This window comes from Leucoraja erinacea, chromosome 19, assembly GCF_028641065.1.
Source record: "Leucoraja erinacea ecotype New England chromosome 19, Leri_hhj_1, whole genome shotgun sequence".
Classification (NCBI taxonomy): Eukaryota; Metazoa; Chordata; class Chondrichthyes; order Rajiformes; family Rajidae; genus Leucoraja; species Leucoraja erinaceus.
The window spans coordinates 16,001,600-16,104,390 of NC_073395.1; the positions used below are offsets into that span (position 1 = coordinate 16,001,600).

At 42.9% G+C, this 102,791-nt stretch overlaps 3 protein-coding genes across 8 annotated transcripts in view; 2 read left to right on the forward strand and 1 right to left on the reverse strand.

The window, feature by feature from the left end:
• Nucleotides 1-567: 567 nt before the first annotated feature.
• On the forward strand, nt 568-61,224 carry ddx11 (DEAD/H (Asp-Glu-Ala-Asp/His) box helicase 11). 5 transcript variants are annotated; one of them, XM_055650389.1, is made up of 27 exons: nt 568-668; nt 7,427-7,570; nt 10,889-11,134; nt 12,410-12,496; nt 15,143-15,297; nt 17,119-17,161; nt 19,325-19,432; nt 21,244-21,331; nt 23,082-23,293; nt 25,203-25,355; nt 27,358-27,404; nt 28,750-28,829; nt 31,138-31,182; nt 32,212-32,279; nt 33,238-33,276; nt 34,680-34,809; nt 35,891-36,025; nt 37,782-37,894; nt 40,963-41,035; nt 45,469-45,572; nt 47,015-47,164; nt 49,331-49,399; nt 52,826-52,926; nt 54,266-54,350; nt 59,651-59,726; nt 60,622-60,776; nt 60,955-61,224. In XM_055650389.1, exons 2-27 carry the CDS (start codon nt 7,430-7,432, stop codon nt 60,991-60,993), a joined length of 2,742 nt encoding a protein of 913 aa, XP_055506364.1. In that variant the 5' UTR covers nt 568-668; nt 7,427-7,429; the 3' UTR covers nt 60,994-61,224. The 5 variants fall into 5 exon arrangements, with proteins under 5 accessions (XP_055506364.1, XP_055506366.1, XP_055506363.1 ...); XM_055650391.1 differs by having other exon boundaries at nt 592-610; XM_055650388.1 differs by having other exon boundaries at nt 597-1,034.
• Nucleotides 61,225-62,484: 1,260 nt separating this feature from the next.
• Nucleotides 62,485-73,710, forward strand: LOC129706255 (polycystin family receptor for egg jelly-like). Its single transcript, XM_055650392.1, has one exon. It carries the CDS (start codon nt 63,881-63,883, stop codon nt 71,651-71,653), a length of 7,773 nt encoding a protein of 2,590 aa, XP_055506367.1. The 5' UTR covers nt 62,485-63,880; the 3' UTR covers nt 71,654-73,710.
• An 11,413-nt stretch (nt 73,711-85,123) lies between these two features.
• The window catches only part of LOC129706256 (aldo-keto reductase family 1 member B1-like), a 21,458-nt gene continuing 3,790 nt past the window's right edge, over nt 85,124-102,791 (reverse strand). For both annotated transcript variants that reach the window (XM_055650393.1, XM_055650394.1), the window contains exons 2-10: nt 95,120-95,287; nt 94,697-94,813; nt 92,265-92,342; nt 91,912-92,034; nt 91,676-91,782; nt 89,751-89,832; nt 89,032-89,115; nt 88,425-88,507; nt 85,124-85,457 (exon numbers count right to left, since the gene is read on the reverse strand). In XM_055650393.1, coding sequence (XP_055506368.1) covers nt 85,415-85,457; nt 88,425-88,507; nt 89,032-89,115; nt 89,751-89,832; nt 91,676-91,782; nt 91,912-92,034; nt 92,265-92,342; nt 94,697-94,813; nt 95,120-95,287 — 885 coding nt within the window. In that variant the 3' untranslated portion in view covers nt 85,124-85,414. The remainder of the gene's footprint in view (nt 85,458-88,424; nt 88,508-89,031; nt 89,116-89,750; nt 89,833-91,675; nt 91,783-91,911; nt 92,035-92,264; nt 92,343-94,696; nt 94,814-95,119; nt 95,288-102,791) is intronic.

Sequence of the window (102,791 nt, forward strand, 5' to 3'; positions counted from 1 at the left end):
ACGATCTCTGAAATGCCAGCAATTGCAGAGCTAATTCATTCAATTTCTCCCGACAGGGCAAACTCATTATCCCTGCCAGATGTCTGGTAAATCTTTGCTGCTGTCCTTCTACAGCAAGTAACAGAAACAGCACTTGATCTTCTTGCAATATTAATTTTCAGAGCAATGGGCAATTGGATTCACACACTGAACTCCAGTTGGCTGGTTAAGCTGCAGTGACCATCTGCCTGGCTAAGACTATCCAACCTGCCTTGGATGAGTTGAGGAGCGTGGGTGCAAGATATGTTGGCTGATTGGGATGAGTTAGTTGGATGGGTTGAAGAGGGGGAGGGTGGGTGCAAGATGTGATGGATGATTGGGATGATTGGGATGATCTGGATGAGTTGGTTGGATAACTCGCCTTGGATGAGGAGTTGACGATGGGGGGGGGGTGCAAGGGGAGGGACACATCCATGCTTCGTTCCGATTGGCCCTTGGCGCGTGACGACTTCCCCTTCGGCCCGCCCCAGAGCCAATGATTGGTCGGCGGGTGCTGTCAGTCACCGGCAAGGAGCATCTTTGTTCGCGCGCTCTTTGAACGTGAGGAAGCGGAGGGGCATCAAAGGCTGGCGTGGGTACTGCGGCCTCGAGTTTAGTTGGTGTCCGGCGGAGGGGCATCAAAGGCCGGCGTGGGTACTGCGGCCTAAAGTGTGGCTGGTGTCCGGCGGAGGGTGATTGGGGGCTACAGCGTCCCGTGTGGCTGGTGTCCGGAAGGTTTGACCCTCTCTCAGCCCGCCTCTCCCCCCCCACCCCCACCCTCCCCAACCTTAAGGGCCCTGACGCATCTGGGTTAGAGCAGAGCAAGGTGCTGGGCCGGATACCGCAAGAGGGACGGGGTCCCGGCAGAGGCCGTCCTTGCCGCATTGCACCGCGCCCGGGCCTTGTGCGAACGTGGCGGGATGCGCCGGTGAGGGCCGCTGACTGACGGCGTGACTCCCCGGGGACGGCGGGTGTGCGCTGGAGCCGGCACCTGGCGAGGTTTCCGGCACGTCAAGGTGATGACTCGCCGCTTGAGGTGGGCCTCGGGCTTAATGTGGAGACGCTGGGATCCCTCTTGCTTTATGTGATGGTGGATCTGCGGCATGTTGTGTGGTGGCAGTGAGATCCATAGTATAGCGGGAGGGGAATCATTGCACGTTGCTAGCGGGTGGGGGAGGGTAAACTCGCTGTAAAGATGGATTGAATCCACCTTGTAGGGATGAGGGGGGTTTGGTCTGATCATTTGCCCGGATAGTGGGATACACTACAGTTATCATTTGGGCTTTGGTGGTGGAAATTTACAGGAACGGTTGAGAGGCATGTAGGCCAAACACGGGGAAATTGGACTAGATTAGATGGAGAATTTTGGTCGGCGTGGACGAATTGTGGAAAGGCCTGTTTCTGTGCTGTATAAATCTAATTTAAAAAAAAAAAAGTTGGGTGGGATCACTGCGGGGTGCTGGGAACTGTTCGCATTGTAGATTGCCTGAATCCTTTTTATAGGTAACAAGATTTTCCGCAAATCAGTCAAAAAGAAAAAAATACTGCATATGCTGGATCTGATCTTAAAATAGAAACTCAGAAATACTTTTGCAGACCAGGCAGCATCAAGTGAGAACTGAGTTAATTAAAATAAATAAAAAACAAAAAATGGCAGATATGACGAGCTAATATTTTAGGTTAGTGAAGTGGATCTGGAAAATGTTACAAAAACTGTTAATATTGGAGGATGGGTGTAAGGGGATAAAACAAAAGGGAAGGCCTGTGATATGGTATGGTGCAGATTTGTAGAAATTAGAAAGTTTGCTGCATCTTTCCCCTCTAACTGTAAGTGTTTTCCTACTGGTGCTCTGTTTTCCTTCCACGTAGGTGCTCAATTTTATAGGTAGTTCTGCTACACTGTTTTGATAATGCACATTGGATGTAATGCAATCTATAAGTGAGGGAACACTGCATTATGTTTATGGGGGTCTCATTGGTTATAATGTAATTTAGATCAGGAACTAGAGGACCATTTACAATTAATTTAGAATATGGCAAGGAGAAAAAAAAGCTAACTTGGAAATAATAGTTTCAAAGGAACTTCCATATGTTAATTGGGCACATTTGGCTCTTAAGTATACACCTACTTTCACTGTGAGGCTATTGCAATTAACAAGTGATCACTTGTGCAAAGGTACACAAAAATGTTGGAGAAACTCAGCGGGTGCAGCAGCATCTATGGAGCAAAGGAAATAAGCGACGTTTCGGGCCGAAACCCTTCTTCAGACTGATGGGGGGTGGGGGGGAGAAGGAAGGAAAAAGGGAGGAGGAGGAGCCCGAGGGTGGGGGGATGGGAGGAGATAGCTCGAGGGTTAAGGAAGGGGAGGAGACAGCAAGGGCTAGCAAAACTGGGAGCATTCAACGTTCATGCCATCCAGACGCAAGCAACCCAGGCGGAATATGAGGTGCTGTTCCTCCAATTTCCGGTGTTGCTCAATCTGGCAATGGAAGAGACCCAGGACAGAGTGGTCGGAATGGGAGGGGTAGTTGAAGTGCTGAGCCACCAGGAGTTCAGGTAGGTTATTGCGGATTGGGCGGAGGTGTTCGACGAAACGATCGCCCAACCTCCGCTTAGTCTCCCCGATGTAAATCAGCTGACATCTAGAGCAGCGGATGCAGTGGATGAGGTTGGAGGAGATACAGGTGAACCTTTGTCGCACCTGGAACGACTGCTTGGGTCCTTGAATGGAGTCGAGGGGGGAGGTGAAGGTACAGGTGTTGCATTTCTTGCGGTTGCAACGGAAAGTGCCCGGGGAGGGGGTGGTATGGGAGGGAAGGGAAGAATTGACAAGGGAGTTGCGGAGGGAGCGGTCTTTGCGGAAGGCAGACATAGGGGGAGATGGGAAGATGTGGCGAGTGGTGGGGTCACGTTGGAGGTGGCGGAAATGGCGGAGGATTATTTGTTGTATTTGCCGGCTGGTGGGGTGAAAGGTGAGGACTAGGGGGACTGCCCTTGTTGCGAGTGCGGGGATGGGGAGAGAGAGCAGTGTTGCGGGGTATGGATGAGACCCTGGTGCGAGCCTCATCTATGGTGGCGGAGGGGAATCCCCGTTCCCTGAAGAACAAGGACATTTCCGATGCCCTGGTGTGGAACGTCTCATCCTGGGAGCAGATACGGCGTAGGCAGAGGAATTGGGAGTAGGGGATGGAGTCTTTACAGGGGGCAGGGTGGGAAGACGTGTAGTCCTTGTTGAGGGTGTCAGTGGCTGGGTATAGGTTGCTCCTCTGGTCAAGGAAGAACCGGAGGGCTTTGAGGCCATCCTGGTGGGGGATGGAGGTGTAGAGTGACTGGACATCCATGGTGAAGATGAGGGGGTGAGGGCCTAGAGAGTGGAATGCGCGGAGGCGGCGGAGAGTGTCTGAGGTGTCTAGATCATAGGTGGGAAGGGATTTGACCAAGGGGGATAGTATGGAGTCAAGGTATGTGGAGATGAGTTCGGTGGGGCACGAACAAGCAGAAACAATGGGTCTGCCGGGAGAGCCAGTTTGTGGATTTTGGGGAGAAGGTAAAACCTGGCCGTGCGGCGCTGGGGAACGATGAGGTTGGAAGCTTGGTCGGGCAGGGCGTGGGAATTGATGAAGTCGGTGATGGTGCTAGATATGGTGGCCTGGTGAACTTGTGCAATATTACTCTATTCTTGGTTTCTTGGTCCTCCAAAATATTCCAAATGGAATTTAAACTGGAGGTAGAATTAAACAATTCTATTAAACACAATCTTTATTTTACATTACTGCAATAAAAATAAATGTATAATTATTAAAAACTCCCAAATCCTGCATGGAAAAATAACTAATTCTGGCCTCTGACTCCCTTTTCCCAATGACACAATTGTTTTTATCGCTGGAGTTTCCTGGCAATGCAACTATTATAGCAGAACTACCTGTGCAACGTGGATACAGCCCCTTAATCCCAGCTTGTTCACGTCAACCACGTTGTCTACGTGCTAGTCCCTTTTGACTTAGTTTGGCTTTTAGTCCTCCTAAACCTTTGCTGTCCATGTGCCTGTCCTAATGCCATTTGAATGTTGTGATTGTACCTGCCATGTCTGACAGCTTCCAAATCGCCCTCTGAGGAAAAAGTTGTCCCTTGTGTCCTATTTCTATCTTTCCCCTATCACCTTAAATCTATGCCTTCTAGTTCTAGACTCCCCTATACTAGGATAAAGACTGACTGCTCATTTATGCCCCTCATGATTTCACACTATAAGGTTTCTTCTCACCCTCCTATGCTCCAGGGAAAACAGCCCCAGATTATGCAGCCTCTCCTTACAACTCAAGCCTTTCAGTCCTCAAATAATGTCTGCACTCCTTGCAGTTTAATGATATTCATCCAAAAACCCAGAATGAGTAAGCCATTTAGAGCGGAGATGAGGAAACATTTTTTTTCTCACTGAGAGTGGTGAGTCTGGAATTCTCTGCCTCAGAGGGTGGTGGAGGCAGGTTCTCTGGATGCTTTCAAGAGAGAGCTAGATAGGGCTCTTAAAAATAGCAGAGTCAGGGGATATGGGGAGAAGGCAAGAACGGGGTACTGATTGGGGATGATCAGCCATGAACATATTGAATGGCGGTGCTGGCTCGAAGGGCCAAATGGCCTACTCCTGCACCTATTGTCTATTGGTGCATAATAATACCAAGTGTGGTCTCATCAATGACTTGTGCAGTTGTAACATTATTACCTAACTTGTACTCAAAAGGCTACCTTCACTGCCATTTCTACGCATGTCACTTTCAAGGAACAATGTATATATACCTCTAGGAGTCTGTATAATGCACTCTAGGGACCCTACCATTTACTGTTTAAGTCCTGCACTGGTTTAACTTCCCAAATGATACACCTCGAACTAGTCAAACTTAAATTCCCTTTCAATTCCTGTTGTATTCTTCGATAACCTCTTTGCTGTCCATTAACCCACCATTTTTTCTGTCATCCACAAACTAACCATGTTAACAATATTGACATCCAAATTGTTAATACAACAGTAGATCCAGCATCAATCCCTTTGCCTCACTACTAGTCAGAGGCATCCAGTCTGAATAACAAGCCTCCACTACCATTCTGACTTTTCCAATGAGCCAATTTTGTGTCCAATTTTCTAGCTTGCCCTGCATCGCATGTGATCTAACCTTCCAGACTAGTCTACAATGTGGGACCTCATCAAAGGCCTTGCTAAAGTCCACGTTGACAATGTGTAGTTCCCTGTCCTCGTCAATTATCTTGGTCGTCTCTTCAAAATAAATATGTGAAACATGATTTCCCACGCTAAAGCCCTAATCAGTCCCTGCCTTACTAAATGTTGGAAGATCCTGTCCCTCTGAATCACAATACCAGTTTGTAATTGCCAGTCTTTCCCTTGGAGCCCTCCTTAAATAAAGGCACAACATTAACTGACCTCCAATCTTCCAGTATATCACCCGGGGTAAAGATGCACAATGTCCTTGGATACACTTGATAGCGCCCTGGGTAGTTATTCACCTTAATATGCCACAAGACCTCCAGCATCTGCGTTTGTAATGTGGATATATTCCAAAGAGGTGTGGTTTGTTAATTGTCCAATGTAATCTACCTCTGATGTGGTTGGGAGTCAGAAGAGTTGGGGAGTTAATGGGAATATGAGGGAAATTGGGTTGCGAGGGAAAAGGAAAGGGAATGTAACTAATGAGATTTCTTTGCAAGCTGGCATAGACCCAATGGGATGAATGACATTATGCACTACAGGTGCACAACCTTTTATCCGGTGTTCCAGAAACCGAAAAGCTCCGAAAACCGGCCATTTTTTCCAGATGTCGTCTGCACACCAAAGCTCGCGTTTGGCGCCAAACTTGACCCAAAATGACCCACGGTCAACCCAGGCCTGTACTACTGTAGCGGCTGCCTCCTCCCTGGAGACCGGGAGACGCTTAAACATCTGTAAATCATTGCTTAAATGTTAGTCAGTTAGTTTGGAGGGCTTTTATGTGAAGGGGGTAAACTTTAATTCTTAGTCCCCTACCTGGTCGGAGAGGCGGGGAGCGGTCAATGCCTTACCGGGTCGCTGTGCAGTAAGCTCCGCAGCGCTGTGGCCGGTCTGGCCGCGGGCGGCGCCGGTTGTAGCTCCGACCCCGGCAACTCTACCCCTGGCTGTGAGGCGCTCCAAATCCAGCGCGGCCCGCGGCCGGACGTCCCAGCTCCGAGAATGTCGGGAGTCGGCGGCGTCGCGAGCAATGCCTTACCGGGTCGCCGTGCGGCAAGCTCCGGAGCGCTGTGGCCGCCGACACACAACATCGCGGAGCGTCGCTGGATTTGGAGCCGCGCAGCCAGGGGTAGAGTTGCCGGGGTCGGAGCTCCACCCGGCGCCGCCCGCGGCCGGACGGAGCCCCCAGCTCCGCGGCTCCAAATCCAGCGACGCTCCGCGAATGTTGGAAGAAGGCGGCCACAGCGCTCCGGAGCTTGCCGCACGGCGACCCGGTAAGGCATTGCTCGCGACGCCGCCGACTCCCGACATTCTCGGAGCTGGGACGTCCGGCCGCGGGCCGCGCTGGATTTGGAGCGCCTCGCAGCCAGGGGTAGAGTTGCCGGGGTCGGAGCTCCAACCGGCGCCGCCCGCGGCCGGACGGAGCCCCCAGCTCCGCGAGGTTGGGAGTCGCCGACCAGGTAGGTAGGGGACTAAGAATTAAAGTTTCCCCCTACACCACCACCACCACATAAAATCCCTCCAAACTAACTGACTAACATTTATGCAATGATTCTCCCGGTCTCCGGGGAGGAGGCAGCTGCTCCAGACTTTTCAAGCCGCCCGCGCTACCTACCTAATCTACGCTAAAAATCTTCCATTCTGAAATCCGAAAATGTCCGAAATCCGACAAGTGTGGTCCCAAGGCTTTCGGATAAAAGGTTGTGCACCTGTATAAGAAAATATCTCATGAATGAAATCTGAAATGCCAGAGTGTAGGGAGTGTTAAAATGGAATATAGGAAGGAAGCATGCGAAACAACCTGAATGTTTTTCATCTGAGATTATTAAATTAAGTGTTGAGTCCTGAGGCTGTGGAACCCAAAAGTTTCCATTGCCTCTTACTTTAATTCTCCAATCTCCTTCTACTCTGATCTTTGGTGTCTTCCACCATTTCAGTGAATCCGGAGGAGAGGCGACTTGTCCATTGACGTGGCACTTTGCAGCCATCAAAATAAACGGCTTCTCAGTAGACTGTTCTTGGCAGACCTGTTGAGTGATAGGTTGACTTCCTGGATTCGAGTAATGCTGCTTTTAGTTTCTAAATGCTGGGCAAAATCGCTAAATTTACTGAATTGTAATGATCATATCTTGTTTAGACTAGTTTTATTCAATGATGACAGAGTCTCTCTTTCCTTCTGTCCCTGTGATTTGCAGGTTATGGCTGAAGAGAAAGGCCAAACTTCCTCAAGGTTCCTGTTTCCCTTCAAACCGTACTCCATTCAGGAGGAATTCATGACTGCACTGTACAATGTTCTTGAAGATGGGAAGATTGGCATATTTGAGAGTCCCACCGGGACGGTAAGCTTTAATATTTCAAGATAGAAAAGAAGCGCTTGCATTTAAATGGCTGGTCTCACAACCGTCGAACATCCAGAATGCTTTCAGCCAGTGAAGTGGTAGCACAGTTGCCAACTTGTGCAGAGTACGGTTTCACAAAAAGCAACATGGCAGTGATTTTCCAGAGGAGAATAATTGGAATAAGTTTCCATTTACCGATGTGGGTGTATGATCTATAGTGTGAAAGAATAAGAATGAAAGTATAATAAATGACACCAGGATGTACAATTTTGTCAATGGGGAAAGACAGATTTATTGATATATTTCCCTTGCACTCAGTTGCCCATGTGGGCAAGCCATGCCATCCGCATACCAAATGCTACGCATGAGAAGCAAACTCTATTTTGAGCTCTCACGAGAAGAGGTGACCAGGTGGAGAGATGATATGTTCAAAGCCTCTGAACAGTATTTTTTCATTTAAATATATTTCATGGGGAGTAGGCATTACTGAGCTTGTCAACATTTACTATCAACTTCTAATGGTGCAGTGGAAGTTTACCAGAATGATGCCTGGATTAGAGGGTATTATGGAGAGGTCGGACAAACTTGGATTGTTTTCACTAGGACGTTGGAGGTTAAGGGGAGATCTCATAGAAGTATACAGGTATACTTTGCTTAGCGCTACCACGCACCGTGCGGCTTCGCTATAGCGCTCTTTCTTTTTAGAGCCTTGTTTGATTTAATTTTAAAGTAACGATTAGCATAAGTAAAGATTTAGCATAAAACATTTGGGGGGGGGGTATTTAAGCCTGGGATGCGAGGATATTGCTGGCGTTAGGAGCTCTCTCCTGGCTAACTTGCCATGCCTAGCCAAGAGTAGAGTTAAATGTGGATGTACAAACCAAATTAACACCACCCTGCTCTCATTTAACAGTTGTAAATCTCGCACATCAGGATCACTTGGAACTCAAACAAAATTTTAGATGCTGTTAATGTTTCTTTAATGTTTTCAAGAGAGTTAGATTTAACTCTTAGGGCTAAAGGAATCGATGGATATATGGAAAAAGCCAGAACGGGGTACTGATTGTGGATGATCAGCCATGATCATATTGAATGGCGATGCTGGCTCGTAGGGCCGAATGGTCTCCTGCACCTATTTTCCATGTTTCTGTGTTAACACTTTACAAGTCTCAAAAACCAATGTAATTTGTAAGTGGACAAAAGCCTCTGGTCCATTTCTTTCAAGCCATTTTATTGTCAGTGTTCAAAGGAGTCTTTTCCCTCTATGCTCTTCCAAACCCAGTGGATTCAAACACAAATGACAAAGCAAACATGAGAGACTAAATTTCAGCACTGGACACAAGTGAGCTCCGTCTCATGTATGTGTTACAAGTTCAGTATGTTGGAAAATGTTTTAAATCATTTCCATTGTTTTTTTTGTTTTACTGAACTGGTATGGACTATGTAGGCAGAATGACTGTCCTTTCTCTCACCACCGCCCAATCTGGTCCTCCCTGCCCTGGGACGGTCCAGGCCTGACCGGGAGTGATGTTTCGGCCTCTGGCTAGGAGATGCTGGTGGCTGGATTTAAGGTTGGGGCAACGGATGGACTGGTGCTGCTGCAGCTTCTGTGAGCTCCCCGCAGGCATGGGGCCAACCCCTGCACCTCTTCCCACTGCTTGCGGTGCACTTTCCGCTCTGCCATAATGTGCTGGTGATCAGGTAACACTTGGGGGCGTCAGCTGCATGCCCCGTGCCCTTTGGCTTGCTATGTCATTGACCAACCCTTATCTGTGGGTCCAACAGCAAGGACACTTGGGTGTTGGGAGACTTACCCGCTGTGCCACATGCTGTCAGGTTTTGAGCTGCCCGGCAATCGTGTTCTTTGATTAGCAGAAATCTTTGAGCTTGAAGCAAGTCCCAAGCTGGGAAAGAGATTTGCCAGTAAATGAAAACTTTACCTCCCTTGAGTGCGATATCTCAGCAGGGGATAATGTAACGTAATAACTCGAGGCTCCAGTCGGGAAGTCCCGTTGTTACATGTCTCATTTTATACGAGAGCTGCGAATGCAATAAGTGTGTTAAAAATTACTTATCAGGATTGTATCTCCATGCATGCTTGTTATAATGATCCCGCAGATTCGTTTAGTGGTCCATTTTCTAGGAACATATCAAGTGGGTATTACATAATAGTATAAAATGATGAGAGGCATAGATAGGTTAGACAGTCAGAACCTTTCCCCAGGATGGAAATATGAAATACTAATGTGCATAGCTTTAATGCAAGGTGGTCAAAGCTTAAAGGACACGTGTGGACAAGTTTTTTTTTTTTTACAAGAGGATGATGTGTGCTGTCAGGGGTGATGGTGGAGGCAGATACCATGGTGGTGTTTAAAAGGCTTTTAGATAGGCACATGGATATACAGGGACTGGAGGGATATGGATTACATGCAGGCAGATAAGGGTTGGTCACTGACATAGGGAGCCAAAGGGCCTGTTTCTGTGCTGTGCTATTTGGGTTCTCTTGGGAATTTGCTGGTAGGCCACAACTTTAACAACAAGTCTCTGGTAAGAGAGTTTCCATGGTGTTGTTACGTGGCGACTTTCAGGATTCTGACTGCAGAAATGTCATATTTATTCAAATGCTTCCTTGTGAAGGGAAGTCACTGTCATCTTACTGATTGAATGTAGCTTTGATGAACCCAACCCAAATTAAATGTTGGCAATCTGATTTTTGGTGATAGATGCCCATTTGATAACACTTTTTTTAATTCTCCACTTAAGATTGAGAATAGGTTGATGGGGATGGGGCAGATTTGAATTTGACCTGTTGTTTGTGGACTGGGCATGCCTGGGCAGTTTTAGATGAGGTGTTAAATTTGATTGATCAAACAAATTTGCAAGATGGGACATTGTACTGTCTTGGTCAGTCATTCTCGAAGATTAACTTAAAATGAAACGAATACGCTGGAAACGTTCTGCATGTCAAGCAATTCCTATGTGAAGAGAAACAATTAATATCACATTTCAATGATCTTTCATCAGATCAAATTAAGTTAATTGACCGCTTTGTTGACTGGTTAAGCTTAGAGGCAAGGCTTTTGAGAGCATTTCAATGGGTGGGTCTGGTCACTTAACACCATTTATAATTGGAAGTTCCTGCAATGAATGGGGAATTGTCACTTGGAGCTTTGGCCATTTAATTGCCGTTGACTTGATCATGGTACAAGCACACTGGCAGGAGGCATTGCCAGTAAATTCCAGCCACAATTTTTCTTCATCGATGTATTTACTTATTATCTCTTATATGTACTAAATAAGACTGCCTTTCTTCATCAGGGGAAATCGCTCAGTCTCATCTGTGGTGCCCTCACTTGGCTCAGAGACTTTGAAGAGAAAACAAAACTGGAAGCAGCCCAGCTTTTGGAAGATCGACTTCCACAGCAACGGCGGTCCCAGGATCTCCAGAATTCCTCCGATGCTGGTTCCAAGGAGTCGGAAGCCAAGGCCTCTGGGAGTGAATTTGACTGGGTCACTGAATTTGTGCAGAAGAAGGCAGAACGGGACCTGGTTGATAAATTAAAGGTTATTTCAGAAGAAAATTGAGATTAGTTTTAAATTTTATGATGTCTTGTATTCCATTAAAATATGTACCATTTGGTCTTTCTAACTATAGAGGCCTTGCTCTTCAAATAGTGGAGTTGCCTGAGAGTTTGTGTTATGCACGGGAGACTGAAATGTAACTGAAAAATGCAGAAAATAGTTAGGTCACACGGCACCTATGAAAGGGAAACTGTTTAAATTTTAGGTTTGACCTCTTTGAAAAAATACACAAGTTGGTTGCAGGCAAAGGAGGGAGAGTCAGAAAGAACAAGAGTTCTGTGATCGGGTGAAGACTAGAAGAGATTAAATAACACAAGTGGAGCCGCTTGCTCAATGAGGAAGGTGAATAGTGGAAGTATGTGTGGAGAAAGTCGAGATGATGAATGTAATCTAGATTTGCTACGGGAAAGGAAAAAAATGGTGGAAGTCTAATATTATTGATTTCAACAGAGTCCTGATGTATAGAAATCCATTTGCCACATAATATTTAGGAACTTTGTGTGGATTAAATAAATGTCAGTAGCTGAAGGACTCATTAAAGATATAAGGTTGCTGCTTTAACAAGTGTAAACTGGTTTGTAGGGTTGGAAAGACCAAATTCAGAACTTGATTAAAGGCCAGTGAAATCCTATTTTGGAGAATTCAGATTGATAAAAAAGTAAATGATAATTACAAATTACCTAATAGTGGGATAACAGTAATAGTCATATAGCATGGAAACAGGCCCTTGGCCCAGCTTGCCCATGTCAACCAAGGTGCCCCATCTTCACTAGTCCCATCTGCCCCTGTTTGGCCCATATCGCTCTAAACATTTCCTATCCATACGGTTGGATGATGAATGAGGATAACTGAATTGATAAAGGAATGGTGGTAGAGAGAAAGAAAGACGCTGATGGTGAAAGAATGTCAAGGACGTGCTAATTGAAAGATTGTCAAGAAAGTCCTGCAATTTCTGCTATTACGTCAATTGAGTGACTTGAAAAGAAAAAGCTGAAAGTTCAGTGACTGTTTCTGATTTCTTATTAGGGCCTGGAAGTGGTTAAAATTATTTGTTAAATAAATAACCCATGAATGAGGAGTGATATTTTCCAATTTTGCTCTAATTTTCCTCTGAGTAGTTTGACATGCGTGGGAGTCTCCACAAACTGAAATGTAAATGGAACATCGGGAGTATTTGGGCCTCTTCAAAGGAAGCCAAGTGACTGTCCATACTGCTTGTTGTAAACCGTACCTATTTCTAAACTATATTTTTTGTAGGATGAAGAATTAAGAAGAAAGAAAAGAGAAGAACGATTGGAGCAAACGCGTAATAATGTGCAGCTTAAATACGCTTTGAAGCGCAAGGTACTAATTCTATAAAGTATCGATATGCAGGAATGTGCATGGGTTTGTAAAGACAGAAGAACTGACAATTGAGATTTTATTTTTGTTGTAGTGCTGCTTATAATTCCAGCCTGCCTGGTCTGCTCCATTTTCATTGCACCATCCTAATTTTTCCGTTGCTTATTTTAGTCAGGCATGAGGTTTCTCTGCGGAAATGCGCGAGTTTTGAAATTCGGTTTAAAAGAAAAAAGAACTCGATTTAAAAAAAATTCCGTCAATCTCCTCTTTCAATGGCTTACCGCTTTAGCGTAACGATGTCTGCCTTTCTCCAGCTTCATGACGATTGACGGTGTCATCAGCGTCACGACGTCTGATGGCATCGTCCGCGTCAGCTCGAGTTGGGCCAAGGTGGAGCAGCTGGCGGGAGAGCGGCTGAGGTAAATGGTGGCGATGGAAGGGAAGCAGGTGCCAGCATGGCACCGAGACCATGAAAAAGCTACTTATCTTAACTACTAAACCAGGTTCGCTTCTTAATAAACAGACACCACACAAACTGTTTGGTAGACCAGTTCAAAACTTTACTTAACATCGGCCGATGGAAGGGAGCGAGGATTCCAGCTAAGTGACCAATGTAGACACTCAACTGTCCCCAGTCCTCTTCTCTGAACAACAGAATTACATTGCCTTAAATAGGGTTTTTTCCCCTTAACACCTTCCACAGACATTAATCATGTCAGAGGTACAGGAAAAGGTTTCCACAGATTGCATCACATCAAAGGCCTTTTGTTTACATGGTACAAGATATACTAAAAACATTGACCATCTGCTTTATCATTTTATTTCCACGTTCCTGGTTTTTTTTCTTTGTCACTTGGTCCCTCATAAACATAGTCCATCTGTTTTATTGCCTCTTGCTTCAAAGATGTGACCACCTATATCTCTCTTCCTCTATCACCTCCTCCCCCATAAACATTGGTCATTTGATTTCCACTTTCCTGGTTTTTTTTTCTTTGTCACTTGGTTCCTCCTAAACATAGTCCATCTGTTTACAAAGATGTGACTGCCTATTCCTTGTCTTTCTTTATTGCCTCCTAAACATAAACATTGGTCATTTGATCTCTACTTCAAAGATATCTTTATCTCCTTCTCTCTCTGCCTGTCACTTGGAAGACAATGTTATAGGATTTATTACCTCCCACACCCCGCAACCTTAGACAAGCCTAATTTGACACTAAATGTAAACTGTAAGCTAGCCCTGAAACCTATTTTAATTTCTTCTTATATTTTTAACTAAAACTCGGCTTCATCAACCACAGGGGGGAGAGAGGGACCACCCCTGGTACAACTCTCCCCTTAGCCCCCCCCCCCCCCCTCCCACTCCATCCCCTTACCCTCGCACCCTCCCCGGTACAACTCTCCCCTTACGCCCAACTCCCTCCCATGGCACAACACTTTTTCCCCCCCACTCCCCGGTACAACTTTCTCCCCCCCCCCCCCCCCCCCCCCCCCCCCCCCCCCCCCCCCACTTGTGTTAGAAGTACATGTTGTGCAGAAAGGGAGTCTGTATCAAGACTTGACAAATCCATGAAAGATAATGGGAATGCATTGCATCCATCTAGCATATGCCTTGTTAGTGTTAAAATAAAGAACTGTTTCATTTGAAAAACAAAAGCATTCAAGAGTCTATGTCAGACACTACAACGTTCTTTTTTTAATCAGGTAAAACAAGCAATTTCAAGGTATAATTATCAAAAATTCTCTGCATAAAAATTCTCTGCATAAAGCCCCCTTTTACCACCACCAGGGGGTGCTGCCCACTGGACCGCCAACTTCCTAATTTTTAATTTTTCGCCTGTCTCGTGCTTTAAAAAATATTGTTGGGTATTTGTTAATCTGTTCATTTGATCTTTGTATCTAACATTGTGAATGGACAATTAGCTCTTGTCCTGCATATTTGAATTTGATTTCTTTGAACCTTGCCCCTTTCACCTTAAAAGCTATGCCCTTCAGTCTTTGACATTTCTATCCAAAGGTACTGACTGTCTCTCCCTTTTTATGCCCCTCATAATTTTATATACTTCTCAGATCTCCCCTCACTCTCCGGCATTCCAAGAAAACTAATTTATCTCTGCCCCAGCTCAGCAAAACAACTATTTTCTCATGGGAAAGGAACCCTCTGAAGAAGGGTCTCGACCCAAACCATCACCCATTCCTTCTCTCCAGAAATGCTGCCTGACCCACTGTTACTCCAGCATTTTGTGTCTACCTGAGATTTAAACCAGCATCTGCAGTTCTTTCCTACACAACTACTTTCTCATGCGTCCTCTCAAACATTTCTCTCTACATAAACTGTCAGTGTCAAGATGGTGCAACGCTGAGGTACAGGAGACAAGACCTCTTTTGTTAACATAAAATAATAAACTGGTGTTCCTTGTGCTAAAACAATGCAGTGGACATGTGAAAAACTATCCAAGATTCTTGGGCTCATTTAGTACAGGGATTCCTACATTCCTTCGGATGCACAATAAAAGGCGGAGATGTTTTGCTTTTCTCCCGAGAGCCCATTAGCTGCTCACTGCATCTAGCGTTTTCTCTGTGCTGTAAGATGCTATCTTCCACAAGCTAGTGATAACTAGAATACTCTATCAAACCTGTGCTTGACACCAGAGAGATGCCGATGACACGGAACACCTCATTCAGATGAGTAAAGAAGTGGTGACTGCTGAACAGCTGTCAAACACTGATGGTCTGGACAAGGAGGACGAAGGCTTCATCCTGGCAGATTATGAGAGTGATGATGAAAAGAAGTCAAAGGATTCTAGGTAGGTGAAAGTCTTAGCATTGTCTCTGTGATAGTGAAAAAAAGAATTTGCTGTAAATAGTTCCTGTGTGATTTCAGTGCACCATGAAGTGTTTTAGAACATGGAACATAGAACGTACATCACATACGTAGGCCCTTCTGCCCACAATATCTGTGCTGAACCTGATGCCAAGATAAACTAATCTCGCCTGCCTGCAAATGATCCATACCCTTCATTCTATGCATATCCACATGCTTATATAAAAGCCACTTTAACACCACTATAGTATTTGCCTCCAACAGCATCCCTAACAGTGCATTCCAGGCACCCACCACCCTCTGAAAAAACAAAACAAAACTTGCTCTGCACATCTCTGGTAAATGTTGCCCCTTTCACCATAAAGCTCTCTCGTCTTTGATCTTTTCACCCTGGAAATATATTCTGGCTGTCTTCTCTGCCTAGGCCTCTAATTTCATATTTAATATTATCAATCAGATCCCCCCTCAACCCCTGATGTTCCACCAAAAAATATCCAAGTCTGTCCAACCTCTCCTTATAGCTAATACCCTCTAATTCAGCAAATTAAATACTTCTGAAATTTTAGTTCTGTAGTATGGCAGTGAAATCTGCCTGCTTGTACATAAAACAAGTTTCCACAAATGTGATAATGACTGTGAAGTGAAGGATATGTGTTGGCGGGGCCTCTGGTAAGAACACCTCTCAGTCTTTGAATGGGAGATTTTTGTTTGACAGCTCATCAGCAAGATACTATTTCCACCAGAGCAGCAAAATCTCGGACACGCAGTTATCTGTCAGTTTGGAAATCTCTAAAATCTCTATGAACCCACGAGCTTTTGTTTCGGAGGAGAGATTGTTGCCATCTAATTGTCAGCCAACACCTATCATTTTGTTGGATGAGGATTTTAGGTTCTAGGTCTTCTGGGGTTTTATTATTGATGCTTCTCTTATCTCAATATTTGAAAACTTCAGCGACCAGAATTTTAAGATGGCAACTTTATGATGTAATTAATTATCTGAACTGTTATACTTCTCAGCTTTCACCAGTTGGAAAGACAACCAACTTTGGTTGTGGTTATTGCAACTCCCAGCCAGTTAATAAGTTAATCTCTGCCATGCTGACAGCTGAAACTGCAACTGATCTGCCAGGAAATGGGAGAAACTAATAATGAACCTGGGTTCCTGCTCTTGATTTCTGTTCAATTTTGCCCAGAGTAGTTGTTTCACAAGTGTTGGGCATGATCAGGTTAGAGTAGAGTGATACAGTGTGGAAACGGGTCCTTTGGCCCAATCTGCCCCAGCTACACTGGTCCCACCTGCCCATGTTTGGTCCATATCCCTCCAAACTTGTCCTATCTATGTACCTGTCTAACAGTTTCTTAAATGTTGGGTTAGATCCTGCCTTAACTACCTCTTCTGGCAGCTTGTTCCATACACCCACCACCCGTTGTGTGAAAATGTTACCCCTCAGATTCCTATTACATAATTTCCTCGTCGTCTTAAACATTTGTCCTCTGGACCTCGATTCACCTACTCTGGGCAAGAGACTGTGCATCTACCCAGCTATTCCTCTCATGATTTTATACAATGGTTGACTTCAGTTTGCATAAAAATTAGTAATTGAGGAAAGCTTGGGCAGGTTGCTGGTGTCCCAAGACCTTACTCAAGCAAACAAAGTGTTGAGTAAATTACATAGCCCTTGAACTATTCTGTCCACAGAAGAACTAATTTGTAATGCCTGTAGAAATTTATCCCTGCTGTATTGCATAGTATAAACATGTTTTTGTGATGTTTTATGGCTGATTTCATTTTCATTTTTTTCAGCCTGTCTGACGAGGATGATTTGGAGGAAGAACATGTGACAAAGGTTTGGTGGACAGACGTTGCCTAATCGACATGTATTAGTGATTTGTGACCTATGCATCCTCAGAAGAGGTCTTTTGTGCTAGGGTTGAGTATCAAATCCCAGTGATTGATTTGAGGGCAAATAATAGGTTGTTGCTGCTGTTAGTGCACTCATCTCTTCCTTTACTAATTAATCTTTCATCAGTAAATGTAACTTCAGCAACAGTATTGCTTTTCCTAGTTTCCCCAGGCATATTACGAAACCAAATTTTTCACAATGTTGCCTTGGGAGAGGTTTTAAAGATAGAAGCTCCCGCTTCGGGGCGGTCGAAGCTCCTGCAGCTTGGAGTTCCCAAAGTCGGTCTCTAACCAGAGACAGCAAGCACCACGATGTTAAAGTCTGCAGGCTCCCGCGGTAGAGCTCAGAGGTCGATCCCTGACGGATCGGGAGCTCCGTGATATTATGTGCGCAGACTCCCGCGGTGGAGCTCTCTAAGTCGGCCTAAAGCAAAGGCCGCCAACTCCTAAATGTCAGACCGCAGTGCGGACGGTGATATGACAGAAAAAATCGCATCTTCGTCGAGGCAAGAGATTAGAAAAAATTCCCCTCCACCCCCCACATAAAACAAGCTAAAGAACATACATTTAACACATACAAACTAACAACAAAGAAGGAAGGGGCAAACAGACTGTTGGCAAGGCAGCCATTGCTGGCGCACCTGGTGGAAGAGAAGCAGGGAAACCTACATGGTCGCAAATGTCTCTGGTCCTCCCAACATTAATTTTATTTAATTTCTTTCCCACCATCCAATCCCTCCCCACTCCACAATCCCCTCCTCTTCTCTCATTGCTACCCAGTCTGTCATCACTTTGTGGTACAACACTGGCACCAGTCACTATTGTGCCTCCCATAATCATATCATCACCAATAAATGTTTTTCAACATGTTGACTGCATCCCATCCTTCCAACCGAGTTAACATGTCAATTTGATGACTTTTCATCTACATAGATGGTGAGAAAACCAGCATTGTTTTAAAATGTGAGGGGGGGCGTACGGGTACAATAATGGAATTGTCCAGTAGTCTGGAGATCAAAGTTGGTCAGGTGACGCAATGTCTTTAATTCTATCCGGTTAATAGATGAATGAGAACAGTTGAGATAAGATGGAATATAAAAAGAGCATGCTGAAACGATGAGATGCAGAAGAAAGCATTGCCATTAGTCTGAAGTAAGTGTTAGTACCTCACAGAAGTATCCATATGGTTTTTTTTTTGTCCTAGCGATATAAACAATCTGGGGCAATAGACAGTAGGTGCAGGAGTAGGCCATTTGGCCCTTCGAGCCAGCACCGCCATTCAATATGATCATGGCTGATCATCCCCAATCAGTACCCCGTTCCTGCCATCTCCCTATATCCCTTGACTCCGCTATTTTTAAGAGCCCTATCTAGCTCTCTTGAAAGCATCCAGAGAACCTGCCTCCACCACCCTCTGAGGCAGAGAGTTTCACAGACTCACCACTCTCTGTGAGAAAAAGTGTTTCCTCGTCTCCGTTATAAATGGCTTACTCCTTATTCTTAAACTGGCCCCTGGTTCTGGACTCCCCCAACATCGGGAACATGTTTCCTGCCTCTAGCGTGTCCAAACCCTTAACAAACTTGTATGTTTCAATGAGATTCCCTCTCATCCTTCTAAACACCAGAGTGTACGAGCCCAGCTGCTCCATTCTCTCAGCATATGACAGGGCAAGACTGGTAAGGGTGTTTATTTAAAGACCAGGAATTCCTTTGATTACAAAACATCCATATCCAGCAGTGGTTATTGGATGATGATTAGAAGGATAGTTGCTAGGTTTTACTCATTAATCTATCCAAGCTCAAAGGGTCCAAATGCCAGTTGAGAAACCCTATGTTCCTTGCTAAGATGTTTATTCAACACGGGCTCTAATGGGACCCGTAACGCTAACAGGGCACTGTAAAATTAACCTACAAGGCTTCGTACTGCACCATTCTGGGAGTGCACATTTTAATTTCAACGGGAATCATGTTCCTCCACCATGGAAACGGGGTTAATGGATTATTCAGATGTGACGTTAAAAGGCAGGCAGTAATAATGCCGAGATTGTTATAGTTACAAATGTCCATTGTGTTTGAGTTAACCTTACAATTTTTTTTTTCTTCCTAGATCTATTACTGCACACGCACACACTCCCAACTCGCTCAGTTCATTCATGAAGTTAAGAAGAGTCCATTTGGCAAAGAAATCAGGCTGGTGTCGCTTGGGTCTCGTCAAGTGAGTAATGTACAGTTGATCCACACCATGCAGTCTGGTCTCTCCACATATTTATTGTTTAATAAGTGTGCTTTTCTGTTTTATTGTTTAGTAGGTGTGCTTTTAAGCACTTGAAGCATGTCCATAAAGTCTTGTCTGATGAAAATTTGGACCACAAATAAATCCCTGTCTCAATGTTGTAATGTTCTGCAGGATAAGTATAATTAAAGCAACATAGTTCTAGGTTAATAAGGAAACACAATATTTATGTTGGACAATCCTTCGGAACTAATAGTTTAGAAGAACGCCTTAATTTTGTTTTTCTCTCAACAGATCAACTGTCAGGAATTTCACTAACTTCTAGGAAATCAGTTATTATATTAATTTGGGGGGGAAAATTGATTTAAGAACCTGGGCAATTGGGATGAATCACAAATGTTTTTGACTCTGTGATGCCAAGCCATTGTTTCAAGTGACTGCAACAGAGAGAGAAAGGTGTCCAGGGATCCCATGGTTGAGATTGTGAATAAGATTGAGTTTGAACTGTGCATATTGATGTACATTTAAAGGCTGATTTTTTTTTTTTTTTTAATATTTTTAAATTACATTTGAAATGGGGAAATAAAATGACAAAGGAATTGATCAGAATGGAGATTAGAAGGGAATTGTGCAGCACTGCTACATATCTTCTCTTGCCATTTGTTCCAGGAGTGGAGGGTGGAAAGAGGTGCTTCAACATGTATTCCACATTCTCATCCACACTTGTAATTTTGCTTTCCTGGTTGGAGAAGTGTCACATGATGAGGGTACAGAAATGGGGAATGTGATGAACCTGTAAGCACGAAATAGCAAACTTCTTCCCGCTTCTCTTTCACTGAAGCTGACTCTTCCATGGATCATGGGAGATTGCATGTTTCCACTACCTCACCAGACAAATGAATGATTTACAGCACAAGCCTTTGTTAACCACAAATGTGCATGTGAGAAAGATAGTGATTAGAAAGCCTGCCCCAGGATGCGTGCCTATTTTTTCACAATGAAACCCATAATCCACTAATGAGTCATTCCATAAAGGTTCATCACCGTCCTGACTATAAATTGCAGGATTATCTCGCACTCATTAGCTTGCCACTGTTTTGTAAGTTACATGTGCATGGCTTGGTATTCTTTGAGCTCCTGACTGAGTTCAGCAGGTGAAGTACAGTATTTCCTGCAACATTTCATCGTTCTTTAAGACCTTTTGAAGAATTCAATCCCGCTTCTGCTTTCATTTGATTATTTGGACAGTATAATTGTGGGTTGGCGGATTGGCCAAATTCACACAAACATTTTCCATCACTCACCCACCCCAGGAGTCTTTGACAGAGACTCAGAAATGCCAGTATCTCACTCGTCTGGAGGTTCCTTGCCACTCATCCATTCAATTGACTAAAATATCTCAGCGGATGAATTTGCTGCCACTATCCAGAAAGTTTCACTTCCCTATGACCAGAGGCCAGCTTTGATATGCAACCCCGTCAGAAAGTGGCTGGTAGACCTTCCAACTAGAAATGATGTTCATGGGTTAAAAGGTACAGCCAAGGTTCCCTCCTTCAGTGCCAACAGTAGATAATATCAACCACGTTTACAGGAAACAAGCCTAAACAATAACTTGAGCCGACCCTCTGAAATTAGCCCACTTAAGCAAATTTAGCTCTGCCATTGACATAGTCATACCATTTGTTGGATGTTTACTATAATTCGAGCATTTGTGCTCAGCCTGTTCATGGTTAAACTCATTGAACAATAACTATGCATGCTGCATTTTCTGTTTTCCTCCCGTTGCCCTGCAGAACCTGTGTGTAAATGAGGAGGTGAGGGGTCTAAAATCAATCCAGCAGATCAACGATCGGTGCCGAGAAATGCAAAAGAATAAACGAGGTGAGTATTCGTCTTTTTGTGGGATATGTGTAAAAACGTTCTGTAGCTTTCACACTCACTTCCATCAGCAACATAAGATGCATCATTTGACTAGCTGGCATTGTTACTTTAAGCATAATTAAGCTTTCTGATACCCATATTTATTCACAGGCTGTTCTCTGGCCAGCTCAACATCTTTCAACTGCTTCAGGCTGAGCTTGGTTGTGTCACCTGAGACATTGTCATGAGGGCAAAATAGTTGAACGGTTGTCTTCCATTAGGTTTTTTGTTGCAGTTCTAGAGGGAGTTGATCATCCTGGTGTATGAATGCACGTATATTTTCTGCATTTAGGTGGTAGGCACAGAATATAGGTGTCAGTCCATCTGATATATTCCATCCTACAATATTCTATTAATTTGTGTCTGAAAATTCTGACAATAGTCTAACAGTCAAGAGTGGGATACATGTCCTTATGTGGCCCTCATGGGTAGACAAAATTGCTGGAGAAACTCAGCGGGCAATGTTTTGGGCTGAAACCCTTCTTCAGACTGGTCTGAAGAAGGGTTTCGGACCGAAACGTTGCCCATTTCCTTCGCTCCATAAATGCTTCCGCACCCGCTGAGTTTCTCCAGCAATTTTGTCTACCCATGAGTTGTGAATGTTGAGATCTAGAATAAGAACAGTTCAAAGCAGGATTCTCGGTAAGTGAGGATGAAAAAGGTAATTTATTTTGTGGTTGAAGCCTTTTGTTAACGTTATTTAAGGCTGAGCATACAGCAGTGTTGTGTATATCATAATATTGTTGTTCAATTTGCTGATCTTTCCCCAGGCAATGTACAGTTCTGGGAGAAGGGCGATAGTTAGGGTTGGAAAATCTAGTCTTGGGGCACTGATTTATAGACTTAAGGTGGCAACGTCACCATGTAAAGCAATGCATTCAAGCCAACTCTTGCCAACTGACATTTATCAAGGTGAATCAGGTGTAGAGTCCCTAATAAACATGCAGCAACAAAGGAACATGCTGGAGGAACTCGGAGGGTCAAACAGCATTGGAGGGAAATTAATTGTTGACATTTTGGTCTTAACTCTTATTTCTGCCTAATTAACATCTTGCTCTGAGCGTTGAGTGTAATTGCAGCTGCTCTACATTTTGCTGGGATTAGGTAGCTCAAGGAGGATTTGAACGATGGCCTTCTGTTCTGTGCCCCGGTATTCTTTTCAAGCAGTGCCCTTGCTTATAACACGTGGTTGCATTTTTGTGCAGTATTACCTGATTAAGTAGGGTTAGCAATAAATGTTGCTTTTCTCAGCAACAGCCACATATTGTAAATTAATAATAAGAAGGGTTGCAGATTTAATTGAAGGATGTGGCTACTCCTCCTCATGAGAGCCAGACTTTGGGTTTTAATTGATGTCCTGAAGTGCTTCAGAGTGAGTAAAATAATGTTGAAATATAGTGAATGTGATTTTAATATTTAAACTGCAATCTCCCACAAATGTCCAAGTTTGAAACCAATAGTTGATCTGTTATCAGTTTCCGAATGCTATTTCTCTCTGCCAGTTCTTGCTGTCCATGGTGTTGCTCTGATACTTCAGGTTTAATACTTTGTCATCTCTAATTAATGTCAAGTAAAGAGGTGATTCAGATTTGATTTTATAGTTCGTCTGAGTAAATGAGAGTGAAGGGATTTTAGTTTCATTGTAACGATCACTCAATGAACAGAGTCGTCAGGTTGGAGGCAAAAGCTTTCAATAACCACCTTCTTTTAGCTGACAGAAATGGCAGCGAAGATACAGAAGAGACACCAAAACGGAAGCGCAAGAGCCGAGTAACTTGTCCGTTCTACAGCCATGAGCAGATGCAGTCCCTGCGCGACGAGGTGCTGGTGGAGGTGAAGGACATAGAACAATTGGTGTCACTCGGGAAAGAGATGAAGGCATGTCCTTACTATGCCAGCCGCTATGCCATTCCACCAGCGCAGGTAAGGGAAATTTTCACCTTATTCACAACAGCCCCAAAACATAGAAGCTATTCAGGGTACATCAGTGATCTTGGTTACATGGTTTGTTCAGAAATTAGAATGTTTGCAGATGAAATTGAACATTGTAGAATCATTTGCAGCTTTACAGATAATTACGTTGTCTGTGCTTGCATGTATAAGATCTTGTCGTCTAAACATGGGTTGTTTAATGGCAGGAGTAGTACAGGACTTACAAGGGCAACCGTGATCATTTTCAACAATAAAGAACCTGAACACCTACTCTTGATATTCAGTAGCATTTACATTACCAAATCATTAATATTCTGGAAATCACAATCAGAAACACATCCACACATAAACACTGTCTAGAAGAACATTGATTGTGTAATTGGGGAGGGGTGAATGTCTTGCCTTATTTCTCAGTCTTTCCATTATTTACCGGGCAGTTCAGGGATACGAAAGTATATTCTCCACATGCTACGGTGAGAGCGGCTCCAGAACAGGTGAGCCAGAGGGAGGATGTGCATCCAGAAGTTTTTGTGCACATTGGCACAAAGGATCCTGCAGAGTGAATGTAGGGTCTCTGGATTACTCCCGGTTCCACCTGATACAGAAATCAGTGACAAAAAGTTCAGTGGACAGAATAAGCAGGAGCATGTGGAGGAAGCAATAGGGGCAGGTACCAAAACAACATTCAAAACGCAGAGAATATGTGCAGGCGTAAGCCATTGGGCCTTTTGAGCCTTTCAATGTGATCATGGCTGATCATCCAGAATCAGTACTCTGTTCCTGCTTTTCTCTGATTCCTCATTTTCCTCTGATTCCATTAGCCCATTAGCCCTAAGAGCTATATCTCTCTTGAATACATCCAGTGAATTGGCCTCCACTGCCTTCTGTGGCAGAGAATCCACAGATTCACAACTCTGGCTGAAAAAGTTTTTCCTCATCACAGTCCTAAATGGTCTATCCCTTATTCTTAAACTGTGATCCCCCTGGTTCTGGGCCCCCAACATGGGGAACATTTTTCCTGCATCTAACCTGTCCAATCCCTTAAGAATTGTATATGTTTTTATAAGATCCCCTCTCAACCTTCTGAATTCCAGTGAATATAAGACCTGTCGATCCATTATCGACTGGGATTATATTTTAAAGGCATTTGGACACATAAATGGATAGGAAGGGTTTGGAGGGATATGGGGTAAACACATGCAAATGGGACTAGGTTAGATGGGACATCTTAGTCGCTATAGACAAGTTGGGTTGAAAGGTCTGTTTCCATGCTCTGATTTTAACAGTCAAGGAGTTCTATGGCATTTAGGGCAATGTAGCCTGTTATCTTTTTCACCCTTCTAAATGCGCAATCTGCCACCATTGCTGGAGTTTGGTTGCACCATTTAATGTAACTACTCCCATAAGCTGCTTCAACAGCCATTTCCAAATCTATGATCACCATCATGTGGAAATTGTGAATATTTGTAAGTGAGAAATTGATATAAAATGGGAATACTCAACCAGTCAGGCAGCATGTGTGAGAGTGATACAGGAGTTAATGATTCAGCTGATGCCTTTTCATCTAAATTACTCCAATTTTCACATGGGGGACTCCATTGGAAGACGATAACCTTTACAGTGCCCCCCATAATGTTTGGGATAAAGATCTATAATTTATTTATTTGCCTCTGTACTACACAATTTGAGATTTGTAATAGATCTCACCGATTCCAGACCTGGAACAGCAGATACAGTATATGAGGTCGGAGGAGGTTCAACAGTGGATGCAGCACAGTAAAGCGGTGTTTCTGTGGGTTTTATGAGGATGCAAAATGATTATTGGATAGCAGGTGATTTGGAGGCAGGTATTTAGTTGTCACTAAGAGGAATAAGCATTGTCTTGCTTTACTTGTGACAGCTGGTGGTGATGCCTTATCAAACGCTGCTACACAGCTCGACCAGGCGGGCATCCGGCATTAAACTGAAGGGGCAGGTGCTGGTGATTGACGAAGCACACAACCTTATTGATACCATCACTGCCATTCACAGCTACAAGGTGACTGGATCACAGGTGGGTACTGTTCACGAGAATAATGGGATGAGACAGCACTGGATCTTTCACCCAATTCACCATTCCTGACTAGCTATCTAATTAGTCCCATCCACTAATTTTCCCAATACCTCTGCAAATGTTTTTATCTTTTGAGTATCTGCAATTTCCCTATTATGTGGTCCAAATGAAAAATATTGGCTAGTCCAGGCTGAGACCAACTAATTTAGAACCGATCTTGGATAATAACCTGGAATTTTATTTGCTATATTTTCATTGAGGGAGCATTATCCTTAAGGACAAGAGATGCACATGGCTCTTAAATGTAAGATCAGAGAGCACTGTCAAACCATGAGCAGCACTTATTGGCCAATCATAAAGTTGCTGAGATATTTGGAGTGTTTGCTCCAGATGATACTAAAATGGGTGGCTGCATGACTTGAGTTCACTGTACCAATTGGTACATGTGACAAATGTATTTTGATCTTGATGCAGAGAGAGTGAGAAATCACTACTCATAGAGCTGTGGAAACCATAGACGTATATTAAAGATCAGTAGTTGTTTAGATAATAAGGGGATTGAAAGATATGCAGGAAGGTGGTGCAAAGGTAAAGATCAGCCTAGTTTTATTAAATGGCAGGGCAGGCACGATGAGATTAATGAACTGCATCCATTTCATATGTTCTGTGAGTTTGTGTGAATCGGGTTGTGGATACTGACACACTATTGTTTAAAAATGAAGTTATCCAAAGGTATTACAATACAAAATACAGCCGCCTTGATTTACAAAATCTGTGCTATCCAATCTAAGACTGCAAGTCTACCCATGCCTTCTAATGTCTGATTTCACCCTTTGTTCACACCACATACTTTTTCATATTCCTACTTTCTAATCCACATTTTTTTAAACTCCCAATACTTCTTAGCATCTCGTCCCATATAATCTCAATTTGTCTCATATCTTTATGGACTAACTGTCTTTAATGCTGTCATTGCGCCTTTTAAAACTCCTTCCTAATTACAAATACGCTTTATTAGAAAGTGTTAATATTCTGCTTCTTTGTGATAGCATCATGCAGCACAGAAACAGGCCCTTTGGCCTAACTTTTTCATGCTGATCAGGAGCCCATCTACGATAGTGTCAAATGTTTGACTCGCATCTCTTTAACGTTTCCTATTCGTGTACTTGTCCAATTGTCTTTTAAATATTGTTATTGTATCCGTCTCAACCACTTCCTCTGGCAACTTCTTCAGCGAGTTGTGATTTACAGATTCTTATATTCCAAATATCCTCTGAAACAAATATCATCTGTTGCTTGTGTTCCAATTTTTTGTGGGCTCAGGCAGATGTTAGGGTAGAGGAGAAGAGAAGCAAGCAATAGTTATTTAAGGAGGCTGCCAGTGATGTTTAGAAACGGTGTGCTCGGGTTTAAATGTTTGTTAAACATGCAAAGTGAGTGAAGTCAACAATTTTAACCCTCTGATGAGGAAGGGCATGCATGAAGAAGCATGTTCAGATTATCACTGTCCATAGATAGCATCAATGGAGATAAGTCGTTTCATTATAACTGATTAATTTTAGAGATTGGCACAGCTGCCAATTCCAGCATTTAACGCCCATCCCTAAGTGTCTTGAAGGAAATGGTGAATAACCACCTAGTAACTGCTGAAGCTTGAAAAGTGAGAGGGGACTTAAATGAAGCAAAATGTTTTGAAGGGTCTTGACAGGGTGGATGTGGAGAGAATGTTTCCTCTAATGGAAGATTCTAGAACTGTTTATAAGGTAGGAATTGCCTACTTAGACAGAGATGAGACAACTTTATCTCTCAGACGAGTCTTTGGAATTCTCTTCCTTCAAGATTGATGAAAGCAGAATCTCACATTTTAAGGCAGTGATAGGTTCATATGTAAACAAGCTGCAGGGAAGGAATTGAGTCAATGTGAGTGTAATGCAGACACCTCTTTGACATAAGTTGGGCAAAGTGAGTCCCTTCATGGTTTGTTATGTCTTTCTTTTCCCAGTTGTGCTGTGCTCACTCCCAACTGTCTCAATACCTGGAGCGTTACAGGTGAGGCCTCATTCTCTTTTTGCAAATCGTCGTTCTGTCTTCTCCATTGTGAACAGGATCAGTTAATGTTCACTAAATTGTATAATATGGTGGAGTCAGCCACACTATGATCGCCCCAGGTTTGATCTCTGGGTTAGCTATATTAGATGATGTTAGGCAGGAACTACACAATTAATCTGTATCTGTGGTTCATGACTGTCCTGTGCCCTGTATTGGTGTTGGATGGGAACAACAGGAATGGACTTTGTGCGATGCTGCTGAAATAGAATAGGCCATTGTTCTAAGGCTTCTGCTAAAAGAAGAGAGAATCGCTGGGTGGTGGTGTATGCCTGTGGGGCCGAATCCTGGAAACAAACATGCAGGAACAAAATGTTCTAATTTAAAACTGAACAACCTTTCCTTCAGCTGGAGGTAATTTGGATATTTGCTTGAACCGTAATACTTGCCAAACGTAGAATGGTCTGGCTTGTTTCCCAATCTTTGATCTGATCTGACCAATGAGTCTTTGATTCGGTTGTTACTGTCTGAGGGGCAGGATTCAAGCCTTCTCCAAACACTTGTGGTAAATGTGTACTGGGAGTTCCAGATCTGAATTCTCAGTTGATATCAACAAATTTGTTTCCAGTGGGAGTGGATTTTACCCTTGCATGTATGGTTTGTGAACATCCGTAAAACTACTTTGGACTAACATAACTGGCACAATTGCATTATGGCTGTTGGACCATTAATCGGTTGTGAATCCTGCCGCTCCTAAAAGCTGCTCACAGGAAGAGGTTTAAAATGCATAAACAATCGATACACTCTTTTTACTTGTTTCTTTCACTCAGCCATTCTACTGCACCTGTGGTATGTTTGATTGATGTTACACCCATTTTCCAGTATCTACATAACTTGTCCAGTCCAGATTTTGTCTTTATTTTCTCAAGTGTTTTGACACCTTTTATTGTTACTAGATTTAGAGTCCAGTTTGCTCTGATCTATATTTATCCATCGGACGGGAAAGGGGCTTCATACCGTCCGGACCACCACCTCATGCCCTTCTTCCAATTACAGAGTAGGTACACTCAGGAAATTGAGAGATGAGGGAATAGTGATAGAAAAAGGTACTGAGGTAGAAAAACACCCATGATATTATTGAGTGAATGGTGTGAGTAGGTTTAAAGGTCTGGATGGCTTACTACAACTTCTACGTCTTGTGTTCTTATCTCCTTTATGTACTTGATTTTACAGACCATGATGATATTGTATTGAATAATATCAGTCATACTTACCTTTGCAGACTTGGTCTAGTATTAAAATAGTCTTATAATCTTAATATCAAAATGCTTTTTCTTTTAATACACAGAAGCAGACTAAAAGCAAAAAACCTGATGTACATCAAACAGATCCTTTATATCCTCGTTAATTTACTTCAGGTTTTAGGAGGTAAGGTTTTATTGTTTGTGCCTTGATTTGAGATTTCTTATCAGCAATTGTGTATTGTAGATGGGTGGAGTTAAACATTTAGTTACCAATATGATTATTTTGGATTACCAACATATGAAACTTGGGTGCATTGCTAATATACTCTGGTGCTACACTATTTTGTCAGGACCAGAGATAAATGGGCATTCAAAATCAATACCAAAGCCTACTCATGTGAACTTTTATTTTTGACCAAACAAAGTCAGATATGATACATTTTAATTTTGTATATGAAGACACAAATATCAGATATTAATGGCCTACTGCATGTTCAACGTGATGGTTTTCTTGTTCTTGGGTCTTGTTAGGAATTACATGTTTGATAAGTTAACTTACCTGGAAAGATTTTTAAATCCTCTTTAGTCATGGAGACTCGATAACAATCTGATTTCTTGATCCACTTGAAATCTTGTCAATGAATTTAAGATTGTTTTGCAAATTAAATTGTGTTTTAATTATTGAATGATACAAATTTACTGATGACACGAAAAATCAGTGGAGTTGTGGATCATGGAGGACAGATCAGTTAGAAACTTGGGCAGGGAAATGGCATGTAGTTTGATCCAAACAAGTGAGTTAATGCATTTTGGAAGGTCCAGTGCACAAGGAAAGATTACAATAAAATGCAGGACCTTTGGGAGCATTGATCCTCGGAGGGATCTTGGATGCAAGTCCATAGATCCTTGAAAGTGTCAATGCAAGTGGAGAGGGTGGTACAGACCAGATCATTGCCTTTGTTGGTCGGAGCATTGTATGAAAGTTAGCGTGGCAAGTTATGGTGATCAGTTCTGTTCACCATACTATCAAAAGGATGTGGAGATTTTGGAGAGGTAGCAGAAAAGGTTCACCAGGTTTAGTGTATATTAGCTATAAGGAGAGGTTGAACAAACTTGAATTGTTTTTTCTAGAGTAAGGTTGATGGGGCAATTCAAGGAAGTGCATAAAATTGCATTGATGGGAGTAAATAGTATTTTCCCCGGGTGGAAATGACAAGTAGCAGAGGGCATAGGTCTAAGATGAGAGAGGGGACGATATTTGCGAGATAAGTTTGTTTATATAGAGTTTTATGTGCCTGGAAAATGTTGCAAAGGGGTGGTGAAAGTAGATACAATAGCAACAATGTGGAGGCATTTGGAGATAAACGTGACAGGCAGGGAAAATAGATATAGATGATGTGCAGGTACGTCGATGTGCAGTACATGGCATTAGTTGAGATTGGCATCATGGTTGGTACAGACATGGTAAGCCAAAATGCATATTCCTGTGTTATACTGTTCTAAGTTCCACTGGCCCCTTTCATCCTTGTTCTGGACTGGATCTGTTCTGCCCTTGATATTTATATTGTGTTTTATCTGTAACTCAATTTTGCTTTTCTGCATTGTGCAACCTTTAATAACTTTACCTGTAGGCTCGTGTCTTTGTGCAGAAAGCAGCTGTTTGTACACATTTGCCATATGAGAATTGTTTTCTCTAGCTTAAACTGAAAGTTGACATGATAAATGCATCCCTGTGCATCAAAGATGAAAAGAAATACTGAGGTACAAAGTTTTTCACATTAGGAAGGGAAGGAATTGATGTAGTGGGACATGATTGTCACTCATCAGTAATGAAGCTGGCTTACTACTGCAACGTGTCAATGGGGATTTAACAGTCTAGCAGCAATGGGACCAGCAATTTGGGTCACAAAATTAAAATGGCACTATTTTCAACACTGCTTTCAGCAAGCCAATTAACTTCCTGGTTGCAACAGAAAATGACTGCAAACTATCTTTTTGTTGGAACGGGTTCACCAAAAGTTTCTCTGGACTGAGATTCCCGAATGTCCCTCGGTGACTTGGTGATGAATGTGCTTGGCCAGTGGCATCCTAATCCTAAGAATAGATTTGACATGTTTTGGAATATTGTTCAGCATTTGGAGTTAATTTGGAATTCAGAGGCAGGTCAGACAGAAATTTCGGACAGACTGGATGTGGCGAGTGGACCACAAACTGTTTGCCACAGATCTCTTGTCTTCCAAGCATTCAGCCATTTATCTGAGTATGCATCAGACCCAAAATCTGATCTTAACATCGGACAGTATGGATAAAAGCTGTCAAAACCTATTTGTGTTTCTCACCCAGCAGGGAGAGGGTTCCTTCAGCCTATGTCAGGGTTGAACCCAGCAGCTTTCCCACTAAAGCATTGAGTACCTGCCTTTTATAGTTCATTTTTAGTGCATTCTCTGTGTGCTTGATCCTTTATAGTAACTTCCTATTTTATGATTAACCAGGAAAGGTTGGACAAAATCCCAACATGCAGAAGATTTTTCAGGGAGGTAAGTGACTGATGATGTCAGATTTTTTGTAATGTTCTGTTTAGTTTAAGCATAATAACAAAACTATTTTCCATTCAGTAATCCAGTGATTTGAATGTTGTATATATTCTGTTAGTTATGGAACCTATTGAAATGAGATTAAAATAACTTCTCAGTAGATTTTCACACATACCCACCAATATATATTTTTTACGGTTTGGTGCACTTGTAAATGAAGAATGCTCTGCCATGAGTTTAATTGTCATGGCTTGGTTTGCACTGCAAGCAGTGTGTACTAAAGATTGAGGTAATTCATTAGAGAGTGAGAAACTCTGTCTGGCATGTGTCTGAGGGTGAAGTAAGTGTCCTTGGTTACTTTTGCTGGCCAGTTGCCCAAAGGGGTTAAATCTAGAGGTTAGATTGCACAACGAGGCTTGCGTTTGATCAACTAGAGAATGTTGATTAACGATATTGAAAATGAAGAAAGGATCCCACGGAATGGATGGAATGGTTACTCTGGTGAGAGAATAGAGCATGGAATATCAAATGGTAAAATTGAATAGTTTGGAGAAAAATAACTTTGTCAGAGTGAAGTGAAGATGTAAAATTCACCCAACGCTCTATAAATGGCAATTTACAGTGAAAATTACTGGGGGTGTGGGAATGCTCTGAGAGCTGTCATAGATTTAATGGATTGAATATCTTCTATTGTCATGGAGAAATATGAAATTCAAACCTAAGACCTTAAAAGTTTATTACACATGTCAGCAAATTTGGCTACCTTGTCATAGGAAAGATGTCACTAAGCTGAAAGAATGCAGAGAAGATTTATTACACATGTCAGCAAAATAGTCAAGTATGTGACCGTATGCCATCAGAATTTAGCCAATTTCTTATCAATGTGGAGTTTAAGTTTATAGTTTGAACAAGCAGCTTGCCTTTAGTGATATTTCTAAGCCCTTGCAAATGTGACAGTCTATGTGGTTACCCTGATTTTTGTGTAATAAAAGTGCCTCAAGTTAATTCTGCTTTTCTCACTACTTTCGTAAGGCACTGAGCTACAATCTATCAACGATTTCCTTTTCCGTGCCCAATTTGACAACATCAACTTATTCAAAGTAAGTAGCATTGATGTACAGTGAGAAGCCCTTCTAGTGCGTGTTCCCCAGCCCACCCCCACTCCACAACCCATCACTGTCCTCTACATCTGATGGTGAGACTAATTTCAAATGTTGGCCCGGGCTGAGATTGGTCAACTTTTGCTATGAAAGAACTTGGGGGTTTTCCGCATCTTGCGCATTGCAATGCAAGGTGCCGGTAAACCTCTTTGTCTTGATCTCCTAAAGTGCCATCTCAAACACTGAGATGACAGCAGTATACAATTTCTCAGCTACTGCTTGTCATGGTAGACTCAATGCTAGTGTAACTCAGCGGGATTGGCAGCTTCGCAGGAGAGAAGGAATGGGTGACGTTTCGGATTGAGACCCTTCAGTCTCGACCCAAAACGTCACCCATTCCTTCTCTCCAAAGATGCTGCCTGTCCCACTGAGTTGCTCCTGCATTTTGTGTCTGCCTTTGGTTTAAACCAGCATCAGCAGTTCTTTCCTACACATCTGCTTGACATGGGCTGGGTGTATCAGTCAGTGTTTTATTTTCCAACCTTTAGAACATTTGTAAATTGAGTTTTTCTCCTATTCTAGAACAAGATTATATTGCCTGGAGCGCTCCATTCCCAAAGGCCGCATGATTGTTCTATTTATAAATCCAGCATTTTTTTGAAATGGCAGCTAATCTATGAAGTACACAAGCTACAACTTTGATAAATAACATTGTAAGCCTGAGGAAAGATCAGTGCAGTTGCTATGGGTATGACGGTTTGAATAGCCTTTTTGTTTAAATATTCTGTCATTGTAAATTGTTAGCCTTGTCAAAGAAGGAAAGTTTATTGATTGACAATCTACTGATGGGTGTAATTGGAATCCCAGTGGTAACATGTCCTACCTCTAATCTCAGTACCACTGGCATGGATGTGAAATGCCTCATGTATTCAGTTTGCTATTTTTTTTTATATTACAGGTACAGCGTTACTATGCAAAGAGTATGCTCAGTCAAAAGGTGAGAGCTTGTTAATGGCAATAGAGTTGGAAGTCTATTCTTACTAAGGTAGCAGTGGAACTTGCATGCTTTCTGCATCTAAGGTCTTAGTTTCAACATGGGATAGATAACATGTGTGCACAGTCATGAAACTCAATTTCTGATTAACTAGAGCTCAAGTCTAGAAAGTCTCCCAAAGTGATGCAATATTAGTAATCTCCTTGGCACCGTAGTATGGGAGCTGTCAATATGATAAATATACTGATGTGGCGGGGGTAACTGCTGTGGTTAGGAATAGGGAGAGTTGTTTGAATAAAGGAGCGAAGGAGTTAATAATTCTAGAGATATGATGGTCTGTCCAATGGATATTCAATGCAGTAGTATCGAGGGAATTTTGCCTTGTAACTAACCTTTTATTAAAATGTACCAAATCACTCACCCTTGCCTCCATTCAGTCGGAGTCATGCAGCAAACAAAAATGGCCCTTTTGCTCAATTAGTCTATGCAAACCATGATGCCCCATCTAAGCTAGTCCCATTTACCAGCATTTGGGCCATATCCCCCTAAACCTATCCTAACCATGTACTTGTCCAAATGCGTTTTGAATATCGTTATTGTAGCTGCCTCAACTAGTTCCTCTAACAGTTCGTTCTATCTACCCACTGCCCTCTGTGTGAAAAGGTTGCCCCTCAGGCTCCTAAATCTTTGCCCTCTCACCGTAAACCTATACCCTTTGGTTCTTGATTCTCCTACCCTGGGCAAAAGAAAGTTGCATTTACTCCAACCCCTTCATAATTTTATACCCATCTATAAGATCACCTCTCAGTACCCTGTGCTCCAAAGAATAAAGTCTTAGCCTGTCCAACGCCTTCTCTTATGAGGGCCTGAGCAACATCCTCATAAATCTTCTCTGCATTCTTTCAGCTTAGTGACATCTTTCCTATGAAAAGGTGACCAAAACTGAACACAATACTCATGCGGCATCACCGATGTTCCAACTTCTTTACTCAATTCCATATTCTGATGAAGGACAATGTACCAATAACTTCCTTCACCACACACTAATAGCACTTTAGGGAAACTATAGTTGTACACCTAGATTCTTGCTGTACAATACCCCCAGAGCCCTACTATGAAGATCCTGCCCTTGTTTGACTTCCTGAAATGTTTCACCTCATGTTTATCTGAGTAGATGAACTTGTATCATTCGTCATTTCATTCGTCATTTCATAGGAAAGGTGCTCAAATTAAACACAGGTTGGAGGTAAGTATTATTTTAATCCCATGATTTAGAGGCTTTAAAGTTTTACTGAGATAGATGATGGGTGTTCATTCTGAAATCAATGTTTCTTAATTGCCACCATTTAATTGTGTGTGACATTGTTTGCATCACAGATTTTTAACTGGCTCCCCTCATTCCACAGCTTCTTGGGTTTGTGGAGAAGTACCAGGATTTGGTCTCAAAACCATTCAATGCACAAAATCAGAAAGAATCCAAGACATCTGCCCTTGGGAATTTTCTTCAGAATCTTAATGACAACTCAAGTGGACTAGGTCAGTATCTAACTGAGATTGTGATGGGGATTGTTCTTTGTGCTAGTGATCTGTAACAGAGCTGTCCTGTAAATTTGCTCAAGCTCTGAAGCTGATTCATTCCTGGGATATTCTACATGCAGCTTTATAATCATCGCAAAGATTTCAAGAGGATCGTGTGGAACATTTACCTACAAAATTAATTCAAAATTGCAGGATATTTGAGATATTGCATGAGACACATGAACGAAAAATTGTTTGTTTGTAAATGAAATTTGATTTTATATAATTTGTGGTTCATAATTTACCAAAAGATGCTTTTGTGAATTTTTGTAGTTGGGTGAAAGCAAAGATAGACACAATGCTGGAGTAACTCAGTAGAACAGGCAGCATCTCTGGATGGAAGGAATGGGTAACATTTCGGGTTGGGACCTTCTTCAAACTGATCGTGGTGGGAGGAAGGTTGAGAAAGCTAAAGCTGGAAGAGGGGTGGGGCTGGACAAAGTCCGACTCCAAACCCACATATTAAGAAAAAAGACACTGAGTGTCGGAGTGTCTCAGCGGGTCAGGCAGCATCTCTGGAGAACATGGATGGGTAACATTCAGATTGAAGAAGGGTCTTGACCAGAAACGCCTGTCCATGTTCTCCAGAGATCCTGCCTGACCCTCTGACAACATGAACAGGTAATGTTTTGTGTTGGGAACCTTCTCCAGACACATTGTGGGGGAGAAATGTGCACCAATTTCTTCCCTTTCACCTATATTCCTTCCTCTGGCTGCACAATTCGCACCTCTTCTAACCTTATCTCACACCTATTAGGCTAATAAAGCTGCTTCAGGATGTCTGAGATAAGCATACAGAAAAGTCCACCAATCAAATATCACATACTATATGTGATTTGAGCATACATGGGTGAAAAGAAAAATTATGTAAAAGGTAAGTATTGAGATTTGTGTTGTGATTTATAAATTGATACAATTGCTCACGGTGAAGGCTCGAAGGGCCGAATGGCCTACTCCTGCACCTATTTTCTATGTTTAGAAGTTTTCTGCCTGAAGTTTTAGGTTGCATATTTTATAACTTGTTTTGCTTATTTTTCAGTTAAACTCCATGAGCAGGAAGAGGCCGTGGACAAGGAACAACCTATGATGGCATCGCCGATGATGCACATTGAGGGGTTTATCTTTGCCCTCACGAGTGCCAACAAAGATGGGCGAGTGGTCATTCAGAGACAAGGTATGAACAGACAAACCTGTACAGGCAAACCAGATCTTTTAAGTTTAGTTTATTTGGTAAGAAGAAAATCTAATTGATATCAATTATTTGTAGTTTGGTTAATTTCAAATTACTCTACTTCAACTCCTGGCTCTGCCTCTGACTGCCTGTCCACCATTTGTAGCCCGCAGGGGCTTACTGTGTTACCCACCCTCTTCCTCCTCCTCTTACTCAGTTCCGTTCTGCTTTCTACCTTCCTTAAAATCATGTTCTACTTGTCCATATTTCCTTGCATCCTAAAAAGACCATTTCAGCCCTTTGAACCTAACCTATGTTTCTATGCCTGCTCACAGCATAGTCTCATTCCTCGCTGATTTTCTCTGTAAACTATTCTTGCCACATTTACATTAACTAGCCTCAGATTCTACCTCAAAGGGGCAATTTACAGCAACCAATTAACCTACCAATCCACACATCTTTGGGATGTGGAAGAAAACCAGAGCAGCCAAAGGAAACTTATGCAATCACAAGAAGTACATGCAGACTCCACACAGATAGCATCCAGGTCAGGATTGCCACCAAATCACTGGAGTTGAGGCAGCTGCACTACTATTAGCTGCACTACTGTGCCACCCTATTCCTATTGCAACTTAACATGGTCATAATGTTCTTAAATTATCTGTGCAATCAATCTTCTATGCAAATATTTTCCTCATATTTTCTGTGGTTCCTTATGGAGGCTTCATACAATCCTTTGTTTGTTGATGTCATTCATTCCTCTGTGGCTATAACGATATTACTAAAGCTGCTTTAAAATACCTCAAACCTGGGTCAAATCTAATGGGGGGGTTTCTCAATCCGAAGTGATCTATGCTCTTGACAATTTACAGCAGGCACCTCAAGACACTGGAGAGACACCAGCTATGTTGCCTGAAAAATAATCTCCAAATCCATTTACAGGTATAGAAACCCAGCATCAGCATACTCTCAGCCCAACTTCGCCAACACTCAGTTGACTCCGCTGGCCAACCCACACTGTTCATGTGCCCAGGAACAGATTAATGGGTTGTAATATTATTGTGCATAATACTCCAAATGCGGCTTAACTAAACTTTTATAAAGTAACGTATCCTACTGATTCTTATACTCAATGCTTTGTCCAATGAGGGCAAGCATACCAAATGCCGCCTTCATTAATCCATCTGTTGTGAATTTGAGGGAACTATGTACTCGAACCCCAATATCCCTCTGTATAACAATAATTGTTGCAACGGATTAAACATGTTGTTATTAACTGTATACTTTCCCCTTACATTTGACCTCCCAAACTGCAACATGTCAAACTTGCCCACATTAAACTCCATATGTCATTTCATTGTCCATATCTGTAACTGACCCATATCTTGTATCCTTTGACGGCCTTCATCACTGTCTGCAATTCCACAAATTTTTGTTGACTGCATACTTACTGATCAGCCCATCGACATTTCGACTCAAGTCATTTATCATCAATCATTTGGTTGGTTGAGACTATCTTCTCCAATGGCATCCTCTGTTCTCCAAGTATTGGTCTCCCAATTTTCCATGTTTAGGGCTCTCAGCGACGAGAAAAGTTTAAAATATTAGCTCTCTCTGTCTATTAGCATCTAAAATATAAGGTACGTTGCTGCCTCAGCTGTGAACTGTGCTATAGAACCAAATGACAAATTTAGTTGAGCAAAACTGATTTGATGCAGTGTGGTTTTAAGCTGAGGTTGATCTCAAACTTGATTTCCAGGTACAGTATCTCAGAGCAGCCTGAAGTTCCTGTTGCTTAACCCGGCCGTCCACTTTGCTGAGGTAGTGAAGGAGTGTCGAGCAGTGGTCATCGCTGGAGGCACAATGCAGCCGGTAAGGCTTCCTGACACCACATGGAGGATGTTTTGGGTTGGAGAGATTTTGTCAGCTCCCTGATTAATTCTCAGCCCTCATTTCCATCTGCAAACTGAGTCAAATGATTTTCCTCCTTCACCACATGTACTCTTTGCAGCTCCAACTAAGGAGGGGAAAATTGCTCGACATTCTTACCCCTGATCAATACTAACCAGAAATTCTGTACATGTTTGTGTGAGTGCACATTGAATTCAAGTTGAGCCATTGCCAGGTTTGACTGTAGTGCACTCTTGGTTTAAAGGGGTTTGACTACTCTGGAAGGTTAGGTTGCATTGGATCCAAGGAGAACCAGCTCACTGGATACAGAATTAGCTTCTTGGTAGGAAGCAGAAATTGGTAGTGGTAGGGTGTTTTTCAGACTGGAGGCCTGTAACTAGTGGTGTGTCTCGGGGAATGATGCTGGGCAAGTGGGCCAAGGGCTAATTCAGATATGTGTGAAATGTTTCATTTTGGGAAGTCAAACTTGGGCAGGATCTTCACAACAAATGGTAGGGCCTAGGGAAATGTTGTAAATCAAAGATCCAAAATCACACGTACATTGTTTGCTTAAAGTGATGTCACAGGTAGATAGCATGGTGAAAAAGGCTTTTGGTACATTGGCCTTCATCGGTCAAGGAATGGAGTTAAGAAGTTGAGATATTATGCTAGTTGTGCAAGATGATGGTAAGGCCACACTTGGAGTATTATCTTCAGTTTTGCTCGCCCTGCTATAGCGAAGATGCCATTAAACTGGAAAGTGTACAGAGATTTACAAGATGTTTCTGGGACTTCTGAACTGTGGGGAGAGGTTAGGCAGCCTTGGACTTTATTCCTTGCAGATGAGGTGTATAAAAACATGGGCTAAATAGGGTGAATGCACATTGTCTTTTTCCCAGGGTGGGGAATCAGAAACTAGAAAGCATAAATTCAAGATGAGAGGGGAACAATTTAATAGGAACCTGGGGGCAACTTTTTCACACACAAGTGGTGGGTATATACAACAAGCTGCCAGAGGAAGTACCCAAGGCAGTTTCAATAACATTTAAAAGAGATTTGGACAGATACATGGCTGGAGTTTTTGCCGACATCTTCCACCTCTTCCTCCTATGGTCCGATATCCCACGTGTGTTAAAATCTGTAATACCAGTGCAAGAGAAAGATGACGTGAAAGATGGTTGCTTCATGCCCTTGTTCAGTAACTTGAACACCAGAAGGCGAAGGAAGCTGCAGACGGTGGTGGACATTGTCTGTTCCACCATGGGTATTGACCTCTCTACCATCAAAGGGATCTTTAGGATGCACTGCCTTAAGGCAGATAATATCATCAGAGACCCACGCTAGATTGGCCACACTCTCATCACGCTGCTACCATCAGGAAGAAGGTACAGGAGCCTGAAATCAGTGACCTCCAGATTGAAGAACAGCTTCATCCAATCATCCATCTGGTCCTTGAACTACACTACATAACTCTTCCTGAGCAACAATCCACTGTAGACTTTGTATGGTTGATCTATGTACTGCATCATTATGGTGCTTTTACCTAGTATTACTGACAATTTATTGTATTATTAATTATATATTTATTTGTTATGGTGTTGCGTAAATATGTTCCTATGGGGCTGCAGCAAGTAAGAATTTAATTTTTATCTTTGATGTGTATATGACAATTAAACATTGGTGACTATCCGTTGAAGCCGCCCTGCTCGATTCACCTTGTATGGCATGTTTAATTTCCCAGGCATATTCCCAGTCCTATCTACCGTTTTTGTTTGCATCCAAACAAGTAGCAAGTAAAGTTGGTGGAGGTCAATGGCTATGGCTCCCGCGTCGTCACATTCCTGACTCTCAGTAACAACTTCCTTCTCTGGTCTCTCCCTTAATCCAGTCCACTACCAAACCACCTCTCTAATTAATTTAGCAGTTAATTCCTCCCTTCCCTGATGCATGAAGCATCTGTGGTAGCATGGTACTCCAGGTTGGCAAATCTAACTGAACTTGCTTGAAACGGATACTGCAGATGTGGTTACTCCCAATGTCTTTAATTCCTGGCATGTTATGTTTTCAACACTTCAACTGCCCTCTATTGTTCTGTTTTACATTTTTAATTGGGTGAGTCTATTTGCTTAATGTTTTAATTAGTTACTATTAATTAGTTAATTGAAACTTATTACTTTTATCTCACTTTCAGTCTGCTTTTGTTTCCTTTTAAAAATGACACTCGCTCTTGAACTGAACACTGAAATGTATTTTTTTTTTTTTTTTTTTTACTTGCTGAAGTTACCACAATTCGCCACAAATATTGGAGGCACCAGATACCCATAATGACAAAATCTTTCATACATTTCACCCCATATGTTTGCTCTGTGTAATCATCATGTGCATTACCAAAACCCATTTATGTTTGTATGTTTAATTTTCATTAGTTCCTTCATCATGGCTGGATATTAAGAATTATAGTTTTTTAAATCTCCATGAAGACTGAGCCATATTTTAAAAGTAGTTGACTACAGTACTCTGGACTTGAATGAACGTTGTCCATTCAGTATCCCATAAGGATACAAGCCTATATGTTTCAAAGCAGTATCAATAAGCAGTTTCACACCACCTGTGAAATGAATTTCCATTTTTGTTCTCACATACATGTACATGAAACAATCATTTACATTTATTTACATACTGGGAATAGTTGATAGGAAACTTAGCCATAACATCAAGGGGCTCTATTTGCATTTAACTGGAAAGGATGTTGATATTTTGATTTAGGAATGAATTGATCTGTGTTAATAACTGATCACATGCTAAGGGTCAAAGCCGTGATGTTAAATATCATCCAGGCAGGAAAGATTAGGAATAGTGGAGATAAAGTCAGAAAGCATGATTTAATAAAGAAAGCTCGGATGTAGCATTAGGAAGCGAGTGAGGAAAATTAGTAGTTGTGCTGTATTGAGGTGTCATGGAATTATGTCAAGTGGGGTGAATCAATTGCAATAGAGTAAAATCAAGAAATCTCGTACTTATCAGGTAATTATGGCGTTTCCAATTGGCAGGTGGCAGACTTCAAAGACCAGCTTCTGTTTAATTCTGGAGTCTCTGCAGACAGACTGGCGGAGTTTTCCTGTGGTAAGTCCAGGCTGAGCCATGACATTGCTTTAACAACTGAGTAGTGGCACACTTTCTGAACAGAGAGAGAAAGAGGGAGACATGCATCTTGTACACCTTTACTTCAAATTGGAGCTACTGATTTCATTACACATGAACATACAAGGGAATACAGCATTACATGATTAACTGTCCTATCAAATATCCACAATTTACCTTTAAGGTGGAATAGAAATGTCTCCCCCTCTGACCCAAACCCCCCCCCGCTATCTGTCATGCTTGCGAAATTCCAACTAGACAGTTTCCAAACAGTTTATTTTACAGCCAATTCATTCGCTTTGTTCATCTGCATCTTATCAATAGACAATAGGTGCAGGAGTAGGCCATTCGGCCCTTTGAGCTAGCACCGTCATTCAATGTGATCATGGCTGATCATCCCCAATCAGTACCCTGCTCCTGCCTTCTCCCCATATCCCCCGACTCCGCTATCTTTAAGAGCCCTATCCAGAGAACCGGTCTCCACCGCCCTCTGAGGCAGAGAATTCCACAGCCTCACAACTCTCTGTGAGAAGTGTTTCCTTGTCTCCGTTCTAAATGGCTTACTCCTTATTCTTAAACTGTGGCCCCTGGTTCAGGACTCTCTCAACATCGGGAACATGTTTCCTGCCTCTAGCGTGTCCAAACCCTTAACAATCTTATATGTTTCAATAAGATCTCCTCTCATCCTTCTAAACTCCAGAGTGTACAAGCCCAGCCGCTCCATTCTCTCAGCATATGACAGTCCCGCCATTCCGAGAATTAACCTTGTAAACCTATGCTGCACTCCCTCAATAGCAAGAATGTCCTTCCTCAAATTAGGGAACCAAAACTACACACAATACTCCAGGTGTGGTCTCACTAGGGCCTTGTACAACTGCAGAAGGACCTATACTCAACTCCTCGTGTTATGAAAGCCAACATGCTATTCGCTTTCTTCACTGCCTGCTGTACCTGCATGCTGATGAACTGATCAGATAGACTGATGAACAAGGAGCCCCCCCAGATCCTGTTGTACTTCCCCTTTTCCCTTGATGCCATTTAGATAGTAATCTGTCTTCCTGTTTTTGATACCAAAGTGGATGACCTCACATTTATCCACATTAAACTTCATCTGCCATGCATCTGCCCACTCCCCCAACCTGTCCAAGTCACCCTGCGTTCTCATAGCATCCTCCTCACAGTTCACACTGCCACCCAGCTTTGTGTCATCTGCAAATTTGCTAATGTTACTTTGAATCCCTTCATCCAAATCATTGATGTATATTGTAAATAGCTGCGGTCCCAGCACCGAGCTTTGCGGTACCTCAATAGTCACTGCCTGCTATTCTGAAAGGGACCCGTTAATCCCTATTCTTTGTTTCCTGTCTGCCAACCAATTTTCTATCCATGTCAGCACTCTACCCCCAATACCATATGCCCTAATTTTGCCCACTAATCTCCTATGTGGGACCTTATCAAATGCTTTCTGAAAGTCCAGGTACACTACCATCCACTGGCTCTCCCTTGTCCATTTTCCTAGTTACATCCTCAAAAAAATCCAGAAGATTAGACAAGCATGGTTTCTCCTTCATAAATCCATGCTGCCACGGACCGATCCTGTTACTGCTATCCAAATGTGTGGCTATTTCATCTTTTATATTTGACTGGCATCTTCCCCACCACTGATCTATAATTCCCTGTTTTCTCCTGCCTTTCTTAAAAAGTGGGATAACATTAGCTACCCTCCAATCCACAGGAACTGATCCCGAGTCTATAGAACATTGAACAATTATCACCAATGCATCCACAATTTCTAGAGCCACTTCCTTAGGTACCCTGGGATGCAGACCATCAGGCCCCAGGGATTTATCAGCCTTCAGTCCCATCAGTCTACCCAACACCATTTCCTGCCTAATGTGCATTTCTTTCAGTTCCTCGGTCACCCCAGATCCTCTGGCCACTACTATATCAGGAAGATTGTTTGTGTCCTCCTTAGTGGTGCCCAGGTATCCACCCTTGATCTTATACTGTGTCCATGGCTTTATAATTTCACAACAGTAATCCATTTTTTGGTCCAACAATTTATTACTAAAAATTGATGAGGTCTAATTATTTCAAATGAACAAGTATAACTACCTAACCATAGTGGCTGATGTGCTTCGTTCTTTCTGAACACTACAGGAGTGACTGACTGAGCTGTACACCAGATTCTTACAACACACTTGAGTATGTGCTCAATGTTGCCTTGAAATTCAACATCGCTAGAACATCTAGGAAATTGTTGGCCCATGGCTGCTCAAAGTAGAAAACCATTTATGTTGTGACTGAGATCCTGAAGCTGCGTCAGGAGGACACAGGATCCCTGCGTAAGCAGTATAAGTGCAACTTTTCACAAGCTGCTTATCTTCCCACCCCTCCTGCCCCATCCTTAGAAAATTCCACATTTCCCACTATTGGCCTCATCAGTCAACCGAGAACCCACAAAATTAGAGCATAGGTCAATCCCGAGAGGCTGCTGAAAAAAATGATTGGCTAGAACTTTGCAATAATTGTAACACTGCTCTTATTTATCAATTCATAGTTTTGCTATACTTTCAAGGTTTAATTTAGCTAATTCAAGAGAGTTGTTTGTGACTATGGCAAACTGCTGTGGGTACAGATTTATGTTGCAGAATTGATGGGGGGGGGGGGGGAGGGAAGTGCGTGATCCCACCTTTTCTGACGTAAAAAAAACATTTTTCCCTCAATTCTTTGACTGGAATTATTAACTGTATATCCTGTATTTTGATTGAATAATCTTTGCCCCTCTGCTCCATTGGAGCAATAGTATTACAAAATCTTCAAGATAGGCATGGTGGTGAACAGATAACCTTGTGCATTTCCTTGTGTGCCACACATTTGTTTGTTGTTTGAAGAGATGACTAAGAGAATTGAGAGTAGGACAATATACGTCGTCTACATTCTTCCCTGAAAGTGGCTCCACTAGTAGACAGGGTAGTGAAGATGACGTTTTGCACAGTTGCCTTCGTTGGTTAGGGCATTGAGTACAGAAGTTAGGAAGTCGTAGGTGACACTTGGAGTATTGCATGCAGTTCTGGTCGCTGAGCTGTAGGAACAATGTCATTGAGCCAAAAAAACCCATAAGGGTGTTACTTCAACTGGGGGGCTTGAATTATAAGTACCAGTAGATAGATTAGGACTTTTACCCAGGAGGGTGAGGTGTGAAATCTAGTATTAAATCAAGAAGGATATCGGTAGGGTGGATGGCCAGTCTTCTTCCCAGGGTAGGAGAGTTTAAAACTAGAGGGCATAGATTTAAGATTCAAAAGGGATCTGAAGGACAACTTTTTCACAGACAGTGGTGGATATATGGAATGAGCTGCCAGGCGAAGTTGTAGAGATTACTACAATTTACCATATTTAAAAGACATTAATGAACTAACCAACAAACCCCGCGCATTAACAATATCCTATACCCACTAGGGACAATTATTACTTTTACCAAGCCAATTAGCCAACGTACCTGTACGCCTTTGGAGTGTGCGAGTAAACTGAAGATCTCTGAGAAAACCCACGGGAAGAATATACAAACTCCGTACAGACAGCACCCACCCATTGTCAGGATTGAACCCAGGTCTCCGGGCGCTGCATTCGCTGCAAGGCAGCAACTCTACTGCTGTGCCCCTGTGCTGCCCTTAGTCCTAAATGACCTACCCCTTATTCTTAAATTGTAACCTGGTTCTCGATGCCCCCAACATCGGGAACATTTTTCCTGCATCTAGCTTGTCCAGTCCTTTAAGAATTTTATGTTTCTATAAGATTCCCTCTCATCCTTCTAAATTCCAGTGAATGCAAGCCCAGTCGGCCCATTCTTTCATCATATGTCAGTCCTCCCATCCCGGAAATTAACCTGTTGAACCTGCGCTGCACTCTCTCAATACCAATAATGTCCATTCGCAAATTAGGAGACCAAAATTGCACACAATACTTCAGGTGCAGTCTCACCAAGGCCCTGTACAACTTTCCTCATTTATAGTGCTAGGTTTTGCCTGCTATCAGGCTTGATGCCATCCCAGAATTCGGGTCACTCATATCCTATTACTTTGATCAGAAACTAAAACAAGTTCTTAGTTGCTTTAATAGTTGTGTGAGATCTCTAATCTGTTGCGTCAAAGTAATTTTGTGTGTCAATATGAGCACCTTTTCGTACATGACTTCTTGCGATACCAAGAGCCACGGTCCACTTCCTCAAATGGGTTACTGATGAGGAACTGAGTCAACATTTCCACGACTGCTTAATCTTCCAATCGGTAGTTTGCACACGAATAAGTGCTGCAGTTCCACCTTTGTGGTATTGTCTGTATTATGTAATTTATTATTATGTATTTTTTGTTGTGAAGCTTTCTTATTATTTGACTTCACTTTAAATCTCTAAGGTCATGTAATTCCACCAGAAAATATTTTGCCTATAGTCCTCTGCAATGGTCCATCGGGCCAGCAGCTGGAGTTCACCTTTCAGAAGAGGGACAAGACACCACTGGTGAGTATATTGGTCTGTACATTATTCCTGTTGCCTTATCTCAAAATTTGGCCTCACTCAACAAATCTCAATAGCAGATCGTACATCTGCCTAAAACACAGCTATCCGCTCTTGTTAGTGATTCAAAATCTTTACCAAAAATTATTTATGTGTTTAATGTTGGTTGCGAGGTTACTTTGACGCAAACATTTTTGGTTTGAATAATGCACTAGTCAAGAAATCACAAGGAAGTAAGGAAACGGTACACATTGTTGAAGGAATTGACTCCACCAACTTTCTATTCAAGATACAGATGTAAATTGGGATAATGGGGGCATTTATTTTAAATATTGTGTTACTGCTATCTGAAAGAACAGCTGCAAGGTTATTGGAACTAAACAAAATTGTAGATGCACTTAGAGGTATGCAGCACTGAAACAGGCCCTTCAGCTCACAATGTCCATGCCGACCTCTTGTGTACCTATGTGTACAATCTCATTTATTAGGACTGCTATCATTTACTATGTGTGGAATTTGAAAAGCAGTTACAATCATTTAGTAGCTTTAAATTATTTGGAGGGTGGGCTTCATTAATTGTACTGCATTATGAAAATGTGTTATCTCTAGAACTATAATGACTAGTCTAGAATCATGGAGCTCAAAAACAGGACCTTTTTAGCTGCCATTGACCACCTGTCTACACTAATCTCATTTATCAGCACTTTGTATGTAGTCTTCCATTCCTTGGAGATTCAAGTCTGTGTCCAGGTTCCCCGCCATTGACTCCATCCACACCATGCTGCATCGGAAAAACAGCCAACATAATCAAAAACCTTTCTCACTCCTTCCTGTTCCCATAGAATGGCCTCGTTCTTTGATGTAAGATACTAAAAGGAGGTTAATTGGAAAACTGCCCCTGCATTTCATTTGACTCCCTGTCGATGTTGATTGAGTAAAGGTTTGACTTTCTTTCCATACATCCAGCCACTCAGAAGATAACAGCAGTTTTTGGCATGACATGTTGGAGGTATCTGATTGGAGCTTGAAATGTTTCTGAATAAGAACCCATCCAAGTAGTAAAATCAAGCAGACATTTGTCCTCGGCATTATAGCTGACCTCAATCTGGCCTTGTGTAAGATCCATTGGGAATATATTAGGGGATAGTGATTAACACTTCTCATAGAACTGTGGTGCAAGGAGTATCGTGGAGATGCTGTGCATTGATCATCACTGAACCCCAAATGGATAGTAGTATTACTAGCTTTTGTTTATTTGTGCCTTCCTGAAATGTCCAATACAGTATTTCTCAATGTTTCTACTCAACATAGAGATGTCCACAAGCCATCTCTAGTTCTTATAGCTCAGTTGGTTGTAATTGTTTTTGGCATCTTTCAGTTCTGTTCATGACTGAACAGTGAAGAAATCTTGTTTTCTGCACTATTTTACCACTTTTTCTTTTCAGCTGGATGAATGTGGCCGGGTTCTGGTGAATTTATGTAAGGTGGTCCCTGGTGGCATAGTGTGCTTTTTTCCGTCTTACGAATATGAAAATCTTGTATACAAACACTGGGAAAAGACTGGTCTCCTGGTACAACTGGAAACCAAAAAGAAGGTATTTTAGTTTGTCATTTCTGTGACTCATTGACCTCTATTATGTTTGATATAACCAATCATTCCACTCTTCAGACCTCACTGAGATTTGGAAGAATGAAATAAGATCTCAATATACATGGTTCTGAGATGGGTTAATAGAGCAGACTCCAGAAGGCTACTTTGTTTAGGTACCTTCGTCCATTTTACATACCGAATAATGAAAAGCGTAGATAAAGTTGATATGGAGAGATGTTTCCTGTAGTCCTATCTCTACTTCAGAGCCGTCAATGTATGCAAGGGTGTGTGTATTTCACTTCCTGAAGTCATTCACAATCTCTGTGGTCTTGCTGATGTTGAGGGAAGGTTTGTTGACTTTTGAACCAGCAGTTAATTGGAATGTAATCCTTTTTAATTTTTCACTAACCACAATACAGGTGCACAACCTTTTGTCCGAAAGCCTTGGGACCAGACACTTTTCGTAATTCAGAATTTTTCGGCTTTCGGAATGGAAGATTTTTAGCGTAGATTTTAACGGCTGGCTCAGTGGTAGAGTGCTCGGCTCGTATCCGCAAGGTCGTGAGTTTGCGCCTCGATCCCGGCAGTTACTCGATCGCGAGTTTGAGTCTTCAATGTAGATTTTTCTTGCAGAATAGGGAGGGTTAGGCTGGGATCATTCTCTGTGAGATGATCTTAGTGCGGGAGACAAGTGTAGGAGAGGTGTACTGACTGTGGGCAGAACTTTGGAAGTGATTGCCCACCATTCTCAAAAGCCGCTGTGTCTCCCTGTCCGTCCAACTCCAGAGGAATCCGCTCCCTGATGGGCCGCTACGGCGACAAGTGGCAGTTCGCCCACAGCCCGAGCTGCGCCCCCTCATCCGCAACCCGGGTTCCTCTGGAGTTGGAGTGGGGCTGGGCTAGAGTTGTTGCTGGCTGAGTCTCTGGGATCTCCGTGCTTGCAGTGGGCCTGGGGGTCAGTGTCCCGATGAGGGGGCGCAGCTCGGGCTGTGGGCGAACTGCCACTTGTCGCTGTAGCGGCGCATTGGGGAGCGGCTTCTGGTGGGCCTGACGTCTCTCAGCTCCTGTCCAGGGGGACGGCCGGAGACGTCAGGACCAACAGGAACCCGCTCCCCGATGCGCCGCTACAGCGACAAGTGGCAGTTCGCCCACAGCCCGAGCTGCGCCCCCTCATCCGCAACCCGGGTTCCTCTGGAGTTGGAGCGGGGCTGGGCTAGAGTTGCTGCTGGCTGTCAGTCTATGGGACCTCCGTGCTTGCAGTTGGTGTCCCGTTGGTCCTGACGTCTCCGGTCACCCCCCCTAGAATGGAGCTGAGACGGGGAACTGTACCGCCCTTGCCTCCTCCCTCTGCAACTGCAAACAACCCCACAGTTCCCAGTCTCAGCTTCTGTACAGGGGGGTGGCCAGAGACGTCACAGCCCGAGCCATCAGCTTCTGTCCCTACGGGGACAGCGGAGAGCGTGTTCCTCTGGAATTGGAACGGGGCTGGGCTGCTGCTGGCTGTGGGTCTCTGGGGTCTCCGTGCTTGCAGTGGGCCTGGGGGTCGGTGCCCCGTTGGTCCTGACGTCTCTGGTGACTGGCACTGGCTCCAACGTGAAGACAGTGCAAAGCCCCCGCGCCGGTGCAATGCGCGGGGAGCTGGAGAGGGGAGGGAAGGGGTCACACACATGGCCGGGAAGCAGAGGGGTGTAGGTGGGGTGAAACTGAAGGGAGCGACAATTTGCTGCTGCCTGCCCGCTGAGTTAAAAAGTTCCCACGCAAGACTCACGATACACTGTGTATCGTGAGTTTACCGTGGGAACTTTTTAACTCAGCGGGCAGGCAGCAGCAGATTGTCAATTATTAACCCTCCCGCGCAATATACCCTCACCTTCTCTTTTATGAATGGGGATTTAGTTCCCCTTTCTTTGAGGACCGATCGGAGGTTCCGCTGTCACCTCTGCGGGCCGCCCTCGGTGAACGTTTTCAAGGACCTTTCTTCAAGGACTGAAAAAATGTCCGCTATTCGGAGGTTTTCGTTATTTGGATCTTCGGATAAAAGGTTGTGCACCTGTACTTACATTGTTGCCATGTACATTTTGTTTCTGTATTGCCATCATATAGCTGGATGTAATCATAAGATGCTGTGATTTCTGCTGCCTAAATTACTTCTGTTTATCTGGTGGCACAGATTTTCCAGGAGCCCAGAAAGGCCAGTCTGGTAGAGCAGGTGCTTTCCGAGTATTCCAGGTGTATCCAGGTATGTATAAGCACGTGCTGCCATCATTTGAAGTTTCCAGGTTTGGTGGTTTTCTTCAATAGAGGGTCAAACAAAATGGCTGGAGGAGAGTATCAAGTTTAATTTGACACATGAATAAAAACTTTTGCATTTATAATATAACCCATCATTCATTGCTGACAGGACAATTACGAATCTCAAATTGTGGAGTACAGAGACTAATAAATAAATGATGGGTCTTTGTCCCAAACATTATGGAGGGCATAGGTAACAATATTGGAGAATTAACGTAGGATAGGTTGTCATACACTGTACGGATAAACAGATCTCAACAAGGTGCCTGGTGGCTCTCCCCTACCTCTCGTAAGAGCTAACATTTCCAGCAAAACCTCTGTTTTTAGATAAAAGCAGAAAATGCTGCATATACCGTATTTCCCAGCAATGAAGACGCACCCCCTCATTTTGAGTTGCAAAATTTTGAAAAAAGGCTGGCGGGACGTAATTTCTCATTCTCAAAAAAAAAAAAAAAGGAACAATTCAATTTGCCCAAGACTTTCAGATCTCCTGCATTCTGAATGACCGAATGGTTGGGGGGTGGGAGGTGACGTGACGGCAGGTGGAGAGATGGTGGGGGAAAAAAGGGAACACACCGGTGCAAGTTGAATCAGTTGTGATCTTATTCAATGACAATACTAGTTCAAAGGACCAATTGAGATTACTCGCGCTGACACAGGAGTAAGCTCCATCACACGCTGTCCTGTTATCCATCGCCCGCTGACCCGCTCCACTCTATGATCTTTGCTCTTGAGCTGGTACCCTCACTGTCACTCCGAGCCAGGTCAAAAATAAGGATAACGAGAATTTCAAAAATAATACCAACTGGTTTTGTGTGCGTCTGTTGACAAGGCAGCAGCATTCTTATTCTCACTTGACCGACAACTGCCATGCACCTCCAAAGCCTACGTGCCACGGGACGAGCTGTTGCACCCAGCTCTGCTCGCTTGCCCCAAGTCTGGCTGTGACACCCAGGTTGGCTGCGTGACCCGCGAATGGCTGCAGTTCCCGGGTCGGCTCGCTTGGGTTTGCTTGAGTTCGTGTTGCGGGCGGATCCGGGCCTAAGGTTGCCGACCCCTATGTTAGGCCTCATTGTGTGCCTTCTCTTCTCCCCCCCCCCCCCCCCAATGTTTTAAAAGCGATTTGGCCCAAGTATCTTTCTTGGCTAACAATCTAGCCTTCAGCCTCCAAGACACAGGTAAATTTTTGTGCCTCATTTTAGGGTAAAAAATAGCATCAGGAAATACGGTACTCGGTATGGTTTAACTGTTAGTGGTGCTGAGTGAGAGAATGGTGAAGGCTGCTCACTCACGAATGATGAATGGAAACGGAAAAATACAGAATGCTGCTTGAACGTAGTAACAAAAATGCTGCTTCTTACGTATGGCGTGCACAGCATAAAGTTGTAGATCAAGGGTAGACATCCAGGACCGCATCAGTTACTGGGTGGATGGCTTTGATGCCACCAGGAAAAAGCCTCAGTGAGCAGTCATTCACGATGTGTGGGACGGTCTGGTCTGGATGTCTGCAGTCGCAAGCAGGGCTGTCTGTCACCCCCCGCTTATGCAGGTAAGGAGCTGTTCTTGCATGGAGGGTGCGGATTCTGTCCAGGGTTAGCCATTCCTTGCGATAGAGGTCAAATCCCGGTGGTTTCACTGTGGGGTCTGTGATAACCTCTTCATGGATGGTATTGGCATCTTTCCAGGCTCTGCGCCACTCAGCCTTGGAGTCAAAGTCTTCCAGGGATTTGACTGATTATCAGTGGGGTTTGCGGACTTCAGGCGCATGTTGGGCAGATTGTTCAAGTTAGCATGGATGGAAAGGTCAGGGTTAACCTCAATGGTGCACCAATCTTTCAACATCCTCTCCCTTCTGCGTATGCTGGGAGGGGCGATATGAGAGAGGACAGGGAGCCACTGCAAAAGTGTTGACTTGCGTCCCTGTGATGACCCACATTGCAAAGTTAAGGACAGTGTCAACTCGTTTGATGTGGCAGCTATTAGCCCAAGCTGTTGAGCAAAACTCGGCTGTTGAGTAGACTAGGGCTAAGCTTGCAGTGTGGAGGGTGAGTGCATTGGATCCCCAGCTGTTGCCTACAGGTTTCCTGATGCAACCTTCACGTGGTCCACCCCATTTCAAATATATTGCAATCAACCGACGTGCACAAACAAAAATGTTGTGGATGTGGAATTGAAATAGATGATGCTGGAAATAATCAGTAGTTCAGGTAATATCTGTGGTGAGAGAAAATCTGTTGATGTTAAAGGAGGTTAACCTTTCATCAGAACTAACCAGTTCTTAAACAGTCTGCAAATGCCAGTTGTCTGAAATAAATCATTGCAAGCTCCTTAAGGCGGTAATGTGGCGAGTCAGAAAATTAGTTTTTCTTTAGTGTTCTGGTGGAACAGCAACAGTGTTCTGAATAGGTAGATTGAGCTGTGATTAACTGACCACCACCATTGATATAATTCACAGATATTCCCTTCCTCTCCATCCTGCTACTTAAAACGGTCAATTCCAATCTTTTCCAAATCCAATGCAAGCTCATGAACCTGAAACATTGATTGTATCACTTTCCACAAATGCTGCCTGACCTGCTGTGTATTTCCAGCATTTTCTATTTCTCCTGTACATTGCTGAGACAAAACATAGACTTGGCAACCGTTTCACTGAATACTTAAACTTGGTTTGCCAAAGCTTACTGGATCTTCCAATAGCTAACCACTCTAACTCCTCTTACGATTCTCATACTGACCTTTCTGTCCTGGACCTTCTCCTATGCCAGAGTGAGGACACTCACAAATTGGAGGAACAGCGCCACATATTTTGCTTGGGTTGCTTACAACCAAGCAGTATGAATGTTGAATTCTACAATTTTAGGTAACTCACTCTCCTCCCACCCTCCCCACCCCTTCGCCATGAAAAGATGGATAACTAGTTTCACAGTTCATAATAATGATTCCCTCTTGGGATTGCATTGTCTCTAGCGAACAATCGGCCAATCAGGGAACCTGCCTACCTGAGGTCATCTGTTGCCGGCCCTTAATTGTTTTGGTCTTTTCTTGGTCCAGTCCCAGTCCGTCTGCCTCCCCAGCCCCCACACAATCAGTCTGAAGAAGGGTCCCGGCACACGTCGTCACCCATTCATTATCTCCAGAGTAACTGCCTGACCCGCTGAGTTACTCCAGCACTTTGTGTCTATTTACTATTTCATGTTCAAACCTGTTCTTGTCGAGCATCTCTCTTTGTTTCATTGTAGAAGTGACAAGGATCAAAGTTGTATAGCGATTGAGAAGAAACATTGATGTACCTTGTTTTGGAGAGAAGCGACATTTGCAGTACATTTTGAGCCCCATACCTGCAAAAGTAACTGTTATATTTAATGACCTCCAGAACTCAAGCGAAACACCAGGCCCGGTCACCGGGGCTCTGCTCTTATCTGTTGTTGGGGGAAAGATGAGTGAAGGAATCAACTTCTCCGACGACATGGGCAGGTAGGAATTAAAAATGTAATAACTCCAAAGTTCTTTGTCCAACCCCATCAGAAATGTTGCTGCTGTTGGGTTTTGCTTTCCCTCTCAATGTGAACGAAGGGAGGGCATCAGCATTAGCTGCTGGGCCTACTCCACATGAGATCCAATAAAAAGTGTTGCCTTGTTCAGCAATAGACTAGGAGGACTGCGTCAATAGTGGATCTCCATTGTCCCAAATGAATTGTGTGTCAAGGATTGTATTCATGTACCTCGCCACCATGTTTAGGGAGTCCCAAGAATTTTATCTTTTGCCAAGGTCTCGGTTTTTTTTTTATTACAACTATCAGATAGTCTTTTCAATCTCTTGCCAAGGTGTGATAGGGCTGAGATTGAGGTGGGTGGTGCACTACAGAGTCGAGAACAGTTGTGTCAAGATTAAGAAGACCATCAAAGTGTTTCTTCTAGCAGTAACTGTCTGCTGCTCTGTCCTTGGTAAGCTCTCCTCTGTTCTTGACTATCAGTGGGCAGGGCATGATTGAGCATAACTTGACAGTACCAAAGAATTCATGTCATGATCGTTGGCTAGATGCTGGATCTTCAAGATTGTTCGCACCAATTGTTTACTCTTTATGTTGAAGGTTTGATTGTATGTTTAAAACCATGAAAGTTTTAGTGGTTGAAGGATGAATAACAGAGAACGTATATTCAATTTGATTGGAAAAGAATCGAAAATAATATAGAGGAAAATCTTTTTCATGTAATACATGGATTATGGTTGATACAGATTCAGTGATAGCTCACAAAAGGGATTTAGATTAATTCATGGGAGAAATAATTGCAGGTAATAGCAAAGGAGTTGGGCCCCGGGTGGACATCTCTTTGATGGTTTTAAACATACAATCAAACCTTCAACATAAAGAGTAAACAATTGGTGCGAACAATCTTGAAGATCCAACAGCAAGAGATTGAAAAGACCATCTGATAGTTGGAAGAAAAAAAACGAGACCTTGGCAATAGACAACATTCTTGGGACTCCCTAAACACGGTGACGAGGTACATGAATACAATCCTTGACACACAATTCATTTGTGACAATGGAGATCCACTATTGACGCAGGATTTTAACACTGAGCTATGAACATATTGAGACCTGCCAGGAATTCAATTTCAAGGCAGCAGAGAGATTTGAAAGCTCAGAATATGTCGGCAGTAACTGTATGAGTGTGGGATCTGGAGCCTTCCTCACATTTGCTTTTAGTTCCCAGTAGTCCTTAGGCTTTAACATCTGAGGTTATTTGCAAGGCCAGGGTCCCTTCTGCCTGAACTGGACTTGATCATAACATTTGCATGTGTTTTACAGGTGCGTGGTGATGATTGGAATGCCATTTCCCAATGTGAACTCACCAGAGCTGCAGGAAAGGATGGCGTACTTGGATAAGAACATGGTATGTTGGCTGGATTTCAGAAATACAAATTATTTTCATATTACAGGAGCTGGAATAGATTTGTTTAAATTTCCAGATACTGGAAAAAATCCTGTGTCTCAGCTCGCAACCTGTTATCGAGCCAAGCTTATTTTTTTTTTTATTATTTTTTTTTTATTTATTTATTTATTTAATTTTATTTTTATTAGAAGTACGGTAAATTACAATCCTACACAACACATATATCTTAATACATTTTTTGTACCGCTTCATTTTTTTTGAGCTTTAAGAAAAAGGTAGAAGTAAGGAAAGTAAAGAAAGTGCAAGAGAGTCGTGCAGTGCAAGAGTGTTGGGAAAAGAAAGCCCCTTAGGAAAGAAGTTAGAGAAGGAAGTAAAGTGAGAAAATAGACCCTAGAAAAGAAAGAGAGAGAAAATAGAAACAATCGCTCTATTATAACATTAAACTCCGCAGAAAGGGGACTACCAACCAAGTCTGTTTTTGTTATTTTATCTCCCGTTACCAGGTCCTGATTCCGCTTATTTATATATATTTGGTTTTTTTAGATTACTATTGCACCTCATACTTGTAATAGGTCCAGAAACATAGACCACGTCTTTTGGAATTGGTCTGCTTTACCTGCTAGGAGGAATCTCATCTCTTCCAGATGTAATGTTTCAAACATATTTGATATCCACATTTTTATTGTTGGTGTCGGCGCATTTTTCCAGAATTTAAGTATAAGCTTTTTTCCTATTATTAGCCCGTAATTAAATAAATTCCTCTGAAACACGTTTAATTCAGGGTTATCTTCCGATATTCCGAAGATAATCCATTCTGGTTTTGGTACCAGGAGCCAAGCTACACATCTCTGGTATCCTGAAAGTTATCTGTACTTTGCATGGTATGCGTGGAGATACTTAACATGACCCTTCAATTTTCAGCAAAGGCTGATATAAGCCTTCATAGTTTACAAGGGCACAACTTTTCAAGGTTTCGAGGTCAGTTTATTGTCACATGTGCCAGTTAAGGTACAGTGAAATTTGAGTTTATCACTGCTATCTTTTGGTCTCGTATCTCAATGTTTGTAGATTAATTGAGATGATTCTATTATAAAAAGTAGTTATCCTCCTTAATACCATCCATGTTCCCCAGGGATGCTGCCTGAGTTGCTGAGTTACTCCAGCATTTTGTCATTTGTTAGTTATCCTTTGGTTTCTCTGCTGAAGATGCTGAAATAAAGTCTATAATGCGTGATTTCATCCATTGTACAGATATGGTGTTGATGGCACTTGCCAAAGCTTACTGAACACAATGCTTATTGAGGTGTATGGTGGAACAGGACTTGCCTGTGTAAAGTCATCCAAAGGACTTTCTAATGCAGTCACTCACTGCAGTGGAGATCATGGAGATTGCTCTGGAGAGAAAGTCGCAGGGTGGGTAGATAATCGGGTTGGGGACAGATGGCCAAGAAAAAGACAGAGGGTGGGAAAATGGCAGTTAAGAGACTGGTGTCTAGGGAGATGATGGCAAAAGAAGGTAACTTGCCTTAAATTCAGATAGTTTTTCTGGGATGTGGATGTTTTTGGAAATCCAACTGGGCTTATATTCACTGGAATTTATAAGAATAAGAGGGTATCTTATAGAAACATAAAATTCTTACAGGATTGGACTGGCTAGATGCAGGAAAAAATGTCCAGAACCAGGGGTCACTGTGTAAGAATAAGGGGTAGGCCATTTAGGATTGAGATGAGGAAAAGCTTTTTCACCCAGAGAGTTGTGAATCTGGAATTCTGTGCCACAGAAGGCAGTGGAGGCCAATTCACTTGATGTGTGCAAGAGAGAGTTTGATATAGCTTTTAGGGCTAACGGAATCTAGTGATATGGAGAGAAAGCAGGAACGGGTACTAATTTTGGATGATCAGCCAGGTGCAGGAAGGGCCGGATGGCCTATACCTGCATCTATTACCTATGTTTTTATTTATTGGCCAGCACTAATTGCCTCTGAAAAGAGGAAGCCGTCATCAAAGCACATGTTAGATCTGTAGTCATTTTGGCCAGACTGGGTAAGGGCAGTCAACTTTTTCTTCCTCAAAATACATTTAATGATTCAAATTGGTGATTATGACAATCTAGTAGTTTTATATACACTGTTTTTATTTATAGATTGCTGATTTATCTAATTGAACTTAAAGCCCTTAGCTGGCATAGTGCAATTCAAACTCATAGAAACATAGAAATTAGGTGCAGGAGTAGGCCATTCGGCCCTTCGAGCCTGCACCGCCATTCAATATGATCATGGCTGATCATCCAACTCGGTATCCCGTACCTGCCTTCTCTCCATACCCCCTGATCCCCTTAGCCACAAGGGCCACATCTAACTCCCTCTTAAATATAGCCAATGAACTGGCCTCAACTACCCTCTGTGGCAGAGAGTTCCAGAGATTCACCACTCTCTGCGTGAAAAAAGTTCTTCTCATCTCGGTTTTAAAGGATTTCCCCTTTATCCTTAAGCTGTGACCCCTTGTCCTGGACTTCCCTAACATCGGGAACAATCTTCCTACATCTAGCCTGTCCAACCCCTTAAGAATTTTGTAAGTTTCTATAAGATCCCCTCTCAATCTTCTAAATTCTAGAGAATATAAACCAAGTCTATCCAGTCTTTCTTCATAAGACAGTCCTGACATCCCAGGAATCAGTCTGGTGAACCGTCTCTGCACTCCCTCTGTGGCAATAATGTCCTTCCTCAGATTTGGAGACCAAAACTGTATGCAATACTCCAGGTGTGGTCTCACCAAGACCCTGTACAACTGCAGTAGAACCTCTCTGCTCCTATACTCAAATCCTTTTGCAATGAAAGCTAACATACCATTCGCAATGGTTCATGGTTTTAGATCAGTAGTTTAGACCTCTTGGCTGCTGACCAGTAGCCCTGGGTGGAGTGGGTATAGATTTTAGGGGTGCTAGGATAACTCTGGTGTTGGGTAGATAATGCAAGGAGAAAGAGTGGAGGTACAGTGGGAATCGAGGGGTGCAAGGAAAATAGTTGGTGCGTGAGATGCTGGAGTTGCTGGAAAGAAGGTTTGAGGATAGGAGTAAAAGTGGAGGGGATGGGCAGTTGGTGATAAATTCTGAATGGTTGAGAGGAAATTGAGGATCAGGTAAGATACTGAGCAGTTCATGAAGGCCATGGAGAAATTGGAGGGAGATTAGTGTGGAGGGTATTGAAGTCCCATTAAATAACAACTCTTACAAATCTTTACCCATTTCAAACAATACCACAAAAGTAAGGAATTTCACATTTTCCATGTGTTGGGGATGGGGTGGAAGGGTAGTCGGTAGAAAATGCAGAAAACATGGGAAAGGGCCTCTGTGCGTGGTGGAGGAAGAGATATGAGAAGGGGAAAGGAATGAATGTGCTGCACTTTGGAAAATAATGTCAGCACAAAATATTTTTAAGTGTTCCTGAAACAGCAAAATGCTCCCCATCGTTGTAAATATGGCAACAGGAAATTACACCAATATCCTGCCGAGCTGTATGGTTTCAATTTTAGTACTTTTGGGTTTCATTTGATTTCAGGAACTATTCTGCTTGCCTCATTTTACAATTTCCAGCCTGAGATGTTAGACTGGCTCTCTCTTTATTGTTACCCTGAACTGAACTTTATTTATAGAGCACTTTAAAAACAACCACTGTTGCAACAAAGTGCTGTACATGACTAATCATAAACATAAAATAAAACAATAAAAACATTAAAAGACAGTAAAAACAATAAAAAACAATAATAGAAACACTAAAACAAGAGCAAAGTCTCATGCAGGGGCGAAAGCCAAGGAATAGAAAAGTGTTTTAAGACAAGTTTTGAAAATGGGACGGTGAAGGGGCCTGTCTAATGTGCAAAGGTAGAGTGTTCCATAATGTCGGAGCAGCAACAGAGAAGGCTCCCTCTGAGCTTCCGCTTAGACCTCGGTACCTCCAGGAGCAGCTGACCTGAGGCACCGAGCAGGAGCGTAGGGATGAAGCAGCTCGGAGAGGTAAGGTGGGGCGAGACCATTTAAAGATTTAAAAACAAGAATCTTAAAATGAATTCTAAAGTACACAGGCAGCCAGTGGAGGGAGGCCAGAATAGGCGTTATGTGCTCCCTCTTACGTGTTCCAGTTAAAAGGCGAGTAGCAGCATTCTGAACCAACAGGAGACGTGCAAGGGAAGATTGACTAATTCCAAAATAAAGTGCGTTACAGTAATCCAGCCGAGACGTAATGAAGGCATGGATTACTGTTTCAAAATGTTGTCGTTCAAGAATGGGCTTCACCTTTGCCAGCTGTCTTAAATGAAAGAAGCTGGACTTAACTACCGCGCCTATTTGACGATCTAATTTAAAATCACTGTCCATCTTAAAACCCAAGTTTAAAACTATTGGCTTCACATACAGTGCCAAGGGACCCAAGTCAACAGGGGGAGGTTCACGGGAGCCATTAGGACCAAACACTATCACTTCTGTTTTCTGAATATGAACGTACTAGAGCAAATAGATTGAAGGGAAACCTTGGTCGTTTTGCTCAGAGCCAACAAATATATTGCTTTACTGCTCCTCCTTTATAAGATTGATAATTGTTTTAATAGTTTAGAGTAGTTGAAGCATTTTCTTCTTAAATTGTTTTTTGCCTCTACATTCTTGCACAAGCAAGTTGGGACAAGTAGTGATGCTACAATAAAACTCTTTGTTCTTCAGTCTCTTCTTTCTGCCATTATTGTTGACTAGTAATTGATCAACGTGAATGCAGGTAACTAAACTTTACTGTACAATGCACAAAGTCATGGATGAACTATAGGTCAGGGAACATCCAGGCAACCTTTTGGGTCAGGATCCTTCTTCAGACTGTTTCCTGCACCTTCAGATTGTGATATTTTGTTTACAATATATTGGTAACTTCCAAAGTGCAGGTTGCATTTTAACCCAGATCTGCAGGTGTAATTTAATCAGTTTGTAATATTATCTGGAAAGCCACATGCAGTGACAGCACTATTCTCAAGTTTGGGTATGATTCGGCAATTCCACTCATTTAAAGAGGCAGTAAAGCGGTCATTTTGAAATATATCATTTTCATGTTACTGCAGAGAATGTCCTGCTTTATTGGTAGAGGTTGCTGTAGTTTCCTCTAAAATTCTGATTTATCGAGGAAAAACAATGTCATTTGTAAATGAATCCATACAAGTGGTTCAGTTTGCAACGTTACAAACAATCCCACTTTTAGATTATGCAACTAACAACATGAGAAGGAATAAAATATTTTCTTGCTGTGTGCATTTCACCCCCACAGGCAAAAACGGATGGAAAGAGTCCAGGAAAAGTACTACTCGAAAACCTGTGCATGAAAGCTGTCAACCAGTCTATAGGTAGGTGACTAAAGTGGAAATAGGTTAGAAGACAACTGGATGAGCAGTGAATAGCAATGGATAGAAAACGGCCTGGCAGAGACTGTCCAACCAGGGAAAGGCCATGGGCACAGTATGAGGGAACCATTATGAGATGACAAAACAGGGATAAGAGGAGAATGTTCAAGTACTACTGCTCAGAGTGATGAACTTTGTCATGGCGAGGCTATCTGTAGTGAATGAGGGTCGGATGAGGCAATGTTATGGCAATATTCACTGTACAAAATCCTTTTTATCGTCTTTAGTTTCTTTGTGATCTTTGATTTGCAGTTGCATTAAATTGTACAGAAGTTTACTCATTCAGTTATTTGATCTTAGTTCAGGAACCCCTGCCCCCCCAATAACTCTGCCTTGCATCCCTACAGGATGGCTTCTGGAGTTTCCCCCAAGAGTTGTTTACATTATTTACATGCCACACGTTGTATTGTGTAATCAGATAGGGTCAGCTTCTATGTACGCAGTGGCGACACCTGGATCTTCCTTGCATTGATCAATCCCTTCACTACCCCACCCGCACTTGGCTAGAGGGGGGCAAATTCAACCCGCTGATCAGCGCAGACGTTTCGATGAAGTTGAGAACAGCCGCCTCATTCGTCCCAGGCGCCACATTTTCAAGGGGATTTCCGGGGGGGATTTCAAGTGCACACTCGTAATTTTAACTGGATTAAAGGAGGTGCCGGACCACCAGTTGCTGGAAAATCAATGGTGGAACGGTAGTAAGTCAAGCCACAGAGGTTCAAAGTGGTTTGTGCTGCAACACACACTTTCCGAGTCACTGAGTTGCAGTCTTGTAGCTTGTTCGATGTGAAAGTTTGCATGTCAACGTTCCATCAATTCCGTTCTGTGCTGTGTGTAGGGCGTGCGATCCGCCATCGTGAGGACTATGCCAATATTGTGCTCCTGGATCATCGCTATACCCAACCCAGAATCCTTGGCAAGTTGCCAAGTTGGATCAGGGGCAGAACACGTACAGAGGCTTCATTTGGACCTGCTCTTGCAGCCATTGGAAAGGTGGGCCATCTGAGATGTTACATTTAATACTTGTTAGCTATATTAGATGTATTACTAAGTAATATTGCTGAGAATGGATAACTTCAAAAATCCTCTATTACATTATCATTTGGTTAGAAGCCTCTTTAACACAATTACAGCATAATCCCACAGATTTTCTTTTCTTTGTGTTTTGCAGTTCTTCAAAGACAGGAAGTCCCTTGGAAATACTACGTAAATGGACTCAATTGAAAGTGAAATGCTTGTGATAATATCAACCTCACTCGGCTTCACTGATTTAAGCCACTGAATCGGTCGGATGGCCCTTCACCAGTTGTATGAAAATATACACAATTGTTTCTTATAATTTCCATTTTGCTTGTTTTATTGTGATTGATAGTTGAGTTTTAAGCATTTGTAAATTATTTGTATTCTCTTTTGCTGAAATAAAATAATAAATACTTAAAGATTACCTCATTTGTATAGAAATCTTATCCCTCTGCCCTCAAGGCCATGCTACCGCGAAGAAGGGCCCGGCAGCTGTAGCCAAAGGGTGGAAGCTCAGATGCCGCTGAGCTTAGCCCGAGGACCGTAGAGTCGAGGGAACCGCTGGTGATGACGGAAGTGTGGAGTAGGCCAGTAGAAGTGGGTATTGCTTCCAGCGGCTTAAATCTCAGCTGCAGGAGGCATATGATGTCTCAAATCATTCAATCAAACCATCCAGTCAGACTTAATCATTCAATCAAACCATCCAGTCACTTTACACTCCACTGCCTAACTTTTCTAAAAGCAATACCCAATGATTACGATTTCCTTCTGTGGTAGAGAATTCTAATGTTTATTTATCTCTATTTTAGAATTTCCTTCTCGTTTTAGTCCTGGGCTTGTGGAAAATTCTGTGCTTATTGAAATTCCTTGCATTCTTAACTCCAGCAAGTACAAGCAAGAAAGGGTGGTAACCGTGGAGTGCAGGAGACCCACATGGCTAATGAAAACGGGTATGCCCTCTTGGGAACTGTCGGGGGGGAGACGACGCTTCCAGTCCGAGTGGCGGGCTCTAATCCTAGAGATGGGACTCGACAGGCAAGACCGACGTTGAGCAGACCCATAGTGGTGTGTGACTGTGGTGTGGGAACGGACAGGAGATTCTGTGGCGGTAGACGAGACGCAGGGATGGTCTGGTGCCAGGGTTCAAGATGTCAAGAGCCGAATTTAAAACATCCTCGAGCGGGAAGGCGAACAGCTGGCAGTAGTTGTGCACGTAGGCACAAACAACATAGGGAAGAAGAGGAAGGAGTTTCTGCAACACTAGTTCAGAGAGTTAGGACTGAAAAGCAGGACTTTTAGGGTGGTTATCTCTGGATTGCTTCCAGTACCTTGTGCTAGTGTGGACAAGAACAGAGAGATAGGGGATCTGAATGTGTGGCTGAGAGGCTGGTGCAGGGAGCAAGGATTTAAGTTTATAGACCACTGGGATCTCTTCTGGGGTAGGGGTGACGCATACAAAATAGACGGGTTACACCTGAACTGAAAGGGGACTGATGTTCTGGCAGGCAGGTTTGCTAGGGCTACACGTGTGGGTTTAAACTAAATAGTGGGGGGGGAGGGATTGACAAATTGGGACTATGAAGTTGAAGGGGAAGCAAGTACAGGAAAAGTTACAAAATACTCAAATTAATGGTAAGAAAAGTTCGAGAAGGGATAAAAGTACAGTCGGGACCAAATGTGAATATGGAGGTCGAAGTGTTGTATATGAATGTGCAAAGTATAAGAAATAAGCTTGAGGCTCAGTTGACTAAAAAATCTTGGTTAAAATGATAAGTTCTGAAGGGACATCTAAAAGAGTGAGTGTGAGGGGCTTGAGGAAGGGAATTCCTGAGCTCAGGATCTAGACATTGAAGGCACTGCCCTCATTTGTATTAAGGATGTTTATGAGGTGGAGATGCACAGGAATCTTGGAGGATTTTAGGGCTGGGTGATTTTTTAAAAAATCCAAGTCAATTCAGTGGGCCAGAAATTTTCTCCTGCAGCCATGAAGATGCTCTGGGTATTCCCGCTGAGTTACTCCAGCTTTATGTTTAATTTCAAGAGTTAAATAAAAAACAGAGTGCTGGAGGAACTCAGCTGTCTAGGCGGGCGGCATCTGTGGAGGGAATGGATTAGGAGTTGTTTCGGGACAGGGTTCTTCTGCAATAGGAAGGAACTACAGATCAAAGATACTAGAGCGGATACTAGTATCTTTGCTGCAGATCAGGCATGGTATTCTTTTGATTTAAATCGGAATTCTGGTTTTATTGTTTTCCTATTTGTCCATTTTTTGTGCCCTATTATTTGGAGGCCAATCAACTGCTGTCTCTAAATGGGTTGTGTCCAATCACCCACCAGCTTCCCTTAAAATTCCCGCCCAATCAACAAATCTGCCTACTCTCGTCCAATCAGCCGCTGTCTCCAAGGGCATTGTATCCAATCACATAATGCGCTGGTCACTAGGCGGACAATCAGACCGTCTCCGAGGGGTCTTTTGATCAATCACTGACCTGCTTCCCTCACGGAAGCAGATGATGGCTGCAGCCAACACACAGAGAGATATGCAAGAAAACAGCTAAGACATATAATATTCACAATAAACAAGCTATGCATTCTTGTACTCTTACATGCGCATGACCGCATATTTTTAAAAATCCCCTTCCCAACCTCAGCCTGGTAAGGGATGTTAACCGGGGACTTACGGAGGGCACGGTCTCTGCGGAAATGGGTGGAGATGGGAAGATGTGGCTAGCGGTGGGATCCCGTTTTGGTCGGAGGGTTTTTGACACCTGACCCGAGTCAATCATGTGTCCGCACTCAGGACATCGCGGTGTTGTGGATTGGAGTAGTTGGGCCCTCCGAGCTCTGGAAATTGTGGGGCCATTAATTCCCTGTAGTGATGCCACGATTCCCGAGTTTCTGTGACGTCACGCCCCCATAGTGACGCCACGGTACCCAGGTTTACGTGACATCACGGCCCCCACGTGCCCGTTCCCGGGGGTCATGACGCCACGGTACCCGGGTTTCCGTGACGCCGCGCTCCGGGGCGGTTCCCTCCGGATCTTTGGTTCCCTCCAACGGTTGTGGAGCTCGGGCCGATGCTGGCGCTCGGGCTGCTGCTGTGGGCCGCAGCGACACGGGCCACAGAGGCACAGACCGCTCCGCCTCTCAATCCGCCCATTGTGGTGCACTGTCCGTCCGGGGTGAGCCACAGGCTGGACTCGGAGGTGCGCTACACGTGCCTGTGGCAGTTCGCGCTGATTCTGTCCTTCGAGCCCAGCCCTGGCACCGACGACAGCGGGTCCGCCCCAATCGTCAGGTGGTTCGTCGACGATCAATTAGTGGCGATGAGCTCACGATGGTCGGGCCGCCAGAGATTGACCTGGGTGCCGCTCGGCCCGGGCATCAAGTTGACCTACGAGTCGGTCTCCTGCCCCGACTGCATCTACCGGGATGTAATAATCCACCTCGAGCACCTGAACGTCCTATTCTTCCGCCTGCGGCCCGGCAACTCCCCGCTCGTCCCGCTGGTCTGGTGCACAAACCTCCGCAGCGCGGTCTGGAGCTACCGCCTGAGCTGCGCCGGGGCCACGCCCAGCTCCATCAGCCGGGACGGCGACAGCCCCGACCAGACGCCGATCGACCACCTACCCGACGACAAACAGGCCGAGTGCTCCCCCCGCTTCCTGTTCGAGGCCGAGGTGCTCTTCCCGCAGCCGGGAAACTACTCGTGTAGCCTGGACGTGGCCGGCGCCCCTTTCAACGCTCTCCGGGTCTCTATCGAGGTCGGCATGGCGATGACCCTCCTGCTGAGCGCCCGCACCGCTGCCCTGCCCCGGGAGCGGACGTTGATAGTGTCCTGGCAACTGTCGGCCAGGGCCGGCATCTTCTCCTACCAGCTAGCCGCCCGCCCGCTCGCCCCCAGCTCCTGGACCCTGACTTACCACCCCAACGCTGTGGCCGTTCAGCTCTGCCCCTGCACCTGGCCCCACAGCAGCCAGTGTGTGGCCCAGTTGCTCTCGCTGCTGGACCGTTCGGTTGACCTCAGAGTTTCCACCACCACCATCACCTTTCAGGGCGGGTCTGTGCAGTTCCTTAACAGTGGCAGGCTCATCCGGCTGACACCCGACCCCAACACTCCAGGGACTGTCTTCTACTACATTGGCTCCAGCAATCAGCTGTACTACTCCAGAATAGATGGTCCACCTGGAAGCCACAAGCACTTCCTCTTCATCAGAGCTGAAGAAATCAACCATCTCTTACAGATAGATTACAGCAGCCCCCAGCAGTATACACTCACCGTCCAACTCTACTTGAACCTAGAAGGGAACATTTACAATTCTTTAAAGGGTCTGAATGTCAGTCTCTCGCTGTTTAACAGTGGCCCCAAAAGAATAGGTAAACAAGCTAATGTGGTCTGGTTCATTCCCCGTCAGCATCCTGCCCTGCAGTGTGCTTGGAACTTTAGACTGACCATTGATAACAAAGTCAGCTCACATGGTTATAAGCAGATGGTTAAGGATGCACAACGGTATATCCCGGATATCCAGCTACCCTTTGACCCCAAGCAATATTGGGGTTACTTGTACAAGGTATATTGTTCAGCTTCTGGGGATAAGCTGATCCAGATCAATGCAAACATTGGTACTTATAGTCCCGCCCCAGTGGACTCCATTCTGCTCTGCCTCCTGGCACGCTGCCAGGTGCCCTCGCCCACCATAGATATTCCACCTCCTCCTTACACCATTACCCAGAGCAGCAAAGGCACTGCTCTGGATATGTATGGAAATGCTGGCTTACACTGCGATAAAATTAAATCATTGACCATCTCTTGGAAGGTTTATACTATGGCAGACAGGGATTCAGAGCCAAATTGGGCTCATAGTGTGCCGCTCCCGCCCAGTGTACGCACCACTACTGCCACCCTGCACCTACCCAGATTAAGTTTAGATTATGGATTCTATCGCCTCATCCTGAATGTGATAATTTCCACTACAGATCCCAATTTGCCGTTCCTCAACAACTCAGCCCAAGCCTCTGTTGAAATAACTAAAAGTGCACTGTTTGCAGTGATTGCTGGGGGCTCTTTTAGGACAGTTGGTTTGGAGGACACCATCACACTGGATGCTTCCCTGAGTGCTGATCCTGACTCACCCCATCCGCTAGTTGGATTGAACTTCTCTTGGTATTGTACAATGAAACTCTCAGACTACAGCACCATGACACTCTCTGCAAAGCAATATTGTCATCGTGGTAACCTTGCACTTAAATGGAACCCCTCTACACCCCAAACTTTGGTCTTCCTTCCCCACACGCTGGCCCTGAATAAGAGCTTTCACTTCCGAGTGGTAGTTCAGAAAGACACAAGGACCAGTTACTTTGACCAAACCATCAGAGTCCTCCCTAGCTTTGTGCCAAAGATGTTAATAACTTGCATTGAGAATTGCCAAAGGTCCTTGTCACCAACAGATCGTTTCATCTTGGCTGGGGTTTGCTCCAATTGTCCAGATTCCAGTCAGATGAAGTACCAATGGAATCTGCTTTCAAGGGACTCAGCCTCTGAAGTGAAATTCGATTGGTCATCAGAAAGTCTCACTGGAAACTCCATGAATTATGTGTCTTTGAATCCCTCATCGTTTATACACTTGGTCGATGAGTGGTATACATTTGAATTGAAAGCCACCACTTTCATTGGTTCCCAAAGTCTCAACAGATACAACTTTTACGTCAACTCCCCCCCAAAGGATGGACACTGTGGTATCACCCCAAATTACGGATGGGCCCTTCATACTAATTTTACCTTAACATGCTTGAAATTTCAGGACAAAGATCCACCCCTCCGTTACAAGGTGATTGCGAAAACGTACTATCCAACTGGCAATATTGATAGTCTGAAGAACAACATTTTGGGTGTAATTGTATACTTTGGATTTAGGCCAAAACTTACAACCTTTTTCCTTCCCGTGGGGAGCATCTTTGGCAATAATGTTCTGATTTTAGCTATCCAAATATTTGATAAACAGAATGTCTATACAAGAATCAACCTTAAGGTCAAAGTATATGATGTCCCATTTGATCCAATTAAGAGATCCATGGTGGATCATCTATCCAGCTTTGTGGAAGGAAAGAATGCACTTTTGACGACTCTGCTTCATGAAACAGATTATCTGAGAGCAAACAGGCTGCTTTACATCGTTGCTTTCACTCTGAATTCTAACACCTTCACGGACAAAGACAAGGCCAAGGTCATTAAGCTACGTGAAACTCTTCTCAATGTTTCTGCCAGCATTCCGGTCACATCCCCCTTCCTTATTTATCAAATATCTGCATCAATCTTTGCGGCAGCTGAAAAGGAGGATGAAGTCAATCAAAATGCCCAGCGCCTTGCTTCCACAAAACTGTTAGAACTTTCGTTGGTTCTTCTGAACTATACGGATGAAGCCTTGATTCTCTCCGATAGTGTTGAGCAGTTGGCTTGCAGTATTCTGACCGCGGCCTCCACTGTGATGGCTGCCTTTACCTTCCAGTTTTCTGCTCAAGGCTCTGCAATGGTCATCCCTCTAACCAAAAATCAGCAGCAGGTGGTAGCTGATATATTCCCTACCCTAAGGATTTTGACAGAAGTAGTGTCTCGCAGCAAAGTCCCTGGTCAAAAAGATACAACAATGACAACTAGCCAATGGGAAATAACTATGAGAAAAGTTGAGAAAGGCAACCTTGAGGATTCCTTTCTTTCTGACCTGGATTGTGCCAATTGCTTTTACCCAGTAACAGAGGAAAGTGGGATGGGAGCGACACAGCCGGTGACCTCTGTAATATATAAGTTTGAAAAGAATCCTTTGCCGTGGCTTGGGAATGCAGAACACATTGTTACAGATGTGAATGCCTTCCACACAACTACTCTGGATAGCAATGGAAGTGTGGTAGACTTGGTCACCAAACAAACAGAGGCCCTTATGGTCAGAAGGGATGTTATGTTCGTTCAAAGAATTAAATTAATAAAAGATCCCACATCATTTAATATGATCAGAGCTGTGTTCAGGATTGTAGTGAGCTCCACCTCAGCTACAGAAGTCTTCCTCCAGTTAACTATGGATTTGAATCCTGTCTTGACAGTTAGCATTTACTCAGGGAAGGCATTTGCTGACCAGGTTCCAGCTCAGAAACATATTATTCCACAGTGTGAGTCAGTCCCAACTCCACACAGAGGTGTCCATATACCGGATCCTTATATCATCATGATCCCAATCAATCTGTTCCAGATAAATGAAACTGACCCTAAGCGTAGCAGATACATAAGCGTCATTGTTGAAACAAAGTATAAAAAGCCGCGAGCAGTTATTAAGGAGGGGCTTGTGATCTCTGTTTTTACTGTGAGCTGTCTGTCTTTCCAAGGGAAGGCTGACAATTGGGATTCTGCCTCTTGCACAGCAGGCCCTCTTACAAACAGTGAAAAGGTACACTGCATCTGCAGAAATGTTTACAGTAACAAAACCAAGAGGAGCCTGAGCTTGAAGTTTCCCTGGTTCCTGGCTGCCAGTATCTTGGTCATGCCCAATGCTATTGATTTGTATGAAATTGGAGAACTAATTGTCACCTTGCCAAAGAATGTAGTGACACTAATTACAGTTTTAATCATTTTCCTCATCTACTTCTTAGTGTTTTGGTGGGCATGGAGAAAACGTGAGAGCGACAAGAAAAAAATAATTATTCATCCTGACAATGACCCCTGTGATGCCGCTCTTTACTTGGTGACCATTTATACAGGGGGCCGACTTAATGCTGGGACAACGGCAGATGTCTTTCTGATTCTGGTCAGCATGTCTTCTGAGAGCAATGCTTATCTTCTCCGTCACCCGGATCATCAGACTTTCCAAAGAAGTAGCGTGGACACCTTCCTGCTCACCGCCAAAATTGATCTAGGAGAGCTTACCTTAATCAGAGTCTGGCACAATAATGTTGGACACTCGCCCTCCTGGTATCTCAGCCGTGTAAAGGTGCAAAATGTGTTAACTAGACAGCAATGGCACTTCTTCTGCAGAAAGTGGCTAGCTACCATGAAAGGTGAAGGTCTATTGCTCGGCACATTTCCAGTTAGTAGTACTGGTAACCTTTTGAGGAGACAGGATGTCTTTTTCATCGAAGTGTCCAGCAGGATTGAGAAAGAACACTTGTGGTTCTCTATCTTTGCCCTCCATGTTGACGAGTCCTTCACCAGGATTCAGCGGTTGTCCTGCTGTTTGGCTATGCTGTTGTGCAGTCTGCTAACCGGCATTGTGCTCTTCCAAGTAGAGGAACAGAAAGAATTTTGGTACAAAGTAAGGATTTCTCTTGCGATTGCAGTTGAAAGTGCATTGGTGATGATCCCTGTTGAGCTCTTAATATCTGGTCTGTTTGTATATGCACAAAGGAAGGGTGAATCCTTATTGGTGGAGGAAGACCAAGACGTTGCCGGCAAATCAAATGACAATATCAACGTGAAATCAAATTGGAGAGAGAGGTTGAAGTACTGGTACTTGATGGACAAACCAGTCAGTGAAGCTGAAGAAATTCCCGAGAATGTGGTGGATATGCCAACGTATGAGCACTACAATTATTTATCCTATATTGCGGGTAAGGATAACATCCTTGACCCCTCAGCTAAAGAAAACAACAACTGTGTCATTCCGCAGTCTGTGGCAGATCAAATTTCGAAGGAGGAGGATGTGGAAGAAATGGGTGGTAGAGAGAAGAAGGCTACAATAAAGGCCAAACAATTGGCAAAGCCTCATCAAGTTAGATCTGCAAGACAGGAGAGACCGAAAGGTAGATTTCATCTATCCAAAAGCATAGGACCAAGGATATTTTCTCAGTGTCTCATGTACCTTGCGTGGTGCATTGTTTGGTCAGTGTCAATTGTGTCTGCAGTGTTTATCGTACTCTATGGACTATCATATGGTGTACAAACCTCTTGGTTATGGCTGATTGCTTCTACTGTTTCCTTTCTCCAGAGCATTTTCATTCTGCAGCCCCTGAAGATTATGGCCTTTGTTGCTCTTTTTGCCTTGAGCCGCAGACGGTCTAGGGAGATGGACTGGTCTATAGGAATACAGGTGCTGACGATTAGTGCAGATAACCTTCCCAAAAATGACAGTGACTGTCTCTATTTAGAACCCCGAGTCAGAAAGCAGTACAGGCCACTAGAAGGTGATGAGCTCATATTGGTCAAGAAGAAAGCGATGATCAAACATCGCGCATTTGTGCTGTGCAGACGGATGTTGTTGCATCTGATTTTCCTTGGACTCCTGCTGCACTCAGTGTGCTTTGCAGATTACAATAATGCTTACTATTACAACAACATCATTCAGCAAAAATTTTCGGAAAATCTGGAGGACGTTAACACAGTCCAAGAGTTCTACAGCTGGATGAAGGACATTTTCTTGCCCTTGATTCACATTGACTCATATCTGTATTTATTTAATGACACCAACTCCGTGATCATAGGGTTGCCGCGAATGAGGCAGATCAGATCCAAACAAAGATCAGCAGATTGCTTTATAAAGGTCAATGAATTGTCCATCATACTGGGTAAATTCCGTTGTCGACCCTTGTTTAATATTAAACAGGAAGACACCAAGAATTACAATGGTTCCTGGGAACTGTCGATTGAAAGTATTTCCATGAAGGACTCGTTAGAATACACTGGTTGGTTGTACGAAGCAAAAGATTCCCCTTGGTTCTATAATACACGAGGGGAATATCATCAATATTCATTGGGGGGCTACTCCATATACTTCTCCCCATCTAACTTACAGACTTCATTAGAAAGATTAATGATCCTCCAGAATCACAGCTGGGTTGACAGGAGCACATGGGTGGTGGTCAATGAACTCACTGTTTACAATGCAAACGTTGACTTATTATGCAGCATTTCGCTAATTGTGGAGACAATCCCTCTCGGTGTGATCAGCAAGACGTTGTCGGTGAAATCCTTTTCCCTTAGGCTCTTTAAGAGAAGTGAAACAAACTGGATCTTCATTAGCATTCTCTTCATCTTTTTCCTTGTCATATTTGTCGTACAAGAATTAAGGACAATGAGACAGAAAGGATACATGTACTTCCAGAAACTGGAAAGTCTTACTAACTTGATCATGACTTTATTGCTGCTGATAGCAATAGTTCTTAACGTAGCCAAATTTTTATTATCACAGAGTATGTTGAAGTTCTACGAGAAGAATCCAACCTCATTCATAGCTTTCCATGTCATTTCTGCCTTGGATCAGCTGCTCAGAATTAATGTGACTTTCCTAGTCTTTGTCACAATTGTGAAGTTGCTTAGGTATGCACGGTTCCTCTACTATGTACGTCTCGTTCAGGAGGCCATTAGGGTCTACCTACCTGCTCTCAGCTCCATGGCTCTGCTAATGATTGTGTGTTCACTTATTTTTATATTTTTGGGGTACCTGCTCTTTGGTCAGTTTGATAAGAATTTCAATACATTCATTCATGCAGCACAGACCATTGTGTCATACTACACAGGAGAATTTGACAACACAGAATTTCCCTCGAATAGGGTTATTGGTGGCATCTACCTGGTAATTTTTCTCTTTATTATAAACAGTATCCTCATAAATCTTTTTGAATCTGTGGTCATCCTGTCTTATGGAGATATGAGACAAGTCATTCATGAAAAGCCAGCTGAGGAGGCAGAAGCGGCAGCCTTTATAGTGCAGGAATTTCGACGTGTGTGGTATGCATTGTGGAGGAAAACTCCCCCAGAAGGTGGCAATGAGTTTCTCTCAACTTTGCTTTATGGAAGTGGCTCCAAAAGAACTTATGGGTTAAAATGGAAGAAACTTAAAGGGAAGAAGGAGAATTATCTATTTATTTGATTACCCAAACCTGCTGACTAAGAATCCAACAGGGATGGACTCCTAAGAAATGGAGGAAATGTAGGCAGGTAACAGTCAGTTCAAAATACTGCTTTATTTTTAAGGTGGTTTTACTTTGGTATAGGCATTTAACCAGTTTCATGAGTGGCAGATAGATAGTTTCAGTTATGCATGGGTTAATTTATCTGGAATTAGCAAATAATTCCTCTGACATCATGTAGTTCACTCTGATAAACTATGATAACTGCCACAGTCTGCAGCTGTTCCACACACTGGTAGAGCAATATGTACAGGCTTAAATGTTCATGGAGTTTATTTAATTAACACCGATAAAATAGTTTCAAGATGTTATCCAGTTTTCCTGTAATTGAATCAATGCTCTCAACTGTTTACGGTGACAAATTATTGCAAGTTTCATTCGCTTAAATCCTTCCTTAATTTTTTCCAGCAACTGTGTGAATTGCTTATTTGTTTTAAACCTTCATCGGACCAGTTGTAGAATTGGAGTTCGTTACGAATTCATAATTTTAATTTATCAAAAAATAACAACTACTCCAAGGTGAAGAAGAAAATTAGCCCTAAAAAAGAAATAGAGCATCCCTATATTTTGATGTCTGATTTAATTTTTTTCAGTTGTAAAATATAATAGCCAATCAGAACCCCTGGGTGAACCATTCAGAAACATCATTCTGGAAGCTTGAATAAGAGATATCAGGTTAACAGGTAGATTAATAGATTGGTACGAAAACAGACAAATAGGGGTGCTAAATTAGACATACACTTTTCTTTTACCTTTAATATATATATATATATAAATATAATATAATCTATTCCCACATGCTAAAGATATTTTGCTTATGCTGGTGGGTAACATTTGAATTAGGTGGGAAAGGAACAGAGCATGTGAGAAACAGCATGTTTAGTAATAAATGGTCAGTGTGGGGATGCTGGGTTGAACGGCCTGTTTCCAGGCTGTATGACAATATACCAATGACAGAGTGCATGAAGGAAGCAGTGCTGGATCTAGTTATGGGACTTAAGTGAATCAATTGAAATTTCACCAGGAGAGCATTTGGGGAGCAGTGATGGAAATGTCATTATTAGTGTAGTTTCATGTCACAGTGAATATTAAAGTTCTAAATGTACTCAAGTCTAGGTGACTAGTTTAATTAGTTTCAGCAGGGATATAATCTAGGTGGATTATAGTTATATTTTTAGGCTATGGCAGCTCATTCCAAATAGTTCCAAAACAGTTCCAATTATTTCATATAACTAGCCCTCCAGTTCTATAGATTTCTCCACCCTACAACCCTCCCCAGGGTCCTACCATTCACTCTTTTTGACCTGCTCTTGTTTAATTTACCAAAATGCATCACCACTTTTGGCTGAGTTAAAATCCATCTTCCTTATTTTGCCCACTTTGCCAGTTGATTTTGATCATATTGTAACCTTAGACAACATGCATCACTCTTCAGCATGACCAGTTTTGGTGGCATCTGCATTTTTTCTGTTCATGCCACATATTCTTATCCGAATTGTTAAGGTATATAACTGGCAATTATGGACCCAGCACCAAGCCCTGACACACTCTGGCCACAGGCCTCCAATCTGAACAACAATCTTCCATTACCACCCTACGCCTCCTAATATTAAGCAAATTTTGTACCCAGTTTGTTATCTCAGCCTGTAGTTCTGTTGCTTGGCTTTGTAATCCTTAAATCCTCCAGATGTATGGTGTACCACCTGTGGCTAATGTAGATGCAATAATCTGTGCCTGGGCACCAATAATCTCATTTGCTTCCCACCATGTCCCAGGATACATTTGTTCAGGCCCTGGATATGTATCCACTTTTATATGCTTCAAGATCACCGACACTTCCTCCTGCTTAATGTTGATATGCTGTGGATGTTACTGTTCCCTTTGCTGAACTTGCAAGCTTCTGTGTCTTCTCTCCCTGGCAAATAAAATGAAAAATATTCAAGACATCACCCATCTCCTGCACTTTAATGAACCAGCTATACAAGTCTTTGGTGAGATCATATTTGTAATACTGTTGTAGTACTGGTCACCCGACTGTAGGAAGTACGTCAATCGATTGGAAACGTGTAGAAAAGTTTTACCAGGATGCTACCGGGTCTTGTGGGCTTGTGTTATAGGGAGAGGTGGATAGGCTAGGTCTCTTCTTTGGCCATTGGAGGCTGAGAGGTGACCTTTATTAAATTATACATCATGAGGGACACGGATAAAGTGAACATTCAAAGTCTTTTACTTAAGTAGGGGAAATAGACTTGGGGTGAGAGGGGTGATATTTAAGAGGGACCTCAAGGGCCCCTTTTTCATTCATAGGATAGTCTATGTCTGGAACGAGCTGCCAGAGGAAACTATAGAGATGTATATAATTATAACTTCCAAAATACATTGCGACAAGTATATGGATAGGAAATGTTAGATTAGAAGTATATGGGCAAATGCAGGGAAATGGTAGCCCAGAATGCCAATGTGGTTGGTATGGACAAGCTGGGCCGGAGGACCTATTCTATGCTGTATGTCTATGATTCTATGCCTTAAGCTTTATGGCAGAAAGAACTCTAAAGGTTGGAAAAATCCTCATGAAAGTGGGAATAGGTGGATTATGATTGTCGGAATGGACAAAAATCATCATGATCATCTGAATGGACAAAAATCACAGAACTCCTGAATGTCAGCAGGAACATGTGGAAGCTTGGTAGATTTGGCAAAACGACCATTCAAGCTCACTGTGGTACATTTCCTTTCTTAGAGCATTGTATATGGGTGTTTCTGTAAATAAGGGTATCAAACTGTGACATGGGTGGCTAAATTTGAAAGTTATTAATTTATAATGAAATACCACAGCATTAAAAATGGGCCTACCTATGATCCTTTTGAGTTAATTTGTGATCAAAATTGGACCAAAATTTAATACTTTCAAAATTTGAAGAAAAAAAACAAGATTGTTTTTTAAAATTATTATTATTATTATTTTTTAAATATATATATATATATATATATATACATAAATGAGAAAGAATATAGTAACCTTTCATCGAATTCGATGTTACTTTATTTGAAATTTGCCCAAAACAAAAGCATCAGTGTAGACAGGAGCACACTTTCAATGAGATATGGCGTTATCTGGGACCAGATCACTTTTGATTTCTTTTGTTACTGTGCGCACACTTTACAATAACATGGCACCAAGCAATGAAAGTTTAACGGAATTTAAACATTTCTATAGGAAACAAGAAGCAACATTTATGAGAAAAGAATGAAAAAGTGCAAAGAGACCATGTTAGGTGCTTTTTCGTTTCATTTTGTGACCCAAATCAGGTATCTACCTGTATTTATAACATAATGTGTAAAAATATTATAGAAATCATACCTGAAACTCGTCAAGACCAAAACCTGCACATATTTTTAAAATATGAGAAAAACATCCAATTTTCGTTGTAGTAATTGGCCAATCAAAGCACATTTGACATTGAGTCGGACACCAATTGACCAATCACGCGCTTTGTTTCATGCCAGCTAGTCAGCGAACACACTGGGATCATGGCTGCCTCCTAATAACATCACAAACAATAGCAAGGTTTCGAAGGAAGAAGATAATGCTAACCACTTGCTGATAATTTTGTTTTACAACTGATTTATCTTTGAAAAGTTATGATATTAACTGTGAAATAAAAATGATCAATAAAAATGTAGAGCTAGGGTCAGGATTAGGGTTCGGGTCAGAGTTAGGGTTAGGCATTTTCCTCTGGAAGAGGGTCAGGGTTAGGGTTATGGAATTTTTCTCAGTGGAAGAGGGTTAGGGTTAGGGCAGGGGTCGGCAACATATGGCCCACGAGCCAGATCCTGCCCGTAGCCTGAAAACATCTAGCCTGCAGGCCTATTTTTTTTTCTGAGGACTTCCTTGATGGAACTGGCGCTATTGGGGTGTTGGAGGCGGCCCTGGGCCGAGGGGAGCAGAGGGCGAGGGGGGGGGGGGGGGGGGGGGGGGGGGGGGGGGGGGGGGGGGGGGGGGGGGGGGGGAGTCAGTCTGTCGGGCTGATGGCCGGCCGGTGGGTGCTGTGAGGGGTCTGTCGGCCGGCCGGTGTTGCAGCGGGCGGACTGACGTAGCCGGCTGGTATGGGAATGCTGAAGGTGGCCCGGGTGGCATGCAGGGCAGTGCTGCTCCCCACCATGTTGACATTCGGTGTAATCGTGGTGTCAGGTGGGCTGCTGCTAATGATCCAGAAGGGCATGCTGACCGAGGTAGACGCACATGTACGCAGCCTGCACCTGGACTCAAAGCGGCTCCAGCTCCAGCCGTGGGTAGCTCTGGAAGGGGGGCGAGTTCGGGTTATGGTTAGGCATTTTCCTGTCAGTGGAACAGTTGTGCACAGTTTGGGTCTCCTAATTTGAGGAAGGATATCCCTGTGATTGAGGCAGTGCAGCGTAGGTTCACGAGATTGATCCCAGGGATGGCGGAATTGTCATATGAGGAAAGATTGAAAAGACTAGGCTTGTATTCAGGTTAGAGTTTAGAAGGATGAGGGGGATTCTTCTAGAAACATAAAATTATAAAAGGACTGGACAAGCTAGATGCAGGAAAAATCTTCCCAATGTTGGGCGAGTCCAGAACCAGGAACCACAGTCTTTGAATAAAGGGGAGGTCATTTAAGACTGAGATGAGAAAAAATGTTTTCACCCAGAGAGCTGTGAATTTTTTGGAATTCCCTGCCACATAGGGCAGTGGCGGCCAAGTCACTGGATGGATTTAAGAGAGGGTTAGATAGAGCTCTATGGGCTAGTGGAGTCAAGGGATATGGGGAGAAGGCAGGCACGGGTTATTGATAGGGGACGATCAGCCATGATCACAATGAATGGCGGTGCTGGCTCGAAGGGCCGTATGGCCTCCTCCTGCACCTAGTTTCTATGTGGAAGATGCCTTAGCCGACCCCCAGTACCACTATGGCCATGACCCCCCACTCTGCACACCGACACCCATTAAAAGGCGGGTTCGGGATCCGGTGAAACCTGGGACCTATGTGGGGCAGTCCCGTATTCAATGTTCCCATATACAGCTATATATTATGGAGCTGTTACTCTTTCTAATATGCTTAATTAATTAGTGTGTAACTTTTCACTTAGTGTGCACTTAATTAATTAGTGTGCAAGCCCTCGCCGAGCGATGAAAGGCCCCGCGAACGGACCGATTGAAGCCCCACGATCTGGGACCTATGTGGCAGTCCCGTATTCAATGTTCCCATATACAGCTATATATTATGGAGCTGTTACTCTTTCTAATATGCTTAATTAATTAGTGTGTAACTTTTCACTTAGTGTGCACTTAATTAATTAGTGTGCAAGCCCTCGCCGAGCGATGAAAGGCCCCGCGAACGGACCGATTGAAGCCCCACGATTTGGGGCGGACGAAGCTGCTGTTGCTGGAGTACGGAGTCGGTCACTAACTAGGTCAGCTCCCAATGTTACCGTCCACAGGGCCCACGGCTGAAACCTCCAAAGCCTCGCGTGGGTGTGTGCGCGCGCGCGTGTGTGTATGTGGGCGCCTGCGCACGAGTGTGTATGTGTGCGCTTGCATGCGCGCGTGTGTGTATGTGTGCGAATGCGCGCGGCGCTAAATAAATTGTGTCCCCCCCATGTTTTGATAGCGATTTCCACCCCTGGATGCAGGAGTAGGCCATTCAGCCCTTCGAGCCAGCACTGCCATTCAATATGATCATGGCTGATCATTCAAAATCAGTACCCCATTAGGGCTTTTTCCCCATATCCCTTGATTCCCTTAGCCCTAAGAGTTAAATCTAACTCTTTTGAAAAAGTCCAGTGAATTGGCCTCCAATACAGTGCATGTTCACATAAAACACTTTTGTGTGTGAATGTGCAGGGGGCTCTGAAGAGTGGAGGGGCAGAGGCTACAGAATTGCTACAGAAAGAAAACATCTCATAGCACTTAAGTCTGCATGGACTTCAATTCATAAAATGTCAACCTCTTCTTAATGTTAATGAGACTTAAACTTTAAGTTGCTACCGTAGATAAATTAGTTCAAGTTCACGTACACATACATTAATTGATTTCAACATAAACATCCACCATTTCTGAGCATTTCTCACTGCGATGGAAGCCAATAAAGTGCAGTAAATTTCCCCCCTTTGTTCTCCTGTGGTCGGGGCCTTGAGCGCTCCGTAGTTGCCGCTACGGACGGCACTATGTAAACCCCCTTATTTTCGTCTTTGTTCTTCTTGACTGCTGCGACCATGGTGGAGAGCCACGAGGAGGGGTCGTTGACAGGGGCTATCACACCCAGTGTTTCCATTCTGTCAAGTTCAGCTTTGACGCGGTCCTTCATTGCGTGCAGGATTCGGTGAGGAGAACGAACGACAATGCTGTATTCTGTGGGAAGCTTGCCCAGCTGGTTATCACAAATGTCTTTGTATTGTTCGACTAGTTGTTGGGTGGGACTTTGAGAGGTAAACAGCTGGTACAATGTTTTGCCAAAGGAGACTAAATTCATATTGCGGCATGCATCAATGCCCAGAAGGAGGGGCACTTCCCCTCTAACGATGAAAAAATCCTAATTGTAAACTTGAGACGTTAGATGGCATTGTAATGTGACCTTACTAACCGGTTGCAACTCCCTCCCCACCAAATGGATGTCGCTTGGACTTTGCTTTCATGACAGTTTCGTTGTTGTGAATTCTTTGGAAGTTTGATAAAGGCATGACTTTGCATCTTGTCCCGGTATCTATCTTCGCAGTCTCCTTTGGAGGCGTGGGTTCGTAGGTTTGCAAGGTTAATTCCCGGGATGGTGGGACTGTCATATGCTGAGAGAATGGAGCAGCTGGGCTTGTACACTCTGGAGTTTAGAAGAATGAGAGGAGATCTTATATGAAACATATAAGATTGTTAAGGGCTTGGACACACTAGAGGCAGGAAACATGTTCCCGATGTTGGGGGAGTCCAGAACCAGGGGGCCACAGTTTAAGAATAAGGAGTAATCCATTTAGAACGGAGACGAGGAAACACTTTTTCTCACAGAGAGTGGTGAGTCTGTGGAATTCTCTGCCTCAGAGGGCGGTGGAGGCAGGTTCTCTGGATGCTTTCAAGAGAGAGCTAGATAGGGCTCTTAAAAATAGCGGAGTCCAGGGATATGAGGAGAAGGCAGGAACAGAGTACTGATTGGGGATGATCAGCCATGATCACATTGAATGGCGGTGCTGGCTCAAAGGGCCGAATGGCCTACTCCTGCACCTATTGTCTATTGTCTATTGTTATGGATAGACATAGTTCAGCCTCCTGATCTAATTTTTCACATTATAAGAGGTTGAAATTAAATTAATTAAAGCCCATACAAATTCATTCTCATAAATTCAGACTTTAGACCTTACTTTTCAGTTCCAGTTGCTTCACAATGTTTCACTGGTTTCATAACTTGGCTGTCCTCTTTGTGTTGCAGCACCTTTGCTTTCAAGACTTTTTTCCTCTTCTATCCACATAGCTGCACATTCTTCAGACTTCTTAATGCTTTTATCACTAAATTCAATTACCTTGCTGTCAATTTCAACGACATGTATTCCACAGAACAATAAAGAACCTTCATCGGAGTCTCCAGTAACACTGACATCAGTAGAAGTACTCTCCGCCATGGTGTGTGCTCCCTGCCTAGCTAGCCTGAAACAAAGCGCGTGATTGGCCAATTGACCTCCGACTCAATGTTAAACGTTCTTTGATTGGACGAAAGCTACTTGAAAAATTTGAGGATTTTCTCATATTTTAAAGATATGTGCAGGTTTTGTTCTTGACGGGTTTCAGGTATGATTTATATAATATTTTTACACAATATGTTAAAAATTCAGGTAGTTCCATGAGTTGGGACTTGAACAAACTTGAACGAAAAAGCTCCTCGGCCCACAGCCTATTTTAACATGTCAGCAAGGTTTAGTTCTTATACCAGTCTGTTGAACTCATGTTGCAAGCACGATGACCCATGCGTCCCATTAAATCCTAACTTCAGTGCACAAGCTGTGAGAACTGCGAGTAGCTCCATCACACTGGCCTTAATCACCAAACTGTTAAGGAGCTCCGCGTTCTGATATGGAACGGTCCGTCCTCAGCAGGAGCCTTTGTTCCCCTCCGCCCCCACCTCAACAAGTTCCAGGTCCGCCACGATGTAGAGCTCTTCTTTTGTCACCTCCGCCTCCTTGCCTTTTTCTATGGGAAGGAATCCTCACCACCCAGTGATGACCTCTTCCCCCATCTCCACTGGACCTCCCCCTCTTGGACTCCCGCGGATGGCCCTCTACCTTCTTTAGATCTTTTCATTTCCAACTGCCGGCAGGACATCAACTGCCTCAACCTTTTCACTCCCCTTACTCACTCTAATCTCTCCCCCCCTGAACATACAGCCCTCCGCTTACTCTGCAGCAACCCCAACTTGATAATCAAACCCGCCGACAAGGGAGGTGCTGTGGTAGTCACCGGGCTGAGGCCAGACAACAACTCTCAGACCAATCCTCCTACTTATCCTTGGACCATGACCCCACAGACGAGCATCAGACCTTAATATCACACACCATTTCTGATTTCATTACTTCCGGCTCTCTGACCTCTAAAGCCTCCAACCTTATCATTCCCTAGCCCCACACGGCCCGATTTTATCTTTTCGCCAAAATGCACAAACAGAACTGTCCTGGCAGACCCATTGTTTCTGCTTGTTCATGTCCCACCAAATTCATTTCCACATACCTCAAATCCCTCCCTACCTATGTCCGAAACACCTCACACGACTTCCATTTTCCAGGCCCCTACACCCTGATGTTTACTATGGATGTTCAGTCACTCTACACCATCCCCCACCAGGAAGGTCTTAAAGCCCTCCGTTTCTTCCACTACCGCAGGACTAGCTAATTTCCATCTACCAATACACTCCTCCGCCTAGCAGAGCTGGTCCTTAACACCAACAACTTCTCCTTCGACTTCTCCCACTTCCCCCAAATCCAAGGTGTAGCAATGGGCACTCGCATGGGCCCCAGTTATGCCTGCCTCTTTGTAGGGTACGTCAAACAATCACTGTCCCAGCCGTACACTGGCCATATCCCCGAACTCTACCTGCACTACATTGATGACTGATTCGGTGCTACCTCCTGCACCCATGCAGAACTCACTGACTTCATCAACTTCACGACTAATTTCCATCCTGCACACAAATTCACTTGGACCATCTCCCTACTGTTTCTAGGTCTCACTATCTCCATCACAGGAGACAGACTATTGACCCAAATCTTTTACAAACCCACTGACTCCCATAACTATGTAGACTACACCTCTTCCCACCCTGCTTCCTGTAAAGACTCTATCCCCTACTCCCAATTCCTCCATCTAAGGTGCATCTGCGGCCAGCATGAGGTTTTCCATACCAGGTCATCGGAGATGTCCTCATTCTTTAGGATACGGGGGTTCTCCTCTTCCATTATAGATGAGGCTCTCACTATAGTCTCCTCGATATCCCACAGCTCTGCCCTTGCTCCCCCACCCCCCATTCGTATCAAGGACAGACCCCCCCCCCCCCCCCCCCCCCCCCCCCCCCCCCCCCCCCCCCCCCCCCCCCCCCCCTGCCATCACCTTCCATCGCATCAGCCGTCGCATACCGCATATAATCCTCCAACATTTTTGCCACCTCTAACGGGATCCCACTACTGGCCACATCTTCCCATCTCTACCCCTTTCTGCTTTCCGCAGAGACCATTCCATCCGCAACTCCATGGTCAACTCGTCCTTTCCCACCTAAACCACCCCCTCCCCAGGTACGTTCCCCATCAACCGCAGAAGATGCAACACCTGTCCCTTTACCTCCCCCCTCGACTCCATCCAAGGACCCCGACAGCCTTTCCAGGTGAGGCAGAGGTTCACTTGCACTTCCTCCAACCTCATCTACTGTATCCGCCCTTGCAGGTGTTAACTCCTGTACATCGGCGAGACGAAGCGCAGGCTCGGTGATCGATTCGCTGAACACCTCCGCTCAATCCGTCTTAACCTACCTGATCTCCTGGTTGCTCAACACTTTAAACCCCCCTCCCATTCCCAATCTTAATTTTCTGTCCTGGGCCTCCTACATTGTCAGATTGAGGCCCAGCGCAAATTGGAGGAACAGCACGTCATATTTTGCTTGGGTAGCTTACTCACTAGCAGTATGAACATTGACTTCTCGAACTTCAAATAGCCCTTGCTTTCTCTCTCTATCCCATCCCCGCTACCAGCTCTCCCACCAGTCTTACTGTCTCCGACTACATTCACACTGCCCCGCTCACTCCCAACATCAGTCTGAAGAAGTGTCTCGACCCAAAACTCACCCATTGCTTCTCTCCAGAGATGCAGCCTGTCCCGCTGAGTTACTCCAGCATTTTGTCTTACCAAAATCAGTCTGAAGGAGAGTCCCGACCCAAAAGGTTGCCTATCCATGTCCTCCAGAGATGTTGCCTGACCCGCTGAGATTCTTCAGTACTTTGTTGTCTATGCAAGATTCCAGTATCTGTAGATGATCATGTCTCCAGTGTTCTTATGTTGAAATTAATGATAAACATCTTTTAGATTTATGAATTTTGGCTCAGCAAAATGTTTGCTTGGAAGGCAATCATTTTGTAAATCAAGCATCGGTCCTGTTTCAGTGCAATTAATGACAAAACCATGAACAGCATTGATGTAGAGGGATCATGAGACCCAAGTGCATAACTCCCTAAAAGTGGCAACACCAGTATCTGTACACTGACAAAGACAATTAAACTTGAATCTGAATATGATCTAGAGTAGTAAATGCTATGTTTGCTTTTATTGATCAAGACGTTGAGTATAAGAATCTGGAAGTCATGATGCATCTTTAAAATACCTTTGTTAGGTCGTATTGTAGTATTGGTGCAGTTCGGGTCACTCCAATCAGGATGTGGAAAGAGTGCAGAGGTCTACCAGAATGATACCTGGATTAGAGAATATTAGCTATAAGTTGTTGGGCAGACTTGGATAGTTTTCTCTGGAGTCCTGGAGGTTGTAGAGACCTAAAAGTATTTGAAATGATAAGAGGCATTGATTGGGTAGTTTTTTCCCCAGGAAGAAATATCAGTTTAGAACATATAGTTTTAAGGTAAGGGGCAAATTGAAATGTGTGGGGCAAGTTTTATTTGCAGGCAAACAAGAGTTTGTCTTGGCATGTTAGGCAGAGACAAAATGTGTAGGAAGGAACTGCAGATGCTGGTTTACATTGTAAATAGACACTGTAGATTGGTTATTGCATGTGAACCAATCATAGTAGAGTAGCATCACTAACCCGACCTTACTGCATGCTTTATATTAACACCCACTTCCTACATTAAGTAGTCTTGGAAGCGGTGAGGATGAATTAGCAGCTAACACCCTGCTGTACTGCTATACTATGTGTTACAATTAAAGATGACTTTAAACTCCAGGCTGTGGAATGTACTCATGGTGCCAGAAGTGGGATCATAACTTCTGTGCTAGAGTAACCTAGCAGGTGAGCAGCATCCCTGGAGAAAAAGGATGGGCGACGTTTCGGATCGGAACTCAACCTCCAGTTCTCTGCCCCTTTCAGTCTGAAGAAGGGTCATCCAACCAGAAACGTCATCCATCCTTTTTCTCCAGAGACGCTGCCAGACCTTTGTGTCTATCTTAAGTCTCTTCCAACTTCATATTATGATGCCAAAGGGAAAGCAGGTAAAGGGGGGGGGGGGGGGGGGGGAGAGAGTTGGGTAGAACATGTGTGGGTATAGGCCTATCAAAGTCAGTTATACACATCCACACACACTTTCAGAGTATGACTACACAAGATGGTTCTCCCACTTTTAATTTGTTACGAAATGCTGAACAATATTGTGCAAAATTGACTGGACTGGGTGTGCCAGTGTCTTTTTTTAATTGCCTATCTTGATGCAAGTCTAACAGCAACTGAAAAATATAAACTCCAGCTTTTAGAAAGGAGCAATAGAGAATGGAGATAATTTTATCCAGGGTAGCAATGGAGTTAGAAAGAGTTAACCATGGTAGCACCCTTACAGCTGTAATAGTGTGCTGCAGATTAAAATCACACTCCATAGAAGTAAGCATAATGTAGCAGTCAGTAGAATACTGTACCACTGGAGGTATCTGCCTTCATACAAATATTAAACTGATGCTTTGTGCAACATCTGAGGAATTATGAAAAAAATCTTGCATATAGCTCCTTTTCACAATTTTCAGTAAAACAAACCAATTACAGTGAAGAAATTAATCTACAGAACAATATTCTATAGGCTAGCAATATAATCTCTGACCAGACAGGGACACTTTCACAACTCACTTGTCTTGCAACCTCCCACAACTTCTTTAAAATAGTCAAATCAATTGCTTCTCTAAGTTCCCAAGAGTCTATTAGGAGTGCATTATAAATGTTGACATTGCCAGCAACAATAGGCATGAAGTACATTGATCTATGGCTATTTTATTGATTATAATATTAATTTTTTACCCTGTAATTTCATCAACTAGCAAAGAGCAGGTTTTCCCTCATTTATTTGGAATTTTAGTGCAGGCCGCTGGATTATTAGTTCAGTTCTGTGTAATAAGTCAGTCAGGAGTACAGTTCTGCTTGTTCAGGGTAGCTATAAATAACAAACGACTAATTCTTCATATCCTCGGTAATTTTTGTTCTGTTCAATCCATAAAAATAGCTGAGCAGATCAATGCAGCCTTTTCTGCCATTCATAGTTTTGCTTTTTCCCACATCAGCAGTAGAGCTTTTCTTCATAGGGCAAATTACCTACTTAAATAACTGTTATACAGGGATTGGAACTTTAAGTAGGACAGCAACTGGAAGAACAGGCACATGAAAGAGATCTCAGTACAGAAATAGTTTCAGGCTCTTGTTTGAAAAAAAGTTTTTAAAGTTAACACTGTTGTGACATTCATTATAGTGTACTACTTTGCAGTTTAAAATGGAACAAACTTCACATGAAGCTTATATATTCAATAAGCAATTGTTCTGGGATTATTAAATCAACCGTTAAAATTCAACAAGTATTTTCAGCTAAATGCCGCATGGTTAAAGAGTGTAATGATTTGCCACATAATTAGTTGATTTTGTGCACTATAGAGTTTACTACAGTAACTCTTTGATTGAGATATTGGATTTATATATTTTTGGAATAGCAGCATACTTTGAGGCACCCATTTTTAATCTACATAATTCTGAACTATTGAGCATTGCAAAATACTAAAGCAAAAAAAACAAAAAACAATTCACATAAAACATTTTACAGTAATTCATTCAGGAAAGGCTGTACATACTTTACCACTTGACACACAAGATGGGCCTGTGGCCAACCAGTAAATTTCCATCGGTTTAAAACCCTTCAGTCTTTAAAACAAAACCACACCCAGTAGCAGAAGCAAATAAATAACACAGAGCAATGGTTAAAATAAGAAAACAGGCATTTTTTCCAAACTGGTGCCAAGAACTTGTTGATCTGGTTTTGCACAGAAAGAAGATAGAGGCATCCCAGCACAAGTGGAAAATTACCCTTCTCTAGAATGTTTATTTGCATCATGGTTACAAAAGTATGTCACCAGACAGTAAAACGTATAAAGGTTTTTTTTTTAAATATTAGGTTCAAGGTTCAAATATTAGCTGTTCAAGTTTACAGACAGAGCACCACAAGTTTTCTGCTAGATGAATAGCTTGTTCCACTTGAAGCACAGTTTACTTAGTTAACTTGAATGGATAGTTCTTGTGGTTAACACACCTGTAAAAAAAGAGAATAAAGTTAGATGTTCCACTTTAGAAAAAGTGCAAATAAAAAGGCCACACTTGTCAAGTTGTATGGGATGTCTCTATTGCTTGCTGTTAAGGTTTACATTTATGGCTATAAAGAATGAAAACTTTAAAGGGGCTTAGATTAGTGTGCAGCTGATCCTGCTGCCACTTCATCCTGGGTCAAGGCACTACTGAAACCTGACACGTGTCAACACCTTCCATGAGCAAATAGGTGCTTATACCATCTATCCCCACATCAGGCTGGATGCTGTTGGGAAGCCTAACTCCAGTCAGTTGTGGGTTGCGGCTAGTCATCCCACCCCACTTATCACATTGCACAGGAATTGGACAGAACAACTGTCTGCTGACATCCAAATGTATAAGAATAGGCCTCAGCTCTGGCTGATGGGAAGCAGCAGCAGCAGCAGCAGCAGCTCTTTAGGGAGATATATGGACAATCAGTGAGCAGCAAAGGTGGAAGGGGCAAACAGACAGATGTAGAGGGAGATGCAGAGATGATCCCCCCCAAAACAGAGAGTCTACATTGACTGGAAGTTCCTTTGACTGGAAGTCAGGCAATTTGATTCTCAGAACACTCATTCCTTCTGCCAAACCTCCTCCTCTCCCACCGCCAAAACAAAAGTTGAAGGCAAAGCTCTTTCCTTTTATTCATTCTAAAATATTCATATCCCATTGTACCTCAAAGAGCAAACTAGTACTGGTGGGTAAGATTAAAAGAAAATCTCAAAGTACTTTCCAAGTATGGTAAAAGCAAGAGGATAATCAGGAAAGATTAGGGAACCAAAGTGGCAAATTGTGAACTGAGCCAGAGAACTTGGGCGAGGCTTTAAATGAGTACTTCCCATCTGTATTCATCAAGGAGGACATTGTAATTAGAGAATGCAAGGAGACATTAGATATCTTAGTGGGATTCGAAAGCTAAATTTCCAGGAACTGATGAGATCCTGGTTTGGATCAGGCAAAGCAAGAGAGGAAGTTATTGGAGTCTCACAGAGAATGCGGATAGGGCATGTCAGAATAATAAATGATGACAGAACACCCAAGCAGCTACTTTATAGGTAAGTGATCAAGGGGAAAGAATCATGTGGTGGATTGCAAGCATGGTGTCATCCTGTTTGGTGTGCCTGCATTACAAGTGATGTTCATTCATATGAGGAAGCAGAGGAAACATAGAAAATAGGTGCAGGAGTAGGCCATTCAGCCCTTCGAGCCTGCACCGCCATTCAATATGATCATGGCTGAACATCCAACTCAGTATCCTGTACCTGCCTTCTCTCCATACCCCCAATCCCTTTAGCCACAACTCCCTCTTAAATATAGCCAATGAACTGGCCTCAACTACCTTCTGTGGCAGAGAATTCCACAGATTCACCACTCTCTGTGTGAAAAATGTTTTTCTCATCTCGGTCCTAAAAGACTTCCCCCTTATCCTTAAACTGTAATCCCTTGTTCTGGACTTCCCCAACATCGGGAATAATCTTCCTGCATCTAGCCTATCCAACCCCTTAAGAACTTTGTAAGTTTCTATAAGATCCCACCTCAATCTTCTAAATTCTAGCGAGTACAAGCCGAGTCTATCCAGTCTTTCTTCATATGAAAGTCCTGACATCCCAGGAATCCGTCTGGTGAACCTTCTCTGTACTTCTCTGAGAATCAAGAACAGCATGGCAACGTAGCGGTAGAGTTGCTGCCTTGCAGCACCGGAGACCCGGGTTCGATCCTGTCTACGAGTGCTGTCTGTACGGAGTTTTACGTTCTTCCCGTGTTCACATGGGTTTTATCTGAGATCTTCAATTTCCTCCCACACTCCAAAGATGTACAGGTATGTAGGTAAATTGGCTTGGTATAAGTGTAAATGGTCCCCAGTGTGTGTAGGATAGGTTAATGTGCGGGGATCGCTTGTCGGTGCGGACTCGGTGGACTGAAGGGCCTGTTTCCACATTGTATCTCTAAACTAAACTAAATTGAATCACTGATGCCACAGCACCTCTATGTCCATCATGTACTTGGAATGAACTTTCAGGCCCGGATTTATCTAATCACCAATCTCCATAAATACAATAAATTGCAGTGTTTTACGAGAACAAGTGATGATGGACAGCATCGCCAGTTCCTATCAGACAAGCACAAATGTCTTACATACAATTACAAGGACAAAAAAGCCAGATCTTTTCCAACACAGTCCCAAGATTACCACCATAATTCTAACAAAAATAAATTCCAAACCAGATTACTCAAACTCAGGTTCAAGTAGGATACCAAGGTTAGATTTGTCAACATGGTAACCAACCTCAAAATCACTTGAAGCTCATCTACTGCCACTCTGATCTAGGCCTGGGTCATACATATGCACTAATCTACATTTGATCAGTTCTCATTGTTCCAATCTGCCTAAAACTATGACCCAACATTCTGCAGGTCTATCTCCAAGTCTCATTAACTTGCTACCTACATTTGACCAGCTACTCGTGTCTTGCTAGGCGAAACAGGCCATGGGTTTGAAGCGCCTGCTAACAAGTACAGCAAACTTACAAGTGAAATTTACAGCAAACATTAATGGAACAGTCACACTAAAATAGTTTAAACCATCCATTTGTGCCCAAGTAATGCAAACACCTATCCTTTTTATGTATTATTTTATGGGATGTAGAACTGTGGAAAAGTCAGCTCTTATTAACTTCCTCACTGGCCTTGAAAATAGATCATTTCAGCAAGCAGATCAGAGTCAACTACATAGAAGTAGGCCTGATCCACATGCATTAACGAGGCACAACAGCAGATTACCTTATCACAATGCCAAGATTTAGATGGGTCATCAATAACAATTAGGAAATAGCAGTAGGTGTGGTGAGGACAGTAAAGTGATACTTAACTTCCTTTGCTTTGGTGGGACTGCTTGAATGAACATATGAGCATCACATAGCATGCAACTCACCAAGGCATTGAACAACATCGCCAGTTCCTGTTAAAGGAGAGGATGGTCTTCATCTCTGCATCACTTAACTGAAAGTCAAACACCTGCAAACAGGAGAAACATAACTTTAGAATGGAAAGTCAAATCTATGGATATCTGGTGAAATGCCATATAGGAGTACAGCAGGAATTAAATTTTAAGGTCTGCCAACTTGAAAAATCAGAAACAGGAAACTCTAATATAGCATAGCGCTGAAGTAATCATAACACTACTATCTTAAATAGCGATCCTCAGATTACAGAATATTGTATTACAACCAAGACTTTTCTCCCTGCATTGCAATTAGTTTCAATGCAGAGCTAAGAATTTAAGTAGGAGCTGGTGTAATGGTTACCACTCCCATCCTATCCCCTCATCAAAACTCACATACCTTAAATAGACACAAAAAGCTGGAGTAACTCAGCGGGACAGGCAGCATCTCTGGAGAGAACGAATGGGAGATGTTTCTGGTAGAGACCCTTCTTTCCTCTGAAGAAGGGTCTCGAGCCAAAACGTCCCACTGAGTTATCCAGCATTTTGTGACTATCTTCAGTTTAAATCAGCATTTGCTGTTCCTCCCTTCACTTACCTGAAAGTTTTCCTTAATCCGATTTGGGGTGACAGACTTTGGAATTACAATTAGCCCTCTTTGAATCTGGAACCGGATCAACAGCTGAAACAAAATCCCAAAGAGTTAGAACCAATTGCCTGTGGTAGAATATCACATTGATTATTGCAAACTGAGGGCAAATTTTAAGATTTACTGCATTGAAGGCAGTGTTAACTTGAAAGCATCCCTCTGGTTAAAGGCAATTTTAGTAGATGTACCAATAACACTACTGGCAAGTAATGGGCCTGAGCCACACCATTCTGCACCAAAATACCCGAAGTGCCAGCATAGCAGATAAGCTAAGAACTTCTACAGAGGAACATAAATCACAAAGGCAGATAAAAACAGCTTTTGATTCTTTCCTGAGATTGTTAAACATGAATCAGTGGCCCCAATGGTTTCAGTGCTGGGCAGAGAAAAAAAAATCATTTAACCTGTCAAGCCAACGATGGCCTCTCTGGTTTGTATAGATAAAAAACCTTAAAAAAATGAAAATCAAGAACTGAAGCATCTCCTTATCAGTCCTTTGTTGGTTAGTAATTATGCATTAATCATAAAGTAGCAGAACAAATACACAAGATAACTTATGAACAATTGAAATAAGTGAAAGAACGGTAATGTGCAAGGTACAACTATGGCCACTGAACCCACAAACCACAACCTGACACTACTACAGATTTTGCAAGAAAACCCCGTACTTGTGCCGATGATTTTCCATGACGTTTTGCTATTTCCAGTATCTTAGGATCTGCAAGGAGATTGGGTTCATCTGGCTTTGCCCTGTAATAAATGAAAGGAAATGGAATTACGTCTGTAAAAAGTTTCTAAAATAATAACTTTTGGCTGCACAATTTCCAATTAGAGATCCATAATGTATACAGCTCTCGGCTGACAAAGGTAACAAAGATCACAAGTGTCTAAAGTATGCCTTTTTGAGGTAGGCTTTTTAAACATCAGAGTTTATTTCTTGCCATTGTAATTTTAATTACTGCTTCACTCGCTGTATGCAGATGCTGTTTTTACTCATTTTGGCTGGTGCCTCATCTAATGCTTTACTGTATGTACATCTAGCACAAATCATTATCTTGCAAACCAAACACAGAATCCCCAATATCTTTTCACGAGAACATACTTAAGAGTGTCAAGCTAATTGTTCCTCAAACCACTCCAAGCGGCTCCACCACTCATTGCCCAACAGATTGTTATCAACTCCCCTCTTTTGCATCTACCCCATAACACTCAATTCCCCACTCCCAAAAAATTAATCCATCCTTAAAATAAAAGTAATGATGCGCTAATACTTGCGCTGAAGTCAGTGCTGGAGTTATTGTCCAGTACAAGGGAAGATAAAAACCTACTCTAAACATTTGTTTCAGAAAGTAGTCACCCCACAGCCCTAGTAACATCAGAATAGTAGTTGGTAATGATCTGAGAATTGGGAAGCACAGGAATCTTTGGAGGTTTACAACTCTCAAACTAGTGTGTATTTAGACTGGGACCAATGACACATTGAAAGAATGAATAATGCACAAAGGACACAGAGGGAAGAAGGTGGAAATAGGGGAAACAGGGAACTCCAGCAGTCAAAATTCCAGCAAGGAAACATCTCTAAAATACCAATGCGCATTGAGCAATGTAAATTGCTTCATGGCGCCATGATAAAAGACTTTGTGGAGACCGCAGAGTATTCTCCGGTAGAAAGGGAATATGCCAGAAACATGATACTTGTTAGTACAAGTTACATGAAGACAACAGATATCAAGATGCTACGATTAGACGTTTAAATGCTTGGCATGGAGAAAGGTTAATGATGATCTCAAAGTCAGTAATCTGAAGGATTACTCGCAATAGTGAGTAAAGAAACAGATTGAGATAACACATTGCTACTGACAAGTTAAGATTTATTAAAAGAGTGAGGCTTGTAGTAGCAATGGCCTGCATCTGTCAACAAGACTGAGACCATTGTCCTTGTGGGAGATTCATTAGATAAGATGGGACCAAGGCACATGTTCAGAGATTAAAGGAGGAAATTAGTGGCATACTACTACAGATTAAGGATGCTCAATGGAAAGTTGTAATCCTTGAGAACAAGTACAAATTTTAAATGTGCAAAAAACCAGGGACTATAATACTCCAAAATTGTGTTTTTTTTTCCCTATCCAGTTACTGACCAAATATCTTGTACCTGCCTTCTCTACTTCCTTTGGCAGTTCATTACATATATACACCACCGTGTGAGCAAATACTGTTCCTCAGGTTCCCATTAAATCTTTCCTGTCTCGCCTTAAACATATGTGTTCTAGTTCTCTGTACCCCTATCCAGCAGGAAGCTGGGGGTAAAATCTCTGTGCATTCACCCTATAATTATATCCACTTCATATTAACAATAGAGAAGGGTCAAGCTCTCTATGGTATATATTTACAGACTATAGATCTTTGCAATATAACGATTTCATGTGGAGCAGTTTGCCGATTTACATTGAACATTTATTCCAACTCTAGATAAATATTCACAAAGGCCATGCTTATAGATGTGTTCTTAAAAAAAAAACACATTATTCAATTATAATAGTAATTTCTTTTGCACTAAAATAGGAGCAAATTATTGAGTCATGTCAGGTACCATGGTCTATCTGGAGATCCCAGTGGACTATAGGCTGTCACAGCAATATCTTTAGATTTGCAATAGGAGATCAGATCTTCTTGAGTCAGATATGGGTGGCATTCAATCTATTAAAGCAAACAAAGCCAACATGAACTTCAATTTTGGAGAGAGATTTTCATGGACAAAGATATTGCATCACCAAATGGTTCCAGAAAACAAAATACTAGGATGTCAAGATCTAAAAATAATGTTACCTGGTTGACAGCTGGTTTGATCTTTAGACCCGGTTTATTTAGGATACTCGTAATCTGCTCACTATTAAAGTTGGACACCCCTATAGCTTTAACCTTTTTATTGGCAACTAGATCTTCCATTGCCTGTGAAGAGAAAATAATGCTAAATGTTAAAAGTCTGGTATAAAAAACGATTTTAATATAGGATTAAAATAAAAACATTTAATGCAGTTAATGTCATGAAGCAGTCAAACAGCAACAGCAGAAAATAAACAGATGTACTATAAATGTACTTTCCACAGATAACTCTCGAAATGATAGGTTTACCAATTCTTCAATTATATTTGAGGAAAATGGAGTTTATATTTACTCACTTCCCAAGTGTCAACAAAATCTGTATTGCTTGGTATGATCATGTCGTTCTCATCAAGAGGAAGGTTCACCTGACCAGCCTTGAAAGAGAGATATTTCTTTAAAATAACTGCCAAAAACACAACTTGTATACCATAAAAATTCTTGGTATTAATGAAATGAATTAATTTATGCCAAATTTAACAGTTGTTTGCAAGTTCTATCTTCGGTTAATCCTTCATTTGTATTACACCTGACATTTACTTCACGGGTAAGACTTCTTAGATTACATTCCCAGTACATTTCCCTGGACATCATTCAGGAAAAGACATAGTAAATGGCAAGAGCAATGGTCTTTTGTGTTTCTTCTGACTTCCTTTCACAACAGCTGGGAAGGGTACAGAAAGATTCACAAGGATGTTACCAGGTCTGGAGAGCATGTCAGGAGAGACAGGATCAGCTGTTATTCCCATACCTTTTCTCCTGGGCCCCATCCATTGCAACAGTGAGGCCATACACAATCTGGAGGTACAGCACCTCATATTCCACCTGGGCAGTTTACGGCATGAGCATTGAATTTCCAATTTTAGATAGCCTACAATTTTCTCTCACCATCACACACACCCCCCCACCTCCCAAACCCTGGATGACCTTGCATTGGTTTTGCCTTCCCTCCCACATAATTTTTTTCCTCCAGTTTCACAATTCACAACTTTTCTCCCTCGAGCTTCACAATGCACAACCCAAAAGATCACCGAGCCACATTCTCCAGAGTTGCTCCTGACCTACCGAGTTACTCCATCACTTTGCATTGTCCTTTGATATCCTTATCTCAGCATCTAATACTATTCCATCAAAGTGGCAGCACAAGTAGTTAGTGGTAAAGAAGGCATATGGTATTGCTTGCCCTCATCAGCCAGTCTATTGTATTTAGGAGTTAGGAAGTCATGCTGCAGCATTATATCACTTTGTTTAGGCCACAATTGGAGTATTGTGTGCAGTTCTGTTTGCACAAGTACTGGAAGAATGGAGAGGCCGAATACGTTTACCAGAATGCTGCCTGGATTAGAGAGCAATGGCTATAAAGAGGCTGGACAAACCCAGATTGTTTTCTCTAGAGTAGACAGTCAGAACATTTTGCCCAGGATAGAAATGTTTGGCTAGAGGGCATATTTTTATGCTGAGAGGTAAAAATTCTAAAGCAAAATTACACGGTTGTGGGTGTCTGGAACATTCCTGATGGTGGTGGAGGCAGTTACGATAATAACATTTAAGAGGCTTTTAGACAGACACATGGATTTGCAGGGAATAGAGGGGTATGAATCATATGTAGGCTGAGATTAATTTAATTTGACATTATGTTCATCATGGACATTGTGGGCCGAAGGACCTGTTCCTGTGCTGCACTGTTCTATTCGTCTAACTCTTACCCATACTTTCATCTGTGGAATAACTATTTAATATTTAACCACAAAGATTAATAATAATCATCTCAAGAACATTGGACAGAAATCATACTGCCCACTCTATCAGGAAAGATATAGAGTTGGCTCTCCTTGGCTCTATCATAACGGAATAATTATCTGGGTGTTCCCACTTTGAACAGCTCAGTTTCATGGATAAGAACCAGGAAGATCCTAGCTCCCTGAACGTGGCAACACAAGTGGATATAATGTTATAGCAGCATAATGCATGCTTGTGTTCATGGGTCAGGGTATTGAGTATAAACATTAGGAAGACACATTGTAGGTGTATAGGAAGGACTTGGAGGCTATGGAAAGAGTGAAGAGGTTGACCAGGATATTGATTTGATTGGAGAACATTGGTTATTATGGATTGTTTTCTCCAGAGCATCACTAAGGGGGAGGACCTAGTAAAAATAGATAAATTATGAAGCGAACACAGACTTTTTTCCTCAGGGTAGAAATATCAAATACTGCAGGGCATAAGTTTAAGGAGAAAATTTTAAGGAGATTTGAGAAGCAAGATAAACAAAAATTGATAGGTGACTGGAACTTGCTGCCTGAGGAGGTGGCATTTGCAGGTACAATAGTAGTATTTAAGAATCATTTAGACAGACGTGAAATGCGGGAGGAGAGGAATATGGACCATGAGGCCTGTAGATGAAAGTGTGTAGCTTGGCATCATGGTCAGTGCAGACATGGTGGACCAAACAACCCGTTTTGTGCTGTTCATGTTCTAACATTGCCCATCCATTCCCCAACAATTACTCCATCAGCCACATCTATGCAATTCAATTGATTGAGGTATCTTATAAACTAAATTGAAAAAGTGAAAATAACCGCATGTACTTCATATCCAAGGTTAACCTGGATTTCTATTTAATCTACTATTGATATTTGGGATATTTGGCTACCTTAGTAAGTTAACTCCTGCATCAGTGTGAGTCAGATTAGAGAAAGGTATGCAACAATGTTGTTTTGCGGTACTTTACCTTGAATCCCATAGGCCAGTGAATAAGGTACAGATCCAGATATTCCAGGTTTAGGTCATTTAGGGTTTTAGCACAGGCGTTCTTTACCTGATCCTTTGCATGAAAGGTGCACCACAGCTAACAGGAAACATAAATCACTAATTAGCATTGTTGCAATATCAATGCACTAAAGTTAAAATACACTTTTGCTCTTCTTGCATATTATCTACATACATGATTATATTCTCTTAAGTTTGGAATTAACCAAATATTCATTTATAACAGTCAATACCTTAGACAGATTTTTTTTTAAAAAGCTGTATAAGGGTCTAAAATGTAACAGCAGCATCAATTCCATTATTTTTATCTCAAAATAAATGTACTGCTTTGCACCAAGTACAAATTTAGGAAAGAAACAGAGACATTCAAAGTAGTCTTCTTTACCTTGCTAACAATGAAAAGGTCTTCACGTTTTACAATTCCATCCTTAATTTTCTGAGCAATAGCTTCACCAACTTCTTTCTCATTTTCATATACAAATGCACCATCGATGTGACGATATCCAATGTCAATGGCTTTTTCCACTGCCACTGTCACTTTACCTGGCTCAGACTGAACAATAAAGTGCTTATAAATTTAAAAAAATCAAATGGAAAGACACAGCTCAAATAGAAAATAAATATAAATGACCATCAATTGAAACAAAGTATTTCAAAACAGAACATATTAAAAAAAATCTTCTAGCATTCTATTTTATCCAAAATTGATTACCCGAGATCAATCAGAGCAGATCACAGGGTGAGTATCCTATGATGATCGAACCTATAAACCGCAACTCAAGAGGCCCAAGGAAACTCTCCACTCGTTTCAATCAGTACAGCACAATTTATACACAGGAAGATTGACAACACCCTGGGCAGATCAGTCCATTTTATTACCAACCAATTCACCATTCTAAATGTAGAGTCCCTACACTAGCAGAGAATTGCAGACTTTCACAAAGTTATTCACAGCTACTCTGCCAGCACCTCTCAAAAGCACAATCTTTATCACCAAGGAGAACAAAGGAAGCAGGTGATGGAAACATCACCTGCTGCTAGCTCTTCAAGTTGTACATTATCCTTCCTTGGACACATATCTTTCCCCTTCATAGAAAATGGGTCTAAACTCTGGCACTCTCAAATCAAAAACACTATTAATATACTTTGCCAGAAAAAACTGCAATGGCAAGTTAGTGGGTGAGCTCCAGCACCATCCAGGGGAATTTGCTGGTCTTGCTAACAACACCCACATTTCACAAAATGATTACAAATCTAAGGATACTGGTTACACCAGACGACAGGTTCTGACAGAAATATTGCAAATGTGCCCTGCCTCAGCCAAACTGCTCTTGTACAGGAACAACTGACATGTATTCAACCAAACACATCACTTGTTGATGGTACTAGAGGGGTTCAATGCCAATGTTATCAATTGTCATTCTACAAGAAACAGCAGCAGGTGGCAAAATGGTCCTCAAACCCATTCCACCATTCAAAAGATGACAGCCAACCTAACATTAGCTTAAACTGCACTTTACTGCCCAATCCCCATAAACCTCAATCACAGCAGCCTAGAATTCGCTTTACACATCCTCTAATAACTTGGCCAGCACAGCACACTGGAGTACCGAATTTCAAAGATTCATGATCTTTAAAAGATTCCTTAACTGACAACTTATTCCAAAACATTGTCCACACCTATTCTACATTTTCCCATGATAGGAAGCCCTCCAAGTATCTACCCTCTTAGTCACCTCAGAATATTGTGTTTCAATAAGATCACTTCTGAGCGTAGACCCAAACTGCTCAATCATTTCACACAAGACAATCTCTTAATTCCAGATATTAACTTTCTGGCCAATACTTACTTTGGCACCATTAGACCACATTTAGGCGTTGGTCCTAATATGGGGGTTTGAGACAAATTCCAAAGACATTACAAGAGATTGTTCCTCCACATCATGGATGCAGCTTATCAAGTGCAATATCAAGGAATCCAAATACAATGCATCAATGGAAATGAGGGAGTCATCACTCTCTAATCATACCTTGAAGAAGCTGGTTCTGATAGTTGGAGGTTAATCATTTGAACCACAGGACATCACTCCAGGAGGCCCTCGGAGCTATCTTCAGCTGCCTCAATGACATTCTCTTCATAAGGTCAGAAGTGAAGATGTTCTTTAATAATTGTTTAGAGTGCAGTTCCATTTGTTACTCCTCAGCTAATGAAGTGGTCCATGCCCACATCCACCAAGACCTAAACAGCACTGGGTGATAAATGGCAAATAAGATTTGTGCCAGACAAGAGCCAGGCAATAACCATTGCCAACATGAGAGCCTGACCACCTCTCCGTGAATTCAACTATGGTGCCATTATTGCATCCTCCCCATTAACATAATGAACATCAGCATTATCCAGATACATATTTGGACCAACCACTCCAACATTATAGTGATGTGCAATGCTATTATATTTAATAGCCTTTACAATATCTGGCATCAAGTATCTATTGTGGCTACAGTGCAAGTCAAGTTGCACGTCCTATGAATAGCAAGTGATTATCTGCTTCCCACCTGTAAAGCACAAGTTAAATGTGTGATACTCATTACTCAATCAGCTGTTGCAATATTCATGAAATGAGTTGGGTATGAGACACAAAACTGACTCCAATATCTAGACATCAACATTTTCTCACCCATTTTCCATATTTCTCAAAATCAAAAACTTCCTGAACTTAGCCTTCCATATGATCAACAACTGTAGGCACAGCTCTCTAGGATAGAGAATTTAAGAATCAATCCAAGTGAGGAACTTTCATCCAGCCAGTCTTAAACATCCAAGAGAATATGGTCTTCAGTTTTAGCCATTCCACCAATGGGAAATATTCTCTTATACATCACCTCTGCCATGTTCCTGTAAAATCTTGTATGTATTTTAGATCACATGGCTCGAGAACAATAGAAAAAAAATCTGCACAATGTTTCCACATATCCTAGAATAACCTACTCATATTTTGACTCTTTGTTGCACCGCTTCCAAGATAAGTATGTCATTTTAACATAAGCAAGCAAAAACGACACAAGTCTATTTATGGCTTCAGCAAAACCTTTATAACTACTGTAAATATTGCTTATTCTTATAGCCCAAAGCTATTGCAATAAAAGATTAATGTTATTCAGCGTTCCCATGACTTGTTTAGTTTAGTTTAGAAATACAGTGCAGAAACAGGCCCTTCGGCCCACCGAGTCCACGCCGCCCAGCAATCCCCGCATATTAACTCATGCCTGCACACACGAAGAACAATTTACACTTATACCAAGTATACAGTGCATTCAGAAAGTATCCCGACCCCTTCACTTTTTGTTACATTACAGCCTTATTCTAAAATTGTTTAAATTCATTTTTTTATCATCAATCTACACACAATACTCCATAGTAAAAAAAAGCAAAAACAGGTATTTAGACATTTTTGCAAAGAAATTAAAAAGAAATAACTGAAATATCACATTTACATAAGTATTCAGAACCTTTACTCAGTACTTTGTTGAGGCACCTTTGGCAGCGATTACAGCCTCAAGTCTTCATGGGCATGACGCTACAAGCTTGGCACACCTGTATTTGAGTCATTTCTCCCATTCTTCTCTGCAGATCCACTCAAGCTCTGTCAGGTTGGATGGGAGGGTCGATACACAGCTATTTTCAGGTCCCTCCAGAGATGTTCGATCAGGATCAAGTCCGGGCTCTGGCTGGGCCACTCAAGGATATTCACAGACTTGTCACGAAGCCACTCCTGCATTGTCTTGGCTGTGTGCTTAGGGTTGTTGTCCTGTTGGAAGGTGAACCTCCACCCCAGTCTGAGGTCCAGAACTCTCTGGAGCAGGTTTTCATCAAAGATCTCTCTGTACTTTGCTCCGTTCATCTTTCCCGTGATCCTAACTAGTCTCCCAGTTCCTGTTGCTGAAAAACATCTCCACAGCATGATGCTACCACCACCACCATGCTTCACCATAGGTATGGTATTGGCCAGGTGATGAGCGATGCCTGGTTTCCTCCAGATGTGACGCTTGGCCAACTTCAGGCCAAAGAGTTCAATCTTGGTTTCATCAGACCAGAGAATCTTTATTTCTCATGGTCTGAGTCCTTTAGGTGCCTTTTGGCAAACTCCAAGCAGGCCATCATGTGCCTTTTATTGAGGAATGGCTTCCGTCTGGTCACTCTACCATAAAGGCAGTGTTTCCACTTTGAAGGAAATTACCTGAAATTCGGGGAATTCTGGTTGTCTTCAGGTAATTTTAGGGAAATGGGAGGGAGAGACAGAGCATGAGACATGACACATGAGAGCAGGTTGGAAAAAAGAAAACAACGAAAGCTGTTGTAGGCAATGAAAGCTGCCTTGCATAACACTGTACAAATGAATAACAGAAGTAGGCAGATACGGTGTTGTTACATAGATCCATTTTGCCTTGTTCTTCTTTGTGTTGTTAATGTGTACCCGCAAAAAAATCCCAACAAATAGCACCCAGGAAGCAGTTTTGAAAATTTCAGTAAATACCATAAAATTCCAGATAATTTGGGATTCTATTTCAGGAATTTTTTTATTGAGCAGTGGACGCAGATGCCTGCTTGGTGGAGTGTTGCAGATATAGTTGTCCTTCTGGAACTTTCTCCCATCTCCACAAAGGAACTCTGGAACTCTGTCAGAGTGACCATTGGGTTCTTGGTCACCTCCCTGACCAAGCCTCTTCTCCCCCGATTGCTCGGTTTGGCCGGGAGCCCAGCTCTGTGAAGAGTCCTGGTGGTTCCAAAGTTCTTCCATTTAAGAATGACGGAGGCCATTGTGCTCTTCGCGACCTGCAAAGCTGTAGAAATTGTTTTATACCCTTCCCCAGATCTGTGTCTTGATCTCTGAGGTCTATGGACAATTCCTTCTTGGTTTTTGCTCTGACAAGCACTGTCAACTGTGGGATCTTATACAGACAGGTGTGTGCCTTTCCAAATCATGTACAAACAATTGAATTTACCACTGGTGGACTCCAATCAAGTTGTAGAAACATCTCAAGGATAATCAATGGAAACAGGATACATCTAAGGTCAATTTTGAGTGTCATAGCAAAGGGTCTGAATACTTATGTAAATGTGATATTTCAGTTATTTCTTTTTAATTGCTTTGCAAAAATTTCGAAACACCTGCTTTTGCTTCTTCATTCTGTGGTATTGTGCGTAGATTAATGATAAAAAAGTGAATTTAATCAATTTTAAAATAAGGCTGTAACGTAACAAAATGTGGAAAATGTGAAGGGGTCTGAATACTTTCTGAATGCACTGTACAAACCCAAGCCAATTAACCTACAAACCTGTACGTCTTTGGAGTGGGGGAGGAAACGGGAGATTGCGGAGAAAACCCACGCTGTCACGGGGAGAACGTACAAACTCCGTACAGACAGCACTCATAGTTGGGATTGAACCCGGGTTTCCGGAGCTGCCAGCGCTGTAAGGCAGCAAATCGCCCGCTGCGCCACTTGTTATGGCAAATGGACATCCCTCACTAAACTGCAACATTTAATGTTTTTTTAAATAAAATGGGTATTGTTTTTTCCACAATTTCGCGTTAAATTTATTTTACAACTTTCTTGCCCACTCATATTCTTTTGTGATTTCCATGTTTATTATAGCCCAGTTAACCACAGGTATATATCAGCACCCATGAATAGATTAATGAATAAAATAAAGGATAATTTGTAATATAGACTATAAATAATTGAAGATCAATTACTTTATTTTGTGCTGCCCACTAATTATTGTCTGTCAATTTGAAAATAGTCCATTTGGCACTGCTTTTTTTTCCTCAACCAAACCCCTAACCATGCTAATAAACCATCTTCAACCTCAAGAGCTTTATCCTCATCACACCTCATCAAAAATTCCTTAGAAAATGTAAATACTCTACATCTACTATTTTAGATGCATATTAAAACGCTACTACCTGTTTAAACAACTTTCCTTTCATAAATCATGCAATGATTTAGGAGCTTTGTAATTATCTCCTGAACTATAGCGCAATTCCTGGAAACACAGAGTTTAACCTGGAACCTCAACTTAATAAAACACATGTCCCTATGATTTGGTTTCAAACTTGGTATCCCAATTTTCCCCAACGCAACACAACTGGCATGCACCAGTTTACTTGTGTACATCTTTGCATTCTGCCCAGCCTCGAGGCAGATATTTATTTCAATTTCTCTTGCATGATTGTTGAATTCTCCTGCAATATTTAAAGCATTTTCTTTCTTAAAATTCATAAGCATCGCTCTCAACAATCGCTAGTTATTGTAGAGTCACCATTCTTAATAAACATGCATTCTTCTGTGCAAAACCCACTCAGATTGTTGCATCTTTCAGCCTACACTTTATTTTCAAGAGCATGTCACCACATGCATTCCTCTTTGCACCTCCATAGGCTCAATTCTTACAACATAAATTGCACCCTTATAATCATCTCAGTATTTTAATTTCACTTTCTTCACTCTCCCACAAGTCAATTTTTCATTTGTATATATCTTAATCTTGCAACGTGCATCCAATTCTAAACTGTACCAACAAACCTCCCTCCATATTTTACCAAAGAAAACTTATGGAACAGGAAGCCATTCCATCCATCTAGCTCCTGCCAGCAGAAAAATATCCATCCATCTAAAATCCACATTTCAGCAAATGATCAACAAGTCTCTCCTCAAGGTTACACAAAAAAGCTGGAGAAACTCAGCGGGTGCAGCAGCATCTATGGAGCGAAGGAAATATGCAACGTTTCGGGCCGAAACCCTTCTTCAGACTGATCGGGGGCTGGGGTGGGCGGGGACAAGAAAGGAAAAAGGAGGAGGAGCCCGAAGGCTGGGGGATGGGAGGAGACAGCAGGGGGACTGAGGAAGGGGAGGAGACAGCAAGGACTAACAAAATTGGGAGAATTCGATGTTCATGCCCCCAGGATGCAGACTCCCCAAACGGAATATGAGGTGCTGTTCCTCCAATTTCTGGTGCTGCTCGCTGTGGCCATGGAGGAGACCCAGGACAGAGAGGTCGGAGACGGAGTGGGAGGGGGAGTTGAAGTGCTGAGCCACCATGAGGTCAGCTTGGTTATTGCGGACCGAGCGGAGGTGTTCGGCGAAACGATCGCCCAACCTCCGCTTGGTCTCACCGATATAGATCTGCTGACATCTAGAGCAGCGGACGCAATAGGTGAGGTTGGAAGAGATGCAGGTAAACCTCTGTCGCACCTGGAACGATTGCTTGGGTCCTTGAACGGAGTCGAGGGGGGAGGTAAAGGGACAAGTGTTGCATCTCTTGCGGTTGCAAGGGAAAGTGCCCGGGGAGGGGGTGGTACGAGAGGGAAGGGAAGAATTGACAAGGGAGTTATGGAGGGAGCGGTCTTTGCGGAAGGCAGATATGGGGGGAGATGGGAAGATGTGGCGAGTGGTGGGGTCACGTTGGAGGTGGCGAAACTGACGGAGGATTACTTTTTGTATGTGACGGCTGGTGGGGTGAAAGGTGAGGACTAGGAGGACTCGGCCCTTGTTGCGAGTGGGGGGATGGGGAGAGAGAGCAATGTTGCGGGGTATGGAAGAGACCCTGGTGCGAGCCTCATTTATGGTGGAGGAGGGGAACCCCCGTTCCCTGAATAATGAGGACATTTCAGATGTCCTGGTGTGGAACGCCTCATCCGTGGAGCAGATGCGGCGTAGACGGAGGAATTGGGAGTAGGGGATGGAGTCCTTACAGGAAGCAGGGTGGGAAGAAGTGTAGTCCAGATAGCCATGGGAGTCAGTGGGTTTATAGTGTATGTCGGTCAGAAGTCTATCGCCTGCAATGGAGATAGTGAGGTCAAGGAATGGTAGGGAAGTGTCGGAAATGGTCCAGGTGTATTTGAGTGCCGGATGGAAGTTAGTGGTGAAGTGGATGAAGTCAGTCAGTTGTGTGCGGGTGCAGGAGGTGGCAGCAAAGCAGTCGTCGATGTAGCGGAGGTAGAGGTCGGGGATGGGGCCCTGGTATGTATTGAACAAGGATTGCTCGACGTAACCTA

Excerpts from the sequence above, each read along its gene's own strand:
- ddx11 (XM_055650389.1), top strand. The coding sequence starts at position 7,430 with ATGGCTGAAGAGAAAGGCCAAACTTCCTCAAGGTTCCTGTTTCCCTTC. Across the intron at positions 34,810-35,890 it reads TGACAACTCAAGTGGACTAG|TTAAACTCCATGAGCAGGAA; the intron begins GTCAGTATCTAA and ends CTTATTTTTCAG. Across the intron at positions 59,727-60,621 it reads AGCTGTCAACCAGTCTATAG|GGCGTGCGATCCGCCATCGT; the intron begins GTAGGTGACTAA and ends TGCTGTGTGTAG.
- LOC129706255 (XM_055650392.1), top strand. The coding sequence starts at position 63,881 with ATGCTGGCGCTCGGGCTGCTGCTGTGGGCCGCAGCGACACGGGCCACA.